Consider the following 138,390-nt stretch of genomic DNA (forward strand, 5'->3'; position numbering starts at 1 on the left):
TTAAAAAAAAAAAAAAACATCCAGACATGATCTTCTACACATCATATTATTTTGGGTCCAATAGTATCAAATCGTTATCGTGAACCCAATAAGGTATAGCGTATTGTATCGTGAACTCAGTGTATCGTCAAACCTCCAGTTTTTATTTTTTGTATTTTAATCAAAGTTAAAACTTAGTTGCATTATTTTTGGTTGTTTTATCATTAAAAAAAAGTTTATTTTAGGAAAACCAAATTAAGGTGTATTTTAACAGCTGTTCTACGGATGATTAAATTAAGCATTTTAATTCATTATTATTACCTGGAAGCACTAGGGACAACCATGGTTCTATCACACGCAGCTCTTCTCCTTTATTTGCGGGCTGTGGTGTCCCCTCCCATCCGCGTCCCCTGCCTCCGTGCGCGGCCACACCTGCCTTCAACCGTCCGCCGGAGACGGAGAGCCACGGACGGTCACACCGAGCTCTGAGCGGCCACAGGCGGACAAGCTCAACCGGCTGCCGGAGCCTTTGCTCCGGACTTCCTCATCCAGTGAGGGCGGGTGGAGGGCTGCACACACACCGGTCTAAGTGACACTTTGTGACCGGGGACGGAAGCTTTATAGCGCGGTGCGGACATCAGCCTGTGACCAGGTAAGGAACGGTCCCTGTGTTTTACCTTCTGTCATTACTATGTCTTTCCCTCCTTCCATTTCATTACATTTCAACTCATTTTTGTCATTTAAAATCCTCGCCTGTTCACAAAATAAAAGCATGCGAACGATTAGTAAATATTTGAGTATTTCTTCCTAATATTCAATATTATTTTAACCTCATTGTTAATCTTTCTGTCAGAAATTGTGCATTATAATCCCTCTATGACTGTTTTAGTAGCCTTTACCTGTCACACATATCTACCAGTTCTTTAATTCTATTGTTGAAATTATCTCTAATCTTTTGAAAATGATTTCAAATCCCTTGTTTTATCCCCTTGTGTGTGTTTTAATCATATGTTACTAAGATGTTTGTTACACTCCATTGATCTTCAAAGTACAAAAAAGCAACTGAAGCTTAGGTTAAGAAGTTGTTTTTAACAAGAAATATAGATTTTTTTTTCTGAATATTTCTCCAAAAGGAAAATCTGAGGCTTTAATGTAGCAAATGTTTGACTTTTATCACAATATTGTATTTTCAACTTTAATCTTGACATTATATTTCAACTTTATTCTTGAATTTTTTTTTTTTATCAAGATTGGCAATAATCCTCTTGCATAGTTTTATCATAAAAATGTAGTTAAGTCTTTGTACGTAATTTATAATCTATTTTTATTATTGGACGTTAAAGATCTAGGAAAACCAAATTAAGGTGTGAGGATTTCAAATCCTGTGTTTAATTCCCTTGTGGTTTTTAATCATCTATTATTAAGATTTGGTTACACTCCATTGATCTTCAAAGTACTATAAACAACTGAAGTACAGGTTAATTAGTTGTTTTCAACAGGAAATATTGAAGTTTTCTGAACATTTCCCCAACATGAAAATCTGTGCCTATTAAAATGAACACAAGATGAAGTTATGCATTAACTGACTATTCAGGGAAGCCAAGGGATTTAAGTTAACCCTACATTAACTCCTCATAATGGCGCTTTGTGTGTGAGAGAAAATAAGTGTATCCATAAATCATTGTCGCCACTCTGTCCTCATTCCATGTCTCGTAACGTTTGTGAACCCTGTTTTGTCCATGGAACGATGAATTGCCTTTTTTTATTCTGGTTGAAAACAAGGAAGTGAAACATGTTGATATTGTATCACACCCTTAACCTTTGCACCAGCCGAGCTACAGTCATTTAGCAATAGCTCACAGTAAAGATATAAAACATGTTATAAAGATGCTCAATTTCCATTGGCTCTTGTCACGTTAACTTATCAATGACAGGTTCTGCTGCAATGTGGAAAAATCCATAAACATGTTAAAGCTCTATTGAAATTAAAGTGATCAGCACAGATCAAAGTAAAGTCAATTCTTGACCTCCTGCGTCTCTCTGCTTAGAGGGAATTGGGAGTAATTGGGAAACCAGTGCATGTTGGATGTTGTGCCTATGATCATCAAGCATTTAGGATTAAAATCGGACCTTATTTGAAACAAGCCTGAAGTCAATGTTCAGTGCAGGATGAAAGAAATCAAATTGAGACAGTGATTCATAGGTGGAGTTTGAGATTCTTACAGAGGGGGTTAGGTTTAGAGTTAGAAAAATAAAATAAAATATGTATAGACCGTCTCGAGATCCGTGCCAACCACAGTGTGTGTAATAGGGATGGGCGATATTGATTAAAAACATTTCTGTTATTATCACGATAATGATAAAATCACGATAAATAAAATAAACATGAACATCTTTATCCATTTCCTCCATTACCAATTTGCCAAAGTACGTGACCCGGAAGTGTACTCTCATCCGACGATAACGGCTATGCTAACGGTAGTTCTGCATGACAAGATTGCTGCTTCCAACTGTGCATCTGAAACGTGTCCTTTTCACTTTAGCTGGTGTCGGTTACAGAACCTCCTCACGGACATTTCAGAGGATTTAGAGACTCCTAAGTTTTGCAGAGCTATAGATATCTCAGAATGTGTAAAGGCAAATAATGAGGGTTTTATTTTCATTTTTCATGTTTTTGTTACATAATGAAAAACGAATGATACACGGATTACATTAAAAAAGGCTACAATAGCTGCAATTTATTTATTTCCTCACTTGGAATGAAATTATTTTCTGGAAGAAAAAAAAAAAGCACATGAAAAGCACAAATAACTCCAATAGTGTTTTTACTGCTGATGAATTTTGTTCATTTCATATCATATAATGAGTTACATAAAGTTATGGTTGATAAATATACCTCTCTGATTTCCTATAATTAAACCAGATCAAGCTGATGATTTAATCATTCAGTATATTTCGATGTAATAATCTCAATAGTTACATTAGTCTAATGGGACCAGCTTTGTCTTGTGAACACGTGAAATATAACTTAAAAAAAATGCATTTCACAAGTTTGGAGGGATGAATAGTGACATTAGTATTTACGCTAACATTTAACCCAACGTGTGACATGTTTAGCTTTTATTCTTCCATACAAGTGTTAAATCTGACCATAAACAAATCAGTGGCTCTCTGTGGCTTTATGACAGTAAGATGTGTTCTTTTAATCTTTTTACTTGGTCTATTCCTTATACGGAGAGGTTAGCATTAGCTCTGTGTGTCGGTTTGTTAGCTTAGCATAGTTAGCTTTAGTTGAGTTTCCAGTTCATAATCATTGCTACGGGTTCATCTCTGTCCCCGTGTTTGTGGAACTTTGGGTGGATCTGACGGAGGAACTTGAATCGGTTCCCTTAGTTGGATGGTTTTCTGATCTTAACCAAGTAGCGGTCCATGATGTATCGCAGCACGGCAGCTTCAGATAGCTGAGACAAGCACCTCACACACACAGATGGCGGTCTTTATTATTATTATTTTTTAATTAAATTTTGACAAACTTTTTATTTTATACAAATGCCTTTGTGGAAAACAAATTAAGTTCCAATTTTGCAAGATTTGGGCTCTCATTTTTTAAGTTTATACATGAGATGATTACTGTATGCAAGGCAAAATGTATTCCCAAAAATAAAGGTGGGGGGTTAAAGTAAATTGTAACTTAATAAAGCAACATTTTACTTGTACTTGAGTATTTATGTATGACTTACTTGTACTTGAGTACAATTTTAATCAAGTAACAGTACTTCTACTTAGGTAAGATATATCAGTACACTTTAGACCACTAATGATTATTAAAAAATTTGCATTGACACGTCGTTTAATGTTGTAAATTCATGATAAAATCAGGCTGGCATCCGCTTTCTGCTATTAATTTTGCTGCAGTACCATAGATGAACTGTTGGGTGCAGTGTTGGTTCACCATTTACATTGTGCAGGAGAATTGCACAACAGATGAAGAACCAACCTAAAGCCTCAATTGTTTGGGACCATTTCACTGAAAACATACTACACACCTGAGGTAGAACAAATATCTGACATGCAACTAACAGTAATATGTTAGAATCAAAGCAGCAGAAAACTATATTACTATATTAAAGCTGATATCCGGAGTTTCTGAGGAATCTATGTTTATATATGATTCTTTTGAAATGCGATAAAATGCCTAACTAGTCTTTTACTATGGTTTACTGCCGGTGGTCATTCATATACATTAATGTATTTAAGACCCTCCTTTGTATTATAGACCCCTATACAAATAAAAACGATTGCCGACTGCGCCCAGCTAATAGGCTTCAATTTCATGTTTTTGAGACTGTCAATCAAAGTGAATGAGGATCTGTGCACGGAAACAAGGCTGCAACAGCGCGTACAGAAAAGTAGAGGCGTGGCTTTTGGTAGTTTGGGAGAGGCAGTGGGAGGGAGTGAGGCTGTTTAGGGCTGGACATCAAGACGCTTCTCAGAAACTCCGGATAGCAGCTTTAAGAATTTTATTTTGTCGAATGAAATTGGGAAAAAGTAACCTCAAGATTTTTATTTATTTTATTTTTTTACCCCTGTCAGCAGATGCAAACATCAAGCGTGTTGTGTGTCATCAATAACTGCTTGTACATTTACTTCTGTCTATGGGTGCAACACATACATCTGCACTAATAAGGATAATCAATTGGATTCAACACAGCAGGAGATGGTGACGGCTCACACTGCTTCTGTGTGATGAGAAAAATTAGTTCTGTGTTTTACATGTGTTAACTACGACAAAAAGATGCTTTCAATGACTCAAAAGTTCAGGGGCCACACAGGATTTATCCCAAGAGAGCCATTCATTTATAATGTGCTGTGTTGCAAATAAGATAAATATGAATTTTGCATGGAGTTCAACCACATTATCAAATCCAGGCCTAAATTCAAACCTACAATCTGTTTGCTAACTTTCAGTGAGTGGCTCCTTCATTCATCCTCCTGCTCAAAAGCAGTTTAGTGCACTAACACAGATACGGCTGAGGATTTTACATTTAAAAATTTCCCAATTTCCATTTCAGCGTTCACTTTTATCCACGTGATGCATTTCCGCTTCATCATTTTTCCCTGTTTAGTTGACTTCACTAGCTGTTAAACTTCCCAGAATCGTACCAAACATGCTAAATAAGGTTAATAGACAATTACTGTTATTATTTTTACATTTTAATGTTTCAAATAATTTACGTAAATGGGTTATTTACGCTGAAATCATGCAAGATTATGCTGCCAGAGACATTAGCTCCACTGCTAGACCCTTAGCCACCCATTTTACAAAATAAAACCCATGGAAATGTGTGATTTGATCCCAAAACATTACTTACGATTACATTAAATCTCACCAACTGGCGTAGTTGAGTGATTGTTCTACGCTGACAGTACCAGAGCCTTTGCTTGGCGTGCAGACCTCCCGCCAAGCAGCTCAAGCTCAGCTAACACGCTCCGGTCCCGATAACATGGTAAACTCTGGATTACCATGACTACCCTGTCAACATGGAGCTGTTTACTCTGAGAGAACCTATGACATCATCTACAAGAAGTTCCACAGTGTGGATGGGAAATGAATGAGATATGTATTTATTTATATATTTTTTTTTGGTAGCCAGAACACCAAAATATAATCACCTGTTCCTTGTCCCATTTATCAATTTTCCTGAAAATTTCATCGAAATCCGTTTATAACTTTTGCTGACAGACTGACTGACAGATAAACGGAGGGTAACACATAACCTTCTACTCTGCGCTTGGTGGAGGTAATAATCTGAACAGCTTGTTCATCACAACACATTAAAAACACTCTGAAAATAAATGCAGAGCTTCATCTGTAGTCACAGGATAACATGGTCACTACTCGAACCATAACACGCAGCTAGAGAAAGAGATTATCAGTGGAAATAGACAAATTTATCCGTTTGAAAAATAGCATGTAAACACGTGATATTGTTCCAAAAGAACAAAAAAACAAAGGGTGACTTTTCGTTCTTTGTCTCAGATTGTGAATTACATTTTTTTTCTGTCTGTTTTCTGCGATTGAAGCCTATTATGTGGTGCACAAGTCATAATTTTTCAAAATGAAATACCTTGAACAGTCATGTAAAGAAAATACATTTCATTTTTTAAACGTAATAAGTTCCCTGCTACCTGGCTCTAAATGTTAAACTACATGTTTTTGTAATGTGGGAGGAAGTTAAAGTATGAGAACATACAAACTCAACATTCCAAACAGGCAGTATTGCATTAGAATATATTGAATAAATATATAAGAGGATGGAATTGTGGCTCCAAAAACAAAGAGCCTGTGTTTCCCATCGTCAGCAGGACTGAAGCAGAAAGATAGCAGCATGTTAATTGCTAATTTGATTAGTGTTTTGATATTGCAGCTGTGCCCAACAAGGACTCAGCAGGACGGAGGATTTTGTCTTAAATCATCGCTCACTTCTTCTTCTCTCCAGAGACAGCTGGACACGTTCTGCAAGCTTGGTCATTTTTGCATGTCTTAGAGCAAAACACGCTCTGGGTGTTATTTGTGCTCATCTGTGATAATGGAGAAAAGTTTTACACCTTTTGAAACACTTTTTTTTTTAATGTCATACTCAGCATTTTTCTGATACACATGGGGTAGAATCAGAGTTCTCAAGACTATGTGCTATTTTAAAACTGACTGGGTTTGGCCTGCATTTGTCCACGGCAAAGTGTAGAAAGGAGGAAGTTGTATTTAAAAAGCTGGAAGTGCCGCTTCAGATAACAAGTCTGTGAGGTTTTGCTGCTAATGTGCTTGTTTAGCAGATTATTAAGACTCGGGAGTTTTATCGTGGCTTATAAATAAACACATTTTAATAGTGGGACGAAAATCACAAGTTTCATATTCCAGACTTTCTACTCTCGGTACCACAGACGGGAGAGATAAGAAGCAGCTCCACAGATGTTGGTGGCACTAAGATAGGAGAGGATGAGCAACGGAGGAGGAAAAACTAAATGTATGCAGGTTAATAGTACGTGTTTCTGTCAAGACTTTGTACAAAATGTGCCTAAAAATCTGCTTGTTTGGGTTATTCCCAGAGCTTGATTTGGGCAGGATTAGACACCTCCTAGATTTTGACCGGCACTTATTTGATTGGATCCAGCACCTCATTAAAAAATAAATAAAAATAAAAAATCAAACCCCTTTTTTGCTTTTAGGCGTTTAATTTAAATTTGAAGTATCATATTTGGACAAATGGGTCTTTTATTGAGTTGAAATCACTGGAAATGTCATCGTATACACAAAATTTAATGTAGACACAGCCCAAATGATGAAGAGGAGAAAGTCAAGCCACGCCCGCATGCTACGTCTAAAGGGTGATTTTACGCAAAAATTGTTTCTCTGTCAGCTTGGAAGATGGTAGAAAATAGCTATAAAAAAAAAAAAGGCAGTTGGATTTATAGAGCTTTTTTAAGACAATAAGTGAAGCTAAGCTTGAGGTAAAGAAGCCCAAGCTTGTTTCTGTGGAAATCGCGGCGCAGCACAGCAGCAGTTAGCTTAGCGACTAGCAACACCTGTAGCGACGATGCTAATGCAGGAGAACCTGACAGGACACAGGAGGAGAACATCCAGGGAACATGTGGAGGACTCAAGATGAGCTGCTACTCTTGGCTTATGAAAGACAAAGATGCGAGGATACAAATAAAAGGTTAGCACGCATTTTAATTTCATTTTTTGCTGTGCTGCTGATTCATGAGACGAGTTCTGGCCTCACGTTATGGATGTAAAAGTTTGTAAATATTTTGTATTTGTAGGTTTTTGTGTTGTGAAAGTTGAGTGACCTTTGTGGCAAAATTAGCGGTGATTTTGCGCTGTCCTTTTTCCTGAAACACGGCAGATCTTGACAGCTGTGACTCAGAGAGAGAGACAGATGCTCTCCGTAACGGGTGATTGTCCGGACTTCTTTAGCGCTGATTGGTTGTTTGTGTTCACGTGATAATATTGGCCCATTTAGTTAGCAAAAGGCACTTTAAAAAATGAATTCTGTGACATCTTTGTCTCTCTCTTAGTGCCAGAACAACACCCAGCGGGTGTTTGTTCCGGGACCTGATGATTTACAAATTAAGCACTGGTTATTCCTACCTGTGCCTGACACAGATATTTCTCATCTTCATCATACTTATAAATATGCTCAGATATCGGAGTTATATTTGTTACTTTTGCTTTTACTTTGTTGCTTTATAATATGGGTGTAAGAAAAAATCGATTCACTGCTATATTGCGATGCATCACACACGATTATCGTATTGATAAAAAAAATCTCTTTTAAGGAATATTTTATTATTTCTTTCTTCAGGAAATGCCTTATTTGTTCACACATATGGTATCATCTCCTCACATGTCACATAACCTCAACTGACAATTCAGGCCATTAATGCCACAGATGTCAAAGCTGTCGAGCTCCACAAGCGTGACTTTAAAGTGCTTTTTATTGCATCTGCAGCTTCTAGATGTAAAAAACCAATCATCTCTTCATAATTCCAAGAAAACAGAAGACAGTGTAAAATATGACTATTATAAGGGTTTTGAAATGCCTTATTTTTTAAACTGTAAACATGAAATACATTTCTTAAAAATCCCAAAAACAGAATATACAAAATTTGAGGTGCACTCAGTATGCAATAAGGTATAATCCACCAATGAAGACAGTGATTAACCACAGTCAGTGACATCTGGTATAGTGATCGGTTGAGTTTAATGTCTATTTCATCGTAGCTGAAATTTGAATAATAAATAGATCACACAGTTTCATATTTGCCTTGTCATTGTAAGAAAAACCAATTTAACAGGAAACCCAATGGAAATCCTATCAAGCTGTTTGCTTCAGGCTCCTGGATCAGCGATGATGATGGTTTTTAAAGCTTCACAAGGCATTCTTTAAGCAGCACATAACGTTACATAAAATCTGCAGATTGTAAACGAAATATATGTATATATGATTTATTCAGAACGAGCAGCTCATTCTTTTCATTCATGATAATGTTCACTCTTTGGATTTTCATTACACTAATAAATAAGGACATGATCACACATCTGTTTGTTCTCATATGAGGCTCAGATGAAGTGATTGGCTTACAGTCGCAGGGGGAAGGAATTAAAAAAAAAGAAGAAAAAAAAGAAAAGAAGAAGTCCTTTTTTAACCCTCCTATTATTATTATTATTATTATTATTATTATTATTATTATTATTATTATCATCACTAACACATTTTACCCTTGGGGTCAATCTGACCCCAGGGATATTTGCCTTCAGAAAATGATTTTCAGAAAATCATTGTCTTTGTGTCAGGCACTTTGTTTATTGGTTGAATACATAAATAACCCCTTGATAATAAAACCTTAACCTGTTCTCTAGCGCCACCATTAGGACAAACTATTAAATTAGAATTAATTTATCTTGAATAGTTTTCATCCAAACGTTCTCATTAATGACCAGTAGAGTATGACGTGGTTGTGGTGATGATATATGACCTTCCCTGCAGCGCCACCATCAGGTTAAACTTCAGTTTTAGAGTTAGTGTATTGTGTAAATCTCATTTATGACTGTCACTGAATGAACCATATTGATTGATGTTGGGTTTTTTCTTTTTTTGAAAGTTCTCATGAGATACTGGGTAACACTTAACTGGAAGTTTTATACATAACGGCTGACATTAAGTGTCATTGCTAAACTATGACACCTTTGGAGCTATGTTGGCATTTTGGGGGTTAGGTGGAGGGATCTAGTGGGGTTAGGGTAATGTTAATATCAAGTCTTTTCTAGCATTCCACACTCCGAAACAAGTAATAAAACTATGTATGATTCGTGCTGATATTGTATTGGATCAATATCGGTATTGGCCAATACCCAAGGCTGCAATATCGGTATCGTATCGGAAGTGAAAAAGTTGTATCGGGACATCCCTATTAATAATGACAGCGTAATGTTATGCATAAAACTTCAGGTAAAGTGTTACCAAATATGGTCCCGCCTCCCTGATGTAAGGTCGCACAACATAGACAGACACGTTGTACACAGCTAAAACAGCTTGGGGTCAAATTGACCCCAGAGGAACACCAATGCATGCAATATGCATGATTATCTTATGCATAATCAATTGTACCCATCGATTTAGGAAAAGTCATGAATCAAAAGAAACAGTCAACTTTTTTTTTTATGATAAACTGTGAATGGGGTCAAATTGACACCAAGGATAACACGAGGGTTAATTGAATTCTTACTGACATCGGCGTATTTCTCTCCCCGTCTGTCTCAGGGTTTCCTGTGTGATCCTGAGGACACTGACTCCGCCTTTGTTGAGTGTCCATTGTTAACAGAGAAGAAAAGGATTTCCAGTTCATCTGCAGAGACCAGGCAGAGAAGAAGTTTGTCTGTTCAGAGAACGGCGATATCTTCAGCCCTTTCTCCATTCAGTGTCAGACAACTGCTCGGAAACACCCCCCCCCCCCCTTCATTTCCTCCAGCCCTCGTGGCGCTTGGCACCAGAGCCCATCTCATGGACAGATGGAGCCTACGCTGACCTCTCTCTCCTCACAAGTGGCAACGCCGAGAGCATCAACGCCCGATGAGACGGGAAGGAAGCGAGGAGAGTTTTGCTTTGTCATCTCAGCAGGACTTCGCTGATCTCTTACGGTCTCCCCTTTGGCCTGACCCAGGACCTTGGAGGAAAAGTGCAAGCAGCAGGAATTTCAGCTGCCAGAGCAGGAATGCCTCATTTTGTCCCTCAGGATTTGGCGACATTTTTCAGCTTTAAATTGCAGGTACATATTGTTTAAAATACTTAAAGTTTATTAAACACACAGCACTCTGTTCGATAGGCTACTAATGGGTGAACCAAAGAATGAAAACATTTCTTAAGCAGTGTTTCTCAAATGGGGGTACGTGTACCCCGATGGCACTACAGGAGGTACTTGAGAGAGTGGAAGTGGAAAATCAACAAATTAAATCATTAAAAAATATAGGGTTTTATAATGTTTATTGTAGTTAAAAATGATATTCATAATAATGATGATGGAAATGATCTTGATTAGAACATGAACTAAAAACACGAGAGTCAGTCTTGGTTCCACACCAGGTGGGAGATGATCGTAAATGACAAACTATAGAAATAATTATAATCAAGAGACTAAATAGTGTTTCATTCCACTTATTTACTTTAAATAACTCATTTATTTCATCTATATTTTTCAATGTATTCTAAGCAAAATGTTGTAGTCGGACAAAGTGGGTACGTGGATTCAAAAATAAGAGAAAGGGGATACTTGAGCCAACTGTCTTATTCTCTTTAACACAAGTTAAATCCCAGTCGGTCCAGCCTCCGTGCTAAAAACAAACTATAAAACTGGATTTTATTTTATTTTCATTGGATTTTTCCACACTGCTTTTTCATTAGCTTGTTCACTTCTGACTAAAGCTGGTTCTCTGTGCCAGCAAAAAGGAAAATCCTCCTGAGACTACGATCAGAGCTCCCTTTGACATGTGTGTTTGCCCTTTTCTCTTGGAATCCCTTTCATCTTTTTGTCATCGACCAAAGGATCTGCTTTGTGGTGCTGTGCATCTTTTCACTTTCTCTCTCCTAAACGTCCCACCTGATTCCACACCGTTTTATCGACAAGCAGAAATGTGCTAACTTTTACTTTCCCTCTGAGTCCTTTGCCGTCTTTCTCACCTGCTCTGCTGACCGTCCGTGTGCTCAGCATAACACCAGACAACCAATTTTAAGAGAACCACGTTCCGACAATGAAATGAGGCACTAATGGCCGGTGAAATGAATTCAGCTGGTGGACATAACAGAAGGGGGAATACCGGAGTCCCAAAGCCTCCCAGGTAATTGGAGTGCAGTATACTGTTTTATACTCTAAAGCTCAGCTCCTTTTGTGACCTTGCAGGCTGAAAACTCACAGCAGGCAGACGCAGCAAAACAGAGAGTGAATGATACTGAATCCAAAGTGTGCAATCGCATACAGTTCTGTTCAGGATTACTTGCAGTGATTTGCATATCAGAGAGAATTTGGACTACTGGTGTGAGCTTGTTTTTGTTGTAAGAAACACATTTACTCCTGTTAGTTAAAGGAGGACCAACTGGGCTCAGCTTCAGATCGTAAATCTTTGAATTAATTATACATATTTGAAAAGCTTTCATTTGATCATCTAAATTGCTAAATGTGTTGCTAATGAATGCCATCTGATGGCTTTGGAGCAAAATTCATGCACCTGCAACCCAGAAATGGGTAAAGGCGGTCATACACTGTGTGATTTTTGGCCCATTTTGAGACAATTTTTGACTAAATCATGCGTCATACATGGTGTAGAATACATGGTGTAGTATACATGGTGTAGTATACATGGTGTAGTATACATGGTGTAGTATACATGGGGTCACGAGAAGCGATTAACACCTCACAACCAGTTCCCGAACAGAAATCCTATCGTCGCAAAAAAATCAAACATGTCCACAAAGACCTGGACGTGTTGTGTATGAATGTACAGTGTGAGCAGTCAGATCGTGTCCGAGTGTCTGTACAGTGTGAATCGTGAGCTGCAAATATTCGGACTCTGCAGTTGATCGCACAATTTGAGCTAGAGCTACAACGATGCACAATACATGCCAGCTTTAAGAGCCGTTTGTTTCTGGTCCTGTGTGGAGTTAATCCTTCATGTTCTCCCCCCTGCCTGAAGCCGGACAAGGGGCTTGAAAAATTATATTGAAATTGTATTAACATTAACAGGAGTTCCACAGTGTGGATGGGAAAATGAATGGGATATATATATATATATATATTTTTTTTCTTTTCTTTTGGGAGCCAGAACATCACCAAACTTTAATCAGCTGTTCCTTGGCTCACTGTCAACATTTCCTAAAAATTTCATCAAAATCCGTTCATAGCTTTTCAAGTTATCGTGTACAGGCAGACAGCGTTGCACTGCATTAGCTTAGCATCAGCATAGAATAGAACACTGATGATGACATCATCAATTAGAACATTCTGACTGGAACTCTGATGACATCACTGTTGATGACATCATCAGTGTTCTAAAACAATGTTTGACAGTGTGGATTGGTCATTTCAAATTGGTTTTAAAATGACCAAATTACTCCAAAATTACAGATGCGCACACTCGGGGTATACACAAGCCGTTGACAAAGTTTCAGGTTTATCAGATACTGCGTTGGGGAGATATTCGCTCCACAAACATGCACACACACACGTTCCTTGCTTTTATAGATAGATAATACGTTAACTTTTGCCAAGGTGTCATCCAGGATTGAGTTCTAGTTTCCTGTATCACTTAAAGAGTTATTGATACCTTGTCATTCAGGGTGTGAATTCTTGGCAAACTGTGTACTCTTCCATAGCAAAGCAATATTATTACATGAACCACAGACAAGTAAGAAGCTCTTCTCACAATCAGGTGATGAGACGTTGTATCGATAGCATAAGCAATGCATACAGGTCTCCAGTGTGTGTGTGTGTGTGTGTGTGTGTGTGTGTGTGTGTGTGTGTGTGTGTGTGTGTGTGTGAGAGAAAGAGATAATTCTCAAGCAAGGTAACACATGAAGATAATCAGGCTGTTTTCGTCCTGAACATTGAGTTGATTAAAATAAATCTGCTATGGTGTGCTGGTAGGATTGGGTGGAGCCTATGTTTAGTTAACCAGTTTTTAAATGGTTGCATTAATCTCTGGCGATATTATTTACATTTAATTTTGTCCCATGTACACTTGACTCAAATTGCTTGAACTTACATTTTACAGTGTACGAAGTGTGACGTGTTTGTGCTTCTTTACCGGGTTTCTGTGCTGAAGGAAGCAGGATATTTATGCTGCGATTGCGTCATGGGCGATATGATGTTTAGAGGTCATAGGAGAGATAAAGGACCATCACGCTCCAGCAGCACTCACTGTACGAAAACAATTAAAAGGAAGATGAACAGGTTAAGCTTTATCATTTCCCTCCTTGTTGCACATCACTGCGTTCTGTACACCCACCTTGTTTATCTGCTTTCCGTTACACAGCATAAAGTGGACAATATTAGATCATAAACTCGACACGACTGATTTGCAAACAAATCATACTCGGACTCAGCTTTGGACAGCGCGGCTTCGTCTGGGCTTGTTTTTATCAGCCGTCAAATCAGCTGCACAGTCGCACCTCAATTACTGAACTATTTCTGTACCTCTACCTGGTGACATGAGCTCAGGCCAGATGGGATTAATTAGTGACTCAGCACACATGGGTTCACAAACCCTCACACACATGGAACGGATGCACCTTTCACACAAGTATGACAAAAAAAAAAAAACATGCTAGACAGGGTTGGAGTCAAATACATTTTTCAGTTACAATTATGTTTTCAAATACCCATGTTCAATTACAATTCAATTATGATTACAGTGACCAGCATTTATTCCAATTACAATAAAATTACAATAGTTTTTTTTTTATCCTCAGAAAGTCAATTACAATTCCATTCTCAATTACTAAAGTTAAATTATAATTACTAAGCCTGAAATAAATAACCTAATAAAAGTTAACCACCTTCTTCTGTTAACATCTCTAATGATAGCGGCTCCCAAATCAGCTGTAAAACACACTAAAATCAAATATTTATCATTTAATTTCTTTCCTATGCAATAGTTACATTGTTAGGCCTCTTAATCAATGAAAATATAGGTTTTAATGTTTTTGGTGTGGGCATTTGAGCCTTTTTTGTGTCACTATACCCCTTGATTTAAAATTTTTAAATGGTAAAATGTGGGAAAGCTTGATATGAAACATATTTTGATAATTGTTCACTACATATGTGTAGAACTGTACATAGAACTGTAACATGGTTCCCCAGTTTTGTGTAAATATTATAATTTTTATGCTAATTACAAAGTCAATTATCTAAACTCAATTACAAATTAATTACGATTACAACAGCAACAGATTTTATAAAGTACAATTGCAGTTATAATTATGATGTAAATATAATTGTAATAATATGTTGCAATCAAAATACAATTGTGATTGAGTTAGGATACAGTAATTGACTTTGTAATTGTAATTGGCATGGAAATTTATATAAAAACTAATTTACAAAAAACCTGGAAACTGTTATAATTCTATTGTTTACACATAGGCCTACATAGTTAACAATTATTAAAATATTTTTCATATCAAGTTTACCTGTTAGTTCTCTTGAGGATAAGTTTACCATTAAAAAAACTATACTGACACAAAAAAAGGCTCAGATGCCCACACCAAAGACATTAATACCTATTTTATCATGGATTAGGAAGCCTAACAAGATCAAAACCGACCTGTTATTATAAGAGATGCTAACAGAAAGCTAACACAAGAGGAAGGTTAAGTTTTATAGGCTTATATATTAAAGACTCAGTAATTGTAATTAAACTTTAGTAATTGAGAACATAATTGTAAATGACTTTCAGGGGAAAAATAACAGCTCTAGTTTTAATTGTAACTGAAAAAAATGCCCGTCAAAGTAATCGGAATTGAGTTGTAATTTAACATGGATAATTGAAGACGTAATTGTAACTTAAAAATGTAATTGACTCCAACCCTGATGCTAGGAGCAAATCCTCTCGTCAGTTCTTCCTCTGTTTAAAAATTTTTTTTCTTCTGAACTTTAAGCACCTGCACACGTCCCATCGGCTCCTCCATCCCTAACAGGATGATAAAGGCCTGCTGAGCAGCGTGTGGCCAATAAACGCTCTCCTCTTCTCCTGTAATTACCTCCTCATTTCACACCCTGTACAAGCATCCCTTTCCTTATTCAGTCACAGTGTTATTGCTCTGCCTCACGGCAGCTCCAAACTAACAGGACATGTCAGCGTGCGTTAGGTTGGCAGGCGTCTGAATACTTAAGAAAATCCAACAACATACAATTGGAATGGGAAGAAGAGCAAACCACCACCAAGCTCCAAATCTCCCCTTTGCCAGATACTGGCAGTTATCTGGATCAATGATCCTGATCATGGTGCCATGATCAATTACATTTTACAGGCTTGGGAGAAATTTCTATCCCCAGTGCATGGCTGATCCTGAGAATAGAAGTCCCTTTTGGGTGGGAGTCCTTCAACAATCTGTAATTTACTCACTAACTTCTGCCAGGTCCCGTAGGAGAGCTCTTCCTCTCTGCTTCATTGTCTATAAGAAACCTCAGAGTTGGAACTGTCGCCCCCTGCGGTCACAGAAACTGTTTTTATCCTCTTTCAGTAAACCAATAAGGGTTACAGCAACATCTTTAACTTTTCCTGATTATTTTAGAGCAACTAAAAGCAGCACAAGTTTACATTTTGACTGAAAAAGCTTCTAAATGATCTAAAAAGCTGCTAAATGATCTAAAAAGATGCTAATTGATCTAAAAAGCTTCTAAATGATCTAAAAAGCTTCTAAATGATCTAAAAATCTGCTAAATGATCTAAAAATCTGCTAAATGATCTATAAAGCTTCTAAATGATCTAAAAAGCTTCTAATTGATCTAAAAAGCTTCTAAATGATCTAAAAAGCTGCTAAATGATCTAAAAAGCTTCTAAATGATCTAAAAAGCTGCTAAATGATCTAAAAAGCTGCTAAATGATCTAAAAAGCTTCTAAATGATCTAAAAAGCTGCTAAATGATCTAAAAAGCAGGCTGAATGCTTCACTCCAATAGAAAACAATGGGATGTTTACAGGCAGTGGGGCTGTGTGACATCATCACAGAACACAGGTTTTAAAATGATAAAGTAGTCCCGTTTTTAAAAGTTAATAAAATTAATATGGTGCAAAATAATGCCTTTTGTTAGGTATTGATTTTATAACAAGTGTATTTTAAAGCTTTTACGCCACATTTGTACAAACAGTGGAGGATCCCTTTAATAACCATACAGTAGGTTTAAATTTATGGACACACCCACTTTTTATTTTTTGAAAATTCATGATGAATTGCCTAATCCAGATCTGATCCAGATAAAACTTGGCGGAGTAATTGAGGCACGAACCCGACATAACAGAGTCAAATTTCATAAATATTGGTCAATTATGAATAGAGACATGATTTATTTTTAAAACTTAGGCCATTTTTGAGAGATGTAATGATCCAGATCCCCTCCAAAATGTAATGGACTCTTTTATAGCATAAGGCGGGCGTGGGCAACTGGCAGCCTGGGGGCCACATGCGGTCCTTAGGCTAATTTTGTGCGGCCCCCAAAGTAAATTCACAAAATTGCATAAAAATACACACCTAAGGACAACAAAAACTTTTTTTTTTTTTAAAATGCCCCCCAAACATGTATTACTGAAAAGGCGAAATGACTTGAAACATACATCAAAATACACAAAACATCCAAAATTACCATTAAAAATGAACACAAAAAAACCCCAACAAAAACAAACAAAACAACAACAAAGATGCAAAACAAAAACAATCAAAAATGACAAAACGAGCCTAAAAGCTCGTGAAAACCTTTTTTTCTGCTGTTTATGCTCAAATGGTGAAAATTTTGTCAAAATCCCTTAGGTACTTTTGACGTAATCCTGCCAACAAATAAACGCTGGTGAAAAATGAGATTATTTTCCTCTTTGACAGATGTAATAATCTCCTCTTACACTTACTTAGACTGAGACATCTTTAGTTTTCTGATGCATCGTGTGTGCGTGTGTGTGTGTGTGTGTGTGTGTGTGTGTGTGTGTGTGTGGACTCGCGTGCTGCTGACTTTGATAGAAATAAAGCAGCTGACAGCCTTTTAAAGACAAGCCATCAACAGCCATAACCTTGAGGATATTTGTGGGCGCGCTTGCTGTATATGTTTACTAGATTGTGTTATCAGGGTGTGATGAGGTTACAAATAACAATGCAGGGATTAAATATGATGAGGTAAGGAAAAAGGGGGAAAAGCAAGAGAATGAGTTGAACATCTAACAGGATTTTACATGACATCTTGTGACGGTGTATAACAGCAGATCAGATTTGATGGTTCTATGAGGAATGAAACCAGTGGTGGTGAGACATGCTGCTTAGCTTGTGTGAAGGTCGTGAGTTTGTACCCTAATCCAGAGATGGGCAACTTTTATCACAGCGGGCCCACAAAAATGTGATAGTCTGATCTCAGGGCCACATTATAAACAATAATGTCAGCATTTAGAATAAAGACCAATAAGAACATTAAAGAACAATGACTTTGTGCTGTCATTTATTGCATTTTTCATCATTTTGTGTATTTCTCTCTCTTTTTGCTCTTTCTGTTGTTGTCTTGTGTGTGTTTTTACTTTTGCTTTGTGCGTTTTTGAAATAATTTAGTGTATTTTATTCTCATTTTGTTTGTTTTTTGGGGGGTTTTGTGTGTTATGAGCCAATTTGGGTATTTTTTGCTGTCATTTTGTGATTTTGGAGACATTTTTTGTGCATTCATTTTCTGTGTTTTTGTCATTTTGTAATTTTTTTTCAAATTTCATGTTTTTTTTTTAAATTTTGTTGCCGTTTTGTGTGTTTTTGAAGTCATTTTGTGTAATTTACTCATTTGGTTTTTTGTTGTTTTGTGTGTTAGAGTCACTTTGTGTATTTTTGTTGTCATTTTGTGATTTTTTGAGACATTTTTTTGTGATTTCCTTTTCTTTGCTTTTGTTTTCATTTTGTGCATTTACTTTGGGGGCCGGTCAAAATTAGCGCAAGTGCTGCATGTCGCCCTCGGGCCGCCAGTTGCCCATGTCTGCCCTAAACTTACACTGAGTAAACTAAGATTGACCCAGAACAGGTAAGTAAATTTTGTCGAGCGAATCCCAACAGTTTTGCATTTGTGGGACGATGAAAAAGAGAACATTTACATTTGTGCATTAGCCGTTTCTTTTTGTGTATTTGCAGAGACGGGGAAATGCTTATCTTATCGACGGCTGGGGCTTTTATGCAGCCGTCCCTCCACTGGGGACTCATTAGCATAGTGATAACGAGAGATAGAAAAAGGTTGCGAGTGTCAGCACGCTAAGTTGCTTTTCTTTACGTCCACAGAACTGATGGATTGGATAAAGTGCATGTGGGTGTGTGCATGGCATGCACTTAGATCATCCAGTAGCTTTTCTACCCAGAATTACATCCCGTAATGTTGGATAAAATAAGACTTTTAATAATTAACTTCAGACAAAGCGGAGTGACTTTTGAATGATGTAAGCATTCCATGGTGAACACCACGGGAAGGGTTTCTACTGCTGCTTTGAAGTTTCTCCTTCCCTCAGACTTCAAACATATATCTCCAACATTGAACACATAATGGTATGGAATCTGCAGGTATTTCTCTGTCTGGCTTGCTCATGCATTAATGATTAGTTGGTAAGGATCTCAGTAGTGGAATGGTGCAAATTCAAAGCACAGCATCCACGGGTCAGTTTCAGAGCTTAAAAAGTGTCTTGGATGAGGTGAAACATCTTCAAAAACTCTTCAAAAAAGTCCAGTTCCGTCAATTAAACTACCAGAATCATTCTGGTGTAGCGTAATTAAAGCCGCTACAGACCATAATTACTTATTAGATGAATACATAGCTATAGGAAAAACCTGAATTTCGAAAAAAAATAAACTTAATATTGCTAAAAAGTCTTTCATGAGGAAGAATTTCAGACGTTTTGATATAGAAATGTATCCCAAAGCGCAATGGAAACACTTTTTCCACACCTACAAGTCACATGACATGACGTACTTGGTCACATGACCAATTCTCTCTGAGAAAACAGGTGTTATCATGGGGAATACAGGGAACAAATTAGAACAACAATCAAATCAAGTAAATCACTGTCTTGAGGAAACACAAGAAATCACATTAAGAATGTAGTAAAAATACTTTTAAGCATTTAAAAGCTCCACATCCCACAATGCAATGCACAAAACTTTTGTGACATTGGCAATAAACCTAAGTGTCTACAGTCAAGATCAAAACAAATTTTCTTTACAGCATATGATCTTTGATGTGTCCTATCTCTTTTCCTATCCACTTTTCTATAACCTCGTGGATGATGTCACAGGGTTAAGGAAAGGTGTTAGGAGAGGAGTTAGGAAAAGGTGATCACGTTTGTTTCGATTCGAACGCTCTTTTATCATGGCCACCACTCAAACACTTCCGGGGGTTAAAGAACAGTGGATAGGAAAGGAGATAGGAGGGACTATTTGGACACAGCCTATATCTGTTTAAAAACTCTATAATCTCCAGCAGCTTTAAAGTCTAAATCTACAGTAGAGGTGAATATGTGGTTTTTGGGAAGTACATTAGCTTCTTTCAGTTGAAATAACTCTTAGCTAACCATACTAACTTGGCTAGTTACTTGAACTCATCAAGATACTCAAAAGATCTTTGCTACACAGCATTTTCACTAGCTAACAATTATGTCATTGGATTTAAATGAACTAAATGACGGGATGGACTTGACCTTTTCTTTGCAATCTCAGTCGTGAAACGTACATTAATGAGTTTATTTCTTAAATTAGACACTAAACGAGTGAAGGAGTCTGTGCTTTGCTTTGTGGCTGGAGCTTAAATGTTCCCCATGACCCTGACCAGGACCAACAGGTGTGAAGAATGAATGAACTTTGGAAATTCTCTTTCCACATGTTTAACTCTGACATTCACCCACAATGTCATGTCTTTTTGAAAAAGTGCTCTCAGGTATGTCTTTAAACGTCTCATCTTCAGTCGCTTTTCAAATGTCAGCCTTTGACTTTTGTAACACTTTCCTGTCATTTACAGATCCCACTGAATAAGTCTGGACTAATCTGTAACTACATTCAACGTTTGAAATGAAAAAATAAACTGTTCTTCCTCCCGTTTCTTATTAAACACATTTCAACTCAATAGAGCTCCCTGTTATTAAATAATCATCAAAATCACACATATTTACTAATTATAGCGTCAGAATTTTTTTATTTTATAGTAATAGTCTGAGTATTATCAAAACATTTGGCAACATTAAAACATTTTGTCCTATGTTTTATTGCCTTATTTGTAAATAAAATGTGCTAAGTATAATCAAATATGGCACCTACATTTGTCCTGCATTCATTTCACTAAGTTGTCAACAAACAAACCATATTTCCTCACTTTATAAAACTAGTCAATTAAAAAAAAGTGTGAGTCTCATCTACGTACCATGGTTAGTTTAGATGTTTCAATCACAAACACACTACGCTGAGCCACATGACCACCATTTTCTGATTTCAGAGAAAACAGGAAGTTGGAGGCCTCCCAGGTCTCTGCTGATTGGTTAATGTCACAATCACCTGTTCTGTGATGTAATCTCTGTTGATTGACTGGGTGAAGACCACATGGTTTTTGAGCTCACCTATAGGCAAAGGACTGGTGCCAAATGTAGTAGCTCTCGGCACCAATGAGCTCCTTCTAAAATCTGATTTACTTAGGATTCAAGCTCACCAAGATAAATACAGATGTAGGTAGTATTAGTAGAGTTAAATACTGCTGATAACATTTTAGTATTAAATTACCATCTTTAAATGTTTATTTTCACTGAAAAATTCTGAGAATCTTGTGTTGAAGATATGGTGTATGGGTTGTGGTATGTTATATACAGTATAATATGATAAGGTATATTTTAAAAAACGTAAGGTAAATTTTCAGAAAATGTCAATTGTTACATTTCACAAATCTAGAATATGATAATTTTCTAAGAAATGTAATGAAAATAAACCTGCATAAATTAGGAGTAGTGTTGCATGTTGAAACTTAAACATTTCCTACTTTTTTAAGTTACTGCGAGTCTTGCTTATTATCATCCATTCTTCTATTTTCTTCCACTTATCCGTTGCCGGGTTGCGGGGGCAGCATCCTTAACAGGGAGGCCCAGACTTCCCACTTGCTCCACCGTGGGGATCCTGAGGCATTCCCAGGCCAGCTGAGACACATGACCTCTCCAGCATGTCCTGGGTCTTCCTTGAGGTCTCCTTCCGGAGGGAGGTGTCCGGGGGGCATCCTAATTAGGTGCCCAAGCCACTGCATCTGGCTCTTCTCAATGCGGAGGAGCAGCGACTCTACTCTGAGCTCCTCCCGGATGACAAAGTTTCTCACCCTATCTCTAAGGGATCTTGTTCTTTCGGTCATGACCCAAAGCTCATGACCATAGGTGAGGGTAGGAACGTAGATTTACTGGTAAAATTGGCTCAGCTCCCTTTTCACTACGACGAATCACTGCAGGTGCCACACCAATCCGCATGTCAATCTCTCGTTCTATCCTTATCTCACTCGTGAACAAGACCCCGAGGTACTTGAACTTCTCCACTTGGAGCAGGATCTCATCCCCAACCCGTGGAAGGTACTCCACCTTCCTTTTTATCTTACCTTCTACTTAAAGTGAAACGGTGAACATTTAGTATTTAAGAAGTGCTTTTCTAACTGGTAGCCCTATACCGTAAAGTAGCTCACAGTTTCAGAAAGTTTGGTGACCTCTGTGTTAGATGTTACTACGCCTCCTAAATAATGTCTGTTTTGTCTTGCAGGTGAATCCTACCATACAACCACAAACGTTGAGCCTCAGATTTGAACAAATCTGTAATGAAAGTTTGGATTTTTCACCGGCTAAAGTCAGCTCCAAGCATTTCCCTGAATCTGGAACAAAACCAGAGGACACGCCGAGGCACAGCTGCAGACGTAACGGCAAATTATTATAAACTTTTCTTCCGTGAATCTCATTTAATCTCTTTTCTGACACCAGTTTGAGGAACTTTCAGGAGTTTTTGAAAACCAATGAAGTATTAGGTATTGGACGGTTTATGTCACCTCTGCAGCTGTATCGTCAACCATCCTGCTCAAAGAGGCATCAGGATGTCCGAGCTGGACAACTTCCCTCCCTTTGAGGAATCCGGAAGCCCCGAAGTGAGCTTTGAGGCTCCGGCAGACCCTCTTCAAATCCAGCACAACATCCTAGAGGAACAGGTGGAGCTTTGGTGGTTCCGAGATCCTGCCAAGTCGCTCCTGTGCTACAGCGTCGCCGTGCTGCTAATCCTGGGCTGTGGACTAGGCGGCGTCGGCCTTCTTTCTACCACCACTAGTGTCTCGAGCGAATGGCGACTGGGAGTGGGGACCACTCTGTGCTTGTTGGCCTTGGGAGTCCTGCTGAAGCAGCTGCTGAGCTCCGCTGTGCAGGACATGAACTGCGTGCGAAGCAGGAGGCAGATCGACATGCTAAAGAGCGGTGGTTTGTCTGACCTGTTGGTGGTCTTGATCACTGGTATCTCACTAGTGATTTGTGGCGGCGTTCTGCTCCATCTGGCCTTGGCTAACCACATGCCTAAACCTGGCCAGGCTTTAAACGACATGTATATCTCTGGTGTAGTGTTGTTGGCTGGAGGAGGGGCTGCAGTGGTGGGTGTTGGGATTTACTCCGTGGTGGTGGTCTTGCTTGAGAGGACACGGCACGGGAGGAGATTGGTGGATCGAGTTTGGAATATATTCACTGTTTCAGGACACATGGACCGTCAAGGTCGCAGAGAGACGACCTCCAGCTTGGCAAACCTAATTTAAAGAGACAACCTCCTAAAGAACTGTAAATAAACACACTTCATTCTCCTTTATTTAAACTCAAGAATATAAAACTAATGCTCTAAATGCAACTTAGATTATCCAAATTCATGTTTTCAAAGTGTTCACCAAATCCTACATCATTCATAAAGACCAATGCCAACATTTCGGAGGCAGTTTAGCTGATTTTTTCTTCTTTTTGTTGGACTTACGGCTCATAAGCACTAAAGCATGGCACTGCAGTAGAAAACTGAATAAAATGGCATTAATATTCAAACAAGTGATAAGCACATTTCCATCAAGTTTGAATGCTGCAGCGTGAGTGAACTTTAAAGACTTTTGCTTCAGTTTTTAACATTATTACTGGAAAAACACAACAAATGAACAACTTCCTCTAAAAAGCAAAAAAGGGAATGTTTGAGTGAGAATTTAGTACATTTTCAGTGCTGCACAGACAAAGATATTGTGTATTATTATTATTATTATTATTATGACCATGTCAGACCTCTTGTTAAAGTGACCTTGGACCACACGTGAGTGACTGGTACCAGCACAGTGATTGTGAATAAAGAAGAAATTGCTAAATGGAAATATGTGGAAGGTTTTGAAAAGAACATTATTTGAAAAATATTTAAAGTAAAAGTATAAAATACAGTTCTTTATGATTGTGTTTTAATTTGAAAAAAGTATAATAATTAAATCCTCAGTATCTTTTTTTTTTTTTTTTTTTTTTTATCACTTACTAGCCCACATGTTTTGGATTTCTATTGGTAAATATTTTTAATTTACAGGTACTTTTTTCTTTTTTACGCACACAAGGTTTTGGCTGGATTCTAACTTCATATATTAGCTCTATTTCATCTGACCTTGTGTCCTCTGGTTTTTGCTAATTTGTCATAATCACTTTCTCTCCGATTGCAGAAGAAGAAAAATCGGGAAAATTCAAGCCATTCCATCAACATGGCCAGTCTTTGAATTTCAATACACTTGCAAACATTTGCATTGGTTGCCAATTTGTCCAATCATTCACTGCTGCATTAGATGAATGTGCAGCTGCTGCAGAGAGAGAAAGCGAGAGCTCATTAGTGGGAAATCTTCCCTGTTTCTAACTCAAATATGTACGATTTACCAATGTGTGTTGTTCTTTTCCTTTGGAACAATTGAGGTAGTAAAAACAACAAACCCAGAGTGACAAATGAAGGTGATTTAAATAAGTCAAATGTTTCCAAAGTGATTCCTCAGCCCAGCACAGAGCTTTAGAAAAAGTCAAGCATTGTGTTTCATGTGTTTGTGTCTGCCTCGCCTCTTATCTGCCTCCACATTCAATAGCAATCGCCTTCAGACAAAAGGGGGCCACACAGTTAACTATTGTTGGAGCGATGACGGACAGCAAACTGAAGGCACAATGCACAACGCGGCCATCTGTAGAGGCTGGTATACACTAGCACGGCTCACTGAGGAAAGAAGAGGAAAAGGTTGATTTTCTACAGCGCTGACAGCAAACTGTAAACCTGTATTTTTTTCCTTAGAGTATACAGTAGAGGAGGCAGAGTATGTACTCATGCATGACAGCCAGGGAAGACCCGAAAAGGGAGAAAAGTCAATGCAAAAGTTATTGTATTATACAACGGCGTACTAGGGCCACATTAAAATTAAAATAAATCTCAGCACGACAAGTTTAAAGTCGTAATATTTTGATAATAAAGTCATAATTTTATGAGAATAAAGCCAATATTTTATTAAAGTCGTAGTATTTTGAGATTGTCATAATAATTTCATATTAGAGTCGTAATATTATGAGAATAAAGCCATATCTTAAGAAATTCGTAATGGTACAGCGCTCAGAATTCCCTGTGAACGCAACATAACACCGATAGCCCTTAAGTCGACCACTTCCAGCCAGTTCCTCCTCCACAATAAAAGAGGCTTTTTGCTCCAAATCAGTCTGGTTCTTTTGTTTGAACAAATGCAAACATCTGCAAAGTGGCTTTAAAGTCCTTAAAGCTGCTATCCAGAGTTTCTGTGAGAACGTCTCGATGTCCCGCCCTCAACAGCTCTACTTCCTCCTCTGCCTCTGCCAATCTACCAGAAGCTACGCCTCTACGTTTGTGCACGTGCATTGCAAAACATGACAAAGTCGCATAACTACACATTTATTGTTGGAGTGCCATAATTTTTGATTCAAGCATGTTTACAACCTGTCCATGAGAAATGTCGCCAAATCCTGGTCCGTTCGGAATCCTTTTAAAAGCAGCTCAGAGATAAATTCACAAAGACGTTTCTACACAAGCTTTGTACCTGGACTTTTCTATTGTCTGAGTAGAAGCTTTATACGTTGGCAATCATGGAATGGGTAACTGGAGTTTTGGAGCGCTCCTCCATGATGCTACGCTGCTCAGTGGTACCAGTTTTCTGTTGTGAGAGTGCACGCGCATTCACTTTGATTGACAGTGGCCCCCTCCAGGAAGTTAAAGCCTATTGGCTGAGCGAAGTCGCCGTTTTCTTGCATTTGTTTAGGGGTCTATGGATGAAGGCAGGACTTATAGACATTAATGTACAGTATATGAATGACCACCGGCAGTACACCATAGTAAAAGACTAGTTAGGTATTTTTTCAAAAGAATGATACATGAACATATATTTCTCAGAAACTCCAGTGGTGATGATGGGCCAAAAGGCTCAGTATTTCACCATGTGTGAAACATAAAGAGAAGTATGATCTCACTAAATGCAGGCAAGATCCTGTTTGTAATTCAACTTTATTTTAATAAAATTACAACTTTATTCTCAAAATATTATGACTTTAACCTTGAAATATTACAACTCTAATCTCATAAAATTACAATGTTATTAAAATATGACTTTGGTCTCATAAAATTACAAGTTTATTCTCGAAATACTACGACTTTAATTTTGTAGTGCCCAGATTTTCTTTATTTCAATGTGGTCCTAATACGTCTTCGTATTATTTACCGTTCCCGGTAATATTATCACGTTCTGCACAAACAAATTAACCAATTTTGCACAAATATTTATGTAATGACTGTATTTAAAGAGATACTAAACCCTGAGTTTTTTGTTGTTCATTTTGTCGTCCTTTGTATTTTGGAATCTTTTTGTGCATTTTTGTTATTTATTTCTGCTGATCTTGTGTTTTTGGTGTAATTTTTTGTGTGTCTGCTGTTTTTTGTATATATCGTTACCAGAGTCCTTTTCCGCATTTCTATTGGGGGCCCGTACAAATTTAGACTGAGGGCTGCATGTGGTCAATGAGCCGCCAGTTGGGCATGTCTGCTATAAAGTTTGAGCCAACACTTCACATTAAGCTGTGAGCAAACTAAAATATGACAATTTATCATAAAATCCAACTCAAATATAGTTGCACTATCCATGTAGATTTTATCAGTCCTCCGAAAAAAGATTTTTTTTTTTTCATACAAGACAAAAAAAAGTCACATCATCTTAATATTTGAATGCATTTTTTCCAATCTTTTATCTATCAAGTGTGTCACTTTTCCGATATGACAAAATCAGAATCCGAAATTTCAAACATGAAAAACACCAACAAAAACCTTTAAATTATTTGGTAAAATAGGGTGGTGCTCCACTGTATCTTCATTAAAATTCAGACAAAAATAACTAAACGCAAATTTAAATTCAAATCACATAATCAAGTCAAACTACTTTGCACCATTTTCCTCTGAATATTCTCCCAGAGCTCATAATCCTCCTTAGTTAAAAAACAAAAAAACACAGCAAAATGAAGTACAAAACATGTTTAATTCCAAATATATCCCTTTGTTTCCTATTAACAAAACAGTGGTTGATAAATTATCAAACGCACACACACACAAATGCACATTAAATAGTCTCAGTGGCTTCTAAAGTAGGTTTCCACTTAACATAATGGAGTGATTGTACAGGAGTGTTTGTGGTAATAAAATGAGTCAGGACTCTCCTCTGTGCTGTTAAGGGTTGTGCTGCAGTGCATGAACCACAGAGTGTTAGACACACACCCCTGAGGAAGCACACAAGACGGCAGGATCTTTTAGAAGATCTATTTTTTAACAAAACATATTGTTATGCACCATATTCATTTAATTGCCTTTTAAAAAAGGAACTACTTTACCGTTTAAGAGCCTGTATTCCGCCATCTTGAAATCATGTGATTGATGATGTCACATGGCCCCACTGCCTGTAAACATCTCATTGTTTTTTAGTCAAAATGACTTGGTTGTTCTAAATAATGAGGAAAAGATGCAGATGTAAAACTCTTGTTTACCGAAAGAAAATAAAAACAATTGTGACCGAGGGGGCGACAGTTCCCACTCTGCGGTTCGGTAGTAGCCAATGAAGCACAGAAGAAGAGCTCTCCTGAGCATACTCGGAGTTTGCATGGTCAAATGTTTTCATTACAGTTTTCCTAGATTCATTCATTCTTAATATAATGTACATAATATACAAATATTGTGTCATAAAACACAGTAACTGTACAAAATACATATGAATTAATTTTGTTCTTTTGTTTCTTCTGTTGTGCAATTTTTCGTCACAATGTAAATGGTGAAGCGACACTCCGCCCAGCAGTTCACGTATGGTACTGCAACAAAAAATGAAGCATCATCATGATTTTACAACAATTGAACGACGCGTCTACGCAAATTTTTGTAGTCAACATTTTCACTTATGTTACCAATCATTTGTGTATTATTGTATATGTTGCACACATTGTGGTTGGAGGGAATCTCGAGACGGTCCATATATTTAATTCTATTTTTTTTTTTCTTTTACCGCTCTACTGGCAAGAGTTTTATAACTGTTTTATAACTTGTGGTAGTACACAATGAAGCAGAGAAGAAGAGCTCTCTTAAGGGACCTTTACTCTTTCTTAAACAGTACGCAGCTGACCGAACGAACAGCTAAATGATCTAAAAAAAAAAATCAATGAATGTTTCAATCCAATAGAAAACAATGGGATGTTTACAGGCAGTGGGGCCGCGTGACATCATCAATAACATGGTGGAATACAGGCTGTAAAACTGTAAATTAGTCCCATTTTTAAAAGGCAATTAAATGAATATAGTGCATAATAATATATTTTGTTTGGCATAGATTTTCTAATAAGGACATCTGAATGATTTTTGGTCAAACTTGTAAAAACAGTGGATGATCCAGTGGAGATTTATACAGACGCATCTTCAGGTCGCTCTTCCTTTGCTTCCTAAATCCAACCTTCTTGCTGTGCATGTAAGCTTTAGCGTACAGGGCCCAACTATAGTACGGGACACCCAACAAACACATCTCTGCTCCATGCTAATCTCTCCCCTCGCTGCCTCGCAGCTGAAAGCTGATTTTAACTACAAGGACAAGGTTACAGCCCTCGTGGGAGTGTGTCGGAGGAATTATGTTACGCTGCCAATGCCTCTGACAATATTGTGCCTTATTAATCATTGATCCGTTTGCTGGTGTTGGTTTCTGTGCACTGGGGTATTATGTTCACAGTGCAAGTGTTGTGTGGATACATCAGCAATATTTTAAGGCAATGAATGTATGATATTAAAAAAAAAAAACCCAAACCTTTGAGGATCAACGACAGAGTTCAAATGTACGTGATAAGATGAAAAATAAAGAAAAGTGAGAACCCTGAAAAAATAAATAAATACAAAAAAATTCTAATTACGCTACATTGTGATTACAGTTACTGAACACTCGCAGATGTAAAAATGACAGAGAAAATGACAGAAAACATGAATTATTGTGTAAATTAAACCAACAATGTTTTTGGTATTTGTCGGTGCTAATATTGCAGTCATTCTTACAATTGAAAAAACTCAAAACTCTTACAAAATCCTTCAATTTTCTTCAAATTATTACACAAAATTTCCCTTAATTTTATAGAAATTGGTCAAAAGAATCTAGGAAATTTAAAGTCGAGATCCTGTTGCGCTTGGATGTTGTCAGTTTTGTACATATTTTCTATTTTATATATACGTAGAACACGGTATTGTCAAAATTCCTTGTTTTCCCGCATTAAATCTGTGGCCCACTGGAGATCAAAATGAGTTAGACACCCCTGTGTTACATCATCACCACAAACATTCAAGGCTTTGTTGTAAAACTCCTTCATTAGAACTTAATTTATATTAACTGCGACACGAACAAACCACGATTAAATTGAACAGAAGCTCCACCTGAAGCACACAGTGTGTGAGAATCCCTTAAAGATAAGTAGAAGCTAAAAAACAAGGACTAGTTTTTAAAGAGAGAGATGATGACATCCAGTGTCTTTCTGTGCTGAAGACAAAAAGATGAAGAAATAAAAGGGAGGAGGATGAAGACGTCCATTGGTGGAGCTGAATTGTTGCCCTTTAGTTTGTCCGGAGCTGGTAATCTGCCAAGAAAAGTGACAGATTGGTTAGCCGTGTACACTAGAAGCTTCACATTAATGTCACTGAACTGCATGTGTAAAATATTAATCCAGTTCCAAGAATGGCAGGAAAAAAACCACCAAAAACACACTTTTGTTTTCTGATTCTTTCAAATAAATAATTTTTTTTTTTACTTATTAGCTCCAAGATTGAAGCTTATGTTTAATTCCTGTCCTCGTCCTTCTCGGTAGTTTGAAGTGTGCGTCGATGTTTGTCCTTTGATATATTTCATCCCCTAATTCAAAAGGTCTCGTCAGTTTTTTGGTGATTAAAAGAGTTGTTGAATCCTTCTGGTTACTAATAAACACCTACATACGGTGTATATTTTAGGACATCCTCAGATCTCAGAGTGAGGTATCAGGAAAACCTCTGTCATTAATCAGATCAAACGGACTCATGACTCAGCAAAACCTCTGTCATTAATCAGATCAAACGGACTCATGACTCAGCAAAACCTCTGTCATTAATCAGATCAAACGGACTCATGACTCAGCAAAACCTCTGTCAATAAATAAAAGTCATCAGACTCAACAGCCGTTCTTTTATTTTTTTAAGTTTAGACATAACATATTGTTTGATTAATAATTATAAATGCAGAGTTAAAGTGAACATTTAATTATTTTAACCTTTAAAAATAAATAGACAATAAGAGCTTTCAACTTACTCTCGTATCCGAAGCAGCACATATTGACGTCGTGTGTATTTCCGGTTTCTTCAAAATACGACGCCATGTCGTGTTTTACATCCTGAGGCCGTTGAGTCAAACGACTTTTATTTTGAAGCCTAAGGCCGTGTCATTTGAGGGTGTTTGGTTTGATAAGTGAGGCCGTTTCATTTGACGGGAGGTTTTGCTGAGTCATGAGTAGATTTGGTCTGATGAGGTTTTACCTGGGGGTGTGCTAACACAGTGGGGTCGGTAGTCCACCAGGTTTTCAATGAGTTTCTGTTCAAACAGCCTAAAATGTACATTGTACCTACAGGTACTGTTGAGTATCAACTAGAATTATAAGGTATGCATCAACACTGTGAGTAAACATTAACATAAGAAGTAAATATTCCAACATTGTTTGTAAATTTAAAGTTTTTAATGTAACAAACTCGTATCCACCTGATGGAGAAAAGTAGAGGACGTTATGGATTCAACTTCTAACTTCGTCATTAGGATTAACAGCAGCACCAGGAATACAATTAGTGTGACTTTAGGTATAGAAAGCATCTGTACGTGTTCAGTTCAAATTAGGCTCCAACTTAGCTTAATGCAGGGGTCTGCAAACTTTATTCTCAAAGGAACCATTTTGCCTAATCTCACCTGGATTAAAGTCCTTTCGGAGCCGAAAAAAGACAATGCAGTGTATTGAATTCTATACAGTTCAAATTATATAGAATAATTTTTGATTTAAATTGATTTGATTTATATTGATCACGTAAATGGCAGCTTAAAAACAGTTTAAAATAAAATAAAATAAATTAACATCAATAAATAACATTAATCTTGCATCTTCAAATTCTTACGCATCTCAATTTACATGAACACAATGTTATATAAAGAACATTATTTTTAGTTAATGTATTTAAAAGGCTACAAAAAGTAACTTGAATTTCATGATCATGTGATCAACACATGCTAATTGCTAATTTCTTGCCACACATAAAACATGCATATTTAACCAGCACATTGGTGGTTAAATTAATCTGTTCTAATATTTATTTTCTCCCAGAATAGTGTTTTTGTTGGTTTAATTATCTTACCGGGGATTTAAAACTGAAGGTTAACTACATGGTCTGTAGATGTTGCAGGAGGTGAAGTAGGAAGGTGCTGAGTCATTGCACAACGTGATTTATTTTAGGTTAACAAATTGTTATATCTTGATTTTATTTGTCATTATTCATTAATAGAATAGGTAAAAAAAAAAAAAAACTCTTTATTTCAATATATATTTTTAAGCCATTGCAAAAGAGTCAAACAGCCACATTAGGCTCCAGAGCCACAGGTTGCAGACCCCTGACTTAATGGAACCAAACTACTGTATAGTCGCTGCAGAGGTCGACCTTAAAGCTTCGCAAGTTATTTTCTACCGTCTTTGCAATAAAGTTGTGCACATCATCTTTGGCCACTTCCTCTGACTATCCTCCCATTCATCAGTTATAGCACCACACAGTACAACTGAGGGGTCTTCAGGGTGTTTGAAACATCCTTTTAACAGAGACATTGTGCTGAGTCACTACTTCTTCTTCTTCTTTTCTTGCCATCTTTTGCAAACATGACAGATGCCTCTTCATTAATCATTAATACGTCACTCGCTCCAGTCTACAGTAGCACTGATTACTATTTAATCAGTGTTTGTGTCTCAAATGTAATGTGATCACCATGGTTCTGCCTTCCAGTAACCGATGGCAACATAAAAGTAGGGAATAGCTTCCCCTCGAGTCACTTCTACGTTATCACCTTCTGTTTCAAACTCATGCCCTGCTTCCTGTTCCTCAGTGAGAGCTAATCGAATAATTGGTCATGAATTACAATTATGATGTATTTATGATTGAAACTGTCACTGAAAAAATACATTGCTGTTGGAATCATAATTGAATTGTAATTGAGTTCAGATAATTGACTTTGTATTTGGAGCGAATACTTATATAAAATACTTATATTAAAATGCAATTAAACACAAAACAGGAGAAACATGTTATAGCTCTATGGTTCACACATAGGCCTATGAAGGAAACCATTACTAAAATATGTTTCATATCAAGTTTATCTGAATGATAATTTCATCATTTAAAAAAAAAAAAAAAGTAAATCTAAGGCTATACTGACTGAAAAAAGGCTCAGACGCCCACATTAAAAATATTAATACCAATATTAACGAGAGATGAGAAACTAATTAGATGATAAATAATATTTTTTAGTGTATTTTACAGATAATTTATGACCCGTTATCATAAGAGATGCTAACAGAAAGCTAACACAAGAGGAAGGATAGGAATATTTATTAAAGGCTCAGTAATTGTGATTAATTAAGGCACAACAGTGTATAGGACCCTATTGTAATACACCTTGTTTTTTTTAACATTATTATTAGGGCCCGAGCACAATGGTACATAGGACCCTATTGTAATGCACCTCCTTTTTATTATTATTATTATTAGGGCCCGAGCACAATGGTACGTAGGACCCTATTGTAATGCACCTCATTTTTTTTATTATTATTATTAGGGCCCAAGCACAACAGTACGAAGGACCCTATTGTAATGCACCTCGTTTTTATTATTATTATTATTATTATTATTAGGGCCCGAGCACAATGGTACGTAGGACCCTATTGTAATGCACCTCGTTTTTATTATTATTATTATTATTATTATTATTATTATTAGGGCCCGAGCACAATGGTACGTAGGACCCTATTGTAATGCACCTCATTTTTTTTATTATTATTATTAGGGCCCAAGCACAACAGTACCAAGGACCCTATTGTAATGCACCTCGTTTTTATTATTATTATTATTATTATTATTATTAGGGCCCGAGCACAACAGTACGAAGGACCCTATTGTAATGCACCTCGTTTTTATTATTATTATTATTATTATTATTATTATTAGGGCCCGAGCACAACAGTACGAAGGACCCTATTGTAATGCACCTCGTTTTTATTATTATTTTATTTACGGCAAAATTATCACATTTTTGAGGACCTAAACACATTCAAAAACTCATGAAAATGTGTACGCATATTACAGATATTAGGACTGGCAAAACATTTTGCATTTTGGGGGAATTACACATGTGAATGGCAAAATGACTCAATAGCGCCCCCTTAAAAATTGTATTGGCTCCCATCTTGGATTGATGACATCATTACTGTGGAATTCTACAGTGTACTGAAGAGCTATTACTTCAGTACACGTGTATTTCCCTGATCTGGGTAAGTAGTGTTATTTCTTTCCACCACAAACACACACGTTCTTAAAGATGACAGTGTAACCTCATTGTCTAATGATTTACATGTGTTTTATACACACACACAAACCAATCAAGCACCTCCAGTTATGTTTTAGCCAAACCGTCATTCATAGTCATAGCGCCACCTATTGATAAAAGGAAATCATAGACATTATATTTGCTCAGAACATTGCAGGAACGTTTGTGATATAATCCTTGAAAATGGTCAGCTACGTTTCAACACTTTCACACATTCCTGCCACACCCCGACATGCAACACACCTCAACGTGCGCCACTGCTTGCAGCTTTAATTATAATTGAAGTTTAGTAATTGAGAACATATTTGTAATTGACTTTCAGGGGGAGAATAGTAATTGTAATTTTAATGGTCATTGGAAAAAAAAAAATGCTGGTCAACGTAATCATAATTGAGTTGTAATTGACCCCAACCCTGGCACTAGACATGTTGTAAAACAAGAGAGCTTGTGAGAATTTGAAGGAGGAAAAAAAGTGAACTTGTGTGTAAAAATATTTCCTTGAATTTCACGTCACAAATTATGAAAAAATGTGAACCTGTAGAGATAAAATGAAAACCCAAAGAAAATATTCACACATGCATGATCTGAACATTAAGTCACAGATAAAAAAAAATATTTGCAAATGTGTAAACTGATATTTACACAAATAAAATGACAGCTACAAACGTAATCCAACATTGACTCACAGGTTTTTTTTTTTTTAAGATCACATCAGGGGTGTGGTCAATTACATTTTTCAGTTACAAATACATTTTTAATTATCCATGTTCGATAACAATTCAATTGCGATTACAGTGACCAGCATTTTTTCCAATTACAATTAAATTACAATAATTTTTTATCCGCAAAACATCAATTACAAATATGTTCTCAATTACTAAAGTTCAATTACAATTATCTTTTCAAGTACTAAAGTTCAATTGCAAATAATCACAACTACTGAGCCTAAAATAAAAAACCTTCCTCTTGTGTTAGCTTTCTGTTAGCATCACTTATGATAAATCATCCTAAATCAGCTGTAAAATACACTAAAAACAAATATATATCATCTAATTTAATCCCTATCTATTGATTACCTTGTTAGGCTTCCTAATCAATGAAAATATAGGTTTTTAATATTTTTGGTGTGGCTGTCTGAGACCCCTCACTATGCCCCTCGATTTCATTTTTAGTTTTTTAAATGGTAAATTGTGGGAAAGCTTGATATGAAACATAACTACATAGAACTGTAACATGGTTTGCCAATTACATTTTAATTACGATTACAACAGCAACAGATTTTTAAAATCACAATTAAAATTATGACTATACCATAATTGTAGTTAATTATCAATTACGCAATTACAATTATTGACCCCACTCCTGGATCACGCATGTGTGAATATTTTCTTTGGGTTTATATTTTAAATTTACCCGCTCACATTTTTCCCCCCCAGAATTTGTGACAATAGTAAACATTTTTACATAAAAAAATAACTTTTATTTTTTTCCTTCAACTTCTCACATCACATTCTACACGCTCTCCTATTGTGCAACATCTATATCTTCATAAGATCTTTTCTAAGGGGAAAGCCTCATGTATGACAAACGATGGTAGTAGATATGATGAACGTCACCTAGTCCAGTTCATTTCTTGGGCTAATAGCAGGTATAAAACATTAGGATTTCTCAACATAAAACCATACAAAGCTGCAGCATTATGAAACCATCCAAGAGGTGGAAATGTACTTTTTACTCATCAATATATATTTATTTAATACATCCATTTTGAAAAAGTGAGACGCTTTCACAATTTAAACGGGTGATGACATTATGATTCAATCCAAATTGCTTTAAATGAAATATTTTAAAGCTCCTCTGATGACAGCATAAGTTGAAGAGATGAGGGTTCATTCCCAGGGCAGCGACTGAACTCTGGTCTGAAAATGAGGAGGAATTTGTGCAGCAAAAAGCTGCACAAACAACAACAGACATTTCACCTGCACAAAGGCAGACAGAACAAAGCCTTGGCAGGCTGGGGGGTGTCACTCTGCGCCCCTGATGCCACGGCTGATGGAGGTGGAGCTGCGTAATGGACGGGATGGATGTTTTACAGCTGGGTTCACTCCAGGGCCGTGGATTGAATATTGATGCAGAAAGACAGATTCTGACACTGATCTCTCACAGAAATCATCCTTTTTAACCTCAGATTGTCTACGGCAGGGGTTCTCAACCTTTGGGGTCAGGACCAATTAGGGGTCGCAAGACACTGGTAGGGGTGGCCAGATGCCTTCATGAAACAATTTAAACCTATTTTTGCCCTTTTTCTGCAACTACACCAAACTTAGCCATATTTTAACCTGTTTTCATCACTTTTTCTTGCCATATTTTTGCTCCTTTTAATACATTTTTGCTACATTACTCCCATTTCTGCCACTTTTCCATCAAATTTCAATGTTTTTTCTGCACATTTTTTCCCACTTTCAAGACATTTTCAGCACATATAAACCCTTTCCACTATATTTTCCACCTTGTCACACATGTTGACCTACTATTGTCACTTTTAACTTCTTTTCATCATATTTCATGCTTATTTTTGCCAATTTAACCACATTCAACATTTGTCATGCCCATTATTTGCCAGTTTAAACTAATTGCTCCTACTTTTTAAATTACATTACCTCAACCCCCTTTCCCCCATTTCTGCCACTTTTATGCCAATATTGACACTTTTTTTTAAAATTTTTTTACCAATTATTCTTTTGGTTTTTGCCCACTCTAATTTGCAAATTTTAACTAATTTCTGTGATTTATAAAATCCCATTTCACCACCTTTTCCCACCATTTTTTGTCACTTTTAACCCATTTTATTTCTGATTAAAACAAGGATTTACATTTTTAAAATGACTATTTACTATGGCGTGAATAATAATACACTTCCTAGATAACAGTGGATATTATTCAGATAAATAAATAAATGTGGTTATCACAGATTCATAGAACAATGGATGAGCGTTTCTCCTTATTGAAGCTGAAGAATAGCAGGTCAGTGCTGATTTCTACTGGTCTGGACAGAAAATCCAAAGTCTGGCCAGTATAAGACCAGGGCTAGAGTAAGAAAGTACATTGGCAATAAATATAGTAATATATATAAAAAAAAAAAAAAAAAAAAAAAAAAAAGTCAGGGGCTCCATCTTTTAATTAAAATATTCATTTATAACCTCAGGGAGTAGGTTATCTGCTCCATCGTATAAATACCCACAGGTGATATGAAGGTGTATTGACCTTCAGCTAGTTAATAGTAATAGATTTTAGAGATGTCGTTAAAGAGATTTGCTATAAATACTCAGCTCTTCCCCCTCTTCCTTCTGATTTTAGTCCGAATAAAACTGCCTGCGGATTTTGGGGAATATCGACAGCAAACACCTTAAATACCTCCTTCCAGAACTGTTGGGATTTAGAGCATGACCAGAATTATGTGGGAGTCAGTGATTCCCTATAAAGTCAACACAATTTCTCAAGACTTACTGCAGATATGGGCGGAATCAAAAAACTTTCCAGTGGAATATCTCCAAATATTGGCATTAGTTACCCTTAGTTCCCAGTCCCCATTAACCTTAAGGGATTATAAAACCATATATATATTTATATAAACAACTTTTTTATGGATTCTACAGTCAGGAGAAATGATTCTAGGCCGCCACCTGAATATTCTCACCATGTTTGGTCTAGATTCAGACACACATATTCACTGCACACACACACACAGACACACAAACCTGATTTGCAAAGAGCAGAGTGTGTGTCTCACCTCCACTTTGTGTGATATAGCGCACCCACGGTAATGCCTGGTAGCCACTCTTCTCAATGATTTTTAGGTAGCGCACCTGCAATACACACAAGTGTTAAAAAGCCGTTGTTTCAAAGCGTAATCAAAGTTCAGGTGGTAGAAGGGTCTTGTTCTGATCGAGAGGTTGGGGGTTTGATCCCCAGGCTATAACTGTGTATCTGTCGAAGTGTCCTTGGGCAAAACACTGAACCCTAAGTTGCTCCCATTGGTTGCCTAGTGCCTGGTATGACAGCTCTGTCCCACTGGTGTGTGAATGAGCTGATTTTGTAAAGTGCTTTGGAACCATTAAATGCATCCATTTACCATTTCTTAAAAAAGGCCACAAAAAAAAGAAGCTGGAAATGAGTCCACAACAGGTTTCATTCATTATTTTCAGTAACTCCTTCAATGCCAATGCATCTCTAAGCACAGGGCTATATGGATATTGGCACAAATGGTACACACAAAAAAAGATGTTTTTGCACAAATGTATCAGACATCTGCAGGTTCATCAAACATCCCCACAATCAAAATAACCTGAGATTAATGCTGTCTTGCCCAAATGCAATCTGCAACACAGCTTTTTCACTCAACCCAGATTGAGATCACAGATTGAGATCTGACAGCTGGGTAAGGAATAGCTTTTATATTCAGTCAGTGGTTGGCATGGGGCATCTGTGGAACAATGTGCTAACCAGTGGTGTCGTTAGACCCATTATAGGGGGGCTGAAGCCCCCTAAAATATTCTTAAGCCACCCTAAATAATCTGGTGATTTATTAAAAAAAAAAAAAAAAAAAGACAACATATTCAATATAAAGAGACCAGAAGATGAGTTTGAATAAATAATCATATAACCTGTCATTATTCACTTAAATATGGTCATAAATCCCCTCACTTCATATTAAGGTAAACAGAGCCCCTTTAGTGTGTCGTTATCCAATCCATTCCACCCCAGTCCATGTTTTCCCTGTGACCCTGCCTGCAGCAGGCGTGTAGCAGAACCTGATAAAAACTACTTTAGGAATAACATGACGGATGGATGAAGAATGGACATCAGAACGTTTTTAAAGAAAGTCATTATTGATCACTGCTGGTAGTAACAATTAGTTAGCTCTAGCCCTAGCTAACAGCCAATAGTCTTATGTATAATTAACAAACCAAATACTCCGCGTTCGACAAATAAAAACCTGGCTTACACACTATAGACAAGGTTACATTCCAGCTCTAAAAGAACGCTGCTACTTAGCTAGCGAGTTAGCCTGTAGTGCATTGTGAAGGTCCTGGTTGTTTATAGAGTTAAGTGGGGTGACTTCCTTCTGGAGAATTGTGGAGGTAGATTTGTTTTTTGTCTTTATTCAATAACAAAAAAAAAAACAATAATTTGAAACTTAAATAATTGCATTTGAACACTTTTTTTTCCTTGACTGAAAATATTTTTTGATATAAAGTTGTTTCTTTGATTGAAATGTTTTATTTTTTGATTGAATAATAAAGACACAAATGTACAACCCATAATATGGCTCAAATACAAAAACGAAAAAAAAAAAATTCAATCAAAGTGAAAAGTGTTTCACTGCAATTACTTGAGTCTCAAATATTTTATTTGCATTTGAACACTTTTAGTTGCCCTAACAGTGCCTGTAAGCAGCTGCTCATGTGAAAGGTCCTTTAGTGCACTGCGTCTGCTGCATTCCTGGCTGAGTCAAACAATGCGACAGAATGTCAAAATAAGAGCTTGTCAATGCTGTTAACATACTGTTACAGACTAAAAACAATTCTACTATTCATTATAATTTCATAGTATTTGTTAGTCATTTGTAAAGTTTTGTGCTTTGTGTGCTGTGTTCGCTCACATCCTTTGCATCTACTGGGGGCTAAGCCCCCCCCCCCCCGTCCTCAAAACCTAGTGACGCCCCTGGTGCTCACTCTGAACGTTCTCCAACTCTGAAGACGATCTGGCATCATTTCAAGTAGTTGAACATGGTCAGAGCACTTTAACATTTGGAAACCTTGTCATAAAAACATGGGCCATACACAATTATCTATAAAATGTAATTATAAAACAGCAAGAGCTACACATGTTAAAAGCTGACAGCAATCTTACAGATTGTATTAAACTTTGAAAGTTGTTTCTTTTTACCATGTTTCCTCTTTTTTTCGGCCATTAAAGTTTAAGTACATCCCCAAGTTTTTGCTGACCTGTCACTAGGGGGGAATTAAAAAAAAAGCCTCGAGTTGCTCCTAGAGTAGTTAAGACACGCCCCACAGTGCTGCACAGTTCTCCATGGAGCTGTCAATCAATGTTCACTGAGGGCTGTCCCATCTTTTATAGGAGGGGCGGGGCCAACAGTGATGGTTAGTGACGTCACTGATCTTGTTCTCAGCCAAGAGCAAAATTCAACTGCAATAGACAGCGTTCAACCCATAGAGGGCAGTCACTTTGATATTTTACAACTAAATACGCTAAATTGAAATACTTAGACTAAAAAGTGAAGGTTTCAAGGCTCAAACATAGTTGGGTGGACTAACGCAAAAGCAGAGTCCGCGAGGAGTTCTACAAGTCAATTAAATGCAAAGTCCAGACTTTACGACCGGGCGGACTTCTCCGTGTAGTTGGTGTCACACAAAACACTGCTCAGCATTGTATCGTCATGCATTAAATGTAACACCAACCTCTGTTTCACCCGCCTGATGAATCAGAGCAGGAGAGATGAACACGAGGTTAGAGAAGAGACTGGCAGACCAGCTACCAAAGTAGCGACACCTTAAAAACACGTCCCAGGAGTACAAGGACTACAGAGAAGCGCTAAGGATTGTGGGAAATGTAGGACTTCAATAGAAACTACTATTCAGCGGTGCACGCGGGTTCGTAATTTCTTAGAAGAGCGAATAGTCGTCACACAGTCTGTAATGCGCAGAGTCCACCAGAGTATGTTTGGGCCTTTAGGGTGTACTTATTCTTTAGGCTTGGAATATTGTTTATTTTTGGCTAGGTTTTTTGGGGGGCGGGCACTAGTTCTGCACCGGGTATTTATTATTGATTACCAAAAAAGTCAAATACAATTTTTGAAGAACCAGGTTAGAAAATCCCAAGTTTTGGAGTTCTCTGGAACACAGCATTAGCTAGCTCACTATTGGATCACTTACCGACTTGTCCCGCCTTCCACAAAAAAAGTAGTTTTTGATTGGATTATCTTTCCAACTAGTCCGTAGCTTCCAAACACAAACTTAGATCTGATTAGATTTTATCTCATGTGAACATTACAGTTTGGTTTTTACTCGCCAACAAAATTCAGTCATCGTCTCATTTTTGTCACATGAAAAAAATCAACGTAATAAACACTGCTGTCAAATGTAGTAAAAGTTGACAAAAAAAAGTTTTCGAATTCTCGTTAGAAAACTGAAAAATAAGGGAAAATAAATTGTTTATATGATCTCATTTGTTCATCATGGAGTTACCAAATATAGAGATAAACGTTACAGCTGAAGTTCGCAACAGCAGTAAAACCTGGGCAGAAGTCATAAAGGGTCATAAATGAAGTCTTACCTGAATCCCAGACACAGTGAAATATGGAATCTCAAAGTTCACAGTTATTGGTCTTTTTCCCTCGAGCTCGTCACTTTCCACACTTGGCAGTCCAAAGTGTGCTCGCATCACGTACTCCTTCCCTCCCTAAACACACAGAACACTTTGTCAATAGAAACATCAGCATTCATGACAAACTACAAGATTGTTTTTTATCCCAAAATCAGATCTGAGATCTTAAAACCCTCTTTTCTAATCCAATATTCAGGTTTAATGAAGCTAATATTTGTCTGGACTTCAGTAGGCTTCACTCAGCTGAGACCCTTTAGACACTATCGGGTGTGACTAATGGATCTGATCCAAGTCCAAAGTGCTTTTATATTATTTGCATCGCTGTAAAATCGTGTCTGATGGACTTTATTTATGGTCGTTTCAGTTCCAGAGGTAAAAGTCATGGATTACAAGTACTCACGTTACTGTAAATGAGTTGCTTTTATGGGTAATTGTACTTTTTTGAGTACATTTCTAAATCAGTAAATCAGTAATTTCACTTTTAAATCGTGAGGCAGTCAAAAATCAATTCAAAGGTGTCACGGTGAACAAACATCCATTCTCTGAAATTGAACCGCAGTACTTTTTAATTTATTTTTTTTTTAAACAGCAGAGGGCGCCATCTATTTAGAATTTGAAATTCAGGACACACCACCGTGTTTTAAATCAGAAGTGTGGAAGCACTTTCATATGGGATTTGTTTTAATGTCCAATTGTTAAGGCACAAAATACATTTTCAGTTGCACTTTTAAAAAGAAAAGGAACTATTATGCAGTTTTGCATAGTTTACTGTAGAGCCTTCTTCATTTGTACTATTTCTTTATTTATTTCATTCAGGATTTATTTTTAATTAACTTGTTTTGCATAGTTTATCAAGGGATTCTTTTGACAATGAAAGATAAAAGAAAATAGTACAATATTTTATTTTATTTTCTAAGAAAAAAAAAAATTGGATATTTTTCTGTCATCATTTGTCTACAGTCTTATTTTGTAAAATAAATCATGAGAGAATCGTATCGGGAGTTGAGTGAATCGTTACATCCCAATTAGATAGCATTAGCATTAACCTAGCGTTAACATTTACTAGCATTAGCGTAAAATTAGCATAACATTATCATTAGCTATAATTAGCATTAGCATTAGTATTAGTGACAATACAAAAGTCTAATGCATCACGTCATAGGCCGAACAATCAGATTAAACATAATGCACAGCACCTAAACAGCATTGCATGCTGGTCATTTTCTCAGTTTTAGTTTCCTATAGTCTGAGAATTTTTGTTTTATTTTGAATTTAATCCATAAAAAAAAAAAAAAAAAATGTACATTTTGATAATTTATTTTCCACAAATGCATCTGTATAAAATAAAAGAAGTTCCAATTGTGTAAGATCTTATCTCTTCTTTTTTACGTTTACTGTACGCAAGGGTACAGTGGCAGGATTTATTACCAAAAATAAACATGGGGGGTGAAAGTAACTAGTAACGTTTACTTTGAGTACTATCAGTACACATCATTCACATGTTAAAATGTATCAGGTGGTTGAATTAAGTGGAACAACAGATAGACTTTGAACCGCCCCTGCACACGCACGCCGACAGAGAAGCTGAGAGAAGACGTGGTGATGCTCATCAATCACCACCAGCCTTTGCTGCAGACCTGTCAGTGTCACGTTGTGCTGTTTGGAGGGATTCTCAGAGCAAACTGCACTTTTTATTGTTCAATTGGAAATGTCAGTGAGCCTCACAAACGGGCCTGAAGAGGAAGAAAACTACCAGAAAGATCCAACACCTGATGTTCAGATAACCATGTCCTCTATACCTACGGATTTAGTTTGAACACATCGATACAAGTCGAACAACTTTAATGGATCAGATCTAAAGATCTAAAGACAAACACATGCACACAGAGACATAAACACACTTTCAGTCCTACAATTAGTGTTGAAAAGGGCTGAAAAAATTCCACTACACCTCAACAGAAATTTGGAATTAACCAGAAAAGCAGGACCAATATTAAGTAATTATAACCTATATTATGAGCATAAATATTAGCATCTGTGCCAAATATTACAAATAAAACAACATTATAACAGATTAATTTGTACGTATAACTTTACAATTACTCAACTTTTGTGAGCATCTTGTTTTTTAGGATGTTAGAAAGTAAAACTACTCATTGCCTTCATTAGGGAAAATCTCAGCAGCACTAATACCAATAACTACTCTTCAAGCACAAACAGGGCAGTGTTTGTTTTAACTTCATTTAAAATTTGATTTAATAATTTATTCACATCAATATAACTCATCAGTCTGAAACATAATGCAGTAAGCAGCGTGCCGTGTGCATGAGCTTGATGATATTCTCAACTTAACTTGCATGAAATCTAGAAATTTTAGACAAAACGATGCCAAAATACATTCTCCCAACTGTATTTAATATCCATGTTAAGAGCCAAGCCTTAATTTAGTAAAATCCCCGTTAATTCCACATGGAAACTGGAGCACCAAAGAGAGAAACCACACAGACTCAGAGAGAACATGCAAACAGCACACTGAACAACAGCAACGATGACTCAGATGGCTGTGTTTGAAATTGCATATTAATGTAGGTTTTTCAGGAAATTTTATCTCCTGACATGTTTCGACCATCAGATGATGCTTTGATGCTTTCCTTATGAAGGAACTCGTAGGGACACGTCAAAGCGTATCACCTCTGAGGAAGACTGGCAGTTGACAGTCGAAACATGTCAGGAGATAAAATTGGTCTGAATAAACAAAACTTTAACATATATTTAATAAAAGAAGACAATAAACTTACTGGAATTATACGTACTAATGTACTACACTACACACTATCATACTATTAGTATGATTAGGATGATGACCGTTCCTACTGAAGTATATACTTCCAAGTTTCCCAAGATGCATTTCGAACCTACGACAAAAACCTGAATCACACTGAGGATAAATATCTCTGTTGATTCTCCACCTTTGAAAGTTCTGAAAACATTTTAAGTGAGAAAGTGACCAGGTAGAATATCAACATGTGGTCATGTGATCCATAAAACTCACAGAAACACATTTCATTCAAACATTTCAGAGATTTTACTCACAAAACTTACGGTTAACTTCCAAACAAAAAGAGCCCTTTTTACAAAAGCGTTAAAAACTTATGTAAGAAAAGAAGAGATGCTTTTGTTTTGAAGCCGGACAATTTTTTGTTCTGCTCGCAATGCAATGCATCATGGGGCGGTTTGAGTATGACTAGTGTTCCCACCATGCATACTTATGTGAACGTACTACATACTCATTTTTAAGTCAGACTTAGTATGATTAGTACGTTAGTATGCCATTTCAAACACAGCTGATGTGTGAGATGTTGGTGTGTTGAACTAACGGGGAAGGACTTGATGTTCCACTGCACTGCGCTCTTCTCTGGGACCCACTTGGCGCTGCCTGTGCTGGTCTTGAACTTGGGCGAGTCGGCGTCGCTCGGCACCGGTATCAGGATGGACACGTTATTGGCCGTGGACCGGTTCTTGAACTGACTCTTAGCCTGCAGGACGATGACAGAGGACACAGAATTAAAGATCTCCACAGTCAAAAAGGAAAAGGCTTGTTTTTAGTGAGAGGAACTCTTCATATCTATGCAGAGCGGGGGCTTGTTATTTGGGGGTCTGTAGGGCCGTGGTGGTGTGAAACAGATGGTAAATAGCAGCCCATTTGAGATGTATGTGTCAGAAATACTAAACAGGCTTCAGGGATGAGGCCACAGCACTCATTACGATGGAGCTTTTAACGTGAGTGCACTACTTACAGTGTGTGTGGTGGTCAACATTACCTTCACCTTGATCTCCACACGACTGTGAGAGAACTTTTCAATCACGCTCTCGATCCATATGAGAGGTTTCACCTGTCAAACAGACACAGAGGGAGAGAGTGGACAAGGTCAGGGGTGGGGGTGGATGGTGGCGTGGTAGGGTATGTGGTCAGAGATGATGTTTACACGTGTCGGCGTGTTGTCCTGGGGGAGTCCTAATGGATTTCTGGCAGATAGCAACACGCTGATGCATGAAGTTTGGGTATCTGACAATTCTCTGGACAGAAAGTCCTGCCATCACGTAGTGTACGGGCCATAACGGTGCATTTCCATTGGCGGTATCGGCTCTACACGGCTCCGTATTACTCGCTTTCGGGACCCGATACTGTTTTTCTGGATCGTTTCCATTGAGCACCAATGACATGCAAAACTGCCAGACTCCACAGATTGAACTTTTTTGCTGCCATCTTCTCAAGACAGACCAACAAAAATCAATGGTGGCCAAATGCTTCCTCTGTGCGTGAGTTGATGACTCTACGCTGTGACCTCATCAGTGTCTGCCTTGTGCCTATTTCACATTTTCAGACCAGGGCTGCTTTTTTTGGGACCTCAACAAAGGAGGTACTAAAAACAACGTTAACATAAGTTGCTCTACACAGTTTCTCGGTGATTGTGATTGGTCAGACACTGCAATCTCCACCCCTGTCACAGGAGTGCGCACATCGTCAGGCTGAAATCACCCGTCTTAAGTGAACATATTTATATCCTGTTTCATAGTACAGGTGAAGTCCACTAACAGAGATATTGCAGATATACTTATCCAGCTTCATAGTACAGGCCCAAAAAGTCCAAAGTGTGTGTGTGTGTGTGTGTGTGTGTCACTCACTGTGGTGTTGAGGCGGTAGGACATGAGCTCGCTCTCGCCGTCTGGGGGAATAAAGGAGATGGTTCGGTCGTTCTCAAAGCGTGACAGGCGCACACACTGATGGAACTTTACATCCTCGAGCTCCACCGTCTTGCTCTTCTCTCCTGGAGCACGCACACGCACACACACACACACACACACACTTTGAAACCTTTCCATGCAGCATGAAGACAAATCAAGGTCAAGGTTATGACAACTACCAAACATTCACTCACTCAATCTCATATGTAGACACACACACACACACTGAACACTCAGATCCATCTGCTCATCCCCATTATTCTGCTGCCACACACAGTATGCCTGCCATCATCATGTGCCCTACTGAAGCTCATGCCACTGCCACACACACACACACACGCACACCGACTGAGTGAAATAATAAATAGTGTGGTGTCAGCCAGAAAAAGCTCAGGGGAAAACACATGATGTAAAACTATTTCCACTTCACACAACGATCCAATAGAGGAAGAAGACGTGGTCACAGACAATTTACAGGATGTTCAAATGTAACTTTTTATATATAGAAATTAGGGCTGGGACTTTAACACGTTAATTGTGATTGATTGATTAATTAATGACAGAAGAATAATGCACAAAAAAAAAATAACGCAGTTTTTTGGAACCTTTCTCATTCCATGAGTTTCCAATGTACCCATAATACTGAGGAGAAGTCTTTGCTGTGTTTAGTTGGTGTTAATTTGAGTGAAAAAAAAAAAAAGTGTCCACTTCTCTAGAATGTTCTGTACTCAGTGCTGTTTTTTATGACACACACAAACACATTTGTTTATCTAAAGTTTACAAAAATAATCCAGAGAAGCATAAATATAGCTTACTTAAATTTAAGTTTGTGCTTTGTGAACAATGGAATCATAATATTCTTTACTCATATTCATGCACATTACGTTGGCACTCAGTGACGAAAATAATAAACACAATTTTGCTGATTAAGCTCATTTATTGTTTGCATTGATTCAGTCATAAACCAAAATCTATTTAAAATAGAAAAACGTTGCTTCTCGTGTCAAATATTACTATGCAATTATTTTATTACAAAGTCTCAAATGAATTAGATGCATTTTTTTAGTCCCACCACTAATAGAAATTCAGTACATCTCATCTGTAAATATCAACAGAATCCCAATTTAACAAACTTTGCAACACATGAGTCTCAGAATTTCAGAAATATTTCATGTGTGCGCTTTTATTTTATTGCTATTGCTTGATAACGTTTATGTTTTATTAAATGGTTTAATCTGCCTCTGCACAACATGGCTAGGGGGAGTTTTTACTTTAGAGTATGAACCATTATTACCTGCTCACTGGCGGTTACCATGGCAACCAGCAGTTACACATCGTCGAATTAAAACGTCACATGTCGTGGCTTCACTAAATGACTAAGCCAGTCACCTGTGCTCAAGACAGCAGCTGTTAGCGTTTAAAGACAGATTTCAAATGGTTGTTTTAATAAATACATTCATACATAATAAATTAATAAAAGAAATTAATATTTAAGACATGGACTCCAAATGTTAGCATGAGATCAACATTTGAAATGCTGTAAAAAAAATAAAATAATAATAATAATAATTTGCAAGTATATGTTTACAGGGCAGCTGTGGCTACAATAGTAGCTTACCACCACTAAGTGTGGAGTGAAAGAATAATGCCTTAATTCTGTAAAGCGACTGAGTGTCTATGATAAAGCGCTATATAAAATTGATGAATTATTATTATAAGGCGCTATATATAAATCCAACGCATTATTTACAAACAAACATTTTGATTCACTGATTTGACAGTTTTTGAAAACTAAAATGTGATTGATGGATTTCATCGTTTGCAATAGTTTTAAATGTGCAACAGTTTCTTCATTACCTGGGCTACATTTCAGTGAATGTTTCAAATCTGTAGCACAGGTGGTTGATCGGTTGTGCATTTTCAAATTCTTAATTCTAAAGGTTTGCTGCAGCGCCATCTTTAGGAAGATTGGCTATGTTTTTTTTTGGGTTTTTTTTGCAGCTGAGGGAATCCATCATGGGACTGGATCATTGTGCCAAACTGTTGGTGATTGTTGGGTCATGTGAAGTAGGATTTCCTCAGGTGGTTTACCAGCAGGTGGCACTGTTGAGTAGCACGTGTAACAGCTACTGTTGCTAGGATACACACACGATCCTTTCAGAGTAAGAGCTGCTTCTAAACAGACAGTGAATAAAACTAACAGATAAACACGCAGAGGTAGCAAAAGTACTAGTCTTCAGTACTCAAGTAAAAGTATAAATACTTGAATAAAAAATGACTGGTAAAAGTATTGAAGTTGCTCCCTTACTTGAGTAAAAGTAAAAAAGTACAGGCTACTAAATAAAAAAAGAAAAACGAGTCCCTTCAGTAGTAAAACGGGGTTTTTAAAACAGCAAATTCCATATATTTTTTTTATTTTTTAGAACTTTTAGGATATTGGTACATGGAAATAAACTAAATCTGTTACGCTTTATGAACACCTGGAGTATTCAGCACTCATTATAGATAACATGTGTAAATAACATGTTTCAAGAAAAGAAAAGCCCAGAGAAGGTTTGAGTTTAACATTTTTAAAAAACTTAAAAATGTTAACCATAAAACTACCTACCTAACAGAAAAAAGCTCAAACTACCAACAATTTTGCGCCTTTTTACGTCGTGGCGTCATCTTCGAAGGCCTTAAAAGTAACAAGCTCATTTTTTAATTGTAAGGACTTACTTTGTTTCAAAAAGTAAAGAGTACAAATAAAAAGTCGCCAAGAAATAAATACTCCAGTAGTTTTTTTCTGATATCTGTTCTTTACTTAAGCACAGTAAGAAAATATATTATTTACTTTGTTTTTGTCATCTCTGCAAACACATCACAGTCAATGTTCATTACGTGTAGCGACATTCTGTGTGTGTGTGTGTGTGTGTGTGTGTTAGGGTGGAAGCACACCTATATTTGCAGACGTGGATGGTTTACTTATTTCTTCATTGATTTCACTTGTGTGTGAGTTTGTCTGTGTCTGAATGCGTGCGTGACATTTCTCAAAGTATAAATCAGGAAGAGCCGAGGTCAGGACACAGCAGTTCTCATCAAATAAGGCAGAGAAAGTCGTTAGCAGAGGTGTAAAGAGCAGTGATATATTCTACTCAAATAAAAGTACTGTTACTTGATTAAAATTGTACTCAAGCAGAAGTACAAGCAAGTCATACATAAAAAAAAAAATTCAAATAGTAGCTCATCTAAATAGCATTGAAAGTAAAAGCTACTAGTTATTTTCACATTTATTTTTGGTAATAAATCTTGCCACGGTTCCTTTACATACAGTATAACATCGCATGTATGAACTTAAAAAGGAACAGACCAAAACTACCACAATTGGAACTTAATTTTTTTTTGTATGAAATAAAAGGTTTGTCAGAATGTACAATTACTTTTAAAATGAATTCAATTCAAATTCAATAAACAAAATTATCAGTTACACCCAACAGTCACTGAGTACATTTTATATATTTTTTGTTTTAAAATGATCATTGTTAAACTACAAACGAAATGAAATGACCAGACAACAATCAAATGCATCACATCATAGCCGACCAATCATATTAAACGTAATAAACACGCCAAAACACTACAAATATCTTCACTTCTTTTAAAACCTACTTAAAGGCACACTGTGTAACTTTTTAGCTAGACATGTAACGTTCACGTCAAGCGCCCCTAGTGGCCACAAGCGCCACAGCACTGTCGCAAAAATCAACAGACAGTTGAAGGCCAGTCTCCCTCGTCTTTTCATCGTGTTTGCAGACAGTAGTTGACCTGTAACTTCAGGAAAAGGATTGGCTCTCAGGGCTGGGCTCACGCCGCGGCTGGAGGAGGAGCCGCCACTGCCGCCCTCCTCTCCCTGCCGCCCGGCCCTCCTCGTCGGCCCCCTTCGCAGAAGGCGGATCTCAGCGGAGGGGGCCGGGTCTCGGCGGCGTCTTTTTATCCACCTCAGAAGCAGTTTTAAACTTTCTGCTTGCCTCGGCCATAACCAGGAGTCGAACAGGCCTTTAGCCTTTAGCCTTTAGCCCAATGAGTATATCTAAGCCTGTGGTCACGTGACTGCTGTAAAGTGATACGTTCTCCAGGTCACATGACCTGGCCAAAGACGGTCCGTCTCTCGAAACTTACATAGTCGGTATTTCAAGAGGGAAGCCCCGCTCGGAGCATTGATACTGTCAATCGCTGTATATTAGCCTGAGGAATCATTTAAAATACCTCATAACTCTTTAGGTCAAAAAGTCTGCGGTGTGGCTTTAAATACAAGTACAATGACTGATTTAGAAATATACAGGTACCCACAAAAGTAACTCATTTACAGTAACGCGAGTACTTGTAATCCGTTACTTACACCTCTGGTTGTTGGGGAGATAATTCTCCTCTTACACAACAACCACACACACAAACACACACACACACACACACACCAATACTTGTCTTATCAGGACAAGACAGGAAAGAAAGGTTGTGTGGGACACTTTCTGTCACTGCTTGAACCGGAGTGTCCCGGGGAGAGAAGATAGAAGAGGTGTGTGTGTGTGTGTGTGTGTGTGTGTAGTCCCCTGTGGTTCACCTTAAAGGCCAGTCTCACCCGTCTTCATGCTTTTAATGCACAGCAGCAGCAGCAGCTCATTTATTTTCCAGCTACCGTCACACAGTAAAGGAAAGGACACACTTTATTGTGCCCTAAACATCCATAAGTGCCCTGAGCTGCATTTCAACTCTTCAAAATCAAATACAGCTGTTTTTTATGTAAATGCATAGAGCTTTTAGTCACATTTAAATATGATGTTTGGGCTTTTATCGAGATTAAAACTCACAATTTACAGAAAGAGCGATTAACAGCTTTCAAAGGTCGTAATTACAGGTTTGTGTACATTCATTTAAAGACAACAAACTATAGGAATAAACTAAAGAGTTCATCTGCATCCTGAAAATGTATGGTTTACAACCTTGGGGTTGGGACCCTATGTGGGGTCGCCTGGAGTTTAAATGGGGTCGCCTGAAATGTCAGTAACTGATTAAAAAAATTAAATTAAATAAATTAGAAATGCATTTTGAATTTTTTTTCAAATTAAAACAACAGACATTCTTAAACAGCTGTATTCTATACTTTTACTTTGTCAAATACACATCTAGTTATTAATAATAATAATAATAATAATAATAATAATAATAATAATAACAACAACATGCAGTTAAAAAAATATCTGAGCTGGCACAAATTGTCACTACAGCATTTCACTGCATAGCATTGCATAAAATGTTCATCATTGAGCAATGTTTGCATAAATATGATATAAATAAAAATAGAAATACTTTAAAATTTTATACAGGACTATAATAATATAACTAAAACAGGGCATAAAATATTTGATAATTTGAATCGATTTACAGTCATTTTAAAGATTTTTTCAAAAATAACAGTCACGATCATTGAGTCGCAGCACGTGATATTTTGACACTTTGAATAACAGAATAAATTATAGAAGTCATTTAGTTAGCAACAATTAAAAAAAAAAAAACAGTGCTGGACAATAAAACAATAACAATATATATCGCGATGCAGATGTGATCAATATCAATAGAAAATATGTTCAATAGTACGTTCAATAATTTCACTGAACTCCATTAGAAAAAAATACATATTACTTTATTATCAAATTATCATTGATTACAATTTACAAAAAAAAAAAAAAAATACTTTGCACATTTTGTATAATTAAATATTTTTTAATGGTCTATATTTGCACATTGACACTTGTGTTGCTTTATTTGACTTGTTTTTTTTTTGTTTTTTTCCCATAGTTGTATTGACCTTTTTTATTTGTTATTTGTTGTCTTTTCCTCTCTTGGTCCTTATTTTTAATAGGATTTTTTTTATAAAAAACCTAATCAATAATTATCGATATCGTCTGATATGAAACACTTCCATCACAATATATCTTCCAGGCGTATCGCCCAGCCCTAGTAGGATTAGCTAAGTTTATACTTCTTCCTACTCCTTTTCGTTAATGTAAACTGAGATGTGTAAGAATTTAAAGATGCAAGATACTGTTTTGTTATTTTTCTTGATGTTAATTTATTTAATTTCATTTTAAACAGTTTTTTGAGTTGTCATTTGCATGATCAAAATAGATGAATAAATCAAAACTCCATGTTTATCAGATCTAAAACAGTAAATTAGTAAATTAGAGGTTGAGTAAACTGTAACAAACTGTTTGTTTATGGATAAGACATTTACTTCAGACTTGCAGTGACAGTTCATAACTGCTGCCAGTAGAGGGCAGCATTACATGACCAATATTCCTAAATATTTAGCTTCAGATGATCAAAACTAATCCAAAAAATAAAAAAATAAAAGAACGTACAGAAACTGGGGACTGAGAATATGTTATTTCCCAGACAGACAGCAGAGGGAATGAGGGGGCGACTGCAGATCATCACCTTTTATCTGTGAGTTGGTGGCCTGGGGTGAGGATTAACTCACACACGAGACACGGATGGAGCTTTTCCCCTGTCAGACGTAAACAGCAGGGGTGGAAGGAAGCAGGAAGAGGGACGATGGGAAGACCAGTGGAGGAAGATGAAGGGAACAAAGGGAAACACAGAGAGTAGGAGGAAAAACGGGGGGAGGTTATATGAACGGGGCAACAGGGGTAGTTTACTGTGTATTCTTAATGTGTAAAAGATAGATTTTTGCCTGTATTTTTGGAGCATAGTGCAGGATTTAAGAAAAAATAAACATTTATTTTAAGTTTTTTAAGAAAGTTTCTAGAGATACGTTGCTGGACCTTTTCTACATAATGTGTCTGTTTTCACCGTGTCAGGATGGCCAAGTGGTCTAAGGCACCTGACTGGGTTCGAACCCCACTTTTGACATATATATTTTTTCATTTTAACATATTTAACACAGCAAACTCCACCTTTAAAAATATATATAATATATATGACAAAAATAAACATTTTATGGTATTTCCTGGGTTAGAAATGGGGCTAAAATAAAAGGGTTAGCAGGGTAGCTAAAAACAAATATGAGCTAAAACCCAACTAAGTCACATGGTGCACCTATCACGTGACCTAAAGTGGCCAATGAGGGGGGCTGTATGCATAGAGTGGCCATTTTTTAATGCTGAGTGATAATGCGCTCTAAAGCAATGACAATGAGTCCACACACATTTCTACCTATTGTCTTGAAAAGATTGTGTGATGCATTTTGTACTGCTGTTCTGGGCGTGAATTTCCCGCGCAGTTCTGCGACCGTGACGTCAAATGACGCTGGTGCACCTTCTCGATGGCTTGGAAATGCAAATCAATTAGTTTTTAAAGTGTTGATTATCCCATAACCCAACCTGATTAAGAAAAATGCCAAACAACCACTCAATTTTTCATTATTTAACACCCATTTCTGAAAGTAAAATCCAATGAATAAAACATACACTGACCCCATCCAAATGCAAAACTAAAAGGCTAGAACAGGAAAGTACGCTGCCTCTGTCGTCTGATGCTAACTTGGTGATATTTCCTCCATAAACTCTTGGGCCCATGTGATGATGAACGCAGTCACTTACTTCCTGTGATCTCGAAAAGCACTTTGTCGTTGAGGCCCAGTCGTAGTTCAGGCATCCCTGATAGAACCACTCGGAGTTTGATGGAGCCCACGATCTCACTGCGCAGCACGCTGCCGTTAGCGTTCACCTGGGAAACCACGTCAAAAACATTCATTGAACAGGGACGAAAAAACCTACAGAGCAACGTTATGGTCACATTAATACATGCAAATAAGGCTGTGTTAGAAATGACATCCAAACATACACATACTAACTATGACGTTAAAATGAGTATGTAGTGCGTTCACATTAGATAGCATGGAAAGATTGAGTACATGAGAAATTCCTGGATGTACAGTTACTATATAGCACACGCGTCAAACTAAAGGCCCGGAGGCCAAATCTGGCCCTTTAGACCATCCAATTCGGCCCGCAAGAGAAAGTTAAAAACACAAAACATAAATTATTGTCTAAATTACCACAAAATTCAGTTGTAGATGTTTCAGTCCTTCTCAAAACACAAATTCAATGAAACTCCACAATATCTGGAGGATAGCAATTTTCCCATACTTTTTTATCACGACTGCAGTCAATTTAAATTGTTCAAAGAAATTTTCCTGAAATGATTTTACATAATTTCCCCAAATTAGACAAAAATCAATGAAATTTATGAAAATCCTGCAGGAAGTGATATCCGTTAGTGATACCCATTTTGTATATTTGTAAATGTATATATTCTATTGTTCTTTATTGTGCAATTTCCTTTCTTGCAACATGTCTTCCCTCTTTCTATCATACTGTGTAAAGGCTAGGGACGTCCCGATACAACTATTTCACTTCTGATACGATACCAATATTGCCGTCTAGTATTGGTCGATATCGATCTGATTGCAGTACAAATTATACATACTTTTATTACTTATTTTGTAGTGTGAAATGTTAGAAAAGGCTTGATAAAAAAAAAAAAATTTTTAAAACAGACCCATTTATTATAAACCAATGGATTACATATAATTAACCTTTTAGAATAAGAATATTCTATGACTGAATAAAAGAAATTCAAAAATAAAATAGAAGATATTGAAAAAATAAATCCAAAAAATCAATATATATTATGTTGTAGATTTTAGATGCAGTACAATAAAATCCTATATTCGTTTTCTAGCTGATATCAATATCGGATCGGGACACCCCTAGTAAAGGCCAAAGTGTGTGTGTATATACAGTATATATATATATATATATATATATATATATATATATATATATATATATATATATATTTTTCTCTTATCTATCTGCTGCTGAAACACAAAACCTCTTCTTCAAAATGTGCACTAATATATTTTAACCTAGGACTGGGCGAAATAGACAAACTCAATAACTCTATTTTATTTTATTTTTTTTCAAAATGGCAATATACAACATAAATCTCAATATTTTTAACTCAATAAAGTCTTACCAGAAAGACAAAAGTGGATAATTTTGCTGCAAAAAAATGCCACACAGGCACGTTTATTAACAAACAGCTGCACAGTATGTGCCACCTTTGGCTATTTCTCCTCTAAGGGACAGCACGTGTGAGTGAGTTCTGTAGTGTGGCTTGTTTAGGGGAAGGTCTGGGTTTAAGACAAAATAAGCTATAAAATAAAAAAAAATACATAGTTATAGGCAATATTATAATTTTCTATATCGCCAAAATCGATTTATCTTTAAAGTCGGCCTATTCTAACCTTCCAAAGTTGTTGTTCCAACTCCAAAATAAAGTAATTACCGTGGCAAAAAAGTCACCCCCAAACACAAATAATAAATAAAAAAAAGGAATTAATTATTAATGCTTTGACTCATCATTCTTTTCAACTCTGCAGCTTTGAGGCTCATGGGGGAGAAAAAGATATAAAAAGACGTGTTTTGAAACATCCAGAGGCTTCAGACGACAGAGGAAACAAAGAACGACGATGATGGATGTACGATGTGGAACTAATAATGACAGACATCTTCCTGTTGTTACTGTAAAGCTGCCAGAGTACGCGCTGCACTCACCAGGAGATTTACTGACTCGATAACATCCATGAAAACTTCATTTTTCCTGTACTTGATGCCCTCTGAGCGCCAAGAGACGGCGTTTGTGACGGTGGCAGGAGGCCGAGGTGCCCCCACCTCTAATTTATGGCCCTGCTGAGTAATGTACCTGAAAGAGAAGGAAAGAGTGTGTCACACACACGAACACTCCATCATTACTGTAGCAATGTATAGAATAACATTTACAGCAGTGTGTTCATGCAGGTGGAGAATTATTTTTCAAAATAAAAGGAGCCAGAAAAGAACGATCCTACCAACTACAAGTGTAAGAAAAAATTCAATTCAGTGATATATATATATATTTCTCAACGCGATTATCATATCAATCCACTAAATTTCCAAATGAATTTTTTTTAAAAATCATGTTTTTTAACAAAAAAAAAAAAAAACTATTTCATTGTGCTAACATACATAGCACGGTCACTAGGTGTCAGTGAACTAGAGCTGGGTATCGCCAGGTACCTCGCGATACAATACTGTCACGATATTTTGCCCACGATAACAATAATATCATGATACAGTGATTCTGCGATAATCGATATATTGTAAGAAATTTAATCCACGATCCATTATGATATACAGACTCTTTCCAAAAAATTAGAATATCATGGAAAGGTTGTTTAATTTCCATAATTCCATTCAAAAAGTTAAACTTTCATAGATTATAGATTCAGGACCCACAATTTAAATAACTTTAAGTATTTATTTGTTTATTTTTACATAATTTGGGGGCTTCCAGCTCATAAAACCCATGAAAACAGGATTTCCAAAAAATTAGAATACTGTGAAATAATTTAAATTGTGGGCCCTGAATCTATAATCTATGAAAGTTTAACTTTTTGAATGGAATTATGGAAATTAAACAACTTTTCCATGATATTCTAATTTTTGGGAAAGGGTCTGCATGTGTCACTGAAGAAATTCTGAATTTATTGACTGCACTGAATCCATTTCACAGGAATTACAAAACATTTTCAATCAATTTCACATGAATGACAGCCATGAAAAACAAAGTGTATACTGCACAGTGGCTCCTCTTAACACGCACGCGCGCGCACACGGTGTGAATTTGTAGATATCCACTCCTCACCTATTGTCTCATTGTACTGTGTATGTACTGCATTGTCTCTGTGTGTATATATATATATATATATATAGTGTTTGTCATGTCTTGTATGTTGCAATATAAAAAAAGAATGCCCACCCCTAATAAACACATCACCTTCATCTAACTGACTATTTCAGGTTATTTATTCATTCTGTCTGTTGTGTCATTAGCAGAGTTAGCTCCTTTCTCAGTGCGCAGGTTGCTTTCAGGCCTCCTCTGTGACTGTAGGGAGAGACAATGATGCGTCTGGGGAATAAGAAGGAGCCGTACTTAGATAAACAACATGTGACCAGGCCTGAGACACCCGCCCACTCCCACTAGTGTTAACATGTCACGAGCCTTACTTACTCCTACTGTGGGCCCGTCCAGCTGTTGATACCACTTCATTTAATTAATTAATATTGTATGGCGGAAATAGGACCTCATTCATGCTTTTAAATGTAAATAGTTCCTTAAACATTTACAAATGCGCTGCAGTAATCAGTAATGTGATGAATTATAGGTGGAATTGGTTGAAGGCATAATAAACAGACAATGGACATTTAGTCATTTTAAAGGCTTTTAATGTGATATTTATTGCCTAAAGCGTGCGGACTGAGGCCGATATAAACGTCATACATCCATGTGCGTCTCCAGGATCTCTGTTGTGAAGTTGTTCTCAGCGCACACAGGGGGGCAGACGTCACCTGCTCAGTAGCTGATCCTCTTCCACAGAGCGTTTAAATGATAAATGTTTAAAATGGTTAAAAAGCACATCTTTGTTTTGCTCCACCTCAGATTTGAGGATGCTGATTTACATCAAGGAAAAGCTTCTTTTCTTGACGATCAAATTCGGCCGCCAAATTTATCAACACCCGATCATATGTACGCTGGGATTGTCCAAGTACGAATGTTTTATAAATCACATGTTGGTCCTGTTGTACGGCACAATATGAACTCGTTTTCATGCAAGGTTGATAAATAAGGGCTTTTGTCTTTAACTGATAAAAAAAAAATGTCTCCAGCAGCTTTAAGACGAGGATCCCCAAATTACACGTATGTGAATATAATATAGAATCTTGACTCACACAAGAATGAATGAACCTTGATAACCAAGGCTTTATTTCATACACAAGAAAACATGGAATTTAGAATTATTTAACCCTCTATCACCTCTTATATTTCATATAAATAAACGAATATACTAGACACTACACTCAAATCTCACTCACTACACACTAACTAAACAGTCAAATCACAGTAATAATCACTATCATCTCAAATCTCTCAACTCACCCTCTCTTTCTCCGTCTCTGTTTACCTGTCGCTTGAAAACAAACTTCCCGCTATATGTGGACATTATGATTGGACAATGGATTTCTTCTTCTCAACCAGTAGGAAACAGCTATAATGTGACGTTTCACCATTGTTCTTTCTTGCTGCACAGCACTTTCGCTTTTGTTTTAGAAATGCTCTGCAGCGTCTTCCTGCATGGAGCTTGCACTGACAGCTTAAGAAAATGTCAGAAAAACAGCACATTTTCCCTCATAACGCCATAACTTTTATTTGGCTTATCAACATAATTCAAAGACTGTTTTGTAGTTTGACATCCACACTTCCGAAACGGGTTGAAACGGAGATTCAAGGACGCTGCGCTATTTCGCTATTGGCTCTTTAAAACGATAATGTGATCAGGACGCACCGGTGCGTCCGTCGGCCCCAGAGGGTTAAAAAAGAATAAACATCAATAACGATATAATGTAACACCGGATTCCCAGTCCATCCTGCAGTGTCAGTGGTTCAGGTCGTGGTGTAAAAGTGAATGAGTTAGACCCTAAACATAATACTTCCTCATATTCAACAATGTCAACAACAACAAAAAAGTGCTAAATAGACATGTTTTAGATTGATTGACAGATTGAGGCAAACTCCTGCACTTCCTCCCACCCTGACGGCACAGCACGCAGAGACGTCGGAAAGTCTCTCAGCGCTGAGAGATAAAAGCACTGAGTGGGGCTCAGGGTCGTTGCTGGCTGGCTGTCTCATTCTGCTGTTTGCTCGGTTTTTGCCTCGATTCTCTTCAGAAATGCTAATAAGTGGATGTGGAAGCAAACTGAGACATTAGCATAACAATAGAAGTCATAACTGACACGGGCACGCACGCGTACGCACACGCAGGTTTATCAAAAACACACAGGAATGCATTTATGATGAGTTTGCGCTGGTAGAAATGTTGGGAAAGGCTGGATACACTGTAACAGATGAACAGTCTATCATATTAGGGCTACACAAAGGTCAGGGAAGCAAACAGAGAGACAAGCGGCTGCAAAGGTGTGCACAGTTTAAAAGTTTGGTGCAAAAATAATCCTATTAACTTCAAATAAACACATACACCCAAGAACTTTCAGTGTATTCAGACAAATATAATATATGCAGCAAATGTGAATGTATCAGACTTCATACAGTATAAAAGCAGTGTACGCTGTGTCTTTATGCACATGGAGCTGCAGCTGTGTACTAAGGAGAGAGAGAGGATTTATTTCCTGGAAACAAATGATTCTCTGAGGAACTAAACCCAGAGGAGATTATACGACAACTGTGGTGTCTTCAATGCTTTTTCACTGCTTTTATTCATTAATAGTAGGACTGTTCTCTCTCTAAATGAAATATCAACTCTTTTGGCCCCTATGATAGCACTTTTCAGGTAGCAATTGAAAAAAAATGTATAAGTACAACCAAAAACAGTGATTCCCAACCTTTTTTGGGGCGTGACCCATTTTGATATCACAATTTTTTTGATTAACTGGAATTATTTTTTGATCATGTTTGTGATAGTGTTACGAATAGCACTATAGTGACAAGATGCATCAGCTCACATATTTTTATAATTCTTTTTTTATTAGATTTATATTTGAGGAAGTGAAAGTATAGAATACAGTTGTTTGAGATTGTTGTGTTTAATTTTTTTAAATATATAAATGTGTTTTTTTTTTATTTATAAAATATAATTTTAATCTTTGTTATTATTTAAATAACTATTAAATCATTATATTTTATACAGTTCGTTTTTATTAGATTCATATTTGAAGAAATGAAAGTATAGAATACAGTTGTTTGATATTGTGTATGTTTTCATTTGAAAAAATAAAAAATAAATATATATAATTTTTTATTTACAAAAATATAATTTCAATTACATTTAATTAACTATTTAATTATTAGATTTTTAAAGTGCATCAGCTCACATATTTTTATACTATTTTTTGACTAGATTTGAGGAAGTGAAAATATGGAATACAGTTGTTTGAGAGAGTGGTGTTTTAATTTGAGAAATAATAATAATTTTTAAAATTTACAAAAACATAATTTCAATCAGTAATTATTTTTTTCAATCAACTATTCTGGATATTTCAGTCAACCCCACTGAATACATGTATATGATTAAGTATTAAGTATGTAGTTTATTGATCCTACTGACTAATACTTAGTCTAAGTATTTAAATTTAGCATTTTTAGTTGTAAAATGTCAGAGTGACTGCCCTCTATCAATCAATCAATCAATCAATCTTTATTTGTATAGCGCCAAATCATAACCAATGGTATCTCAAGGCACTTTACAGTAGAGCAGTCTTAAGGACGGACTCTTCATTTTATGGATACACACATATGCATATATACGTATATACACATACATATGTATCCCACACCCAACATGAGTGGAACACTGGCTATTGCAATTTAATTTTGCTATTGGTTAGATTAGATCAGTGATGTCACTAACCGTCACTGTTGGCCCCGCCCCTCCTTTTAAGAATGGGGAGAGGGACTAGATTTCCTCCTCTCACAGCCCTCAATGCACATTGATTGACAGCTCTATGTGGAACTGTGCAGCGCTGTGGGGGCGGGGCTGCTGTGACTGGGCGTGTCTTAAGTCCTCTAAAATCAACACCCATTATTAGGGCTTTTTTTGAATTTCCTCTTAGTGACATGTCAGCTAAACCCTGGGGGTGTAATTAGACTTTAAAATGCGACTAGAGTTTAACAATAATAGCTTCAGAGAATTGAACCTTTTGCTTCATAATCTGCCTGATTCTATGTGAACATGTTGAAAGGTGTGTTTTCACTTCATATGTTTGTCATATGTGCTTTGATTTTCCTTACTCTTGTAGGATTTTGCTGTCGGTTGTCTGAGGAAACCCAAAGTCCATCACTTCGTCCATCAGCTCATACACGGTCACAAAGTTGTCCCGTATGCTTTCCTCCTCCAGCTCCTTAAAGTACTCCTGAAACACCTACACACACAAAATATAGACATTAAGTCAGTGTTTAGTAGGGATGTAACGATTCACTCAACTCCCGATACGATTCGCGATACTGGGTTCACGATACGATTCTCTCACGATTTATTTTACAAAATGGGACTGTAGAAAAATGATGACTGAAAAAAAATTCCTTTATTTTTTTGGGGAAAAAAAACTATAAAAAACTACTGTTTTCCTTTTATTTTCCATTGTCAAAAGAATCCCTTGATAAACTATTCAAAACAATGCAATTTAACTGAAAATAAATCTTGAATGAAATAAATAAAGGAATAATACAAATGAAGAAGAAGCCTATTAATTTAAATTCTGGTTCTATAGTAAACAATGCAAAACTGCATAATAGTTCCTTTTCATTTTAAAAGTGCAACTGAAAATGTATTTTGTGCCTTAACAATTGGATTTAAAAAAATAAAAATAAATAATAATAATTTCACTGTATTTAGGTCAGATATTTGTTTGGACCAGCAGAGGGCGTTGGTAACCCAGTGGTCAGTTGGCATGCAGATATCTTGCAGTGAAGAAGAGATGTTATGCTAGCAGACAGAGCTAATAGAAAAACGTGACTTTTACAGATATTCACATAATATTACAGATAATTTTTCGGTGCTAAAGGGGTAAGGAAACATTTATGAACATGTTTAAAAGTAGAAGGCGGCCAGAAAGAAAGTATTAGCAGATTCCGCCCGCCGCCAACACTTCTAGCACACACACATCTCGCCGACGTTGGCACGATGAATGAAGTTGCATCAACGAGACGTTTTATGGAGAACGTTTGCTAACGGAGACATTGGTGTTTGGCAAATGTTTGAACGATGGATTAAAGATGCTCAGCGCGGCCTCTCTACAGCTTATATTAACCTTTATTTAGCTCAAATCATTCAATTAGTATAAATATTTCCATATCCATAGTCGAGTAGTTACATAAATCTGATAGGAATATGGTTATATCACAACAAAAAACAATATCCTACCACTAAATTGTTTATTATGTGTGGACAAAATAAAGAGAGAGACAGTTCATGATCATAAATGTATTTTCAGCAGCATAGCCAAAAGAGCCCCAGCAAAAAAACAGCTTCATGGAAGTGACATTTTACAGTTCAACAATTTTATAAGTGGTATCACAGATTTGGGCGAAAAAAAAAAAAAAACTTTCATCTCAACATTATATTTAATTTTTAATCTTGATATTTCGACTTTATTCTTGATTTGCCCAAAACTATTTTCTCCATCAAAATTGGCAATAACCTGTTCCTATATTATAGAATTGTAAAGATTTTACGAATTAAAAAAATTGCTTAAACACCAAACTTCTGGTAAAATGTGAAAAAAAAAAAAAATCTAATTTCAATGCATAAAAATATGCTTCATTTTAAACCTCACTAAATGTCTTTATACATGATATTTAATCTGTGAAGAGCTACAGATTAAAGTAATGCAAAGTCACATCAGAATGGAAGTATGAGCTAAACAAGTAACACTTTATTGATCAAAAATGAATAAATTTAACGTGAAGGTCAACACTCACCTGTACTATCCGATAAAGAAAGGAGTAGACGAGTGCAGCGTTGGCGTTCTTCTTGGTCATCGCCACCACTACAAAGAGGACCGTTAAGGAATCAGCCCAGAAATGCTGTACATAAAAATGTACAATATGATGATAAACAAATCCTAAACTATTGACTTTATATCAATAAGATTAGCATTGCAGCTGAGAACATGCTAGGTAACTCAGCTCAACTGTAAAATGCAGCACTTGCAACAACTGCAATATGAAGCTGAATAAAACATGTGCAAAGGAAGTGGAGTATGTAATCTAGCAATGAGGAAAAAGGGAATATCAGAGCAACTCTGGGTTGAATTTTTCAACTGCGTGTGATACATGACGTGATGAAACCGACACCAAGATGATCCAAAGCAGCAAACCACAATGTAAATGTAAATGCTGTTATTTCCAAACCTTAAAAGCAAATCTTTCATAAATTGTCCCTCTAAGGCAAATTTGGGCAACTTCTATCACAGCTGATCGAAGGGCCACATTAACAATATTCATGTCAGCATTTAGAATAATGAGCTTTTGTGTGTAAAAAATACACAAATGTACAACCCCCCCAAAAAAAGTCATTTTTGTTTTGGTTTTGTATATTTTTCCTGTTTTTTGTGTATTTTTGTCGTGGTCTTGTGTGTTATTGGAGTAATTTTGTGGATTTTTGTTGCCATTTTGAGTTTTTGAAAACTTTTTTTGAGTTATCTTAGTGTTTTTGAATTATGTTAGTGTTTTTCTTGTCTTTTTGTATACTTCAGTTGTCATTTTCTGTAATTTTGTTAATTTGTTTGAGAAATTATCGTTTTGTTCATTTTAGTAGTAGTTTTGCGTGTTTTTGGAATGTTTTCTGTGTTTTCCTTGTCTTTTACTGTATTTCCTGCAATGTTGTAATTCTTTGTAATTTTTTTTATGTATTCTTGCTTTTGTTTTGTGTATTTTTCTGTTATTTTGTCCGTGTACTTTGAGGACCGCATGAAATTAGACCGAGGGCCACATGTGGCCCCGGGCCGCCAGTTGCCCATATCTGCTCTAAGGATACAGTACAGGTTGTTGTGTTTGATCCACAGGAAATGTGAGGAGCCGTGAGTGATGAGCGGTGTCATCTCTGCGTCGTCTTCTCTCTTCAGTAGGATTGGCATGAAGTGGTCGATCTCATTCATGTCGACGTTTCCCATGTAGTTACGACAAATCAGGACCTGAACCAGGGACACGGACACAATAAAGTCAGAGAACAGTAAGTCAAGAGTGAGTAACCCAGTCATTAACAATTCAAAAGCTTTTGGCTGAGATACCAAAACCTTCACCGAGGCTGAAAGACACTCCAAGACCCGCTGGCTGTGATAAAAACACACAACTCAAATATAGACACAATTCTTCCAGCTGATCTCCAGGAGAAATGTACAAATTGTGTTTCCATCCAGAAGCCATGGCTGTGTTGGTTTGATGGACTGATGCCTGCCTCATCATTAATGATTAATGACCAGCTTCTCTGCACGAAAGGAAAATAATGGTCAACTTCTGCATGTTTCAAAAGATTTGGAATCCCTGCAAAACCACTAAGAGCCAAACTTCTTTAGAGCAAACATGGGTTAAAAGATGGAGGCACGCAATGTGTCAAAGAAGCCTGCTGTGTACTCATACCACACTGGTTCAATTGTAAAGATATTGTTGTTGGATTTTACAAAGCAAAATGTGATGCTGGAACAAAAGCAAATTACTGAAAAATTAAATTTGCAGTATGTAGAATCTTGAGACTTGTATAGAAACAACCACACTCTACCTTCCCTCCCTGTTTCGAAACAAAAGCAATCCAGTAACAGAGCCGGGTGATATATGGACCAAAACTCTTTTTTCTCAAAATGGTGACATACAACCATCCTTTAATTTTTTCCCTTCAAAATTACCCAGCTTAGCTTCATTTAGCCCAGCACACATGTGCATGCATACGTGTCAGTAACAACACGTCTTAAAATGTAAACCCAGGTCCCCTTAAAAGCAACAACAGGACACAAACAAAAGAACTGACTCGCACGTGCAAATGCACCAAAGTTTCACTTGTTTTTTTCTTTTTTAATGGAGAGAACTGTGTTACATCAGGTTGAGACGGGGGGATTACCTACAAAAACAAGAAAAAAGACCACAGACGAGATGACATTCTGCAAAGGTAAAGTAATCTGCGGCGTTTTAGAGGAAATCTATAGTTCAGTGATCAGCTTCTGAGAGAGCAGACAGAAAACACACAGACAATAGGTCAGAGGTCACACACAAAGGAGAATGAATGATGAATCACAGCTTAGAATATGGTCATAAACTCAAGTCTAATCCAAATATCACCCAAACCTTTAAGTGAAGGAAACACACTTGGATATGCCTGAACATTTACTGCTAAAACAAGGTGCAGGTTTTCTGAACATTTCCATGTGCAATTCTGTATGACATAATTAATAGGTATTTACTATTTAACATATATTTTAGGTGAGAAATAGCAGCTACAGATATGGATTTAATTCAAAGTGATTAAATGCAATTCCTTACCCAAATATCGTCCGAATATAATCATTACCTCAAAAACACACAAAAACGGTAAGAAAATCACATGTAAATAAATATTGAGTTAAAGTTCTTTTTTTTTACCTTAAGTTTAAATTAGGGCTGAACGATTTTGGAAAATAATCTAATTGCGATTTTTTTTCCTTAATATTGAAATTTAATATGAGATTATTTTTTCAAGGGTCTCTTGTTATGTATTTTTCAATGAACACAAGCAATAAATCAATCTGTTTCATAATAAACAATTTCAGATGTATTTAAACTTTAAATAAATATAAAACATTTTTTAACAAAGATTACAACAATAAAGCAAACAAATCTGTGGCTATACCTCTATATACATATATCTAACTAACTTCACGTTTCATTAAACATGTGGACTGCACTTCTTAAACACTCTGAACTTAACAGGACGGTACCAGACATGAAATATATATATATATATATATATATATATATATATATATATATATATATATATATATATATATGGTTTAAATCAACTAAATTTATTCTAATACTGAGAGAAAAGTCAAGTAACCTTTACTGTCATTACTATTTTTTCTTCCATCATATTGTTTTACCTTTTATAATCAATAGTGTAGAATTGCTTTTTGTAAATCCTAATAGCGCTGTCATTAGTTGTTTGTTTTTTTTTACATTTAATTTATTGTAAAGCACTTTGTAAATGTGTGCTTGAAAAAGTTATTATCATAACTACCTGAACACTTTTCACGAACCATATGGTATTTTTTATTAATTATAATTTTTCTGATATCAAAGCAGCAGTGAGGTAAATAATGGTTGAAAGAAAGAGGCAATATAATAATAATATAAATAGTTATGTATGTAATGTAGTTAGTTGGTTGGTTGTATTAACGTGGCATAACGTGCATTTAACACAGATTTTTAGTGTTACATTTTCCTATAACTAATATGAAATCATCTAATAATCCTGAACTCAATGACAGCTACATCTAACATTAAGTCTCACATGATATCTAAAGCAATCAGTAATAATAATAAATAAATAAAAACCATAAATGAAGCTGGTAAATAAAGTGACGAGTAAACAGTGGCTTGAGCTTCACACAATGGCTCATTGAGAACGCAAAGAGGCACAAATGCTAGTTTGTTAATCGATAACAGTCATTAAACACAGAGCCTCCTTTTAGAAACATCCAGCTTTAACATAACTGAGCATTTATCAAATAACAATACACTGAGTGTCCTCACACTGAGCTCACAAGCTAACGTAGCGTAGCATGCTAATGCTAATAGCATGGCTTACGAGTCTCGGTGCTTTACAAACACACAGTAGGTCTATTCATAGTGGTTTTTGTATATGTACATTTTAAAGGGTTATACAATGACCTACGGCCAGCTGAGCATAGCTACTACTACAATGATATTTTTGATACATTTAAATCTAATTTGGTATCCAGAAAAAATACCTATTCAGTAGTAGTAGAGTTATTTATAGGTCTGTAATCGAGTTTTAGTCGATTAAAATCAAAATGATTTAGTCACTGAATTAAATTGTACCTATACAGGGATGTGATTAGATTATTTAACATCTTACCCACTGTTTTTTCACACTACTACTTGTGATTATCTCATTAACAAATATTTGGACAAATTTTCTTCCAGGTGGTTTTTGTCTCGTTTTTATATTTCTGTTGATAAAAATGTGATGAATTTTCGTCATAGGGTGTGTTTGAAATGGCAAACTCCATACTATACACTACAAACTCAATGAGTACATACTGTCTACTATTAACTATAAGTATGATTAGGATGATAACCAATGACGACCATTAACACTGAAGTATACTTTGTAGTTTCCCATTTTGAACCTACAATGACAAAATCATGAAGCACACTGAGGCTAGGGCTGGGCGATATGGACCAAAACTCATATTTTGATATTTTTTCTCAAAATGGCGATACACTGTACAGTGCAATATCAATGTCGATAATTTTCATTCAAATAAAGTCTTTCCAGAAAGACAATTCAGGGTTAAATTTGCTGATGCCAAATGCCATCCAGGCACTTTTATTAATGAACAGCTGATCAATGTGTGCCACTTTTGGCTTTTTTTCCTATAAGGGACAGCATGTATGAGTGAGTTCTTTAGTGTGGCTTGTTTAGGGGAAGGTCTGAGTTAGGAGAACTCAAAAATCCAACTGTGCTTTTCATGTTCTGAGAAGTAGCAAAAGCAGTGACCCAGAAAATAAAACTTTTCTCTGCTGCCAAAATGGAAAACTTGATTTTATATATATATATATATATATATATATATATATATATATATATATATATATATGCACACACACACATATATATATACACACACATATATACATATACACATATACATATACATATACATACATATACATATATATACGTATCTTGAATCTCTATATATCGCCCAGCCCTAACTGAGGCTAAATATCTATCTATAAATCAAAAAATCTCTGTCTGTGTGTGTGTGTGTGTGTGTGTGTGTGTGTGTGTGTGTGTGTGTGCTCCTGAAATATCTCTGCGAATCAGGCTCAGATTGTCCTGAGACTTTCAACATGGTTGCTGCTTGGTTCAAGGGTGTGCAAAGTCGGATTTTTTTGGACACCCCACTCCCACGCTCCATCTCCTGAGCACTAAGTGATGATGTCATCAGTCCTAGCTCTACAGTGATGATGTCATCAGTTAGAACATTGGTCCTAACCAATCACTCCATACTGTAACCACATGCGCACCAGAGCCAATCACTGGAGAGCCCCACCCATTTTGGAACATTGGAATATTAGAACATTGGTCCTACACTACAGTGATGATGTCATCAGTCCTACCTCCACAGTGACTGTTGCTTGCGCAACGTGCGCATGGCTGCTGCTTGGTTCAAGGGTGTGCAATTTGGCCATCCATGAAAAAATTATTTAACCTCCCACTTTTCTATAGCAATACATACTTCCTACGGCACTGCACTAGTCTCTGTTGATTCTCCACCGTTGAAAGTTCTAAAAACTTTTTAAGTGAAAAAGTGACCAAGTAGAATATCAACATGTGGTCATTTGATGATCCATAAAACTCACATAGACACATTTCATGCTGACATTTCAGAGATTTTTGGAGAACCTCCATTGTGTTACTGACAAAACTTCTGGTTAACTTCAAAACAAAAGCCCTCTTAACAAAAGTGTTCAAAACTGTTGGAAGACGAAAAGAGATGGTTTTGTTTTGAAAAGGGGATGTTTGACTTTTAGCTTAAAGCCGGTCCCAGGACAATTTCCTCTTGCAATGCATCATGGGGCGGTTGGGAATGACTAGTGTGCCCACCGTGCATACTTAAAAAATGGCCCGATATAGTATACATCCAGGTATTTCTCGCATACTCAATCTTTTCATTCTAACGAGAAAGCACTACTTACTCATTTTGACGTCAGACTTAGTATGAGTAGTGCGTTAGTATGAGTAGTGCGTTAGTATGAGTAGTGCGTTAGTAAGAGCAGTGCGTTAGTAAGAGCAGTGCGTTAGTAAGAGTAGTGCGTTAGTAAGAGCAGTGCGTTAGTAAGAGCAGTGCGTTAGTATGGGCAGTGCGTTAGTAAGGGCAGTGCGTTAGTAAGGGCAGTGCGTTAGTAAGGGCAGTGCGTTAGTAAGGGCAGTGCGTTAGTAAGGGCAGTGCGTTAGTATGAGCAGTGCGTTAGTATGAGCAGTGCGTTAGTATGAGCAGTGCGTTAGTATGAGCAGTGCGTTAGTATGAGCAGTGCGTTAGTATGAGCAGTGCGTTAGTATGAGTAGTGCGTTAGTATGAGTAGTGCGTTAGTATGAGCAGTGCGTTAGTATGAGCAGTGCGTTAGTATGAGCAGTGCGTTAGTATGAGCAGTGCGTTAGTATGAGCAGTGCGTTAGTATGAGCAGTGCGTTAGTATGAGCAGTGCGTTAGTATGAGTAGTGCGTTAGTATGAGCAGTGCGTTAGTATGAGCAGTGCGTTAGTATGAGCAGTGCGTTAGTATGAGTAGTGCGTTAGTATGAGTAGTGCGTTAGTATGAGTAGTGCGTTAGTATGAGTAGTGCGTTAGTATGAGTAGTGCGTTAGTATGAGTAGTGCGTTAGTATGAGTAGTGCGTTAGTATGAGTAGTGCGTTAGTATGAGTAGTGCGTTAGTATGAGTAGTGCGTTAGTATGAGCAGTGCGTTAGTGGATAAAAACAGCTCAGTCCAAGGTTCAATAAAAACACTGAAAGTTGTTGTGGACGTATAAAGTAACGATGCAGGTAATTGTTGCCGTTGGGCATTTGTGCTCCCAGTTACTTGAAGGAGTTTCGTTGCAAAGGTTCATTTCTGCCTTAATCATCATCAAAGAATAACAAGCCACGATGGGATCAAACAGTAGAGGATGAAGGGTGAAGGGGAGGAAGTGTGGACCAGCCCTGAGGCAGGATTGATGGATAGAACCAAATAGAGAGAGAAAAGCATTAATCTGCACTATCAGACATCTGAGCCTTGAGGAGCTGATTCCTCTCTGAAGGCTTCACCACTAATCCCTCCTCCAGACTTCAAGCACATCAATATATTGTGGTAAGCGTTTCATAGGCAAAGGTCATAAGTTAAGTTCATCACAGCCACAGATATGCAAAAAACACATTGACATCTGCTGTCAATTTATGTAAGTTAAAACATCAGCCGCATCATTCACTTTTTTTTTTTTAAACATGAAACATTGTTAGAATATAGCATTAATTCATAAATGTGTAATCAACGAAAATGTGGAAGTATCTTTTTTTTATTTTAATGATTAAAACAAAACAGTATCTTATATGTTTTACTGCTTTCTACCACTTTTCAGACGTTATATGTGTGTGTGTTTCTATGTTTTTATGGATATTATTATAGTGACTTATTCATCAACACACACACACATATATATATATATATATACATACATACATATGTATACAAAATTAACAGAATGATATGCCAAAAACACAACAAAATTGCACAAAATTTACCAAACAATTTCACAAGACAACTAAAAATTCACAAAAAAAAAACATACATTTATAGTTTATTTGTTGTCTTTTTGGCATATTTTTCTGTTCATTTTGTTTTATTTTTCTGTGATTCTGTTGTTATTTTATTTATGTTTCTTTTATTTTCAGGAAATGTCACTTTTAAGCACAAAGCTGTCGATAATTTTATTTTTAGATTTCATTTTTTTCCTGTTGTACGTATTCACATTCTGTTTTTTACGGTATTTATGCCTGACACGAAGTAATAAAATGTCAAATTCTAATAACCCCCGGTCTCCAGTAATTGACCTATTGCGTTATTATGTTAAAGTCCTTCTCGGACAATAACAATCCCTATAAAGCATTTTATATATTTGTGTTGTAGTGTATGTTTATGTTAATTGCAAATTGTTTTCCGTTTCCAAACATTTGCATTTTTTTATTATAAGACGCTAATGTTCCGCCACGGACTAACTATCTTACTTTGAAATGTGCCACATCACACACGCACGCACGCGCAATGAAAGGCGCATCGCTGCACAAGAACAAGCCTCTATCTTCAGTGTGTGTGAGGAACGAGTTTGTCCAGTCCTTCTCTTCCTGTCTCCTCCTTCTCTGAGCTACACGAGCACCAGTTTAACATCAAACACAAGCAACGAGGAAACATCAAAGGCAAAAAGTTCCCTTAGTTACTTTTGATGGATCAGAACACGTGCACATACGATGAATGGCAGGTGCTTCACTCACAGAGAGAACTTCTAGGTCAACAAGTATCGGGTCAAAACGTACCTTTCCCTTCAGGTCCAGGATGAAGATGGCAGACGCAGACATGTTGTTGGGTCGGATCCCACAGCAGAGACTGGGTTCACTGGTGTACTGAGGGATGATGTGGGTTATTCAAACAGAAACTAAAGCGATCTTCCTCATCCCTCACAGTCGGTGCGTTTGGCAACAGCAGCTCGGCTTTTTCCGGACTCACATCGTCAAGTTACCGATAATGTGAGGAAAGCACTTCCTGTTGCCGCCGGTGTCTTTAAATGTCCCATCTCTTTCTTTTTCTTTTTTTAAATTGACTTCACTATACTCAATGTTTTTTTGTTTTTTTGTTGTTGTTTCTACTGTTATATATTAATATTTTCTCTTTCTGTTTTATCCAATAGCTTTACATTCCTCTTTTAGACACGTTTAAATCATTGTCTAATTTAGTACTTATTAGCACTGTTGATACTTTTGTTATATTAAGTTTTGTGTTCAAAGTATGTGAAAGGGAAAGATGACTTCATTACATCTTCTGGTACCAATAATTTCACGCTGACCCTGTAAATGGTTAAATTTGAGATATTTTTGTTTCTGCATTTTGGAAGAAAAAAATTAAGAAATGAAAGTCCATTACCATGTTCAGTATTCAAGCAGTATTCATTTTTGACAGAAACTTAGTTTAGTTTTAGTCACTGTTTTTTGACTAAAATACGACATCCAATATCAGTGATTCAAAATATGATGGTATTAGTAAAAGATTAACCAAATTTTGACTTGTTCCTATTGACATTTTGAACATCTGTACCAAAAAATTGAGCCAAAATATGGTCAGTAAAGGGTGGCACACTTTTTCCACAATTTTTACTGCATTTTTTTATTATGTTTTGTGTTCAAAGTGTGAACGAGAAAGCCGACTTCACTACAACTTCTTCTAGGTACCAGTAATTTTACGCTGACTTTGTAAATGGTTAACAGTAAATCTATTTTTGGATATTTTTGCTGTTGTACTTTTTGTAAAAAAATAAAATAAAAATAAAATAGAATAAAATAAAATAAAATAAAAATAAAAAATTCAAAGACAGGAAAGTCAAATGTCGTTTTTCAGGATTCAAGCAGTATTGATTTTGACAGGAAATTTCTATTTAATAATTGTCTTTTGACTAAAATACTATCCCTGCTTTATTAGCTGTGATTTGGTTGTTTTTTTTCAAACGCTTTTATTTTGAAGCCCAAATCGCTTGTGTTCCGTGTTCCCAGTGAACTTGACTCCTCGTGTTTCCGGGTTGGGCTCCTCTCTCTGACAGCTCCACGCACGCGGTGCAGTCAGTCCCGCTCCCATCAGCTGTTTGTCCTCTGACGGACCCGCGGGCACCGCACAGTTTAACCACGTGACAAATGTGGAGTTTCCAGTTTGTTTTTCAATGGAGAATAAACTCAACACAAATCAAACATTTTATTCCATAGCAACGACCAACAGTAGATGACACTTGACTGTACAAGCAATTTTTGAGAATAATCAGAAATTATTTTCTTATTTAGGGTACATGTATCTACGGAAAATAATTTGGGACAAATTAAGAATCAAAGTCGAAATATTGAGAATAAAGTTGAAATTTTGAGAACAAAGTTGAATGAAATATAATGTCGAGATTAAAGTCGAAAATAAACTGAAAATACAGTATTGTAATAAAAGCAAAACGCTTGCTAAGAAAGTAAAATCTACGAAAGCGAACCAGGGCTGGTCTTTTCAACTTTAATCTCAACATTATATTTCAACTTTATTCTTCAAATTGCTACTTTAATCTTGACATTTTTTCGACTTTGATCTTGATTGGCCCAAAATGATTTGGCCCTAATCTGCTTCCGTATATATCTCTTTTATTTTTCATAATGTACTTTTTAAAAAAGAATGTACGATACTGATAATGCAGCCTTGTGTGTTATTTGAAACCGATATCGATCAGATACAATATCAGCATGAATCATACATACTGTAATTACTTATTTTGTCTTGTGAAAAGATAGAAAATGTTTAAGTGCTATTACTCAAATAGAGAACAATAGTCAGCAACAGTAAGTGTGAGGAAAAACTGACCCATTTATTATTAACCAATGGTTTACATACATTTTAGCCTTCAACATAAGAATATTCAACAATTGAATACAATAAATCAAAAAATAACCTCAATAAATCCAACAAAAAACAATGTATATGAGATTTTAAATGCAGGCACGTTAATTCTATACTTGTTTGTTTTTGTTGTTTTTTTTGCTGATATCGGACCGATATCCGATATCAATATCGGATCAAGAAACCCTTTTTCTATTATATCTTTTTAGAGTATTTTTTCTAAAATCAGTTTTGAAAGATAGTTTATCCCTTGTGAAATTGTCAAAAGTATCCACATAATTGAATTCAGGTGTTCCGATCACTGTTTTTACCAAAAGTATTTAAAATCCAGCAGAAGTGTCACTTTTGGAAGCTTATTGCATTGTTGAATATTTGTTTAAAGTTTCTATTTGTACGGTTGCCGTACGGACAACCAGCGATGCTATTGGTACGGTTACCGAAGTGCAAGTACGTAGCGTCTTGGGCTAGGTTTAGGATTAAGGCTAGGTTTAGTTTTAGGGTTAGGGTTAGGTTATTACCCAATAATGCAACAATTTTTAGGGTTAGGGTAAGGTTTAGTCTTAGTCACTCGACATAAACTGGCCAATGACTGACCTATCACATGACCTAAACTTGCCAAATAGCGGCGCTGCTTACGAATAGAATGTCGGTGTCCTGCTTAAATGTATGTTTGCGGAGGCGGTTTTTTCCTGGTTTTACACTGCCTTCTCTGTTTAGGGAAACCAGTCTCAAACTGGCGGTTTTTCCCCTCACCTCTCCTCCTGATGTTTATCCCTTTTTCACCTAAATATGTGGGCAACGCAAATGGCTGCTCCGGTGTGTTGATGTGTGTTCTTTCGCTGCAACTACCAAGTCAAATCAAATGATAGTATTGTTCTAAACTGTACCTGGCAAATAAAGCATTCTGATTCTGATTCTGATTGATACAGCAACCGTACGGTGTCTATTTCAAAGTTTCGATGGATAAACAAACAAAGAAGGGAAAATGGAGTGAAGTATGGCTTTTGGAGATTTCCAATGAACCAAAAATGTTAGCATTAGCTTTCCCTGCCTCTTCATACACTTCAAATACATATTTTAGTCTGATAATTTCCCACCCACTCCAAGGAGGGTGTAAAAAGTGTCCTTAGAGATGGATGAGGAGACGTTCTTAACCAATGGAGAACTCGATCTCATCCATCTCCTCTTCTGTGTCCACATCCATGATCTCTGCTGCTCTCTCAGCCCGAGCTCTCTCACTGGCCGGGATGTAGTTATCCTCAATAAAACCATCATCGTCTTCCTCGCTCACAGCAGGGACACAGTAAGGGTTCCGGCCACGCCCACCCTCCATGGGAAACTCCACCTCCTGACCTAAAAATACAACCAAGGAAACATTTGCTCTCATTTTCACTCTACATGTTAGTTTTTAATTAATTTTCCATTTTCAACTATAATGTTTGACTTTTAAAAAAAAATGGTGGCAGATGGTCAAACAAACCAAACCACACTCCTCCAACCAAAATATAAAATCATATCACTTTTGTGAAACCAATGTCATTTATCCGACATAGTTGTGACGTTTTTTCAGTTACATTACAGTGGATGGTTTTTGACGTTTGACTTACCAGGAAAAGAGAAATGGAACCCAACATTAGGATGCCACTATCAGCAAGATGCCTTGGAAGAATCCTTAAAACGGGGAAGTCTACGGTACCATGGCAACCATCGCATGCCTTTAATCTCATCAAACCAGCGTGAATGGAGCCCTTTCTGAGTAATCACTACAAAAAAATTGATTTGACGATATATAGCGATATTTTACTACACTATTATTGTATCAATCCAAAAAATGTCCAAATCAATTTTTTTTTTAAATCATGTTTTTAACAAAAAAACAAAACATTTAATTGTACTTATTATGCAGAGCACGTGGACACCCACTCACTAGGTATCAGTGAACCACATCAGATCAGACTGTGTTATAATACCTCACTCCTCAATCAATGCATTTTAGCTTGGAAGTTGATGGCACTTTATTTTCATAAAACATACTGGGAACTTTTATGATCTTATAGATGTATTACTTTTTTCAAGAATTTAAGAACTTACGGTAAACTATTTTTTAAAAATGTAATTTGACAGTTTGATAAACATACCACTTCTTTTTGATATTGGTACTTGAATTAACGTTAATAATCATTTATTTGTTCGCGCAAATAAAAAAAAAATGAAATAAATTGTATTTTATATAATTTTGTACATGTAAAAGTGAAATTTGTAATGATTGATATTGCGATATATTGTGACGTGTATCTATTTCTTTAGTATAGGGATATATTGTATCGTGACATGCAAATCGTGAATCGTATCGTCCAATTCATGGCAATGCACACCCCTAGAATGTTTGGGTAAAAAAGAAAGGAAACTATGGGCTATATACACGCTTCACTTCCGCATTTGAGTGAAGACTGTGAAAGAACTTCCAGTTCCTAACCTACTGTATTATGACAAATGACTATAGTTTTCATATTAATCTCACGCAATTCAACAACAGCAGTGAATAGCAGCGGATTTCTTATACATTTGCATAAGCTACTGGCCTTTCACTGACTGTGAACTGTTTTTCCCGTTTATTCAGAGTTGCTCCACTTGTTTCATGTTTAGCTAGGTGCTAATGCTACTTTAATACAGTAGCATTTCTTAACTTGTATAAAACCTAATGTCCTCATCTGACACAGCAAATCGTTCCAAGCCAAACTTGTTCCTGATGGGCATCTCCTCCATCTGTCTCCGGAGCGTAGCGTTCTCCGCCTGGACCTCCTCTATAACACCGAGGGCTAAGTCCAATGCACCCAGCCCAGCAGACAAGCAGTAGTCGTGGTCAGGACATGGTACATCCATTTCCTCCTCGGGGTCCTCAGAGGGAAAGTCTGGTCGCTCTCTTCGCTCCCAAACACCAGGACAAGGTGCAGGAAGGGATTCATTATTTAATTAAAAAAGAATGGCGCCCTTGTGATTTTGATCGCTCCTTCATGCCAGGGTTAAGGGGTTAGGGTTTATCTCTCCGGATGTTGATGATCCACTTTTTTTGCAGCTCATCGTCTTGTGGGAACTTAGAGAAACTCAAAGCAGAACTACATCTAGCTGAAGCTGTACACTTAGGGACTCAACAGTGGTATCTTGATGTGATATCTCCTCTTGTTTGAAAGGTAAACTTCGTCATTTTGGATGTCATTGTGTAAACACACAATTACACAAACAGGCACAATAGAACAAAACTGTGAAAAACACGTTTCAAAAGTGTGACGGCTCACTTCTCCACTGTTTTGACTGTCCGAAAGCGGTAACAGAAAATACTTCATCGGTCTTATTTTCAATCGGAAATACGTCACGTCTAACTGTGCATATAGCCCATAGGGTTAATGAAACCGTAGTTGTTTTTTTGTAATCCAGACTATTCTAAGATAAATATATCATATTGTTTAGTATTCAGATGTATCAGGATTTATTGTATCGTGGCATGCAAATCGCATCGTGCCGTCAGATTCATGGCAATTCACACCCCAACTGAAAACTGTGAGGATAGATGCTAAAAACCATGTGTACAGACCTGATTGGTCACACTGGCTCACGCTGTCAGTCTCCCTCAGTCGCGAGTGTCTGTAGCTGGCCAGATAACGTCGAACCACCTGACATTTGGCCAGTACGGCTGTGAGAATGGAGACGGATACGGCCGAGAGCAGGACAGCCACCAAAAAACCCCAGTTGTGATTGACGGTCTTGGCTGTCCAACCTATTGTTGTGTCTGTAAATGAGAACCAAGGATTAGTTTAAATCAATATAAAAAAAAAAATAAAAAAAATAGTTTTTATCTTACCATTAATAAAAGCCACTGGTGTAGTCGTCCCATTTAATGCTAAGTCCATTTGGCTTCACGGAGATGTTTCTCTAATCGTTCAGGCATTGAGGCACCAGTAACTCTGCAGCCATGGAGCACATACAGAAGTGCTGGAATACATTTGTTTCTACCTTGGTTGTGGTTCACCTGCACATGGTGGTGTGTGTTATTATGACGTCTTTAGCAGGGAAAGACTGATAGGGATGCTGATGAGTTGCAGAGCAGGCGTTTCCCCAGATGAGGGAGGTAGATATCTGTGGGTACTTGATGACCAGAGGAGATCCAAACCCTCAGAATGGACAGTTCTTCCTCAAACTGGACCAGATCAGTGTGAATTACCAGAATGGTACCAGGAACCCTCTACTGAAACAAAACAGAAATTGAGGGAAACAGAGAAAGAGATGTTTCCACCTTTAAACAATAGAACACAGACTCAATGCAGGGTTCTGGCTCTGAAATGTATTTTTGAGATCTAGGTCCTAGACCTAGACCTCATCTAGGTCTGAGTCTAGACTCTAGAGCAGAGGTCTGCAACCTGTGGCTCTTTGACTCTTTTGCAATGACTCCCTATAGCTTAAAAAAATGAAATAAAGAATTGTTATTTTCTTAGGGAATTAATGATTAATTACATTGACACCAAACAAAATCATGATATAACAATTTGTAAACTTAAAATATCATTGTGCAATAACTCAGCCACCTTCACCTCCTGCAACATTTACAGACCATCAACTTTACTTACACCAATGGTTAACCTTAAGTTTTATATCCCTGGTAAGATAATAAATCAACTAAAAGACTATTCTGGAAGAAAATATAAATTTTAATTGTGTGGGGGACCGATTCATTTAAGTGCCAAGATGCCGGCTAAATATACATGCTTGATATGTGGCAATAAATGAGCAATTAGCATATGTTGACCAATATTATCGTGTGTTAGCAAATTCATCCATCCATTCATCTTCATGCCCGCTTATTCCCGTTTCGCGGGGTCTGCCGGTGCCAATCTCCGGCTCTCATAGGGCGCTGGGCGGGGGTACACCCTGGACAGGGCACCAGTCCATCACAGGGCAACACAGACACAGACAACCATTCACTCTCTCACTCACTCCTATGGGCAATTTAGAGACTCCAATCAACCTTACAGTCATGTTTTTGGATTGTGGGAGGAAGCCGGAGTACCCGGAGGAAACCCACGCAGCACGGGGAGAACATGCAAACTCCACACAGAAAGGACCCAAGTCCACCCCAGGGCTTGAACCCAGGACCTTCTTGCTGTGAGGCGGACGTGCTAACCACTAAGCCACCGAAATCTCTTATTTTTCCAGCCCCTTGAAACTGTGAAATACAACTATATTGAGAAACGTGAGGTTGAGAGGCAAGGCAAGGCTTTGAGAGAGTCTGAGTCTTAAATCTTGTTCTCTACTTTTTGTTTGTCAAAGCTGAAGATCCACTTTCAAACAAGTACGTAATGGCAAAGGGCATCAAAGGCTTGAAAGCACATTTTGCTAACTTTAAGCATTGTAGCTTTCTTCATATTTGCGCTTTTTTGATGTGTAATTTGTGGCAATGCATGGAGGCTCCTGACTGCTGTTTTATTAATATTCTAGTTTTCAGTTTAAATGTTTTATTCATGAACCCCCAATGACAATTTGCATACCCCTGGGTGTACCCGTACCTCACTTTAGGAACCAAGGCTTGAGGTCAAACTGAATCAGATCATCTAAAAAACGCTTTGCTCAAATAACAGAAATTTTCTGACAAAAAAAAAAAAAAAAACCCAAACAAGAAAGACTTCATGTTAGAGAGATTAAAACACATGCTAGCAATTTTCATATTTCCACTAAATCTGGATGCTTTTGGTGCGTTAACTTCTGTTATTGAACCGCTGGCTACAATGAGCTGCAGAACACTTGTTATTTTTCTTTATAGTTCCTTCCTTTTGAACATATAACAGGCTTAAGATTTTCCTTGGCTCTGAGTTGATCTTTCACTGAAGTCTTTGGTGCTCAGCGCCAGCCATTGGGCCTCTTCCCCTTCATCTCCTCATGCTATTCTCTTCAGCAGTGTGAGCTGTAAACACAGCGACAGGGCTGTCTTTATCTCTTCCTGTTTGGTCCTCACACAGTCACAGCACAACAAAATATACGCAACACACTCAACACAACAGAATCAACAGCAGCTGGAGCCACAGAGTGTTTGTGCACCATTGCTGCAAGTTGATCTGGATTTGTGCGAGTATGCGTTAAACTCTGCTCTTGCATCTTAATTCACATCTCTTGTAAATTTCCCTCTGAGGATAAAAAGTCAGTTTTGTTTCATTGCCCCACATTGAAAATCTTTTTTTTCCCCGACACTAATGAAAGCCCAAGGCATTTCATCTTCCCTTTGTCATCAAACTGAATTTAACATCAAGATATTGCTCTGAACAAACTCACTCCTGGCACTTATTCATCTTTTGCTGCACTTGTGTCAACCTTAGAAACATGAAACTAAACATACAACAAGAAAATAAAGATAAAACATCTTAATACTCAAAACCTGTCCATCAGCAGCAGTTTAAAAAGTAGCGCATGATGGTCACGTGTGTTTTTTAAATGTAATAGGAGCTATATATGCAAAAAAATGTGATTTTTTAAATATGTATACGAAACACAATGACACAACGCTAATGACAGGGTTATTACATATTGAGTGTGGCCCCATGGGCAACTGGCGGCCCAGGGGCCACATGCTAATTTTGTGCTACCCCCAAAGTAAATGAACAATATGACTCCAAAAGCACATCAAACTACAGATAATTATAAAAAAAGATGCATATTGACAGAAATTGCTCAGACAACAAAAATACACACATTGTTTAAAAAAAAAAAACCCAAGAAGACTACAATATGATACAAAATTACAGAAAAACACACAAAATAACAAACACCACAAAACACACAAACCATACATACATAAAAGGACACCAAAAATACACAAGAATTACTCCAAAAACCTGAAACAACAACATAATATGCACAAAATGACCCCAAAACACACGAAATGGCAGAAAAATACAGAAAAGGACAACAAGAAATACACAAAAATGGCTACAAAGAAAAACAAAAAGAACAACAAAAAAACACACCAAAAAAAGACTCCAAACACCATACACGAATACAAAAATAAGAGGAGAATATCTACAAAATAACAACAACAAAATGACTCAAAGACACAAACCCCATCAGATTAGTCACTATTCTAATTTATGACGTTCGAATCAGACCATCACATTTTTTTTGCCCCACTGTGATACAAGTTGCCCATCACTGGGTTAAGGTGTTAAGCCTAAACTTTACAATGGTTCATAATAAAAATGCTGATCCATTAATATCTTTGTATTCCGTAAGCTAAGCAACTTGTTTACTCTTATTACTTTTAACTTCATCTAAATGCACTCTTGTGTATTTTGTCGTAAAACGTAGCCTCACTCGAAAATGTCTCCCTCGAGGTTAGACGAAATATAGGCCCCCATACTGTATGAATCAGGCCCCCACACAGCTAGAAACAGACCTGACAGACTTTCTCTTTAATTACAAACAGATTCTTCTGGTTCTCTTTTTACGCTACTAAATCACAAACCTGCAAAATGCTCCCCCTTTACACCTCAAAATGTTTAAAGAATCTGCTTTTCCATTATTTAACCACAACAATGAACTCAAATGAATTTGAACCCTCTTTGTGTGTGTGTGCGTGCCTGTGTGTGTGTGTGTGTGTGTGTGTGTGCTGTGTAAAAACAGCTGGGTGAGCCATCAGAGTGTGATGATTGAAACTGCACACTGTGTACGTCATTGTTGTCGCTTCACTGAGGCAAGTTAATAAGAACAGCTGAATTGTGTTTGGTATTTAAGATTTTAGCGCTGAAATCGAAGCGTGTCAACAGCCAATGTTCATCAACAGCAGGTGCAAACAAATGCAGGTGATTTTTCATACAAAATGAGCACATATTTCAACCACAGCCATGGTTAAAATATGAAGCACATCTTAAACCTTAAAGCACGTGTTCAAACTCAAGGCCCAGGGACCAAATCCAGCTCTTCTAAAGCTCCCAATTCAGCCCGCAGGAGAAAGTAAACAATGCCTAAACATGGCTTATTGTGTAAATCATCAACTACTGTACTTTAATTGTAGATATCGCAGTACCTCCAAATACATAAATTCAATGAAGGGCTCACAGTTTTCCCATGCCTGTATCACAAGATCGCAGTCATTTTTAACTTCAAACTGCTGCAAGTACTCTCAATTTTTCCAAAATCGTACAATTGTTCTCAAATTATTCCCCAAAATGGCCCCAAATTAAATAAAAATTGGTCACAAAATCAAGGAAATTTAAGATCCTGTTTGGATGTTGTTGGTGCCTTACATGCTTTAAATATTTTTATAGATGGAAGTGTAAACTAGGGCACATGAATGATAAAATTGCTTGTTTTACTGCCTATAATCTTGTTTTACAGCCTATAATCTGTGGCCCACTTGTGATTAAATTGGTCCGTATATTTGACCCCTGAATTAAAATGAGTTTGACACCCCTGCCTTAAAGTATGCACAAATTGACAATGATTGACCGAAAAACACGTAATAATTACATAGATGTATTCACCGTGCTGGTTAAAGTCCCAGCATGCATTTAGACGTCCTAGTGGAAAACAGGTTGCATAAACAGGTTAACCATGAAGAGAAAAACACAAACCAATAACTGTGATTCGAGCCCTTTCTGCACAAGATCTGTAATTATACAACTTTAGATTTGCAACAGTGACCTGTAGCTAAGATAAAACCGGTTGATTCTGTGAAGAGTATTTGTAATTAAAGAAATATAGTTAATTCTCCCTCCCTTTAAGATGCTTCTTCAGTTTCATAGCTCACAAAAAAGCTTTGTACCGTGTCCCTACATGACAGAGAACTGCTTAGTCAACAAGAATAAATATTAACAAAGCACAGGACAGTTACTGCAGCCTTGGCAGAACTACAATCTAATATACCAGATTTTCAAGTGGAAATACGAGAATTATTTGATGCATTGTTCTGTACAGACCAAAGTTGACTTGAATTTGCAACATTTTATGCAGAAAGTTTGGTTTTTTTGGTCTATCAATACTACACTTTTAATAAAAACCAGATATGTAATTTTTGCCATGTTCTTTATTTTGGTTAAAAGTTTAGGTCATGTTGTTGATGTAATGTGTTTGCTGATGATTTTAATTGATTTTACTGATGATTTTAAATGTTCTTATTGATTTTAAGTTGTTGAATGTTTTATCATGTAAAGCACACTGAGTTGCCTTGTGTATGAAATGCGCTATACAAATAAATTTGCCTTGCCTTGCCAAACCTTGGTTTTCGACAATTTATTATGCAGACAATAATAATAATAATGCATTAAATTTATATAGTGCTTTTTTGGGAACTCAAGCCACTTTACATAAAACAAACAAAAAATAACAATAAAATTAAAATAGAGGTTAAGGAAAAGCAAGTTACATAGGATGTAAGGAGAACTTTGACAAAAAAGTACCAGTATGTATTTTTGCATTTTGAATTACTGCTTCAATTTGTCCATAACTACAGCTTATATACATATATATATATATATACACAAACACACAACACCCCTACTACTACTACTGCATCTGTGATCCTGTCAAAGGTTACTTTCCTAAAATACCATTTGCTCATTTAAAGCCTTACCTGGCCATCTGTTAGCGTACACTCCTAGCTTGGTTTTCTTGTTTTGCTTTGAGTGAAAATAAAACATGGAAAAATGCTGAGCAAAGGTTGAAAGAGGCGTGCTCTCTGCAGCTGCTTCCCAGAAGGACGAGTTAATAGGTAACTTTGTAACTAAGGTGTGTGCACTGACTCCCGCCTCACTCCAGTCCTCTCTAGCCAATCACAACGCACACCTGGTCTGTTGTCGCTAAGCAGTCCCAAAACAGGAAGAGTAAAATTACAGTCCGCATGTCCAATAGAGATGTGTTGACATAAGTCAGGAAAACCAGTTCCTGTAAGTCAGTGTGCAGTCATAACATAATCATACTGGTGTGGAAAACATGGCTTTTATTGAATCATTTTCCACTTTTTAAATCAGTTTTTACAAATGTGGCCTAAAATCTTTAAAATGTACTTATTATAAGATCTATCCCTAACAAAACACATAAAGATTTTATTAACTTTTAAAAATGGGACTACTTTACCAGTTTAAAATCTGTATTCCGCCATCTCGTAATTGAGTATTCAATAGTCCTTGGGTGCATCCGAATATTCCCTCCTATCTCCTTTCCTATCCACTTTTCCTTAACTCCAAGGATTACGATACAGGGTTAAAAAAAAAGTGTTAAGAAACTTCCTAAAGGAGTTAATGAAAGGCCATCGCGTTTGTCTTGACAATCAGATGCACTTCCACTAGGTGACATAATAATCTGATGGCGGTGAAGGTTAGTGACGTCTAAAAACACATTTATTACACTTTTCCCTGTGCCTCTAACCACTGATATAATCTCAAATGAATTTAAATATAAATCAAAAAAAAAGGCTACCAGGCTATGAGGAACAAAAGTGAAACTAAAAGAACGGTACACAGCATGTCCCTTTAAATTTTGGGTCAGCATTATCTGGTCTCCTTTGGTAAAGGATGCATCAGTGTTTCCTAGGCTAAAGGAGGTTATAAAGAAAGCATTGAGCCTCCTTTCCTTAACTTTTAGAGAATCTGAACGCTCCTTATCATGGCCTCGACTTAAACACTTCTGTGTGTTAAGGAAAAGTGGATAGGAAAGGAGATAGGAGGGACTATTCGGACGCAGCTCGTGATTACTCACTAAGAGCGTCAGCCGAGCACTGAGCTCTTCTTCTCTGCTTTATTGTCTACTACCAAACCAGAGTTGCAACTGTTGCCCCCTGCGGTCATTATTGTCACAAATCTTTTTATTCTCTTTCGGTGAACAAAAGAGGGTTACATCGACATCTTTAACTTTTCCTGATTATTGAACAACCAAAAGCAGCATAAATTGTCATTTTGACTGAAAAAGCAGCTAAATGATCTAAAAAGCAGGCAGAATGTTTCACTCCAATAGAAAAAAATAGGATGTTTACAGACAAATGAGGCTGTGTGACATCTTCAATCATGAAATTTCAAAATGGCAGAATACAGGTTTGACTGTTTTGTTAGGTATACATCGTCTAATCAGGACATGTCAAAGATTTTCGGCCACATTTGTAAAAACAGTGGACGATTCCTTTAAGTACGGTGCAAAGCCCTGAGAGAGGAGAGAGGAAATGGGACAAGATACCGCCCCTGCCAACAAGGAGTGTTGTTTGGATAGTTGGTCCAGCCGCAGTGGGGAGAACAGAGCTTTGTGACTCTGAAAAGGAAAAGCGAGGTGACCCTGAACACAATGGAGTCACTTCCTGGCCACTCTCCACCTTTACATCTCCCTCGTTGTGCCCTTCCTTCTTCCCGGACTCCCAGTGTTGGCTCCAGGATGCCTTCGCTCATGTCTTTGTGGTGGCTTCAACATAGATAACAATAACCATTGATTAGCTTTCAACTTAGCAAGCGGTTATATAGTAAAATACTAATTATAGCTGGTTTCATTTACGGTAATCATCATAGGTTGGTTATTCAGTAGAGATCACTCGTCTTACACATTTGAGATATTTTCAATACATCAAAGTTACAGGTTAATGCTAGCAGGCAACAAACAACATATTTTAGGGTGACCATACATCCAGTCGTACCTGGACATGTCCTCTTTTCATACGTCCAGGGATATTTTACAAATTAATGAAATTGTCCAGGTTTCCCAGGGACCTTGGTTTGGTTTGGTTTATTGGTCAATCAGAGCACACAATCTACACTCTAGACATTTGACGTCTATATTACAAAATACAATATTAATTGATAATCAAAGCAAAATGATATACACACGTACATACATACATACATACATACATATTATTGATACTGATATACAGAATGCCTTGAACGCATCTCTCGTTAATTTAAAACACCGTAACTCCGTTAATATTTGCGCTGTCTGAGAAATTCCACCAGTTTCTGAAAGCAAAGAAGTTTCTCTTTAAAACCGATATGGTTCATTATAGTAATCTTACTCACACTTGACAGAATCATTAAAAATGCTGCTTTGTTTTGACAAAATTGTCACACATGGGCAAAAGAGAAAGAGGATCAAAGTCCAAGAGAAAGAGAAAGAGAGATTAAAAGATCAAATACTAGTGGATTTAAATGAAAAGATATTTTATTGAAGTGTATATTTAATGATTATTTACTGTTCTTTAAGCCTTGAGTTTTTTTTAAAATGGTTTAAATTTCTAGGAGGAGATGTTTCTTATATTGTTTCAACGATTGAGAGATTTTAAGAAGGTTTATATGAGATTTTTTATGGACAGATGTTAAAGTGCATAACACAGGTGATTGACTTGAGTCACCAGTGTTTTTTTTTTTTTTTTTTCAAGTCTTTGTTATAAAGAGATAAATTATTTTTAAACCTTATGAACAATAACAACTTATTTAACTACTATTGTACACATGGTAGATTCAAGAAAACGTAGAGTACACTGAGTATGCCGAGGTTGACGAAAATGTTCTCTATTTTGGAAATGAAAATATCGTCATACTAACATATTTCAAACATAAATGGCTCAAAAATGCATACAATAACTGTTGATAAAAGACGGTGCTAGAGGAAGGCAGTTTACATGAGATCATGACATTTGGTTTCTTGTAAAGTTACCAGCTGTTTTTGAATTTTTGGCTTGGGGATGTTTTTTTTTACCCTCCATTTTTAGTGTAACTTTTAATCCAAACAGCTGGAGGCAGCCATGCGCATTGATTTCACAAGCTTGTAGGTGTCACATTTAAGGAGTGTTGTTGAAGGGCGGAGGGAGAGAAGGAACCTGGCACAGAGAATAAGAAAGAGACAGGAGCGAGTAACTCCTTAACAAAAGTCTGTTTGCCAAATAAAGTATAACCAATAGCAACAAGGTAAACAGTACAAGCCATAAAGTGACAGATGGACAGACAGAACAGGGAGACTTGGTGAGACTAGGGATTTAAACACTCAATGTACCAGCAAATAATCCTTTAAATACTGTGCTCCATTCTCATAATGGCCATCATGAGAATGAACACACCTGAGTGGAGACGGGGGAGGAAGGGAGCCTACTTTAGAAGTACTAAAGACTGATTGATTTCTCAGGATACACTGCTGCTGTGTGTGTGAAGACAGAGGGTAGGGGTAGGTGGGGGGTTTAGTATCGACTCTTTTGCAACCGAGTATTGCATCCAGATGCAACATTTTAGTATCAATACTTTTGACAATTCTAATGGATACCCAACCAAAGTCAGATGAGACTCGACAGTACCAACAAACTTGGACCAGGTTCAGACAGATGTTCAGACATGGAGCTCGGGTTTGATAACAACAAAAGGATAAAATGATCCAGTTCACATCCTGAGGTGCTTCTTTCAAGGGACCACAAATCTCATCATTAGAAACTACTAAAGATTTTACATTTTTACTAAAGACTTGCTTTCTTTTGCTTGTTTGTGCTGTAGGTTTTATGATCATGCTTCTTAGATGTAGCTCAGTGTTATTTTGATGATTTATGCTTCTGACATTGTGTTTTTATAGTTTGTCGCAGATGCTTGGGCACTTCACTTTTACTTTTATGCATTCATTATTTAAAGACAGAAACTAAATTTGGGAAAGATGCAATAAACAAGGTCGTGACGTTATTTAAATCCAACTCAAATTGCAGATAAAAACAGTTGACCCATCCTGGGTTTGAACGAAGAGCCTTCCACTTATGGTATAAGGCTAAAAAAGTATAACCAACAGCAAAGAAGGTAAACTGTACATGCCATAAAGTGACAGATGGACAGACAGAACACAGTGTACCAGCAAACACTCCTTTAAATACTGTAGGGATGGCAATCAGGAGATTGGACACACCTGAGTGGAGACTGGGGAGGAGAGGACCCTACTTAATTCAGGGGCCGAATACAGAGAAGTGTGATCTCAAGTGGGCCACAGATTTAATATTTCAACATTTTCCTGCCCTAGTTTGCACTTCTACGTATGCCTAAAATACAAAATATGTAAGAAACTGTCAATATGCAAGCAATAAGTGATAGATATCAGTCCCAACAGGATTTTCGCTTTAAATTTTCTAGATTTTGTGACCAATTTCTTTTTAATTAAGGGAAAATTATGTCACAATTTGAGGAAGATTTAAGGATTTCATTAGAATCTTTAGTTTTTTCAATATTTCAACATTAAAAATGACAACAATCGTGCGATATAAGCACCGAGAAAACTGTGAGCCCCTGCAAATATCGTTGAGTTTCATTTACACAATGATTCATGTTTTCCGTCTAATTTTTATTTTCTCCTGCGAGCCGAATTGGATGCTCCAAAGGGCCGAATTTGGCCCCAGGGGCATTAGTTTGACACAAGTACTAAAGAGTATTGACCCACGCTGGGTTTGAACGAAGAACCTTCCACTTACAGTATCAGGTTGTGGTGAACATGAGAGAACCATTAAAGGCTCAAACATACTCGGGCGAACACTCGCAAAACGGAGTCCAGGGGAGTCCGCCAGGTCAATTAAATGCAAAGCTCAGATTTTACAACCGCGAGGACTCCTCTGCGTAGTTGGTGTCACACAAAACACTGCTCGGCATTGTATCGACCCACATTAAATGAATGTAACACTGTATTTCACCGCTTGGTGAATCAGAGCAGGAGAGATGAACACGAGCTTAGAGGAAATATTGGGAGCGAGCTACAACAGTAGCAACACCTTTAAAACACGTCCCAGGTGTACAAGGACTACAGAGAAGCGCTAAGAATCATGGGACACGTAGGATTTTATTGGAAACTACTAAACGGTGGTGTGTGTGTCCAAGTATGTAAGCTCTGAGGAGAGCAGACAGTCCGCGTTGAGTCCGTTGTGCGTGGGGTCCGCCCGACTATGTTTGAACCTTAAGGCCCATACATTTAGTAATGTGTGAATGTTTAAGGGTGATAGCATCATATGTTTCTGATTTCTGTTAGTTCATGGTTCTGTTTTAATGGCCCATCTGCTCATATGATGATGTGTGAGTAGGTCTCTAAACATTCTTCTTTACATGTTTTTCTCTTTAATTGCACTCACGCGGGATGTGATGTCCAGTTCGGGAGTTGGATTAATGCAGTCAAGATGGTTTTCCCGGGGAAAGAAGTCGTATTTCCTGCTCCGTACTTCTCCCTCTTTTACGGTGATGACCCAGTTTCAACACAGCACTTGTTTATGCCTAATATAGTTTAATATAATAACAGTTTCCTGACAGTATGCGCTCAGTGTCTAACATTACGTACTTCATTGGCGCAGTATGCAGGGTTTGGCCTGAGTCTGTATTTGTTTGACTTGATCTCCTGCCATGACCTGCAGGTGTATCACTGCACATACAGATACGGTAATAACAGAAGGCGCCAGTGTCACTTCTTGGGTTTCCCTCAAATGTTTTTGTTGTTTTAATTCCTCACTCTGAATGTCTGATTCTGATGAAAACACTTCTACATATAAAACAGCTGTTACACCCCCTCAGTCCCCCTAAAAACCTGTGTTTAATGACACTAAAAGTTCCCGTTTAAGCAGAGGATTCAGTTCAAACTGTTACTTCACTGCTTGTTTTGGCTCATTTCAGGAAGCTCATGAATTACACTCACTGATGCAGAAAATAAGCATTTAAAATATCAGGAGGAGTGACTTTACGCATCTTGTTGTGATAATGTAAAAGGGAACAAATTTATCAAAATATGAACTGAATATTTTCAATCACTCCAGCAATTACAGTTCACCACTGTGTGTCCAGCTGCTTTATTACAGTGCAGTATTTTTTAACCTTTTTATTGAAAAAAATCCCAAGGCATACCATCAACCAGAAATGTAAAAAAAAAAAAAAAATGAAACTTTGTACCTTATATTAACAATATACAGTAATTCTTATCAAAGTAAGATAAAATAATAATAAAATAATCCTTTATTCATCACACAAATGTAGAAATGTACAGTGTTACAGCAGCAAAGCAAGATAACAGAAGAAAAAATTTAAAAAAGATTTAAATTAGATTAAAAAATATATAGAAATTTAAAAAAATGTGTCAATAATTGGTTGAAAAGAGCCAGTAACTTCAAGATGTCAGTATACACTGTATGAACACTAGCATGCACACAGTGCATATAAGGATGGACATGTTATTGCACAAGTGGTCCCATAAATTGTTATTGCAATGCAAATCAAAATCAAAAATCAAAATAGAAATAAGATCAGGTGGCGATGACATCTTATGACATTATTAAGAAGTAGGAAGTGTCTTGAATACAAAAAAGACAACATTAAATATGATTAGAACTTATTTCTGTTAAATGGTGTTTTGTTTTATCTAATGTATTTTCTTATAATATATAATTTTACTATATATATATATATATATAATGATTATTTTCAATAAATACATATATAATAAATGTATATAATTACATTTTGTTCTGTATTGTTAACTGTTAAGAGTGTCAGATTTTATCCAAAGACTGTTATGGAGGGATGTGATGTTTAGTAAGATATGAACCAAATCTAGTTTATTAATGTGAACGCTGAGAACTAAGAGGCATTTGTGTGCCTTTCTGTTTAATTTTTAATTTTTTTTTAATCGCTGTGTGTCACACAGAGGCAAAAACAAGCCTCGTCTGTTCCTCCTCAGAGAGAGAGCAGTCCTAAAGCACAGCAAAGTACACGTGTCGTGCTTTTCTTCAACAAATATCACATGGTGTTTTTATATTTCGCATTTTTACAAGATTTTTATCAATATCACAAGTTAAGGTAGCTTTATTTGCACACATCCACAGTGGTGTTCCTCTCCGCTTTGACCTGCAGCTGTGGTCGGGAGCTGCTGTGAAGCTGATAGGGAGGGCCTCACGGCAGCACAATAATTCTTTCATTTTCAAAAATGTTTTTTACTCCAATGAGGTGAAATTGAATAATTTCCCACCGCACAGTGGTTGAAAAACCTTGGTTTAGTGCATGAGTTGTTCCCTCTGACATAATCCCTGTGATGCTGAAAGTAACAACCAGGTTTTAAAATATGAAATGAACTGATTGATCACAGAAGCTCCAAACCGTGACTGATCTAAAGCTTCACAGAGCATGAGGAAGAGCAGATACTGTCACAATCCTCAGCTTCCTGGTAGTTACTATCACAGTGCCACCATGTAATGAGTCGTTCTGTTATTCTCTATTGCTTGTCTGTGTGTCCATGTGTGTGTGTGTGTTTTTGAAGCAGACATGGGGAGCACAGGCCCTCCACCCCCCACCATCACCTCCACAGCCTTTTCCTGCTCATGGGGTGATTCCTGCCCCGGTGCTCCCTGTACTTCCTTCACACACATATCAGCCTCCAGCAGTAGTAACACTTCCTGAATCATGGCTTAAGGTTTCTGGACACGGTGGAAAAGACACATCAGCTCGTCTATTCACTCCTCTCTCTTGTTCTGTGGCTTTTCTGCTCATTATTACTCGTCTTTTCCCTCTGCGACACACTTTTGAATCACATGTCTGAGGCCCATGCAGCTTTATCTCAATGAACAACAAATGCCTGAAAGCTCAATACTCACAGGGTGTAATAACTAGGAAAATGTGACCTGATTCCAGTACACTTCTTTTCCACTACATGCATATCTACGGAAGAGTATTGCATTTACTTTAAAAAAAAAAAAAAATTCTGATTCATATTTTTTTTTCGTTTGTTTTTCGGTGGCTACGTGGTCACTCAAGGTACAATCAGGAAACAGTTGAAAATACTGGATCCATACGGTGTGCAGGAATCGCCAAAAGCTAGATGTCTAGATATCCAATTATCTTGATAATTCAGAAAAAAAATTTGCACAAAAAACAGACAAAATTACTCCTAAAAACAGAAAATAATTATTGTGAAAAACAGAAAGAAGAAATATTTGGCAGAAAAACAGAAAAACAATATTATTTGGGAAAAAAAATGTTTTTCAAGTGAATGCAATAAGCTGCCATACATATTCATAATTGGACATATTTTATTTCTGTAATGTAAAGCTGATCTCCCATTATAATGCACTATTGATCCTGTGGTTGGACTTAAATGATTTCATGCCCCCTTGGAAAAGCAGCTTTAAGATGAATTCTGTTGCGGTCACGAAGACGTTTATCTGCAAGCTTTGTACCCGGACTTTTCTTTTGTTTTTTAGTAAAAGCGTTGGAGTTTCGGAGCGCTCTCCACGATGCTATGCTAGCTCGAGTGATACCTGTTTGCTGTTGTGACGCACGGCCTTGTTTTTGTGCACAGTTCACGCACGCGCATCCACTTTGATTGACAGTCTCTGCTCGGCGATCGTGTCACAATTTTATATTTGTATAGGGGTCTAAAAGACGAAGGCGGGACTTTCTGTATATACATTGACGTATATGAATGACCACCAGCAGTAGACCATATAATAAAAGACTAGTCAGGTATTTTTTTCGCATTTTAAAAGAATGATACATAAACAAAGATTTCTCAGAAACTCAGCTTTAAGCATTTGTAAAGAAGAAAATTGTGTATTTTGGTGCATTTTTGGTTTCTACTAAACTTTTAATCATGTGGCAAAAAATATTTTACAGTCTCTTTACTTAAAGTTATTTATTTATTTATTCATTCACTTATTTATATACTTTAAAATGCAGCATCAACCTGTTCATTTTTCAATGATTATGTAATCACTGATGAATTAAAGACAACAATATAAAACACAGGCTCTGGAAAATGATTCTTGCTCGTTTGGCTTGATTTGTTGTTGTAAAAGACCTTTTTCATTGTAAAGCTACATTATTGGGGCTTCCTCAGGCTGATTCAGAAACTTGTCACAACACTGTTAATGAGGTTATGCGTCTCTGTTTGTACAGTACATAAACCTGTGCGGGGTCATTGGGGCCCACATCATTACCATGCATCAATATCCTGCCAACATGAAGGGTTTGTTTAGACTCCGGCGGACAGGTCACCGTGGTTACCGTCTGGTGATGGACCCAGATCACCCCGCCATCGTTGCTAATGTTCCAGAGGACATTAATAATAGTGGAGAGTAGACGGATGCTGTTGCTTGATCACTCGTCATATTTCCTTACCTTGGTGGGAGTGCTGGTCAGACAGGAACAATTATGCTGCTTGGCTGGTATTATTGTGCAAACATGCAGATAAAGGCCTGGACATGGACTGGTGACAGTTGATTACTATATACTGTAAGTGTGATTAGGATAGTTTCCCAAGATGCATTTCGAACCAATAACATTAAAAACCTGAAAGGCACTGAGGCTAAATATCTCTGTTGATTCGCCACCTTTGAAAGGTTTCAAAACATTTTAAGTGAGAAAGTGACCACGTAAAATATCAACATGTGGTCATTTGATCCATAAAACATGCAGAAAACACATTTCATGACAACATATCAGAGATTTTCGGAGTCCCTCCATTGTGCTACTGACTAAACAAAAGCCCTATTTACAGAAGAATTCAAAATAATGGAAGACAAGAAGAGATGCTTTTGTTTTCAAAACTAGATTGTTTGACTTTTTGCTTGAAGGCGGCCCCAGGACGATTTTACGTTCTACTCGCAATGCATCATGGGGCAGTTGAGTATGACTCGTGTGTATGACATTAGTATGACATTTTGAACACAGCCATAATGTAGGCCTCATGGAAGATTGTTTCTTTAAAAAATGATGTAAAAGGTTGAAATTGCCACTTGAAAGTTTGCTTTGATCTCCATTGGAAACTCTCTTTTTTGCCATCATGTCGAAAAACTTTCACGTATTGCATTGTGGCATGTGGACGGATGTGTAGAAGTGTTTTTACGTCATTCTTACTCTGTCCCAACGCATTTATGGACTGTTTATTTTGGGGGGATGACATGGGAAGATACAAATTTGTCTGAATTCAAATGTCTCAGGGAGTGAGGTAATATCATGGGGAATACTCGGAACCAACTACAACAAAAATAGAGTCAGCGAATCTCTGTCTTGTCTGGTGAAGAAGTCAGGATCATTTGACTCAAGACTCTACATCCCATGATGCAATGCACAAAAATAGTAATGTGATGCTTGTTCATGTGGATTTGTTGGGTTGTGTCCTTTTTATTACACATTTTGATGACTTGTTGTAATTAGCGCTATATAAATAAAGTTGAATTGAAAATTGAAAGAATGTTTGCAGTGGACATGAAAACACGTTTTCAAGCAGCAATTTCAATATTTTACTTTTTTTTTTGTTTATGCAAATGATCTGTAATTTATTGATCCATGAGGCCTACACTGTCTAATAAAAATGATCATCTCCAGCAGCTTTATGCAAACTGCAGTGCATTTCTTTTCTATTGCACACAGTATATACGGTACATGCACTATTTCCTTCTGCATTTGCACTCCGTCATATTCCTGTGGGTAATTATTATTTTCTGTCCACAGGTTTCAGATCAACACGTCGTCTTCATGCCAGCAGGCTGTCTGTTATTTGAAATTAGCCATCAGGTCGATGTTCTTATAACTGCATTACAATGTTAATGACATCAGTGAGGAAATGAGAGTTCCTGTCACGCTGAATTTAAAACCTGAATACCCAGGTTCCTAAAATCTACTTCAAACGTTCCCTCCCAAAGATAAAATCCCAACATGTGCATATGTAGCACAGAGCGCAGACACAATGTCTGTACACATGTGCTGAGCTGAATAACAAAGGCATGTGATCCATCTTACTCATCATCATCCTCACGCCATAGAAAAACAGTTTTTTTTCCTGGAATATTTCTGTGAAATCATTTCCCCATTATTCCCAGTGCTGATCTGTCTGTGGCAGGATATTTTACCCTTAAAGATCCATGAGAGGCTCCTTTTGGTTGTGAGAAAGTACTGAGAGGAAAGTGACAGGAAATAGGAGAATGTAAAGGAAAGGAAGTCCTTTTTTGTTTGAGTATACTGTGATTTTAACACAATAAAGAAGAAACCACACCTCCCACTAACCATAATGTTAGTGGGTTGCGACTAATGCCAGGTTCATATAATTGTTATCACCTTCACTTTAATTTAACTAGAAGAAGCACATTGAGATGAATCATTTCTATTACAAGTGTGTCCTGCACGTCAAGATAGGCAACAGCTCATAAAACAACTAACAGTTTCATAGACAATACTAACAGTTTCCTAAATAACTCAATACTACATGACACAATATCACAAGAGCATAAGAAAATAAAAACAACAGTCACATTATAATTTAGAGACAAAGTTTATGTCCTTGCAGCAGTGGACAATCATTTCTTAATCGTAGCAGCTCCTCAAATAACTCCAACATGCAGCTTTTATTTACACAGTTTCACTCCAGTTGGTCTATCTGAACTGACCTCAACAGTTAATGATAAACCAACAACCTGTCTTTTGGATCCAATCCCAATTCCACTGTTTAAATATGTTTTCCCACTGATCAGCACTAGTATGATGAACTGGATTAACACATCTCTAGTAACAGGTAATGTCCCACAGGCATCTAAAACCGCTGTAATCCAACCTCTTCTTAAAAGACCTACCCTTGATCCAAGTGATTTGTCCAATTATAGGCCAATATCCAACCTCCCTTTTGTTTCCAAAATCGTTGAAAGAAGTAATTGTAGGTCAACTATGTGATTATCTACTCAGGAACAATTTATACAAGAGCTTTCAGTCTGGCTTTAGAACCCATCACAGCACAGAGATTGCCTTAGTAAAAGTAACCAATGATCTCGTCTTATGGCTCATTTCCATTGGTGGTACTGGCTCTACACAGCTCCGCACTCCTTGGTTTGGGGACCCAATACTGTTTTTCTGGATCGTTTCCATTGAGCACCAATGACACGTGAAACTGCCAGACTCCACAGATTGTGCTTTTTTGCTGCCATCCTCACAAGATTTCAAACAAAAATCAATGGTGGCCAAATACTTCCTCTCTGTGCGTGAGTTGATGACTCTACACTGTGATGATTCTCAGACCCAATCAGTGTCTGCTTTGTGCCTATGTCACATTTTCAGACCAGGGCTGGTTTTTTAGGAACTCCAACAAAGGAGGTACTACAAAAAGGAGCACCAGGTACCACGGAGGAGGGCCGAGCCGAGTAGGCCCGAGTAGAGCTGATACCGCCAGTGGAAATGTGGTGGATTATCATTTGTTGCTGCAGAGACTGGAAAGTGTTTTTGAGATTAAAGAAACTCAGACAGAACCCACTTTGTTCATGTTAATAATCTCTCCTCAGTTCACGCCAGAACTAATTATGGAGTTCCACAGGGTTCAGTTTTAGGACCAATATTCTTTACATTATACAGTATATGCTTCGGCTCGGTAACATTGCCTATGGTAACATTGCTATGCGGATGATCCTGGATAATTGACTATTGTAATTTATTTATATAAATCAAGTTGAATTTAATTTAATTATAGGATTTTATGGGAAGTAATCCAAAGATGATAAATGAGCTAAAATAAGACATTGATGAATTTATGACAAGCTGATGGAACGAAACATCTGGGTGGAGTAAGGAAGCATATCAGGATAATCAGCATTTGCGTTGACGACGCATGAGATCAAGAGATGATGCAGATTAGTTGCAACATCGATAAAAAGGAAGGTTAGGTTCCATCAATATTTGCCACATCAAGTCTTTTCTTTAATTGATTTTTATCAGGTAAATCTTTTATAAACAGTCATGCAATCAAAGCCACATTATTCTAATGGTTTATAACAGGCGACACAGAGTGTGATGTATAGGGCTGATATGGTGGATGTGCTGCTGGGTGAATTAAGAGGCCTGAGAGGTGTGAGTGACACCCTCCCTGAACTCCCAGGGCTCAGCAGGATCAGTGTGTGTAGAGACGGGCCAGCTCGCCACACAATGAGGGGAAACGGGAATTTAATACAAACTTTCTCACAAAGTCCTAACAGGCCTCCCGCCTCGGCTGCACTTCCAGACGTCCCATCATCACCCCCTCCACTACAACCACAACAAACTGTCAGGAGCCACTAAACATTCCTGGGAGCACGCTGCTGTGATTCTGCCGCTAGTGCTCCACACTATTTAGGTGGCATTTCCAGACAATCTCACACCGTACCACAAGACCTGTACACACTGGAGATCATGGAGGAATCTGTTCAAGACGTTTGGGAATCCAAACACTTAAAGTGCAGAAACAGTACAGACTAGGGGTGTGTATTGCCATGAATCTGACGATACGATACACGATTTGCATGTCACGAAACAATATATCCTGATTCCGAACAACATGATAGACATTGCAATATCAATCATTACAAATTTTACTAGGACAAAATTAAATGGGTTATTTTCATTAAAAAACATGATTTAAAAAAATTGATTTGGACTTTTTTTGGATCGATATGATAGTCGCACGGGGAAATATCACAATATATCGCTGAACCGATTTTATCTTACACCCTTAGTACCAACAAAGAGAAAATGAGAGTGATACTTTGTAAAATAATGAAAATATGAAATAATTGGTGGTAATTAAAACTAAAATCTTGCTGGTTGGCAATTCAATTTCAATTTCTACTTTTATTCATTGTTTTAGGAACAGATATCACACGGGAATAATGGGAATTTAAAGCTGCTGGAAACAATACCATGTTTATATCAGATAATGACATAATTTAGGTTTCATACATTAATAAATAAAAGATCATTTGCTCAAAAAAAATTTAAATTGCAACTCAAAAATTTGTTTTGATCTCCACTTTAAGTTTCATGCATTGCATTGTGGAATGTAGAGTCTCTTAGACGGATGCGTAGAAGTGTTTTTACTTCGTTCTTACTGGGATTTCTTGTGTTTCTTCACCAGTCAATGAGGACACAGATTAACCCACACCATTCCTGCTCTGGTTTGATCCTGGTATTTCCGTGATATCACCTCACTCTGCCTGACATTTCATTTCAGCCGGATTCTGATCTTTCCACGTAAACCCCAAAAATAAACATCCACCATTGTTTTGCCACAGCTTGAAGTCCGTGATAAAAAATGTGTTGGGAAGTCACTTTAGCAGAGTTTTTTGGGGAAAACACAATAAATCACAGTACTACTACTACTATACTACACACAGTGAGACGTGCGCGATGATGATTCAAGTGGAGGGAGGGTCACAAAGTGATCCGGTGGCATGGGGAGGTCCACAACAACTGGCTTCGAGAGTGACTGCAGTGCCCTGTCGGCAGCCCAGGACTCGTGTCAGGCAGGGTCGTCACACCCTGAAGTAGTTGCCAAGTCCACTTGGCCACGACCTAAATAATAAATCACGATAAGAATGAAGGAAAAGCACTTCTATACATCTGTTTACGGGACTCCCACAATGCATTGCACAATACCTGTCAATATCAATAAGTGAGTGAGATGAAAACAAACTTTTAGGCGTCAATTTCAACTTTTTACATCTTTTTTTTCTGAGCAAATGATCTTTGATTTATTGATCTATGATGTCTAAACTATGTCTTTATCTTATTCAGTCATCATACAAAACTCCAAGTCCATTCACTTCAACTAAAGCTACCAGAATTAACATTACAGAACCTTCACACACATTTTGATGGTGGGAGGAAACCAAAGTAACCAAAGAAAACCCACAAAAGCACGGGGAGAACATGCAAACTCCAGATGTGCCAACCAGAACTCTACTTTGATTTATTTCTATTTTCCTGCCAGTCTCTGAGTGTGCTTATCATGCATCAAACATTTCATTGTTTAATGTTCTGTTACTCTGTGTGCCGGGGCTTTTTTTTTTTCTTTGTCTAAGAAAACATCATTAAGCTGAGTCGTTACTTTGACAACAAACAGCTCTTAGCTAACAACAAAGAAAATGGGATACAATAGTAGATTTAAAAGGAGTCCAGACGCCTCCACCCTTTATGTTCAAAATCTACCTCACCACACACACACACACACACACACACTGTGGACATATGTGTAATACACAGTTACACTAAAATTGTTGACATTCACTTCACTCTCTATAGCAGAGTTGGGCACATTTTATCACAACGGGGCCACAAAAATGTGATTGTCTAATCTAAGGGCCACATTATCAACATTCATGTCAGCGTTTAGAATAATGACGACCAATCAGAGTATTAACACAAGACACAAATGTATTTGTTTTTTAGAATAACTGTGTTTTCGCTATGTGTATCCATGGATGTTGTCCATTTGTCTTTTTTTTTGTGTTATGTTATGTATGTTAAATTGTTTTGTGCCTATTCTGTTATTTTGTATGATTTTAGTCATTTGTGTGTGTTTTTTAAAGTTCTATTGTATATTTTGGTGCATTTTTGTGGTTTTGGAGTCATTCTATGCATTTTTATTTTAGTTTTTGATTCATTTTGTGTATTTATGATGTCCTTTTGTGTGTTTTGGGAGTAATTCTATCAAGATTGTTGTTGAATCATTTTGAGTTCTCTTTAAATTTGCGTTTGAGTCATTTTATGCATTTTTGTTGTTATGGGTTTTTTGTGCATTTGTGTTGCCCTCTTGTGTATTCTGTTATTTTATGTTTTAATATTCTATGATGCGTTTTAATCTTTTGTATATTTTTGTTGTCCTTTGTTATTTTTCTGTCATTTTGTGCGTTTTCAGAGTCAATTTGTGCATTTTTGTGGTCATATTTGGGTTTTTTTTTTTTTTTTTTTGAGTCATTCTATGCATTTTTATTTTGGATTCATTTTGTTGTTTTGGTTGTTCGAGTCATTTTGTGTTCCCATTCAATTTGTGCATTAGCTTTTGGGGGTCACACAAAATTAGTGGCCCCCAGTTGTCCATGTGTAACCTAGATTAAATAAAAAGGATGCTCTCTGTGTTCTCACTCAGTGTTGATGCAGTCAGCAGCTGAAGTCTGCCGTGTTGACCCAGCTTTTGGTCTTTTCCCCTCTGGCTTCCTTTGGAGACTCCACCATCCACTAAGCTGTGTCTGCAATCTCACGCACAATTCTGCCTTTGCATTTCTCCCCTCGTCTCCTCCTTTTTTCTTGACCTTGCATGGTTTTTTTTTTTAAATCCTGCACTCCCCGTGGGATGTTAAATGTTTTATCGTTTTGTAAAAATGCATGTCTTTGGTTTTACAACTCGATCTGTGCAGCTGGATGTTTTCTCTTTTGGTCAACGATATCACTGTTCCTGTTGAAGGAAGCAAGGCAGGAGTTAGAAAATGTTGTTCTTGCTTTTGGGAACCTGCAGACCTGATGTGAGCCCTTTGTTAGGCAGGAGTCTGCATAGTGTGTAGTTGTGTATTTTACTGTATTTATTCTCAATGTTACCACCATACCAAGATTTCCAGTTTAAAATCCACCGTTAAAACACTGAAAAAAAAAAAAAAAAGAAAAAAAAACATATTGGGCATGTGTTTGGGTTTTTAACGTAAAACACAATGCAAGGCAGCACTAAGTGTTCTGAGCCTCAGTAGGCTAATGGAAAACAGGAAATCTTGAACAATAAGATGTTGGGTCAATTTCAAGGCAATTGTCCGAAGCAGAAAGGAAACAGAGAAAATACAAATGGCAGTTTTAGCCATTTTCAAAGGGCTTTGAAAGACTAAATGTTGGCAGAAATAGACACAACAAGCACATTGTTCATAATTATCCCAGTTTGATTGATTACAATGCAGATGGATTGCTGTTTCAACCTGCAGGAAAGAAATAAAGCTTATGCATCTAACCAAACCTACCATTAGCTGCAGCTTTAACATTTAACACATAAACTGACATAAGGTAAACACTAAACAGGCTTATATTTCAATAATATGCCCAAATGCAGTTATTAGATGTTTTGTTTCAATCATTCAAAAGGTATTTGGGATTTCCACTTCAGAAACTCATTTATATTTGAAGGGGTTTACTTTTATTTAAATCAATAATGAACTTTCCCCCTCTCTAAATTCATCACTGCAAGCAGGGGATGTTTTGAATCTGTTTGGACATAGAAGTTGCATTCTCAGACTAATGATTGCAATGACATATTTCAAACTGAGAAGCTTAATGTTTGCATCAGTTAAGTGCAAAAGACCTCAATCTTTAGGGGAGCATGTATAAAGCATGGGTGGGCACAATTATCATTAGTCTACTTTTTTTTTTTAGCATCACAGACACAACTCCATACTAAATAAACTGGGTTCAGATAAATACAGAGGCACTGATTTCATAATTGGCACCAAATAGGAGCACTTACACGTTTTTAACAATTGGCTTTAAAAAAAATATATTATACTACAAATGATGTTGCAGTTTATCCAGGATACACACACACATCTGTGTTCAACCACCTTCAGGTACAGTGGGGGTCTCTGAAATCTTTAGTTTTGGGGGTCGCGGGATGACAGAGTGCTAGACAAAGTGAAAGTACAGACATCAAAGCGTGACATAGTGAAAATACAGACATCAAAGCGTGACGAAGTGAAAATACAGGCATCAAAGCGTGCCGAAGTGAAAATACAGGCATCAAAGCGTGACGAAGTGAAAATACAGGCATCAAAGCGTGACGAAGTGAAAATACAGGCATCAAAGCGTGACACAGTGAAAATACAGACATCAAAGCGTGACGAAGTGAAAATACAGGCATCAAAGCGTGACACAGTGAAAATACAGGCATCAAAGCGTGACGTAGTGAAAATACAGGCATCAAAGCGTGACACAGTGAAAATACAGACATCAAAGCGTGACGAAGTGAAAATACAGGCATCAAAGCGTGACGAAGTGAAAATACAGGCATCAAAGCGTGACGTAGTGAAAATACAGGCATCAAAGCGTGACACAGTGAAAATACAGGCATCAAAGCGTGACGTAGTGAAAATACAGGCATCAAAGCGTGACACAGTGAAAATACAGGCATCAAAGCGTGACGAAGTGAAAATACAGGCATCAAAGCGTGACAAAGTGAAAATACGGGCATCAAAGTGTGACAGCAAAAATACAGGAAATAGAAAAATAGAGTATAAAAATTAAATAATTCAATAGTCAATAAATAATAATAAACAGGAAAAAAAACTCTCTGTGGTCACCAGAAATTTGTGATATCAAAACAGGGTCACGATCCGAAAAAAGGTAGGGCACCCGTGGGGGATGCAGGGATGCAACACCTGTACTTTCATAGAAACAAAAAATCATCCCCTCACTTTTCACAGGGGGAGTCATTGTTGAAAACGTCTTGGTCCAGTTAGATTGATTAAATTATGATCGAGCCAATCACAGCCAGCCATTTGGGCCACCTTTCCGAGAAGGTAAACAAAAAGTTAACAGCAATGAGTACAGTGTAAATAAAGTAACAAAAAATTAGTAACAGGTGGCAAAAAAAAGACAAAAAAGAGGAAACAGATCTCACTCTCACTTTAACTCTTCACCACCCTTTCCATTTCCTACCTTGAGTCTCTCTTCCCTGTTCCATTCCCCCTCACCTAGGAGCAACACACTGCCCTTTCTTTTTACATCCTCCCTTTAATAAAGTGTTTCTTACCCTTCCTTAGGGAGTGTTGGTGATGGTCAATTGTACTATTAAACAAATTAATGTATTTATCGTCTTAAAAAGATTGCACTTCTTGTAGTGTTGACCTTAGACAGCATGAACAGACAAAAGGTATAAAAAAAACAAAAGAGGAAACAGGTGGTATATGCAATGGCAAAAAGTAGCTTATCAAAAAGTGGCAAACAATTGTGAAAAAGGGCAAAAATGTGGTACAAAAAGGAAACAAGTGTTTACAGGCAATAGCTTATTTGGAAGAAAAGTGGCAAAAACATGGTTTAAGAATCAACAAAAATGTGTTAAAATAGAACTAGCAAAAATGGACAAAAAAATTGGAAATAGGGATAATGGCAAAAGGAAACTAAAAACTGAAGAAAAAAAAACGAAAAGGGGCAAAAATTGGACAAAAGAAGTTGCAAAAAGCCAAAGAAAAATGTAAGGGTCAAAACGTTTCCCCCTTTTGAGGTTTTCTGGGGGAATAATAATACAAATTAAGACATAAAGAGCCACATATTGAGTATCACTGACTTAATGCAGCTTTATCATGGTTTTAGTTAATTAATTTAACACCCTTAGAACACCCACACTTTTTAAAATGTCTGCTCCTTGTTGGGAACCACGTGCTTTAATCAGATGTTCATAATTTTTGTTCATAATATTTCTATTCACCATACATGAGTTAGTAAAACAAAATACACACAACGTTTAGTTATTATTTTGTGTGTTTTGGGAGTAATTCTATCAAGTTATTATTATTATTATTATTATTATTATTATTATTATTATTATTATTATTATTATTATTATTATTATTTTACGGAATATCCACACAGAACGAAAGACAAACACATCCATCGTGTGGAGGAGATGGCGCGCCAGCAGTCTGATGACGCTCTTCCTTCCTTTCCCACCCAGAGAAAGCTCAGCTTTGCCACTACTCTCTCTCTCTCTCTCTCTCTCTCTCTGTGCTCAGTGCAGCAGTCCTGAGATACTATACCATCGTCCAAGTCCAGTGTGTTACAAGAAAGACTTTTTACAAGTTATCTGGAGCTTTAAAGACTCGCCAAAGTTATGCGTAAAAAGGCGCAGCTTGGAGACGCAGCACCAGCGCTTTGGCTGAGACAGAGACGCTGTTTCTAAGGAGCACAGCTGCAGAAACGCTGCTTTTCAACATCTGGAATTTAAACATGAGGATCTTAACGGGGTTTATGCTTTGCTTTTTTCATGTATCAGGTAAAGTAACTTCTTCCAACTCCTCAATGTTTTTTTTTAAATTTATTTTTTTTTTTTAAATGGCTTAAATCTTTTATTAATAATTAAGGTTTGATAGATTAACAGTCCACACTGGCCAATTAAGGTCATTTGTTTCATTATCACAACGTTGTTAAACTGTGTTTGAGTCTTACAGAAAAAAATAAATAAATAAATGCACAGCACGGATATGTGAGCCTTAGGGGAATGGAGCTCATCCCAGTTTCCTCTCATTGTTCTGTGACTCTTGGAGGAGAGAGAGAGAGAGAGAGAGAGAGAGAGAGAGAGAGAGAGAGAGAGAGAGAGAGAGAGAGAGAGAGATGGTTAAAAATGATGCACACACTCTGAAAACACTCACCCTTTATAATGTCAGCATATCCTCTAGCATGCAATGTGTACTTTGTGGAAATATGTTAATGGTTATTTTTTCATCTTAATATCTCTGGCCAAACAATAAAAAAAAAAAAAGTGAAATGCAGGCAATTTTATTTAAAGTTTTATCAAATATGTTGAAAATTTACATCACACATTTGAATCTATAACTTTTTTCTTTTCTAATTTATTCATCTCAGTACGTTTTCTATTTGACTTCTTTATTTTATTCTATTAAAGCAGTGAATCTCTCCATGTACATCAGTTTCCTTTATGGCAATGTTTTTCAACCTTGGGGTCATGACCCCATGTGGGGTCGCCTGAAATTTCCAGTGATAATAAATGAAAAATAAAATACTGATTAGATATGTGTTTTTAGGTTTTATAGGTTCTATTTTTGCACAATTACAAACAACAACAAACAGGCATGAGTAACAAAGAGACTGAAAATCAGGGGTACACACACGACACAAACCAACTCATGTAGTTGGACTACGATAGAAATCCAGGGTAGCACAGAGAAAAACAAAAAAAATAAATAAAAAAATATATATATTATAAGAAATATAAGCCAAAACAACAGTTTTTATGACTTGAGTTGTTCTTATATTTCCTAATACTCTCACTCAAAACCACTCACTGGTGCTTTTCATTTTGAAAGCAATAAATATTAGATCAACATATTGAAATAATTGTGTGATAAAAGTCAAAAATGTTTCAAGATATTATGAAATACCTTACAACAGACTAAACAATCCTTAGACCCGAGATGAGGCATGCTCTAGCCCAGTGATGGGCAACTTTAATCACAGTGAGGGCAAGAAGAAGAAAAAAAATCTGATTATATTTGATCTCAGAGCCACGTTATCAAGATTCGTGTCAGAATTTAGAATCATGACCAATCTGAGCATTAACACAGGAAAGAACAATGGGTTTCAGTGTGTTTTTGTGGTCCTTTTGTGTCCTATTGTTGCTGTTTTGTGTTTTGGTGTCCTTTTGTGTATTTTTTATCTAATTTTGTGCATTTTAGACATTGTCTCGTTTATTTTCTTGTCAAGTTGAAGTCACTTTGCATGTATTTTCCCATAATTTAGAGTTTTTTAGTATTGTTTTGTGTGTTATGAGTCATTTTGTACATTTTTATGTATTTACTTTGTTGTTTTAGAGCAATTTTTGTGTATATCTGTTTTGCGATTTTGAGGTAATTTTGTGTATTTTTGTTGTCAAGTGTATTTTTCTGTAATTTTGTGCATTTACGTTGAAGAGCGAGGGCCACCTGTGGCCCATGTCTGCTCTGTAACTACATTAACCCAGATCAGAAAAAGTAGAAGTTATAAATAAATCTAAAATGAGCTTCTCAGCCTCTTCTCAAGATATGTTTGTTATCCAAATTCTAGGATAAATGTTGTGAAATGGTGACGGTGGGTTTACAGTAGGGCCGTGCATTGCTATGATTCTGACGATACGATACAATTCACGATTTGCGTGTCACGATACGATATATCCCAACACTAATAAATATGATATACATTGCGATATCAAATAATAGCAAATTTCACCTTTATAAGTACAAATTGTTATGAAATACAATTAAGTTCATTTGTTTTTAAACTTGCGAGAATAATTAAATGGTAACTAATTTATCATGTACTAATATAAAAAACAAGTGGTATGTTTATCAAACTGTCAAATTACATTTTTTTTTTTGCTTCTACAACAGATTCTGATTCTGTTAAGTTTTTAAATTATTTAAAGAAACAAAGTAAGAAAAAAAAGGAAACACATACATCTATAAAAGTATAAAACTTCCAGCTGAGGAAGCTGAGGTAGTTTAACAAGGTCTGATGTGGTTCACTGACACCTACTGACCGGGTGTTTACATGCATATGTTAGCGCAATTGTTTATTTTTTTGTTAAAAAACATGATTAAAAAAAAAACATTTTGACATTTTTCAGATCGATACGATATATCGCAGAATCAATTTTTTCTTACAGCATTAGTTTACATTGATTCTACTTTTAGTTTTGTTTACAAATATGTGTTTTACAGTCTTTCTTTTTGTGGGGGCTGACATTTTATCCAACAACTGAAGCTCCTTTTTCTATTAATTATGTTTCCCTTCCAACAGAGGCCGTGATTGACTTGATCATGATCTCCTCGGCCGAAATCACCAACGTCAACCACTTCACCATCTCCTGCATCAACGGAGAGCGCGGCCACTCCAAGGTGAGACTCGACATCAAGAAAGACAATAAGATTCTCATATTCCCCAAAAAGCCCAGTTTCCAAGTGCACAAGCCCAAGAACAAAGAGGCCGTGGCCACAGATTTCCGGGATCTGGATCACATTGGGATCTTCTACTGCGAGTCGGCACAAGAAGCTGAACCGGTAGAAACAGTCACGATGATTAACAACTTTGGCAGAGGTGTGTGGAGCGTTTGAAGTCTGCAGCGTTGTTTTCATTTTCTCATCCTAATAGTCCATGTTATTCTGCCTCACAGCCAACTTTATACCAAGCTCCCTCACGATGACCGCCAACAGGGGTGAGACGGTTCACCTGAGCATGCAGCTCCTCAGCTCGCACAAGCAAGACGTGACCTGGAAGAACAACGGTGATCCATCAGAACATGGAAATAATGCCAGCTAGTTCTTTCAACAGCTGTTTGCTTATTTCTAATTCAAATTATTAAAGGCTACCTGTAGTGGAAATGTATAATGTATTACCAATAAACAAAATAAAAATAATAATAATAATAATAATAACACATTAAAATGACTTTTTAGAAGGATTTTATACCTTCGGGCATAAACTATGGAAAGCCACCATTTTGGTCAGGATATGACACACATTTGTTAATTCCTGTTAGCTGTTGCTAGGCAACAGTGTTCCATTGGTCTACAGTTTCTGAACAATGGTGTAAAGCCAGTGGTTGCTATAACAACAACCCTGCAGAAACATATCTTTTTGTGTCTCTTAAGTCAAATAACGACACAAAGTTATCCAGACGTTGGCGCCCTAATATCGGTACGGGATACGAACATTTCCGTTTGGAGGAAATTCGGTGATATGCGAGGACCGCTTCAAGCCGAGCTGCTATAACAGGGATCTGCGAGCTAAGCTAATGGGCTAAGCTAATGGGCACCATGCCAAAGTTATGCCTGAAACCAAACTCTGTCCAGACAGAATTCCTTCACAGAAAGTCTCTACGTTTCTGCTCACAGGGGATACTATGGGTGGTTGTCATGGCACTAACCGTGTCCCCGCCAGATTGTTCCCTCTTATTTCCTTGTGGCTCAATGATAAACTGTCAGGAGAACTTACCTGTTTGTTAGGACGTTGTTAGGTGCTGATCCTCTGAGGTCGTGCGGCATCATCCCGTCAATGAACAAATATCCTTTCGCGCAGCTTTCATTGTAGTTACTAGCCATATTTTTGCACTTCCAACACCTAACTACTACTCAGCCATGGCTCGTTTCTGCTGGAAATAACAGCTCTGTTTGTCAGGGAGTTGCTGAGAAAGGTGATATTTAATCCTCTATAACATACAATCTGGATGCTACACTTCATCACTGAAGGAGAGGTGACACACGGCTGCTTCGCGCCAAGAGTAAACACAAAAACGACACTTCCCACAATGTAAACAGACTGTTACGCCTCTACCTCCCACAATGCACCATTTCTTAATAGTCATATCCTCACCAAAATTGCGGCTCTCCATAGTTTAAGCCCAAAGATATAAAATTGTTCAAAAAATTCCTTTTAGTTCAATTTTATTTTCATAAAAAGGTATAAACATGTTTAGTTTACTGTTAATACATTAAACACATTTTTTGTTATATACATTTCTACTACAGGTACCCTTTAAGTGAAACATTGTGATGTTTATGTTTTTGTGTAGGAAACTACTACTACATGACTCACTGGAATGAGGTTGTCAATCAAACTGCAGTGGTGACGGTGGAGAACGTTTCTTTCTCCAACCAAGGGATCTACAGTGCCAGCTATGTCGGGGACACCCCTCTACAAGGCGCCTGGATGAGGCTCATAGTCAGAGGTTTGTGAACAGTGACGTCTGCACAAGTGGGACATGAACACGTGTAAGAAGCCGAAGAAAGTAAGGGAATGTGTTACAAGTCTATTACAGAACTGTACTGGATATTTGAAATGTCACCGCTATCATGTTTCAGAATCAGACCTTATTCTTCTGAACTCTAAACTGTCGTAACATATAATCTTCAGAAGATAATCATCACATATTTTAGCATCTTTAATGGTCTAAAAAACAGACATTGGCAACTGGCGGCTCGGGGGCCACATGAGGCCCTAATCTTTTGCGGCTCCTTAAGTGAACACAAAAAAGCCCTCGAAAGTACCCAGAATTACAGAAAAATAACAAAAACAAAAACCTGAATCATACTGAGGATAAATATCTCCGTTGATTCTCCATCTTTGAAAGTTCTGGAAACATTTTAAGTGAGAAAGTGACCAAGTAGAATGTCAAAATGTGCTCATTTGATCCATAAAACTCGCAAAAACACATTTCATGTCAACATTTTGGAGATTTTTGGACACCTTCCATTGTGCTACTGATTAAACTTCAAAACAAGAGCCCTATTTACAAAAGGGTTAACAAAAAAAAGCCAAAATTAATGGAAGACAAGAAAAGATGCTTTTATTTTGGAAAAGGGATGTTTGACTTATAGCTTGAAGCCAGTTCCTGAATGATTTTATGTTCTTTTCATACTATCTAATGTGAACGCACTACATAGTCATTTTGACGTCAGACTTAATATGAGTAGTACGTTAGTATAACACAGCCAATGTTTTGTTAAAATTTTGTACTTTTGACTGCTAACAGACACCTTTAAAAGCTATAGTTTGCTCCTGCTTGGTGCATTTTTTTATTTGTACAATTAATTACTTATAGTAACTGTCCTTTAAAAATAAAACTCTCTTCATGTAACGTTCTGTTTACAGGCTGTCCAAAGGCCAAGTGGGGTCCTGACTGTGAGAAAGACTGTCCAGAGTGCCAGAACGGTGGAGTGTGTCATGTTACAGACGGGGACTGTATCTGTCCTCCAGGGTTTATGGGAACGCGCTGTGAGACAGGTTTGTGATGCGCTCAAAGCACAAATCAGCTCCGAGGTCAGGTTTACTGAAAACTTACTGAAAATTATCTACATTTTTTTTTTCTCATCCGGGCAAGCATTTTTTTTTTTTTTTTTATCACGATGAAGCTTTACAAATCACATCTGTTAAGGATGTCCCAACAGCTGCAGACATTTGTTGGCCAATCTGAACATTAATGCAGGAAAGAATGAAAGTTTTGTTTGTTTTTGTTGTTGAGGTGTAAATTTTCCCGTCATTTTTGCATACTTTTCTTAATGTTCGTTGTTGTTTTATGTGTTTTTGGATTCATGTTGTATTTTTGTTGGCGTTTCGTGTGTGATGAGTCATTTCTTTTGTGTTGTTGTTGTTTTGTTTTTCTGCTCTTTTTTCTGTTTGTGTATTGGTCCTGTGTGTTTCTTCTCTATTGTCTATTTGTGATGTCATTTTGAGTATTCTTGCAGTCATTTTGTTTATTTTTCTATAATATTGTATGTTCATTCAGCGGTCAGCATAAAGTTAGACCAAGGGCCACATGTGGCCCCATACAGTTGACCATGTCTAATGTGGACTTGTACGTGGATCTCCTCAGCTCTCGCATTTACATATGTAAGATTTGAAACCACTCAGTCCACTAAGGGAATATTTGATCGATTGATTATAATAAATAACACAATAGATGATTGATTGTTAACATGTGTGTGCTTTGGATGTCATGTTGAGTACTAACTTTCCCTGTGCAGAGAGGGAAGTGGGTCAGACCCAGGGGTCCATCATGAGTAATGGGTTAGCAGACCCCTGGTGGCATTTCCACATAGAAATGTACAAATCAAAACAGATGTGACAACAGTGTATGTATAAAAAAATCAGGAATATTCCTACATTGAGAAGATTCTTAAAGGAGAAAGACCATTTATTTATTTTTTGTCTTTTAGTTTATTTTTATATATAATAAAATATATAATGAATAATAATTTTACATCAATTTCATGTAATTTTATGGAAGAAATACTATATCGGGATATATATATATATATACTGTATATATTGATTTCATTTCATTTTATTTCGAACATGAACACAACAGCAGTGTTTCTCACAATGAGGAAAAAAAACAAAAAAATAATAATAATAGTAATTAAAGGCACACTGTCGCAAAAATGATCAAACAGTCAGTGGGGCCAGCCTCCCTTGTCTTTTGATTGTGTTTGCAGACAGTAGTTGACCTGCAACTTTGGGTTAAGGATTGGCTCTCAGGGCTGGGCTCGCACCGCAGTGAGGTGAAAGACGGTCCGTCTCCTCCAAATTTACATCGTCAGTATTTCGAGAGGGAAGCCCCACTCATAGCATTGATACTGTCAAGTGCTGTATATTGGGTCTCATATGGGTCAACTCTTTAGGTAAAAAAGTCCACGGTGTGCCTTTAAAAAAAATGAAAAAAAAAAAAAAATGGAAATAAATCAAACAAGGGAAAGAGAACAAATGGTAGCGAAATCCTGTTCATGAAGCCTATACATGTTTGAAGTCTATAGCACAGTTCTTGTCATTTATCAAATGACTGTGATAGAGCGTAACTCTTGTATTATTTCGTATAAACACATTTGTGAATGTGTCTTCCTTTAATGGTCTAACAGCCTGTAGGGATGGAATGTTCGGTAGAAACTGTCAGGAGTCGTGTGGCTCACAGCTGAACTGCAAAGGACTGCGTTTCTGCCTCCCGGACCCGTACGGCTGCTCCTGCGCCAGCGGGTGGTTCGAGAGCCGCTGCAACACCGGTGAGCTCCATCAAACTTCACGTACAAACAGATTGCATGTGTAACATGTAGAAAGCTGTAAAAGCATGTTGGTTTGTTGGGGTTTTTTTTGTCAGCTTGTCATCATGACATGTACGGTCCTGACTGCAAATTAAGCTGTAAGTGTCAGAATGGAGGAGCGTGCAACCGCTTCAGTGGATGTCATTGTCCAACAGGATGGAGAGGACAGCACTGTGAGAAGTCTGGTAAGCATCAATGCACTCAGATCAGTGTTCAGGGCAGGGGTGTCAAACTCATTTTAGTTCAGGGGCCAAATATGATGATGATTTCATGTGGGAAAATGACTAATTTCAACATTATTGTGCCCTAGTTTACACTTTTACGTGTACATAAAATACAAAATATGTTAAAAAAAAAAAAAAACTGACAATATCCAATCAATATGTGATATCAGTCCCAATAGGAGCTTCACTTGTTCACAATGTTCTTGATTTTGTGACCAATTTCTATTTCATTAAAGGAAATATTATGTCAGCATTTCAGGAAAATTGAAGAATTTTGTAAGAATTTTGAGTTTTTTCAACAGTTTAATAAAATATTGTTGAGTTTCATATACCATGATTCATGTTTTTTCTGTCTTTTTTACTTTGCTTTCTCATGCGGGCCAAATTGGATGATCTAAAGGGCCGGATTTGGCCCTTGGGCCTGGAGTTTCACACACGTGGTTTAGGGATGGTTATTTTCATTTACTTTGTATCTTTATTCCACACACGGTTATAGAAATCTCTAGACTGCATTTCTACATTTTTAATTTATTGTATCTTTATAATTAATGTAATATCTCTCTCCATTCTATCAACACTAATGATATAATCAGTTATAATTAGTCTGATTATTTTAAACTCTGCGTGACCCTCACACTTGTCACCATTTGTCAAGAATTCAAAGCATGAAAAACATTTTTATTATTGTCTAAAAAATACAGTGTCTGCACTTTTCATTGTTTAAATCATGGTTTGTCAAAAAAAAAGAAAAAAGGGCAAAGCCCGGGGATTACTGGATACCATCTGTTGTTTTATTCTTTGTCTCCCTCGTCAGATCGGGCTCCACAGATTTTGGACTTGGATGGCAATTTGGAGTGGAATCTAAACTCCAATCCTAAGATCTTTTGCTCAGCCACAGGCAACCCACTGCCCAGTCACAACAACATTGAGCTTCGAAAGCTTGACGGCACCGTCCTCAAGGTATGAAGAAAAAACATCCAGCGCAAACAGCACAAAAACAACGATTGGTCACTGAAAATACAGAGAATACCTGCAACACTCTGGAGCTCAGTCTGCATTTACTAGTTCGCAAAAAAAAACTATTGAAAGTTTTGACATTGCACAAGAAACTTATAACAAGGGTTAAAATGAGTATAGAGGTATAGTTGAAAAATATGTGTATGACTGAGGTAGCTTAATTACATTTAAGCTGAGATAAGATAAGCCATGCAACAATACAAAAATCAAATTAAAGATCAAATAAAATTAATAAATAGTACTTTTTTTTGTTTTAAAATCAGAAAATCAGACAAAGTTTAAAACTTGCAAATCAATTTTTTTAAAGATTATTTGCTCAAAAAAAGAAGTATAAGGTTGAAATTGCAGCTTAAAAGTTTGTTTTGATCTCCACTGGAGAAAGTTTCTCATTGACGTTGTCAGAAAAGTTTTGCACATTGCATTGTGGGATGTAGACGGATAGATAGAAGTGTTTTTCATTTTATTCTTATCGTGATTTCTTGTGTTTGCCCCCAAAAATTTTTGCCAAAGTGAATTTCCAACACATTTATGTTTTCACAAACTGAAAGTCACAGCAACACAATGGTGGATGTTTTTTTTGGGGCTTGAAATTGAATGTCTTGCAGAGTGAGGTGATATCATGGGGAATAACGGGAACACACTAGAAAAAAAAAAAATGGAGCCAATCACTGTCATCCTTGTTTGGTGAAGAAACACAAGAAATCACAGTAAGAATAAAGTAAAAAAAAACACTTTCTATGGGACTCCACATCCCACAATGCAATGCACAAAACTATTCCAATAATGTCCCTAAGAGATATACCGGTATAATGTGTCGAGTAAAGAACAGTGATGCATATCCTAATAGCGACAGTGGAAGTTTCATTTAATTTCTTTTAAAAATGTATGTTAAAATAACCTGTAGATACATTACACATTATACCTGTGACCTCATGTGGTCTCGTTTTGGCATTAATATTAATATTATTCTTGTTAGATTCATGTTCACAGGAAGAAAATCCACAAATGCAACAACAGGGATTCTAAAATCTAAACTTGCAAAATTGTATGAATTTTTCTTATTCGTGCATGAACATTTACACAAACAAAAAAGGTAAATAAAAATGAAAAAGTGATTCATTTTGTGCCAAACAATCAGTGAAAAGATAAAATAGGTGGAACCATTGTTTTCATTTCTGATTACAAGGTGGACATTAAGTCATGTTTAGAGGAAGATTGAAACACAATGGCGTGTCCCGATAAGGCTACCTCAGCCCACAGTGCAGCAGTCACTCTGTTAACCAATCAGTGACGTTCTCTTCTTCTGTTATTTTTCCTGTGTCATTTCCTTCATTTATCCAAAAAAAAAAGAACAAGAATTGTAGCAGAATTGGCAAAGTGGAACAAGATAAAACACAAAAACGTATGTTATCATTGTGAACACTAACACCTTCTCTGTACTTTTAGGCCTCTCGCACCGTCATGGACTCAAACAAAAGCACAGCTTCGTTCGAGATCCATCGCCTGAGTTCTGAACAAGGAGGATTATGGGAGTGTAGAGTTTCAACCAGTCGAGGGCAGGATTCCCGCAAGTTCAACCTCACTATTAAAGGTCAGACTTTAATTTACAGCATAACATTTACATTGAGTGCACTTTAGTAACAAGTAACTGATGTCTTCCCAGAGCCCCCAGTGCCAACTACGGCTCCCAGACTGCTGGAAAAGCGCAGTAAACAGCTGCTGGTCATGCCCGTGGACTCGCACAGAGGAGACGGTCCCATCATTTCCACTAGACTTCTCTACCAGCCAGTGGAAAACGGAAACTTCTGGTCCTCCATCATAGGTATGTAAACAGAACCGGATACAGAGAACTTAGCTAAACAGAACTAAAGTAGTCTAAGCTCATGGACAGAGCTGGAATCACTGTTGATGACTCATTTAAGATTTATTTCCCAGCAACAGTGACACTGGAACACTGTGGGAACCATCAGGGACAACATTCATCTTCAGATGGAATGTAGTCGTGGAATGCAAGAAGAGTCATTAAAGAAACGAGACTCAACAAATTCCTAAGACCTAAATCATTTCAGAAAGGCAGAGACATCATTTAAAAAGTAAATAAGATTTTTTAGTACATTTGTTGTCTTCTATACAAATCCGAGCAGTTATAAATATCAGGATGTGGTGACTTGTAGCAAGATCCCCAAAATAGTGTCCATTTAATAAAAACATGAAAATAAAATAAAGACATCCCAACAAAGTTCAAACAAATTAACAATAAAGTACCAAACATAAAGGAGCAAACAATGACACAGCAAACGCTCAGTATTCAAACACTCCTTGAGAAGTGAGGGTAATCAGGGAGATGAGCATCACCGGTGAGACAGCAAAGAGAAAGAGAGGCAGATCTATTCAGGATTTCTGCACCTACACAGAAAATAATATGTTAAAGGTGATATCCGGAGTTTCTGAGAAATCTCTGTTTATGTATGATTCTTTTGAAATGCGAAAAAAATACCTAACTAGTCTTTTACTATGGTCTACTGCCAGTGGTCATTCATATACATTAATGTATATAAGTCCCTCCTTCGTCCATAGACCCCTATACAAATGGAAATGATCGCCGAGTGCACCCAGCCAATAGACTTCAACTTCCTGTTTTTGAGACTGTCAATCAAAGTGAACGCAGAACTGTGCACGGAAACAAGGTCGCGCAAACAGCAAACAGGTAAATATGATTATGGCTCTTACTTTACCCATAGACCTGTATCAATGCGACCCGATGCGACCTTGTTATGTTCCGCGATGCGCATGCAGAAAAGTTGAGGCGTGGCTTCCGGTAGATTGGCAAAGGAAAGGGGAGGAAGTGAGGCTGTTTAGGGCGGGACATTGAGACGTTTCTCAGAAACTCCGGATATCAGCTTTAAGGTTTAATCTATTCAGACAACTTTTTTCAGGAAAGTTTGAGCTCCTAAAATGTTTTGAACTCATAGAGGATACATCAAAGCAATCAGTGGATGCCTGTGAGGAAGACTGACAGTTGGCAAAACATGTCAGGAGATCAAACTTTCCTGGAAAAAGTTGTATGAATAAATGAAACCTTAACACATTATTTCAAAAATTAAGACGAAATGAACTTGCTGGAATTATATACACACAGACACGACATTGGGAGCAATAAACAAAGAGGAACTAACCCACAAACAGATGGGAGAAAAAGTGGTCGTCATTATAATAAAAGGAATAGGAATAAAAGGAATAAAACAAAATCAGAAAAACTAAACTAAAGCCTAACTGAACAAGTTGAACTAGGACTGGAATCTGGAACTAAAGACTGACATTCATTTATTTTCTTTCAGTTTACAGCGAAAAAGAGCCGATTACATTAATGAACCTGGAACCCTCCACTCGCTACCGTGTCCGAGTCCAGCTCAGTCGCCCTGGGGAAGGAGGGGAGGGCGCACGGGGCCCAGAAGCCATCATGGAGACTGATTGTCCTGGTGAGAACTCAGAACTACCTGTAGTGTTGATACGGCACACAAGTATTACTCAGGTGGTGTATTTATTTTGGAAATACTCATCACAGGTTAGTAAAATGTTTTTCATGTCTGAATTGAAAAAAATCAAGTTGAGATTCTCCTTCTGTGGTAATAAACTAGATTTAGCCGAGAATATACCTCTGATAGGCAAGGACTAAGTTAAATGGTGAAGTTATTCACTCATTTTTCTTTCGTCTGAAACTTAAAGAAGTTACAGATTTGGTTTTAATGACAATATTTACGTATACAATAATTTCCTAATTTAAAGGAAATGTATACAACACATAGTAAAAACAAGGTTATTTATCTAATAGTTCCAGCAAGATTCCTTTTGTCATCTTTTTGAACAGTTTGTTAAGTTAAGGTTTTGTTTGTTCAGGCAAAGTTTTTCAGGAAATTTCTCCTGACATGTTTCAACTGTCAACTGCCAGTCTTCATCAGAGGAGTTCTGTTGATCTCCTTTGATGGTTCCAAATTAACATACTGTTCAAAAAGAGGACAAAAGGAATCTCGCTGGAACTATTACATGGAAGTCAAGTGAAACTTCAAAGCAACCATCAAAGGCGAACAGAACTCCTCTGGGGAAGACTGGCAGTTGACAGTTGAAACATGTCGGGAGATAAAAATGTCCTGAAAAACCTTGTCTGAATAAACGAATCCCCAAACTTAACACAAGGTTATTTGTAGTCTGTTTGAAGCAAATAGAAAAATTCCAGTCGACTCAAGTTATTTCTCAAATCTAAAAATAAACTTAACACTCAACAGACCTCGAATTAAATAGAAAGTTATCATTAATTTGCTGGAATTCACACACTAAGAGTAGAAATGTTAGAGTGACAGTAAGAGGTGTAGTTTTCAGTGAGTTAAAAGGAAAAAGAGAAATGAAGTGCAAGGAAGCGAGGAGTGTGTCTGATTTTCAATCACCTTAGTGCGTTTTGTAGAGTGCACAAGTTCAGTTTGGGTGTGGAAAGGTTTGAATAGAATGAATTATGAGAAATTACTCAACTTGAACTCAATGTTAACCACAGCGTCTTTCTCAGGCTTTCAAGTGTGATAATAAACTCCCTAAAGGACATCCAAAGCATTTCTTTGGCTTAGAATCAAATTGGGGTTTTTGTGGTTTTGTGAAGGAAGAGCCAAACAGTAGATTTAGTGCCACAAATCAAGGGAAAAAAGATTTAATAACAATTATACGATTTAAATCTGAGCCACGCTGCGCGATGACTCAATGACAACATTGGAACACTGCTGTTATGTTGTTGAAAATTATCTTTAAACCCAGAAAACACCATACAAAAAATGTAATCAAATTTACTTTAAAAATTAACTTATTCGATCATGGGTTTGCAGACTTCCAAAACCTTTTTATTTGGTAACCAAACCTTTGCTCTCGCAGGTCTCAAACCAGTGATGCAAAGTTTGACAAAAAGGAGAGCAACTTTATTTTAATATAGCGATATAACCTGAAAAAGCTCAATATAACACATACACCTATCCCCTTTCTAACATTAACCAGCCCTACAGTATAACAAACCTAGCCCGTCCATGCTAACGTTAGCGTCGTGTGATGTTCTCTGTCACTGCAGAGCCAACAATCCAACCTGAGATTGACATCAGCTCGGTGGAAGGTCGCAATGTAACAGTGCGCTGGCGAATGCCGTACAGCAACGGCATAAACGCAGGCATGGCCAGTGGGTTTTTAGTGGCGCTCTTTGGACCGCCGCCATACAGCGACAAACTGCTGGAGGAGACAACTCTGCTCAATGTGCTCTCAACAAAGTTTTTCAACCTGGAGTATCAGAAGGACTATATGGTGGTTGTCCGTCTTATCAACTGTGGCAGTCAGGGGCCGCCCTCCAAACCCTACCACTTCCGCATCCACAGCCAGGGTAACTGAAATCTCTGCTACCGATTAGTAACACGCTACAAAGAGAGGATAGTCGTGGAAAACGTTACTACTTCCTTCAAATAGATGGATTCAGTCAGCTTTTTATCTTAATATGATTCAGTCAAACATAGGGTGACCATATTTGCACTTTCAAAAAAAGAGGACACTTGGACCGACCTCTTTATACTCACTCTATGTTTTCTTGAATCTATACCTTATAACAGAAAAATACAGTATAGTAGATAAATATGTTGTTATTGTCCATAAGGTTTAAAAATCAATTTCTCTCTTTATAACAAAGACTTATATAGTTAGTGAAGTCAATCACCTTTACTATATATTATAACAATCTGTCCTTGAAAAATCTCACATAAACCTTAAAATCTCTCAATTATTGAAACAATGAGAAACATTTCCTCCTAGAAATTAAGAACGGTAAACAATCATTAAATCTACACTTAAATAACAGTGAAAGTTTTCATCACATGGTTCTATGGCTGAGCTTTATTTTGTCTGTTTTGTGTGAAGACAGGAGGTGATGAGGTCTAGACCAGATGATGGAAACCTTAACTTCCTACATTCTAAGTTTCTCCCAGTGGCTCCTTCATTTTCAAATCCCTCTCTGAACTTCCTTTGAGGTTTTATCATCCAGGAGGATCTTCCTGCTGATATTTTTTTATTAAATCCACCAGTATTTGGTCTCTTTCAATCCTTCAAACTTTAAATTTTTCAAACTCTTCTCTTTTCCTGTGTGTGACCATTGTCTCTTTAAAATGACAGTAATGACATGATACTGCATGGAAAGACCAACTCCATAGCTTTCAGAAACTGTTGGAATTTCTCCGACAGAGCAAATATTAGCGGTGTTACGGTCATTGAAATTAACGTGTTCCCCTAGATGCGTTCAGGGTCCCTGGAAAACCCGAACATTATGATGAGTTTGTAAAATCCAGGACAACTTGTAAAAAGAGGACATGTTTTGGTAAATCCTGATGTATGGTCACACGAGTCAAAGATGTACACGATTAAGGCTTTTAAAAAAGACCCCGTTTACAAACATTCAGAAAATAACGGTAGTTGAGCACCAAATTAGCATTAAATCAAATGACCGTTTATGGAGAAACATAATATTCTTTGGTTGCCTTTGTACATTGATGCTAAAAGTTTGGATATTAGATTCAACAGCAGTGTGATTTCTGTGTCTCAGGGCCGTCTTCACCCCGCAACGTCCAGGCTCTGCCTTTGTCCGTTTCGGCCATCCAGGTGAGGTGGCAGCCACCCGAAGACCCGAATGGAGGCATCATTAAATACATCATCGAGTATCAGCCTGTAGGCCAGGGGAGCCCCCACCCATGGGTGGACACGGATGATGGGAACAAGACGGCTAAAGATGTGACGGCACTGAACGGCAGCACGCTGTACCAGTTCAGAGTCAGAGCTTTCTCAAAGGTGCCAGGAGAGTGGAGCAAGTTTGTTAAGGCCATGACACAAGGAGAGAGTGAGTGGACTTTGATCCTTTGATTTTTATATATACTAACTAACTACCAAAGTAGGAAGTTGTTCTATAACATCAGCAGGATGATGCCTTTGGTTTTTATTAAACTGTAGTGGTTCAATCGCATGATATAGAAGCTTAAAGCTGCGGGAGGCATGGTTAAGACATAGTGTAGGCCTCATAGATTACTAATTTAAAGATAATTTTCTTTAAAAAAAGATGTAAAAGGTTGAAATTGTCACTTGAAAATTTGTTTTGAACTCCACTGTATTGCATTGTGGGATGTGAAGTCCCGTAGACAGATGCATAGAAGTGTTTTTACTTCATTCTTATCAGGATTTCTTGAGTTTGCCCCGAAAATCTCTGCCAAAGTGACTTCCCAACATATTTATGGTGTTTTCACTGAAAGTCGTGGCAAAACAATTGCAGATATTTAATTTGGAGCTTCCATAGAAATATCTGAATCCGGCCAAAATTGAACGTCTCACAGGGAATACCGGGAACAAACTAGAACAAAGATGGTGTCAAGCCAATCACTGCCCTCCTTGTCTGGCAAAGAAACACCTGAAATCACAGTAAGAATGATGTAAAAAGATTGCATGCATCCATCTACGGCACTTCACATCCCATAACTCAATGCGCGAAACTTTCACGACAAAATCTTCTTCTTCTTCTCCCCCAACCACTCCTTTCCCTCTCTGCTTTCACAGCAGGCCTTCAGAGTTTACCTCCGACCACTCAGGGTGTGGCTGGGAGGCCCACTGGAGATAATTACCAGCTGCTGGTAGCTGTGGTGGGATCGGTGACGGTCACCTGTGTGACCATCTTGTTGGCGCTTCTTGGACTTTTCTTCGTCAGGAAGACGCTGCTCAACCGTCGGCGCACATTCACCTACCAGTCTGGATCGGTATGCTCTCTATCACTAAACACAGAGGGGCGTGGATGTTTTGGCTTAGTTGAGGGAAAATGAACCTTTGGGAACCATTATGTAGATTATAATGTTTATACCAGTGTTTCTCAAATGGGGGTACAGGGTACACAATGGCACTACTGGGGGGTAGATACGTACGTAGGTAGGTAAGTGTCAGTCTTGGTCCTACCCCAGGCGTGAGATGACCGGAAATTATAAAAACTATCAAAATTAATCTATTCAGGGGCCACTAAATCAGTGTTTTTCAACCTTGGGGTAGGGACCCCATGGGGGGTCACCTGAACTTTTGGAAAAATTAAAGTAGATTTTTGAATTATTTTTTTTAAATTACTTTAAACAAATGTATTTATATACTTTCATTTTGTGAAATATAAATCTAGTTCAACAAAATGCAGTAAAAAAAAGAAAAATCTGACCTTAAACAAACAAAGTCGCCAGAAATTCTTGATATCAAAATGGGGTCACGATCCCAAAAGGTTTGGAACTACTGCATTAAATGGAGATTCTTTCAAATGTGTATTATCACTCGTTCATTCCATCAATATGTTCTATAGTTGCTTTTGAATAGTTTTCTAAGCAAAATGTTGTAGTCGGACAAAGGGGGTACTAGGGTTCAGAAATGAGAAAAGGGGGTACTAGGATTCAGAAATAAGAAAAGGGGGGTACTTGAGCCAAAAAACTTTGAGAACCACAGGTTTATACCACCAGGGTGAAGAAACTATTCTACAGTTTAACTCAGGAACGCTGACCCTGACACGGAGACCCAAGCCCACACCTGAGCCCCTCACCTATCCAATCCTGGAATGGGAAGACATCAAGTTTGAAGATGTCATTGGAGAGGGAAACTTTGGCCAGGTGGGTGCACTCTCTCTATGCGTTTTCAATATATGGGGTGCCGAATGTCAAAACTCGGTCACTGTTTCATAGCTGACATATTTTCAACATTTAGCTCAGTTTCCTCACATTTAGCAATTTTTCTTTAGTTAGGCAAATTGTTGTAAAACAGCATGTTCTATATCATTGTTAAAAATGTGTACATATGAAAAATAAATGTAAATCTAAATTTAAATGTTAAATCTAAATGTTAAATCTAAATCTAAATGTTAAATCTAAATCTAAATGTTAAATCTAAATCTAAATGTTAAATCTAAATCTAAACGTTTAATCGGTTGCCAAGTGTGCAGCTTTGTGACTGACAGGTGCTGACCTGCACACTTTGCATAATTTCTAAACATTTAGCTTTACATTTGGCGACCCATTTAATATTTAGATGTAAATCTAACATTTAGATATACATTTATTAACATTTAAATGTAACATTTAGATTTAGATTTAACATTTCCATTTATTTTCATGTGTACACATTCTTAACAATGACATAAAACATGCTGTTTTACATGAATTTCTGTCTCAAATCAATGAAAAATTAGCTAAATGTGACAAAAGTTGTTCAAAATATGTTGGCTATAAAAAAAGTCTTTACATTTGGCACCCCATATAAATAAATGGCTATAATAAATAATGTGTTTTGGGAGATAAAGTACTTGGTTAACAAATATTTTAAATGCCAGGTCATCAAAGCCATGATTAAAAAGGACGGAAACAAAATGAGCGCAGCCATAAAGATGTTAAAAGGTAACATCTTTTACATTTATCACATTAAAACACAGCACAGGCCTTTTTTGCCCTCTAAGTGATGGAAGGAGTCAACAACTATTGCTTGCACTCATCCAATGATTTGCCAAAGCTGTTCATTATTCTGTTCCTGTTGCAGAGTTTGCTTCAGAAAACGACCACAGAGACTTTGCAGGGGAGCTGGAGGTGCTGTGTAAACTGGGCCAGCATCCCAACATCATCAACCTCATCGGAGCCTGTGAGAACAGAGGTGAGTCATTGACCTCCTGTGGTGTGTTTGGCCAGAAACTTGGTGGTCATGATGGTCCAGTTGTTCAGAAGGTGCAATCTGGATTAAAACTATCCAGACTTTTTGAAATCCCTTTTATTACTATCCTGGATCACGTAATCCATCCTAATTTTATCCCAGTTGTTCAAAGCAAAAATGTATAAAATCAGTCTGATCCAGATCCAAGACTTTTTGACCAGATGTTCAAAAGGTAATCTGATTGGATTTTGGATAAAGGATTGGATCAAATATTGAAAATGGGTTGTTCAAAACTAAAATTGAATTCTGAGATCAGATTAGATCACATAATCGAGACATGCACTAAGAGATGCCATTGTCAGACACTATTTTTGAACAATGATTTTTGAATGTTTCTGTAAACGTCAAGTTTCCAATTAGAGTTAGAATTTAATATTGTTTGATTTTGACAGCTTTTGAGAGGATTATTTAAAATCTACCTCATTAGTCTAGTGTGAACTACCTGTAGTTTATAAATTCAATTGTATGCTTTGCAAATCAGTTGAAATATCAGTAATTAAAAGTATGTCTACTGTATGATAAATGTCATTTATTTGACCAGTTAAGAGTTTAATTTAAATCACATTTTGTTTCGGAAATCTACTCTGAATCCAACTCATAGCCAGGATCAGAATAACAGAATAATCCTTATTAAAAAGTTTTGAACAACATAAACTGAGGATTTGATCCAGATTAAAACCAAGATTGGATTATTTGACTCAATCCGATCTCAGAATCCGATTTTAGTTTTGAACGACCCATTTTCAGTATTTGATCCAATCCATCATCCAAAATGTGATCAGATTACCTTTTGAACAACTGGCTCCACCTCAGCATGTATCTAACTACTGTACATACTGTAACCTTCACCTTTAGAAAGGATCAGTTCTCTGTTGTCTGTTTGATTTGCCTTAAAGCTTTACACTGACACTGCTGTGGCTGTTCTTCATGGGCCATTCCATTGGTATCATGTTCCACCAAACTAAATAGAACAATTAAATAACCTCGTCATTGGTGCATAAAGAAATACAGTGTGAACGCAACATGAGGGCTGGAAAAATAATCCCTGTGCTGACCTTCACCCTACATTTACTCACCAGCAGGTACTTGCCAAAGCTTGGAAACTGTTCATGCATGTGTATGAGCGCGGAAATGCCTGCCATGGTTTAGTACTTTAGTGTGATTAGAGCAAACAAGGCCAGAAGGAAGAGACACAAAGAAAGAAAGAGTTGTTGAAGCAGTGAAAACCTGTCAAGATGTTGAATCTGAAGAATTTTGGTGATTGAGAGGAAATTGCTGAACGCTTCCTGGAAGTACGAGACAATATCTGTGTTACACAGTCTGCACGCGTAGACCTGTGCTCTCTCTTCCTTGACATATTTGAAGTTATTTCAGAGAAAACCTTTTCATTGGTAAACCAGTTATTTCAGCATGGATGTGCATTAGGTGTTTTATTATTTTTACCTACGCCAAAGACGTCATATAGTCATGGGCGTTTATTATATATTTGTTTGTCTGTTATCGGGATTAAGTCAAAATTAGCGTACTTGACTGATTTTGGCCACATTGAAACCAAATATTGACATTAAGCCATGGAAGATTCCAGGTTTTGGAGGGAATCCAGATCAATATAATGATCCTAGATTTGTTTAAAAAAAAAACAATCCCTTTCTCTCATCATTAGCAAAATTTCCAAATTTATATCTGATTTCATTACTGACCAATCTTTATATAATTTGACTCAATTACGTCAAGTTTGTTGCTGAATTATTAAGAGTTGCATCTGCATCAGATCTGGATTGACCTCTTCTTTGCAATTTTTTATAAAAAAAAAACACTTTTTTACTGTATCATTATTAATGAGAATATAAAGTTCTTACATGTCTTTAAAGTGTAACTGATCATGGTACCATGATCAAGATCATTGATCCAGATAACTGTGAATATCTGACATACTACTGTACTTGTTTCTTACTTATTGTTACTTGTTTGTTACATATATTTTGCCAGGTCATCATTGCAAATGAGAAGTGGTTCTCAATGATTTAGATAAAGGTACAATTAAAATTACAATTAAAATTACAAAGTAAACAATACTTTAAAACAGATAAGTAAGTAATTTATTTATAAAGCGCTTTTTGCAGATAAAATCACAAAGTGCTGTACAGAGCAGTGGAGAAATTAATACAACAGCTGCAACATCATAATAGAATAATAAAACATGGGTGCAATTACATCACAGGAGCAGCATCATAAAATAATAGATAAAAAATAAAATCCAGTTAACTAAAAGTATTCAATAGTTTAATAAAAGTGTCCACACAGTTGAGCTTCTGGAGAGACTGGTGCAGGTTATTCCAGAGTCTGGGGGCCACAGCCTGGAACGCCAGGTCTCCTCGGGTTTTAAATTTAGTTTTTGGGATCTTTAGCAGACCCTGGTCTGAAGACCGAAGGCTTCGCCCTGAAGTGTAGGGGCACAACAAGTCTAAGATACAGTATATTGAGGGGCCTGATCATGTAACGCTCGGAAATTAAGAACTAAGATTTAATACTCTATGCGAAAGAATGGGGGTGATGTGGGATGTTCTGGGAGCACTGGTCAAAAGTCTGGCAGCAGCATTCTGTACGATCTGGAGTCTGTTTAAAGTTGACTTATTAAAACAAGTGAAAATAGAATTACAATATTCAATGCGGGATGATATAAACGTGTGGATGACCAGTTCCAGATCTGATCTTGATAACAAAAGCCACACTGTTGGGATAATTCTCAGGTGGTAAAAAGTTTCCCAGATGATTATTCCCCGTCGAACACTTGGTAGCCAAGGATCAAGGCCTGAAGAACAGAAACCCATGTTTGATTGTAAAATCTACAAGGTCAATGTCTAGGTTAGAGTTTGTACGTCCTGTGAGTTGCTAAATTGGCACTTTCTCTCTTTCCTGAGGAATTTCTCCTGAAAACCATCCAACAGCTACAAAAAAAAACAACCCTTGGTGTGTAGGAAGCTATCGATGATGACAGTACGCTGCTACAAAGTCCTGACTACCTGTGTTTCCTGTTCCTGGCTGTACTGGGAACATATGCACATTAAAACAGACTGGCGTTGATGTTGTTGTTGTTGACAAATAAAAGATCTATCTTCTCAACTTCTGAGAGTAATGTATCTTCCTAATGTCTCTCCTCCAGGTTATTTGTACATAGCCATAGAATACGCTCCGTACGGTAACCTGCTGGACTTTCTGAGGAAGAGCCGAGTTCTGGAGACAGACCCGGCCTTTGCTAAAGAGCACGGCACCGCCTCCACCCTCACATCCCAGCAGCTCTTGCAGTTCGCTGTGGATGTGGCCACTGGGATGCATTACCTCAGTGACAAACAGGTAGGAGCCTGAGGACCACTGTGTGCATGTTAACGTCATTCATTCAAGAACTTTTATTTAGAGCTCAGATGTGATCCTCTGATCTGAGCACCACAGAATACAATAACAACCAATCAGAACATAAACAGAGGAAAGAACAAAGGTCTTTGTAGATTTTGGAGGGTTTTTTTTGTACTTTTGTTTACGTTTATTGTCTTTTTGTGTTATTTTGAGGTTTTTTTTCAATACTTTTGTCTGTTTTTGGGGAAATTGTGTGTATTTCTGTTGTCCCTTTGTGTGTTTTTGCAGTCATTTTGTGTATTTGTGTTATTTTGTCTTTTTTGTGTGGAGTTTGCATGTTCTCCCCATGCTGCGTAGGTTTTCTCCGGGTACTCTGGCTTCCTCCTACAATCCAAAAACAAGACTGATAGGTTGATCGGAGTCTCAAAATTGCCCATAAAAGTGAATGTGAATGTCTGTGTGTTACCCTGAGATGGACTGGAGCCCTGTCCAAGGTGTACCCCTGCCTAACGCCCAGTGACAGCTGAGACCTCTACGACCCTGAAAAAAGGAGCAAGCGGGTCAGAAGATGGATGGATGTTATTTTGTGTGTTTTTGTTGTACTTTTGTTTGATTATATGTCATGTGTGTGTTTTGGAGATATTTTGAGTATTTGAGTATGTTTTTGGATTCATTTTGTTTTATTTTTTCATCCTTTTGTCAGTTTATGGAGTCGTTTTGTATATTTTTATTGCTTTATGTGTTTTTATTGTACTTTTGTTTATTTTATATGTAATGTTATGGGTTTTTGAAAGACATTGTGTGTATTTTAGTTGTTTAGTGTGTTTTTGCTGTACTTTTTAAATTTTGTTTGACTTTTGTTTGTTATTTCTGTTGTTTTTATGTCTGGAGTCATTTTATGTATTACTGTTGTTTTTTGTGTTTTTGCTGCATCATGTTTTTATTGTACTTTTGTTAATTTTTCACGTCAATTTGTGTACTTTTGGATTCATTTTGTGTATTGTTGTTGTTTTTTATGTCTGGAGTCATTTCATGTATTACTGTTACCATTTTCTGCATCTTTGGAGTCATTTGTGTATATTTTTAAAATCTTCTCAGTTTGTTCTCTTTCTTTCTTTCTTTCTTTCTTTCTTTCTTTCTTTCCAGTTCATCCACAGGGACTTGGCTGCGAGGAACGTTCTCGTAGGTGACAACCTTGTGGCAAAAATAGCAGATTTTGGTTTGTCCCGCGGTGAAGAAGTTTATGTGAAGAAGACAATGGTGAGCAGAAGACTTCATGTTTTCACTCTTTTCCAAATATGAAAGTGTTTTATCCAGTAGAGGAGGCTGTTTGCTGAATGGACAACCTTGTTTTTTGAATATTAGGTCAATATTCAAACGTGTTATTGTAGGTATTCATCTTCCAAACCTGTCAATCATCTCTAATATGCTCAAATATTATTGTATAAAAATAGAATAAATAACAATCCTAAGCTGGGACTGGGGCTTTTAACATGTGTTCGTATCTGTCTTATTTACTGACGTACAGAGGAGTGCTGTTCTCCTTGTGTTGTTATTTTTTTATCAGTTAACCTGCTTGAGTAGTTCTGCTTAAATGTGATTTTAAAGAGAGGTTTTCATGACTGTAGCCTTTTTAGCTCGTAAAGTGTGAGGATGTAGAAGTTTATGAACCATTGAATGGATACAGCCTCCACATACTGTAGCTAGAAACGGCCCTGCTATGTATCTGTTTTTAAAACTTTGGGTGGAAAAATAAGTAAATCAGAGGAAACCTTTGCATACAGGATAAACATGTACATTTTGATAAAAAGAAAAATGGCCTGGTTAGAGAATGATATGTAATAAAACCTGAATTGTTATAAAAATGTTTTTAATAAAACCCAAAATGTAATAACACGTCAATAATGTAACAAGATATTGAAACCAAAATGAAAAAAACGTTTTGGCCAAAATATAACAAGCTGTGACATTATGGGTCAGACAAAACAGTTTTCCCCTAATAGTGTAATAATTATTATTGCATTGTAGAGTGAGTGAAAGATTTATGGATTAAAGTTATTATACTATTAAAGCATTTTGGAGAACTTTGACATTTTTGGTAACTTTTTTTGCTTACCGTCATATAGAGTATATAATTAAGTTTAGTTTAGTTTATTTGAGCAATTTACATTCATATTTTTATATATATACATATACTAAAAAAAAGTTTATATATATATATATATATATATATATATAGACAAAAAATTTTTACGTTTTGTGCTCAACATCTTGTTACACTATTGACCAGTTGTAACATTTCGGGTTTTAATAAATTTTTAATACATTTCGGGCTCAGCACTTTTGTTACATTAGTGATCACTTATTATATTTCAGGTTTTATTAAAAAAAAAAATGTATATACAGTAACATATTATTATTACATATCGGGCTCTAACAGGCCTGGATAGTCTCACAGCTTGGATGTATAGGGTTACGTTTCAGGCGACGTCATGAGTTGAAGTTGTAAAGCTGTTGTAATCCTGAAATATGTAATATTGTGACGTTGCTTTTGTTTGATAAAAGTCTGTTTCCCTGCCTTTAGGGGAGGCTTCCTGTGCGCTGGATGGCAATCGAGTCTCTGAACTACAGCGTCTACACGACAAAGAGTGATGTGTAGGTTTTAATTATAATCACTATCATATATAACATTTTAATGATTGTTCAAGTGTTTATAATCATTCAGGTTGCACAAAAACAGCCCAGATATTCTCATTTGTTAGGGGTCAGGAACTTCTTTCATTTTTTTTTCTTTCTTTGTCTCAAATGTCAAAACAGGCCAATCTTCCTAAAGGTGGCGCTAAAGTTCAAATCATGGAAAATTCACAACAACTCAACCAAAGTGCTACAGATTTCCAACTTTCACCAGAATGTAGATCCAAATATTGAAGAGATTTTTCTACATTGAAGTCCATCACACTGTTTTTTTTTTTTTTTTTGTTTTTTTTATGTCACACTTATTAAACTTCTAAATCTCCTCCCTCGCACCAAACGATCCACACATATTTTAGATTATACCCCAAAGTGAGCCGACAGTGCATCAAAACGTTTGACAATGAACAGTATTGTAAACATACTTGCGAAATTGTGGATAATACATTTTAGGTGTTCATGAAAAAAGACAAAATTCATTGTAGGTGATGTTTGAAAAATATCATAATTTTATCTCAAAAACTGAATTATTTTACAGCATTTTGAGTTTTGCTCTCATGCCAACATTTGGAGTTAAACAGTTTCACTTATGGAGCCAATGAATCATTGTCAAAAACAAAATACCAACATCTCCATGCTTATGGGGCGCTGATTGTAAAGTTGCGCATGCTAAAATAAACAGCATTTTTTTTTTTTTGCAACATTTAGCAACAAACCACATTTGGAAAATGTATGTGAATTCTTTAAAAAAAAAAAGATTCTGTTACTTTTGACCAGATTTACACCATTATTTGTGAAATTTGTGATGTTTATTTTTTTTTTCTCGTAAAAATACAATGTCAATGTTATATCTAAATCTAAATGTTAGATCTAAATAACACATTTCAATATAAATGTTAAATCTAAATATTTTATTTTGGTACTTACGGTGAATTTGCATATTAGCTAAATATTTAGTTTCACCCGTGACATTTAGATTTAACATTTAACATTTAGATTTCAAATTTAACATTTAGATTTCAAATTTAACATTTAGATTTCAAATTTAACATTTAGATTTCAAATTTAACATTTAGATTTAGATCTAAAGTTTAAGATTTAAATTTACATTTACAGTAGATTTAGCATTTAGCATTTGGATTTAACATTTAACATTTAGATTTAACATTTAGATATAACATTGACATATTTTTACAAGAAAGAAAAATCACAAATTTCCAAAATATTGCTGTAAAGCCTTAAAACACTATCAGCTGCTGTCTTGTTTTTGCCTAAAACTGCACTGGTCTTTTTGTAGTTTTATAGAAAAATCACCAACATTTAGACTTCTTGTGACATTTTGATTGTGCACATATCAACGTGCTCCTCTACTGAAAACAACCAATCATCGTGTCACTGGCGGACTGATAATAGTGTGGCTGTGGAGCCGATAACAGCACCAGGAAGTCTCGGGTACAGCTTGGCAGCAGTGGAGACGTTGGCCTGTCAACTAGAGCCTATTAATACACAGTGGAGCGAACGCTGGGTGATGCCAGACAGCTAACGGAAGAAATGTGAAAGCTGTCTGTGAGGTCAGAGAGAGCTTTAAACATCAGGGAGAGAAACCTGAAGGAGGCAACACAAACAATATCTGCTCACTTAACACATTTGGAGTGAAATGTAGTGATCAGGCTGCAGAGAACGGGAGTTTTCTCTCTTTTCTTTATTCCGTGGGTTAAGAATTGTACTGTACTTACATAATGAATATAGATTTTATTTAGTGTGTTTTTTTAGACATAGACACGTCTGCCTAAGGGCATGGTGCCTGATTAATATAATATAAATATAATATATTATATATATATCCTATTGATCTTGTACGGATTCTTATTATTATTATCGAGCTTCAAGATGACTATTGGTGTAATTTGTGGTTTAGTGGTTAGCACGTCGTCCGGCTCATAGGAAGAAGGTCCTGGGTTCAAGCCCTGGGGTGAACACCTGGGTCCTTTCTGTGTGGAGTTTGCATGTTCTTCCACGTGCTGCGTGGGTTTCCTCCAGTGACGTGCCGTGAGCACTAGGGTTGGGTAGGCAGGGCGTTCCAAATCGAGGCCACCAATGTCAACACCAATGACAATTCCATATATTTCTGCTGGCAAGTGTTAATTCAATTCAATTAAATTCAACTTTATTTGTATCGCTCATCTCAATGCGCTTATCAAAATATAAAATTCATAATAAGAAAGTAAAAACCTAACAAGATCCACATGAACAAGCATTTAGCCATCTAACAAAATCAACATTGTAAAACACCATTAAAGAAACACAAACAATTATTTAATATAGCCTCCATACTCTCCCAACAAGATATATCTCATGACACGGCAGTGCATCTGTTGTTTGTGTTGGAAACACAGAAACACGGAGAAAATGCCAACAACAACAACTCAGAACAGCCTCAGTGAGGAGCATCCACAGTCAATCCTTCCTTTTGTTCCATTCACTGTGGAAAATACTAATATTCTGACCTTACCTTTGCTGAAGGTCTGGTAACTCAGATGTTGGTCTACCATCTTTTTCCTCAAAAAAAAGTTCCTTTATCGTCTCTAGCGCTGTCATCCCGCCCACTAGCTTGAGAAGGTAGCAGCAGCGGTCAAGTGACATCAATTCACTAATGCACTGTGAACTTACGTATAGCATAACATAGCATAGCACGGTTACGTCCAATGGCTGCGTAGAGAGCTGCCTTTTTACATAAATGGTTGTCATCTTGGGGAACTGACTGCGCATACGTAAACACATAAAAACACACTATGGGAACAGAGGCAGAGCAACAATGTGCTTTTAGGAGGGGCGTGGCTTCCTCTTGCCTTACAGCGGTTAGAAAATAGCGATATTTAGCGATTTGGGCTATGAAAAGCACAAAATGCTGACACTTTCAAACTTATTGGTACTGTAGGAAATAAACGAATAAATAATTTATAATGATATTATAATTAAAACAAATAATCAAAATATCAATTCACCCTTGGGTAGGCACTGTCTACCTTGCCTATCCTGACTGCACGTCACTGGTTTCTTCCCATAATCCAAAAACATGACTGATAGGTTGATTGGAGTCTCTAAGGAGTGAATGTGTGTGTGAGTGGTTGTTTGTGTCTGTGTGTTGCCCTGTGATGGACTGACATCCTGTCCATGGTGTACCCCCGTCTAGTCCCTAGTGTCAGTCAGAGATAGGCACCTACAGACCCCCACAATCCTGAAATAGGACAAAGTGGGTCTGAAAATGGATGGATGGATGAATTGAATTATTCTTCTTCTGACACTTTATTTAGATTTTTGAGGCTCTTCCCAGGGGTGCATTTTCATGAAATTTGGCAGGACGGTACAGTTTGGTGAAAAATTTAACGTGTAGCTTTTTTATGCAATTTTGGGACTTTAGCGCCACCTAGCGTTTGTAACTTTTCACTGGTTCGAACTAGCTGGATGGCATTCAGTAGGTATATGCCAGAGGTCTGCAACCTGCTCTTTGACTCTTTTGCAATGGCTCCCTGTAGCTTTAAAGACAATTTTAAATAATGAATTGTTATTTCTTGCTGAGGATATTGATGATTGAAATTAACTTCAAACATTCAAATTATGATAAAACAATTGGTTAACCTTAAAATAAATCCCATTGTGCAATAACTCGGCCACCTTCCTACTTCAACTCCTGCAACATCTACAGACCATCAACTTTACTTTCAGCTGTGGCTAACCTTAAGTTTTAAATCCCTGGTAAGATAACTAAACTAACAAAAAGACTTTTCTGGAACAAAATAGAGATTTTATTTTTAATTGCCAACATGCCGGCTAAACATGCATGCTTTATATGTTGCAAGAAATTAGCAATTAGCATGTGTTGACCAACATGATATATACACTGTATTGTTTTCATTGAGAAGGTATATTTTCGGCTGCGGAAGGACTTTAATCCAGTGAGATTATGGCAAAATGGCTTCTTTGAGAGGTTGCAGACCCCTGGTATATGCAGTGTATTGTGACTTGCAAAAATGTAATTTGGACCTATAATTACAGTATATAATAAATTCAACAGGAAGTCTGCAATTTTGATTTTAGCAGGCCAGATTTGGCTCTTTTTCTCAATTTTTGGCCAAACTACCAACGTTTTTAACAGGGAACTTCTAGTGTCCATCATTTTCCACTTGACATTTTTGAGTTGATATATATATAAAGGTGCACTTAAATCTTACCCTTATGATAAATCAGTCTGTCTCTGGTCCTAGGTGGTCTTTTGGAGTCCTACTCTGGGAAATTGTGAGCCTGGGTAAGTCAACATGTTAGAAGTTTAGCGGTGAACCATTAACCAAAGCTCCACCAAATGTCAACTTTATTAATATAGTACATTTAAAACAGCCAGTGGTTTATCAAAGTGCGTTATAGTAAACAACTTCATTGGTTATTCTTACAAAGATGTGATTATTGATGCCTTAATGATTTTTAGGTGGCACGCCCTACTGTGGGATGACCTGTGCTGAGCTCTATGAAAAACTGCCACAGGGCTACCGCATGGAAAAACCCAAAAACTGTGACGACGAGGTGTAAGTATTCAACCATTTGTTTGTGACTGATTGTCTTTGCACACCTGGTTTACATCTGTTTGTTTCTTCTTTCATTTCATTCCTTGTTTTTGCTCCAGCTATGAGCTGATGAGGCAGTGCTGGAGAGATCGGCCGTACGAGCGGCCGCCCTTTTCACAAATCTCCGTCCAGCTCAACAGGATGCAGGAAGCACGGAAGGTAACGCTGCACTCAAATATCCTGCTTTTATCCTAGGATTCCTACTGTCAGTTGCAACTTTATTTATTATTTGCTTAATAAACAAAGGTGCGCCTTTTTCTCTGCACTTCACGTGTAATAGTAAGAAATCTAATGTCTTTGCAACTTAAATACTGTAAGTATAGTTTTTTTTATACCTCATACAGTAGTATTATGTAATGTAAACAGCACAACAAATGCCAGAGCTCTGAAGGGTATTTTATATATTTTTAAAGGTTTGATAAATAATTATTCACAGCAAACAAATAAAACTTAAATGAATGACTTTGGTGTCAGGAAGTTTAATTTATTTATTTCATTTCAGGCTGTTCCATAATTTCACCCCACATACAGACAGACAAAAACTCTTCCTGGTGCTTCAACTTTTGGTATTAGGAAATTTCCAAAGCCCCTAGTACCACGAGTGTCTTTAAAAGTTAAAACTCTTTGTTTGTTGACTAGTGGAGATTTGACAAGGTAATGGATTTTCAACTTAGATTGAATAAAGAGATTATTATTATTAGTGGATGTATAGAACTTTGATCATTGTTTCCCCACACTTCAGTACAATAGGTGAGATAGGGAAGTTCTAAGGAACAATAAGTTCTTAGAGTGTCATGGTCCAGAAAATGTTTGGCTTTGTTAATAATTGAGAGGCTTTTTGAAATGTTGTTTTTCATTCAGGTTGCAGTCTTAATGAAAACTATTTTTACCTCAGCAATTAGTCTTACGTTGGGTTATTTTGTGCCTTAAAGGTATAGAGAAGAATTTTCCCGAAGTTTAGAAAAGAAACGCCCTCTCCACTTTTTGAAAAAATGTACATACATGCACAACACTCCACCTGCTCCCAAGAGGGAACGCCCACTAAACGTGTGCGAGAGAACGTGCATGAGCCCAGTTTACCTCATGCACAGCTCTGTTTACAAGTTGGTGTTAGCATTGCTCATACAAGCTAACTTTCCAAAACAAGATTTGCACTTTTCCGACTATGTCAGACTCAGCAAAACGCAGCAAACGAAAACTAGCTAGAGATGTGCACGTACGACGGCCTAACGTAAACATATCACTAGAATGATTGACAATTAGGAGGACCAGTAGTCTTGATGATCCAGCCAGAATTTGAAGCCAAAATTACATCCTCCACATGACCTTTAAGGCATCTAAACCATTTCTATCTGGTGCATTTGCTTACATTTTTGTTTTGAAGATGTTTATTTCTTACATTTTTAATCTTTTTCCCTTCGATGACTTACTTTACAGCCAGCTTGGTTTAGTTTCTGTGGCAGTTTGTGATGACCCCAACCTGTGCGTGTGATTCCCTTATTCTGTATTCAAATTATTTGTTATAGTGGTTTAGATGAATGAGACGGAGTCCAGCTTTAGGGTTGCTGGTCAGATGCGGACACAGGGTTTATTTGGTCAAAGGGTTTGGGGGAACAGAGCGGTCTGGAATTCGGAGGTAAACAAGCTTTCACTGTGCATGTCTCAGTTTATCAACTTCTGTTCAGTGCTCTCATTGTTACGTATGTTGTTTATAGCGGTAGTCATAACATAGCGGAACCTCCTTAGGCAGAGACCTTGGTAAACGCTACCAGTGTACGATGGTAACTGGCCTGCTTAGGGCAGTCTGACCAGAACTGATCGAGAGAGTTCTGTAAATACATATCAATATCAAAGCAAAACACTGTTTACTCATTTGCTGCTCTGCTTTAACAAACACATTTTTTTCTTCCAGGCTTACGTGAATATGGCTCTTTTTGAAAACTTCACCTATGCCGGCATCGATGCCACAGCAGAGGAGGCCTGACTACCAGCCCCCCCAGACCCTAGCAGGCCACGTAGCTCCAAGAGGAAGTCCCGCTACTGTCACCCCCCAGTCTGTCGCCGTCAGGACAGGAGGCCTCAGAGCTCTATGGCCACCACCCAGCTATAGACAGAGAACTGTGAAAGGACACTTTGAAAGGACAAATCATCAATGGATCCATGAAACTACATCTAAACAAGCCAAACATCCCAAAACCACAAGGATGAAGACTGCTTTTTACAAAGTCTGCTGTGAAGGAGCTTTCCCTCCAGCCTTTGAGAAAACGTTACATGTTCGGAGCTACTAAACCTGCCGAGACACCAAAGGGTCTGTGGGGTGTTCATGATCTCCCATTTCCTCCAAGTAGAAAACCTGGGCTGTGTTCGAAATGTCATACTAACGTACTACTCATACTCAGTCTGACGTCAAAATGAGTATGTAGTGCAGTCACAATAAATAGTATGGAAAGATTGAGTACGCGAGAAATACCTGTATGTATACTAAATCTGGACATTTTTGAAGTGGGCACACTACTCATACTTAACCACCCCATGATGCATTGTGAGAGGAACGTGAAATCGTCCTGGGACCGGCTTCATGCTAAAAAACAAACATCCAATTTTTAAAATAAAAGCATCTCTTCTTGTCTTCCATTAGTTTTTAACTCTTTTATAAATAGGGCTTTTGTTTTGAAGTTAACCAGAAGTTTTATCAGTAGCACAATGGAGGGTCTCTGAAAATCTCCTAAATGTCGGCATGAAATGTGTTTCCGTGAGTTTTATGTATCAAATGACCACATGTTGATAGGTTTTTAACATTGTAGGTTTTAAATGCATCATGGGAAACTTGGAAGTATACTTCAGAGGGAACGGACATCATCCTAATTATCCTAACCATACTAATAGTATATAGTAGACAGTATGTACCCATTGAGTGAGTAGTGTACATTACGTTACTATGCGATTTCAAACACAGCCCAAGTCTTCTGATGAAGACAGAAGGTCAAGACGTGAGGACAAGTGGTTGAGAGTCAATTATGATATTGAACTATCTTAATGAAGCGCTTAAAATCAGCCTCATTTTGTGTGTATTAACTCTTTTTGCTTTTCACTGCCATGTGACTCTACTTACTGCTGTATGTATTTTTGCCTCATTTTTAGAGACAGATGTATTAAAATCTTTAATTTTTAAAAAAAAATGTATGTCATAAAACTGGATATTGAAGATAGTGGCAGAACTAGAGGCTTTATCTTTCTGTATCTCACTGGCCTGTCAATCACTCAGAATAGGGAGGTCTGATGTAGGGCCTCCGATTTTCCGTTTCAAAATGTCCCAAATTTAGTTTAAAATGTACTCATTACCGTTAAACTTTCTTGTTTCCTTTCCATTTAATCATGCTAAATAAGGTTAATAGTCAACTACCGTTATTATGTTTACATTTACATGCTTCCGATGATTTACAAAAATGGGATGGTTGCGCTGAAATATCATGAGATTACGCCACTAGAGCTACGTTAGCCACACTACAAGCCCCTCAGCCACCTGTTTAATGGGAAAAATACCATGTAAATGAATAATATGATACCAAAACATTTGTGAAACTTTTATTTACGGCCAAACCGTCAAATCACCCTTACATTGTGCGCTTCCGTGCGGTGCAACACTTTTGCCATGAAGTGTCAGGAAAATGATCACCAGTTCAGTTAATACACCATCAGCAAAACCTGTCTTTGTACCAGGGCCTTTTCAGATTTGTATGCCGTCATAATCACTGAATCACAACACATTAAAAAGATGAAGCTCTGCATGCATTTTTAATCACAGGATAACATGTTTACTACCTGAACTTTAACACATAGTGCAAGATTTTGAGCCGGAAAGAATTGCACATATTTGTCTGTTTTTCACATTTTCCAAACATTCAATTACTCATTTTCTGATTAAAAAAAAAAAAAAATGCATAAATGCGAGATATTGTCCCAAAATAAAAAAGCTAGGAAAAAACGGGTCAGATTGCTTTCGCTTTTTCAGAACACAAATTCTGTTTTTTCCGTGTGTTTTCCACGATCACGTAAAATCGGAGGCCCTACCGATGTTTCTAATCAGCTTCCAGACATGTTGCCCTCTAGCTCTGCCTCTGTTCATGAGGTGTATAGCATGTACAAATAACTGAAGAATGCAAATAATACAGAGACAGGTATCCTTGGTCACCAGCTTACATTCACTACTGTTTGTGAGAACGTGCAGTATGTGTGCATTTACTGGTTTCATGAATAAAGGAATTATGTAGCAAATGGATTCAATACAACCACCAGTATTTCTTCATAACTAGTAGAGGTGTAAAGAGTACTGATATATTGTCCTTAAGTAGAAGTACTGTTGCGTAATTGAAATTGTACACAAATACATGTAAGTCACACATAAAATACTCAAGAACAAGTAAAAAGTAGCTCAATAATGTTTAATAATAAATCTTGCCACTGTTCCCTTGCATACAGTAAACACCTCGTGTAACTAAGAATAGAGACACACAATTGGAACTTCATTTATTTTCCACAAAGGCATCTGTATAAAATCAAAGGTTGGTCAAAATGTAAATTAAAGAAAAAATCCAATAACACCAATGGTTTTAATTAAAAAGAAAAAAATTAATATGAACTCTAAAAGCTGCTTCGGCGGCGTGCATTACGTTTAAGCTGATTGGTCGACTATGATGTGATGCATTTGATCGTTGTCTGGTTATTTCATTTTTTTGTAGTTTCACATTGTTTGTTGATCATTTTAAAACAAAAAAATATATAATTTACTCAGTAATGGTTGGGTGTAGAAATGTAACAAATTTCTTTACTTCTTTTAAAACGTACATAAAGCCACACCATGTACTTTTTGACCTAAAGAGTTGACCCAGATGAGTTATTTGAAATGATTTTTCCGGCCAATATACAGTGCTTGACAGTATCAATGCTCCGAGCGGGGCTTCCCACTTGAAATACCGACTATGTAAGTTTGGAGAGACGGATCGTCTTTGGCTAGGTTATGTGACCTGGAGAAAGAATCACTTTACAGCAGTCACGTGACCACAGGCTCTGATATACTCATTGGGCTAAAGGCTTTTGCTACTGTTCAACTCCTGGTTATGGCCGAAGCAAGATAAAAGTTTAAAACTGCTTCTGAGGAGGCTAAAAAGAAGCCGCCGAAACCTGACCCCCTCCGCTCAGACCCGGCCCCCTCCGCCGACTCGCCTTCTGCTCGGCGCCAGGGCGCCCGGCCCCCATCCGCCCCAACCCCAGGCCGCGTCGACCCCTGACGAAGGTGGCCGACGACGGCAGCAAGGCCAGGGAGTGGGGGGGAGCAACACCAACGCAGCGAGGAGGGACAATCACCGGGCCGCCGCACCTCAGCCTGACCGACCAAACTCTTAGAGCCAATCCATATCCAGAGGTTACAGGTCAACTACTGTCTGCATACACAATCAAAAGACAAGGGAGGCTAGCCCGACTGACAGTTTGTTGATTTTTGCGACAGTGCTGCAGTGCTTGTGGCCACTAGGGGTGCTTGACTTAAAAGTTACAGGTCTAGCGCCCCTAGTGGCCAAAAGTTACACAGTGTGCCTTTAAGTACAAGTAAAATTACTGATTTATAAATATACTCAAAAAAGTACCCATAAAAGCAATTTCATTACAGTAGCGTGAGTACTTGTAATCCATTACTTTCACCTCAGGTAACCAGTTACTGTGGGACATTAGTGAGTGCTGATGTTTGTGTACTCACTGACTTCATTGTAGCTGTAAGGAGGAAACGTCAGACCAAGCATCCCCCACTAATCTTTCTGCTGCACAGCTTCGATCTGTCACTGGTTTCCTGCACAAACCAACCGAAGGGAAGGACAACTTTAAGGAGGCCAGTTTCCTGATGTCTCCAACACACAAAGGAGCAAAAGTACCATTACTGTGTGTTAATATAAATCCTTTTTCTCTGGTGGTTTAAATAATAGATCAAAAGAATTCTTAGCTTGCTGACAAAATCAAAGAAACTTGAGCGAACCTACATGGATATGTCAAGGTTTTATTCAGACAGTTTATCAGAAAATCTACTTCTTTGATCTCCTGACATGTTTCGACTGTCAACTGCCAGTCTTCTTCAGATGCGTCTGCTGGTTGATTAATCAAAAAGGAGACAAAACGAACTTGCTGGAATTATTACGCAGAAATCAAGGAAACATCAAAGAGAGTAAATTTCCTGAAAAACAGTTTTCTGAATAAATGAAACCAACAGAGCAATGGTTCAAAGATTGGAAAAAGATATCAAAAATGTTGTAGAAAAAAAAATTACATATTTTTAAATGCATTTGAATTTTATTTTATTAATACAATTTTAATCAATCAAAATTGGGGATTTTTTATAAAATTGTCAACAACTAATCACAATCACTTATGCTGTATCCATTCATTGATATATTTCAGAATTTAGCTTTGACTTTTAAGGTAATCATG

At 37.1% G+C, this 138,390-nt stretch overlaps 4 protein-coding genes across 10 annotated transcripts; 2 read left to right on the top strand and 2 right to left on the bottom strand.

The window, feature by feature from the left end:
* The first annotated feature begins 416 nt into the window (after window positions 1-416).
* tmem125a (transmembrane protein 125a) lies at window positions 417-24,137 on the top strand. Its single transcript, XM_028443841.1, has 3 exons — window positions 417-631; window positions 10,305-10,809; window positions 22,526-24,137. The coding sequence occupies exon 3, from the start codon at window positions 22,851-22,853 to the stop codon at window positions 23,547-23,549; it is 699 nt and encodes a 232-aa protein (XP_028299642.1). The 5' UTR covers window positions 417-631; window positions 10,305-10,809; window positions 22,526-22,850; the 3' UTR covers window positions 23,550-24,137.
* Window positions 24,138-27,307: 3,170 nt separating this feature from the next.
* ap1m3 (adaptor related protein complex 1 subunit mu 3) lies at window positions 27,308-71,264 on the bottom strand. Its single transcript, XM_028443835.1, has 12 exons — window positions 71,074-71,264; window positions 63,763-63,919; window positions 62,706-62,773; window positions 61,017-61,147; window positions 55,730-55,877; window positions 53,708-53,834; window positions 46,050-46,192; window positions 45,185-45,256; window positions 44,741-44,899; window positions 41,313-41,438; window positions 37,747-37,822; window positions 27,308-29,937 (listed from the first exon to the last, which is right to left on the bottom strand). Exons 1-12 carry the CDS (start codon window positions 71,113-71,115, stop codon window positions 29,915-29,917), a joined length of 1,272 nt encoding a protein of 423 aa, XP_028299636.1. The 5' UTR covers window positions 71,116-71,264; the 3' UTR covers window positions 27,308-29,914.
* A 2,722-nt stretch (window positions 71,265-73,986) lies between these two features.
* Window positions 73,987-82,920, bottom strand: c4h1orf210 (chromosome 4 C1orf210 homolog). 2 transcript variants are annotated; one of them, XM_028443848.1, is made up of 4 exons: window positions 82,785-82,920; window positions 77,034-77,414; window positions 76,767-76,961; window positions 73,987-74,527 (listed from the first exon to the last, which is right to left on the bottom strand). In XM_028443848.1, exons 2-4 carry the CDS (start codon window positions 77,080-77,082, stop codon window positions 74,325-74,327), a joined length of 447 nt encoding a protein of 148 aa, XP_028299649.1. In that variant the 5' UTR covers window positions 77,083-77,414; window positions 82,785-82,920; the 3' UTR covers window positions 73,987-74,324. The 2 variants fall into 2 exon arrangements, with proteins under 2 accessions (XP_028299649.1, XP_028299648.1); XM_028443847.1 differs by having other exon boundaries at window positions 77,034-77,417; window positions 82,785-82,913.
* Window positions 82,921-102,661: 19,741 nt separating this feature from the next.
* On the top strand, window positions 102,662-134,387 carry tie1 (tyrosine kinase with immunoglobulin-like and EGF-like domains 1). Of its 6 annotated transcripts, none has more exons than XM_028443826.1 (24): window positions 102,662-102,925; window positions 105,445-105,741; window positions 105,818-105,928; window positions 107,216-107,371; window positions 108,295-108,426; window positions 110,058-110,198; window positions 110,294-110,422; window positions 111,276-111,421; window positions 112,925-113,069; window positions 113,142-113,300; window positions 114,817-114,957; window positions 116,583-116,885; window positions 118,092-118,382; window positions 119,090-119,286; window positions 120,040-120,165; window positions 120,882-120,945; window positions 121,085-121,195; window positions 124,416-124,606; window positions 125,753-125,866; window positions 127,191-127,261; window positions 131,563-131,603; window positions 131,781-131,877; window positions 131,976-132,075; window positions 133,829-134,387. In XM_028443826.1, the coding sequence occupies exons 1-24, from the start codon at window positions 102,880-102,882 to the stop codon at window positions 133,898-133,900; spliced, it is 3,381 nt and encodes a 1,126-aa protein (XP_028299627.1). In that variant the 5' UTR covers window positions 102,662-102,879; the 3' UTR covers window positions 133,901-134,387. The 6 variants fall into 6 exon arrangements, 5 of the variants coding, with proteins under 5 accessions (XP_028299627.1, XP_028299628.1, XP_028299629.1 ...); XM_028443827.1 differs by having other exon boundaries at window positions 119,093-119,286; XM_028443828.1 differs by lacking the exon at window positions 116,583-116,885.
* The last annotated feature ends 4,003 nt before the right edge of the window (window positions 134,388-138,390 follow it).

The sequence above is a fragment of the Gouania willdenowi genome, chromosome 4 (genome assembly GCF_900634775.1).
Source record: "Gouania willdenowi chromosome 4, fGouWil2.1, whole genome shotgun sequence".
Lineage (NCBI taxonomy): Eukaryota > Metazoa > Chordata > Actinopteri > Blenniiformes > Gobiesocidae > Gouania > Gouania willdenowi.

Excerpts from the sequence above, each read along its gene's own strand:
- tmem125a (XM_028443841.1), top strand. The coding sequence starts at position 22,851 with ATGTCCGAGCTGGACAACTTCCCTCCCTTTGAGGAATCCGGAAGCCCC.
- ap1m3 (XM_028443835.1), bottom strand. The coding sequence starts at position 71,115 with ATGTCTGCGTCTGCCATCTTCATCCTGGACCTGAAGGGAAAG. Across the intron at positions 61,148-62,705 it reads TTCTTTATCGGATAGTACAG|GTGTTTCAGGAGTACTTTAA; the intron begins GTGAGTGTTGAC and ends TTGTGTGTGTAG. Across the intron at positions 29,938-37,746 it reads CTATATCACACAAAGTGGAG|ATTACCAGCTCCGGACAAAC; the intron begins GTGAGACACACA and ends TTTTCTTGGCAG.
- c4h1orf210 (XM_028443848.1), bottom strand. The coding sequence starts at position 77,082 with ATGGACTTAGCATTAAATGGGACGACTACACCAGTGGCTTTTATTAAT. Across the intron at positions 76,962-77,033 it reads ACCAGTGGCTTTTATTAATG|ACACAACAATAGGTTGGACA; the intron begins GTAAGATAAAAA and ends TCTCATTTACAG. Across the intron at positions 74,528-76,766 it reads GAGCCAGTGTGACCAATCAG|GTCAGGAGGTGGAGTTTCCC; the intron begins GTCTGTACACAT and ends TTGTATTTTTAG.
- tie1 (XM_028443826.1), top strand. The coding sequence starts at position 102,880 with ATGAGGATCTTAACGGGGTTTATGCTTTGCTTTTTTCATGTATCAG. Across the intron at positions 111,422-112,924 it reads TTGACGGCACCGTCCTCAAG|GCCTCTCGCACCGTCATGGA; the intron begins GTATGAAGAAAA and ends CTGTACTTTTAG. Across the intron at positions 131,878-131,975 it reads AAAAACTGTGACGACGAGGT|CTATGAGCTGATGAGGCAGT; the intron begins GTAAGTATTCAA and ends TTTTTGCTCCAG.